General features: G+C 45.1%; 1 protein-coding gene across 1 annotated transcript; it reads right to left on the bottom strand.

Annotated features, from left to right (window-relative positions):
* Positions 1 to 29,730: 29,730 nt before the first annotated feature.
* DNAAF11 (dynein axonemal assembly factor 11) lies at positions 29,731 to 143,191 on the bottom strand. Its single transcript, XM_062189450.1, has 12 exons — positions 143,120 to 143,191; positions 133,855 to 134,022; positions 128,735 to 128,812; positions 102,574 to 102,746; positions 85,073 to 85,296; positions 79,666 to 79,854; positions 77,037 to 77,114; positions 72,880 to 72,945; positions 69,424 to 69,493; positions 67,745 to 67,840; positions 40,013 to 40,098; positions 29,731 to 29,984 (listed from the first exon to the last, which is right to left on the bottom strand). The coding sequence occupies exons 1-12, from the start codon at positions 143,127 to 143,129 to the stop codon at positions 29,807 to 29,809; spliced, it is 1,416 nt and encodes a 471-aa protein (XP_062045434.1). The 5' UTR covers positions 143,130 to 143,191; the 3' UTR covers positions 29,731 to 29,806.
* Positions 143,192 to 144,179: the final 988 nt, after the last annotated feature.

Here is a 144,179-nt window from a genome sequence, read left to right as displayed (position 1 = left end):
TAGGAACTTTCTAGAATACTGCAGAGGCTAACGAATCCCAAACAGAGCAGAGTGGTTTTGGCGGCTGAAGTTTGGGGCTGCTGGTGAGGCTGACTTTGGTGGCACCAGATTCCAAAGGTAAGGTGGGGAGTCACCGACAAGGGACTCCAGAAAAAGGTGTTGGGTCCACGGAAGTCTTTGAGCAATTGCTAACCTGTGCATGCAGCGTGGGGCTGCCCTGAGCCAGCAGCAAATGACTGAGAGCTCTGAGTAAGTGGCAGATTCTGGAGTCAACAGTGCGAGGAACACAGGAGCCCTGCTGGCCGGAGAGACCCTGAGAAACCACGAGATCACTCGTGTGACCTCCCCAGAGCCATGCTGGCACTGGTGTTTCTATTGCGACTAGTTCATGCTGATCTCACAGTTGTGCTCTGGGAATTGGGAGGAAATTAGCCTGCTTCTTCAGCTCACAGGTTTACAATCTGAGGAGATTCGTATTTAAGAACAAGGAGCCTCACTGCACCCAGAACCGGTTGAGATGCCCAGAGCCTGAACTTCAAGCTGAGGCTGTGCTGGAATGGGATCTGGGAGACCTGGGAAGGGGTGGCCATGCTTTGCATGTAAAGGGATAACTCAGGGCTGGGACGCGCACTGCGGGAAAGATGCGCACAGCATTTCTGATCCTCCTCTCATTGAGAGGTTGGATTTGCCAGGGAACTTCAGAAAGTCTGTGGGGAAATGGATTTAAAAGATGTTGATTTTCTTGCAAAAAGCATTTTAATATATGCATAGTTTTCCCTTAGTGCACATTTCCATGACCTTTTTGAACATCCCTGGTGTGCATAGATTTTAAGAAATTTTTTGCTTCCCTGAAACTTAAACTTTCAATTCCATTTCCCACAAGTTTTTTGCAATATCCTTTTACACCCCGGCCCTGACCCCTGAGACCGGCAGCTGTCAGGCAAGCAGGCATATGTGGAAACCATCTCCTGGCTGTCTTGGGAACCTTGGGCTCAGTGACCCCTCCTCTCGTGGCATTTCCCCATCAACCTGTCCCCAGTGCTCCTCTCCTCTCTCCAGAAAGCCAGAGGCAGCCAGCAAGGGTGGTGAGCAACGAGAACACTCGCTGAAGAGCCAGCTTCTCCTCTTTGCTGCCTTACCTCAGTCTATCTGATCCCTTCTCTTGCTTTTTCTTTCCTTTGCTTCTGAGGAGGCGGAAACACACAGCCCCCAGTGTGGAGCTGATGCGTGTGGATGGGATGAGAATGGAGGGACTCGGGACTTCTCTGCACCCTGTCTGCACTCCTGAGCGGGTCCCCTCCTCCTGAGAGGCCCTCTCCCTGCATCTCAAGATGCACCTGCACCCAGTGGAGGGCACCGCTGTGCATGGTGTGGTTATGGGGTGTAGAGATAGTAAGGCTGGAGACAGATCTGCCGGAATGGCTCTTCTTGGAGAACCCATGAAGAAAGGGCAGTTAGCATGGGAGCCCCCATAAGGTCTTCTGTTTTCAGGGCGACCCTTCATTTCAGGGGAAGAAAATGAGACCCATCAGGCCCTAACAGCACCCTTTTATACATAACACTTGTCCTCCAGTCCGCTAGTTACCAGCTGATTTTAAAAATCACTGCACTATAGATCAAGGTACTTCCAAAACACAACGTTGCATCCTGTCTTGTAAGCCTGGCATTTTAACAGAGCCATTTCTTTTTCATGACTTATCAAATTCTTTCTAAAAATAATTTTTGACACCTCTAATTTACGTAACGATGTTTCCATGAGCTGTTAGAAAATTCCAGTATCACACATAGGGCTGTGGCGAGCATCTCTGAACGCAGGGCATTTTCCTGTGATTCTGAAGGTTCCCAAGGTTAGATAGTCAGACTTAGAACATATGTCCTGCTGCTCTCCCCAGGAGAGCTCTGCAACCGAGCAGCTGCAGGGCCTTCCTTGGTGCCAACTGTGCCTCGGTCCTGTGCAGAGATGGTGGCTGTGAACAATTACTACTCCCACACCCTGAGCACCCAGGCCGGGGCTTTATGACAGGCCCAGATGGGAAGGGAATGGATGCCCCTTCGATTATCCAAAGCCAGTGCCCATCCCTAAGACCAGTGCAGTAGCTAATCAGTCAGGGGACATGCAGCAGCCCTAACCAGATACTCTGTCCTTCCTGCAACAAGATGCTGGGGACTCAGCTGTCCTCCAATGCCAGGGCCCTCAGCTGCCTCTCCTGTGGGAGCTTGTGGCTGCTGGGGTGCATCACGGGCTCCTACTTCATCCAGCCCCTTCTGCATGGATGCCCTGCGGGACGTGAACCGCTACCGTTCCAATGGCAAAGCTCTCCTGGGCAGCTACAGGTACTTGTTAGAGGAGGGAGTATCACAAAAGTAACGAACCTCCAAATCTAAGATCTCAGGAACTGCTGCTTGGAGTCATGCAAAGGACACAAGAAGACATTGACCTTGAGTGTTTGGTTCAAGGGTTTCCCGGGTATCTGTGACCCTAGTCCCCATCTAAGCATCTCCTGGCGATTCACCTCTTGCTGGCTCCTCTCCGTGCCTCCGGGGGCCTTTCTGGGGGGTGATCTCAAACTGAAAAGCCATCAGTTGCCTTATTTTTGAGACTTCTGCCCTGAACTTGACTGAGCCAGCCTTTAGTGCCTACCATCTGTTTCCGCCCCTGACGACAAAAATCTTGCCTCATGGACCTTATGGGCTTGGTTCTTAGGTTCTGTAACTGCAGGCTTCATTAGCATAAAAGCTCACTTTAATTCCTTAGTTTCTTCTAACACAGAGGAGGGGCTGGCTGCACCTACCAGACGCAAATCCATGAGGTCATCTGTGCAAAGGCAAGGAGAACAGAGCTTGTGCCGTGGGCACCCGCCCGTCCCTGTTTCTTTGTGTAGCATCCTCAGTGCCACTTCAGATGAAAGGGTTTTTCTCATGGAGTCAGTGGAGCCACAGATTGTACAATGGCCTTTTGTTCTTGAACACCTTCGAGCACAACTGAGTCATTTCCCTTAACCGTATGGTGAGTTTCAGCCTCCGGGTTGCCTACGAGTGCTCCCTCTCTTATTGAACAGGAAATGGAATTTCACCCTCTGCCTCACCCAGGTGGAGTGTGGGTCTTAGAAACCTCTCCGAGCAGGGTCCCTTTGGGGCTCCCAGTTTTGTGGGTAAAGAGATGAGGGAGGCTGGCACCACAGCTCAATAGGCTAATCCTCCGCCTGCGGCGCTGGCACACCGGGTTCTAGTCCCGGTCGGGGCACCGGATTCTGTCCTGGTTGCTCCTCTTCCTGTCCAGCTCTCTGCTGTGGCCCAGGAGTGCAGTGGAGGATGGCCCGAGTGCTTGGGCCCTGCACCCCATGGGAGACCAGGAGAAGCACCTGGCTCCTGGCTTTGGATTGGCGCAGTGCTGACCACAGCGGCCATTGGGGGGTGAACCAACGGAAAAAGGAAGACCTTTCTCTCTGTCTCTCTCTCTCTCTCACTGTCTTACTATGCCTGTCAAAAAAAAAAAAAAAAAGAGAGAGAGAGAGAGAGAGAGAGATGAGAAGAGATGAGGGAGCCTGGTCCTTGTTGGTCCTTGTCTGGGTGCCATGGGGACTGAACTGGAGCCGTTTCAAAGGCGTTTAGAGTCTGATTTTCTTTCTCAGAGACGTAGTGTGTTGTTTAACACCAGAAGACGTGGCTTCTAGTACACGGGCCGCAAACCAGGGTTCTCGGTCGGCTGTGTGTCACCTTTAATATCCAGGTAATAACTCCGGGCACACCCTAAAAGAGGCCCTGTTTCAAAAATAAATCAGCACAGGAGCTCATGTACACAACAGCAAGTAGGACGCAAGCTTGACCTTGGACGGACACCTGTATGTAGGTGGAAAATGACAGTTGGGACCCTTGATTCTGTTGGCTCATTTGCTGTTTTAAAAAATTCAGCCATTACATGTGCAGTGAATAACGGATACTACATAGTCCCTCTGTGTCATCTGCTTCAAAAGAAAAAAAAAATGAAGTATTTGGTTCTCTCATTGAACTATTTATCAAAAGAAAAATCCTAAAACCCAGACAACATCCTTTCCTAAAGCATCACTCGGGTTTATGCCGCAGCCAGCAACGGGCGTGAGAAACCCAGCTGTGATGGAGACCCAGAGGAGAGCGGCAGCGTGGGGGTTTTCCCTCTCCGTGAAGTATGACATCATCTCTCGGTGCCCCTGCCAAGAGCTATTCTCTGCGGGGTGGACTGTGGAGCGTGACTGCGTTTGCAGCCAAGGAAGTGCTGTCTGAAAATGGGATTTTACTTTTTTTTTTTCAAGCGAGTGGGAGGCCAGCTGGCTCCAGATCTGAGCTCAGACAGAGGAAAGTTTGAACCAGGCTATGTTTTATTATTATTTTTTAATGGGATATTCACATAAAGGTTTTCTTTTCACATCGAAAGCTTTCTACAATAGAGCCGGAGTGCATTTCGCACTCTGAGATGGTTTCCAAGCAGGCTTCGGATTCTGACTCGTTATCTGGATGGTCTTGAATGTCCGGTTTAATCAGCAGTTGTGTTTCCTTCACCACGCAGTGAGGTTAATGATACTCACATCCTCAGTGTGGTGAACGGTTAGAAATCCTCTCCTCTGGATTCCACCCTCCTTCTGTCACACAGCACCTCCTCTCGGAGCTCCAATGGATGTGGAAACTGAACACACCCAGGGCCAAAGTCGCTACCTCCCATGCTTCCAGACCCCTGGGAACATGGGTTCACCCTTCCCACTTCTCAACCACTTCGGGGACGCCCTTGACCCTCTCTCTGTCTCTGTCTCTCCCCATAATTCCACCTGCGAATCCTGATGTGTCTGTCCTCAAAATACACCCTGAATCCAGTCTCCTCGCGGCCTCCATCTCCATCCTCACTGCACCCCAGCGTCCTCGCTGGGTTGTCACCACCCCTTCTAAGACCTCCCTGGCTCCTTCCCTTTGCCCCACAGAGTAGCCGGAGGGACCAGGAAAAAGTCCCACCCTGGCCACAGCCCTCAGCACTGCAGTATCCTCCTGCACCTGGGCCATTTGGAAACAAGCAAAGTTCTGATGATCTCTGAGAGGCGCCTTCCAGGCGGGCCCGTTAACGCTCGGCCCAGCTCCGTCACTTGGTTCGCCTCCATCCCTCCAGCCATGCAGCCTCCTTGTCACCCTTCCTTCCAAGGAACTCCACTGATGCCCACCACAGGGCCTTTGCACCAGTTCCTTGATCTGTTTGGCTTCCACTTCTCCAAGAAGTCCATCTGGCACAGACAACTCCCTGACCCCTCTGCATAAAAGCATCTTCTAAGGCAAGAATTTTGCATCGCCATGGTACTTTCCATCCCTCATTCACTAATTTATCTTTACACCATAAGGTTGGCTTGTTTGCTTGTTTTTTTGCTGATTTGTCTCCTGACTTGAAGGTAAACAGAGGTGAAGCAATTTTTTTTTTAATTTTTTTTTTTTTTTGCTTATTGCTATATTCTCAGCCTGGACCAGCACAGGTGCTAGGCCAGTATTTGCTTGATTAAAATAAAAGGCACACAGTAGATGTTCAGTCAATATTAATTATTATTCTTCTCAATTCCACAATATTGGTCAGTTTTGCCTAAGGAAATGTGTCAGGCAAAGGATGTGTTGGGGCCCCTGATGTTCTCTTTTATTGTGAGCTAACTCATCGTTGACGAAAGGGCACATTTTAAACTGTGCTCTTGTACATAACTCTTTACTAAGTGACTCTCCTTGCTTGTTTAACTCCTAGAGCTCATGGCGGAGCCTTCAGCTGATGGCAGCCCTGCAGGCCCTTGCACCAGCTCTGTGTCTCTCCTTTGAGCTCCCAGAAGCCTAAGGGAGGGATGGGCTACTGGGGAGGACAGGTCAAGTGCATCCTGCTCCCGCTTGGCTCCAGAAGTCCAGCTTCTCCCCTGCCGCACAGGCAGAGGCTGGGAGCCTGTATTTCTGTGCTGTGTTGGCCAAGCCCTCCAGCTGTCCCCAGGCAGAGGTGTCCAGGCTCAGCTTTCGATCCTGACTCCTATTCACTGTGTGATCCTGAATCAGTGACTTCACCCCTCTGCCCCACTCAGACCTGTAAAATGGAGACGTTGGCACCTCACGGCCCTGCCCCATGAGTTAGAGAGGAGGGCCCTGTTCACAGCTGGGCTTTGGGAGATCTTTCCATCTCAGGGTGGCCACAGGTTCGTGGGCCACCCCAATGCTGTGTCCATTCGCCATGCTGCCAGGATTCTGAGCGACAGAGCCACGTGCAAAGCTCACCCACCACGTAGGAAAGAGTTGACACCATGTGTCTCTGCAAGCCCTCCATCACCAGAACAGGGCTTCTTGGGGAAAGACTGTGCCCTGAGGCTGCTTGGGATAGGGACTCTGGTCACACCTGCAGGGATGTGCACTGGCCGGCAATGCAGACTGGGGCACAATTCCCCCACCTGGATGCTGGGACCCAAATGACGGGCCTGCTGCATGGCCCCAGTCCCAGGTGGGATGGAGAGTGGATGTCTTCCTTCCAAGGCTCATTCCAGATGTCACTCAGTGGGCTCCCCGCGTGGGAATGAACAGGACCTCACTGCATGGGTTGGGGGAGATAACAGAGGAAAAAGCCACTCTTCTTCATGCTTTGCAGACAGCGTTATCTTGGTCGCTATTTAAATGTGCCTCAGTGAATGGCCTGCTCAGCCTCATTGGACTAACTCCTCAGAGAGTTCAAGAGAGGTAGCACTATTCTGGAAGCTTTATTTTTTTGCCTTTCACATTTAAATCTACTAACCACCATCTAATGGTAGATGTTTGTGTGAGGTAGGGACCCAGATATGCTTGGCAGCATTTGTTGGACCAAAACTAACCATAAGCTTGCTCTGCATTGCTTCCTAGGTCCTGCTTTCGTTATAGAGCAAGTGTCTATACTGGGTGTGCTGTGTCTGGACTCCATCTAGGTCCAGTCCCACACTGCTGTAATTAATAAACACTTTACATATGCTATTCCCATCTATCCTCACAATAACTGAGCAGTAACCTCCACCACCCTCCTCCTCCTCCCCAACATCACCATCATCACCCTCAGTGTCATCACCACTGCTAAGATCATCGTCACTACCATCCTTCTCCTCGTCACTGCCATCGCCATCACAGGCATCGCCATCAAGACCACCAGCATCGCCATCACGACCACCAGCATCACCATCACAACCACCCTGGTCATCACCATCAAGACCACCAGTGTTGCCATCACGACCACCCTGGTCACCACTGCTGCCACCACCATCATCATTATAGGAAAATGATCTGCCATTGCCCTCACCATCACCACAATCATCCTTAAGTTTTATGTATATTTTTATTTAAAAGGCAAAGTGACGCAAGGAGACAGGGTGAGATACAGGAGTCGGGGAAGAGATCTTCCATCCACTGGTTCACTCCCCAAATACCTGCAACAACCAGGGCTAGAGCCATCCGGGTCTCCCACATGGGTGGTGGAACCCAAGTATTTGGGCCATCAACTGCTGCCTCCCAGGCACAATAGCAGGAAGCTGGATGGGAAGTCGAGCTAGAACCCCATCCCAGGCACTCTGATATGGGATGCAGGCATCCCACGCAGTGGCTTAACCTGCTGCACCACAATACCTACTCCCATTATCATTATCTCAACAGTTGACAGTTACCAAGTCCTTACTTTGCCAGCAGCTCTAAGTGTGCTTAAATCTCACAGCAACCCCATGAGATACATATGATGATGAGCATCACTTTACCAGTGAGGGAACTGAGGCACCAAGGGGGTGGGCAGCAGTCCTAAAATTGTACGGCTCGTCCGTGACGGCACAAGTAGCCTGTCTAGATCCGGGAAAGTCCGTGTATGCCAGGGCTTTCTACTTTGCCCTAGCGCCTCCCTCAGCTATAACCTTCCCACAGTTTGTGCCTCATCTTCAGTTCAGAGAATGCTCTCTGCACATCATAATACAGACAGACACTAGCCTGGGAACAACTGGGGTGAGTACATTTCAGCTCAGATGAGAATTGTACCCCATGTAAAAGATTTAAAAACTTGAGGCCGGCCACTTGGGAAATCTCTACGTTTGCAGGAAGCTCACCATCGAGGCAGGGCTAGCCACATTCGGGCTGCTCTAAGTCCTACTTAGAGGACGCTCCACCTGAAGACCTTCTCTTTACCCTGCCCCTCCACCAGCCCCTCTCCTTTCCCCGTGGGGTCCCTGGCAGATTAGATCCAGCACTGCAGGCAGGGGTGGTGTTTCCCCAGGGGCAAGCAGTTGCCCTGAGACCGTCCCATCAGCACACCTCACAGGACAGCTATCCAGGCACTTGGGGATGCAGTGTGTTCTGTTCAAAGAGGTGAGCCAGGGACAGAACAATTCCAACCTGGGACAACAAGCTCTGGAAGCCCCGAGTCCTGGGGTTGGGGGGGGCTGCAGATACAGGGGAGGGTGCAACCAAGGGCAGCAGGGCAAGGAGGTGGCCTTCTCTGACCCCGGGATTCTGCTGATGGCTAACACAGAGCTGCTGCTGTTTCTGCTGAGTGCCCGTTGTTGTGTGAAGTCAGCAGCGGAGGGGGTGCTAACTGCATTCGGGTCACACTTCGGAAGGCAATTTCACGCCCTGCCTAGGTGCTGATGAGGCACTATTAATTTGGGGACACTTTAACACCACTTCACTGTGCCAGCTTAGCAACCTGGCTAATTAATAGAATAAAAATGAGTTAAAGGTTGATTTAAAGAGACACTGCAATGCAAAAAAAAAAAAATGTCACTGTGAATGTTGACGACACAAGGAGGGAGTCTGGGACATGTGCCACCAGAGATGAGGCTATGATCTTGCGGATGCACATGTATGACATTTTGTGTGTGTTTTTATTAAATAGCATGGTGCAGTATCACAGAAGCGTAGAGTAGGGTACATGTGGGTTTGAAATGAGCTGAATGTGAGTTTGAATTTAGACTCTATATTTAGGTAAGCAATGTGAAGAAGCCATCCAACTTCAATGAACTCTACATTTCTTATCTGTAAAACGGGATAGCGTGCCCACCACTGGGAGGTTGCTATGAGGATTGGAGACTGTTGTATATGAAGTGCTTAGCCCTGTGTGGGCCCACTTTATAAATTAAACTGAAGAACTCCCCAGACTACAGAAGCATGCTTGTCATGGATCCCATGAATCAGTAATTCTTCAGTGACACAAATCCCCTCCATTATGTTCCTATACACAGGATTGGCTGAGCTGGAATGCAGGGGACTGCTGGACCTATGTGAAGGGTGGAATCCAGGGTAGGGTCCCCTGGGCCTCCTGTGCCTAGGACCAGCACAGTCGTGCACAGTGGAACTGCTGGGCCTTCAGCTGCCCTTGAAGCAAGTGATGACCTCGTGCCAGCCTCGGCCAATGAGCTCTAAGTGGACAGCTGATGGAAGACTGATGTGTTCTTGCGGTCTGGAATGTTGACAGGAGGCTGGAAGGTGCCCAGGTCATGTTGTAGCCATGAAAATGAAAGGTGCCTGCTAAGGATGATGAGATTAGCCCTGGACTGCCTAACCCTGAACATCTCAGGTCTCTTGTTTGTTAGGCCATTGTCTGTTGAGTTCTCTGTCACTTGTCGTCACATGCATTCCCCATTGGGCTAATTTTAGAAATTTGCGTACAGTAAAAGAAGGCAAGGATTTTTACTAACCTATGGGGCATAGATTAAGAAGAATGGTAAGCCATTCTAGTGAGCGCCGTGGCTCACTAGGCTAATTCTCCGCCTGCGGCGCCGGCACGCCAGATTCTGTCCCGGTTGCCCCTCTTCCAGGCCAGCTCTCTGCTGTGGCCCAGGAGTGCAGGGGAGGATGGCCCAAGTGCTTGGGCCCTGCACCCCATGGGAGACCAGGATAAGCACATGGCTCCTGCCATCGGATCAGCGCGGTGCACCGGTCGCAGTGCGCCAGCTGCGGCGGCCATTGGAGGGTGAACCAACAGCAAAGGAAGACCTTTCTCTCTGTCTCTCTCTCTCTCACTGTCCACTCTGCCTGTCAAAAAAAAAAAAAAAGAGGAATGGTAAGTCACTGGCTGACATGGGACCCCACATGGCAGAGTTGAAAGGCTGAGTGGACAAGAATCCATGACTAAGTACTCTTCTTAGAGAGATAGAGGTAGTAACCATTTTCTTTTTTTAATATTTTATTTATTTGTTTGAGAGGTAGAGCTACAGACAGAGAGAGGGAGAGTCAGAGGGAAAGGTCTTCCATCCAGTAGTTCACTCCCCAAATAGCTACAACAGCTGGAGCTGAGACAATCCAAAGCCAGGAGCCAGGAGCTTCTTCCAGGTCTCCCATGTGGGTACAAGGTCCCAAGCATGTGGGCCATCTTCCACTGCTTTCCCAGGCCATAGCAGAGAGCTGGATCAGAAGTAGAGCAGCCAGGACACAAACTGGTGCCCATATGGGATGCCGGCACAGCAGGTGGAGGCTTAGCCCACTGTGCTACAGCGCCGGCCTGGTAGTAACCATTTTCCAAATCACAGGTGGGTACACAACACATGACAAGGGATCTGACTGGGAAGCAGAATGTTTGAACTTCATGGGACCCTAAGGGGTCAAATCCTGTGGTTTCACTAACACCTGTAGCAGCATAGGAGGAATCAGAGTGAGCCAGAGAACCAGAGACAGTGATTCCATGTGCTCAAGTGAGGTTATCTCAGGACTCAGTTTCCTTCTCTGTGAAATGGGGCCATGAAATCTGCCTCTGCCTGGGTTATGTAAAGTCATCCCCTAGAGCTGAGAAGACTGGGCCTGCCAATCCAGATGTGCTGGCCATGCCCAAGAATAAACCTGAACAAGGAATGACCCTTTGCTGTGACCCTTGTTTTGCCCTCACAACCCTTACATGGAATGGGTATAGTTATGCTTCTTTTATAAATGAAGAAATCCCAGCTCGAAGTTGGCAGCCGGCCTGAGGTCATACTGTGGGACAAGCATAGAAACCTCTCCAATGCCGGTCCAGTTTGGTTCCACACACACTCGGGCTTTCTGCCAGACGTGGTGAAGATCGCTAGTGTTTATTTGGGGACAGGACACTGGTTTTATGTGGGCAGATTGTCTTGCAGAGCAAATTCTCCATTTCCTGGCTCATCTGGGCGCTGAGAGTCACCACAGGTCTAGGTCTTAGCCAAGGAGAAGCAAGGAGAAGTGTGTAGGAACTCCAAGAAGTTTTCTTAAAGATGCTCGTCAACACGTACTTGTTTCCTTTGGCCGGCTGGACCATGGCAGTGATGATCAATGCTATAGCAACCATATGGGCCCTGAGAAGATGTTCAGTAGAGAAGCCATGTACTTGGATGGAGGGGCAGAGTAGAAGGCTGCTCCAAAATTATAACTCCATACAAGCCCTGGATTCCTTAATCTTGCTCAGTGAGGGAGAAGTAGATGTCGTTCTTACTTAATCTACTTGCTTTATTTTCTATTCAAATCCCAAGTAACCTAGAATAAATCCTAACTGATACACAAATATACCTATGGAAGTTGTTGGTTACAAGCTTAGCCTGGAGCAGCGGGCACCACTACTGGATAGCTCTGGCCAAGTCCAAGGAGTAGCTGGAGAATGAGCTTAGGCACAAGTTCTGCCCAAAGGAGCAGGGCTCCATCCGTGGTCTCAAGGCGCTCTTGTCTTTGCTCCTATCTGGATAGGAAAGAGCCCTGGCCTTGGAGTCTAAACGCCACAGCTGGCCAACCTCACATTAGCTGTGTGCCCAGTGCCGGAATCTGATCCTTCCTGAGCCCCGGCTCAGGCAACTGTGAAACACAGTATGATTATTTCTACCTCATTCGTGCTGTTACGAGGAGCAGCCAGATGCTGAGTGTGAGAAGACCCAGTGTAACTGTGCAACCTAACAGTTGCTTGGTCAGTGTTTGCTGATTGCAACATTGCTTAACCCGAATCTGGAGAGAAAACCACACACTCTGACTTTTTGGCTCTCTCTTCTTCTCTTTTCCATTTTGCTGGTAGAGTTCCACCTTGCATCTCAGGGCTTCTAACCTGAATTGATTTCTTGGCCCCATGGTAAAAGCCTAGTGCTTCCTGCAGGTGAAGACCAGAGCTGAGCACCTTAGACTGAGTTTTGACATGTCCTCAGGATGTGAGCAGCAGGGACTGGGCTGGGGCTTGGTGTCCTTGTGAGCCCCCCGTCCGCCATATTGCCCAGTGCTCAGTGATTGTCACTGTCCTCTGACGATTTCAGGAGCTTTGGTTTTCTGTACCCTGATGGGAAGGGATGGCTGGGGGGAGGGCCATTTACATTCTGCCTGATACCTCTCATGGCAATGGAGCCAGACCCTCTTATTGGCATCCACACTTGATGTACAAGTACAAGTAGGCAGGAGGAAAAAGGAAGGGCCCTTGAGGTCAGAGGGATTTGGTTCAATTCCCAGCTCTGTTTTCTCTAAACCTCTTGTGTTTTCATCTGCAACAAGACACAGGAACATGTAGTTATTGAGATGATTAAATGAATGCCAGGTGCTGATGGTGCGGGAACACAGATGCGTGAACCTGACCCCAGGCTGCCTTCAAGTTGCTGTCAGTCTCATCCAGGAGACAGACTTGAAAGAAGCCACGTTGGAAGCCAGAGATCACAGGGGTGTGTATGTGATGGGGATCAGGATGTAAGCTGACATTCAGGAGATGCTCCGAGACTTTAACACACCACACTGCCATCTGCTGTCCAGGTCCCCAGCGCACTGTTCTCTGTGAACTTTTGCTGAAACATAAAAACCGGAGTGTGGAACCTGCAGGCACTGAAACTCGAGTATTAAATCCACCTCTGAGTGGCGGGGGTGCTACCCTACCTTCCAGAGCTGTGGGGAGTGTGGAACTGTGTGTGCTTGTGAGGAGAGCCAAGAGTCAGGGCCAATATGTGATGAGCCCTTTTTTTTCAATTCCATCAACTGATATTTCCTTCATATTCTCTCCAAGCCATGCATTGTGCTGAGCTCCAAAGATACTGAAAAAGGCAAAAATCCAGTCCCCACCCAAGAGATCTTTAATTAAGGATGACCCAGATGAATGGAGCGATGTGTGTACTCTGAGACAATTAGGCTTACCCTGAGAGGCAGTATCTTTTTCAAAGAAAAAATAGGAAAATGCAACTTATGGGTGTCAGTGGCAGTCTGAAAGGCATTGTTTGGTTTCTAGAACCTAAGAAAGTTGAATATAATATAATATGATATAATAATATAATATAATATAATATAATATAATATAATATAATATTTTGTGGGGAGGAAGAGGTAGGGAATTGTCAATGGGGCCGTAGCCAAGAATGCTGGGTGCACACTTGACAAAGCGTCGCACACACACAGCATGGCAGCATGGAAGGGTCCAAACGGGAGGAGAGAAAGGACCCACCAGTAGGCTTGGTCACAGGGAGGTGGCACCAAGGGACGGCAGCTGGCAGGGCACAGAGGATGTGCATTTCCTAGGTCTTAGACCCATCAAGTGTTTCCCTCCCTCCTATCCTGAGTACATGGGTTCAGCAGAATTTGGAAGGAGGACCCAGGAAAGAGAACAGAGAGAAAGACAGAAACAGAGTCCTGGATTCCTACCTGGGCTAAGGCTAAGGCTTTGCTGGACCTCATGTAAGACTGAGACATGGTGAAGGGTGATGGTTTTAAATGCAGGGAGTCAAAATTCAGTGGTGTGAGCACACTGTGATGACCGCACATGTACCCCCAGGATGTTGGGGATGGTTGGGGGTTGTCATTGAAGTCTGAAATCTGCCCTTCAAACACCTTGGGGGTGACCTGACAGGTGGGTTGCACAGCCTAATAATGATGTATTTCCATAGGATACCACTGAGCACTTCTCAATGGGAAATACTTCTCCAGTCCAAGTTGGGAAACTTGTTCTGTAGGACATCAGAGAGTACCCATTGAAGGCCGTGTAGGCTATACAAATGCTATCACATCTATTCAGCTTTGCCGCTGGAACAAGGAAGTAGCCAAAAACCAAACCTAGATGACCATGGCTATTTTCCAATGGAGCTTGTAGCTAGCAAAATTCAGATTACCTACAGCATTCATATGTCAGGAAATATTCTCCCTTTGGTCTTTTTCAACCACTTGATAATGCAAGCCCCATTCTTAGGTCATGGGCTGCCCATTAGCAGGTGGTAGACAGAATTGGGTTATGGCTTGTTGACCCCTGCTCCCATCTTTACAGTGTCCTAAATTATCAGCGTGTCACTAGTGTGGCCTTGCAAGAAGAACATGGCCATAGAACAACAAGAAAAAGTTGAGAAAACAACCTATGAATATAAAATCTCACCTGTATAATACATACATATTAAATTAAATATGTATGTATGATTGGTATGTCATCTTGTGTGCATTCATTGTTGGCATAGTCTTTGCTACTTGGCTCCAAGCACTCTTTTTGAGGAATAGATGATTTACTCAATGTATACTTGGGGCCGATTCTGTGGCACAGCAAGTTAAACTGTTGCCTGAAACACAGGCATCCCATATGGGCTCTGGTTCCCGTCCTGGCTACTCTACTTCTGATCCAGCTCCCTGCCTGGGAAAAGCAGTGAAAGATGACCCAAGTACTTGGGCCCCTGCCCCCCATGTGGGAGACCCAGAAGAAGCCCCTTGGTTCCTGGCTTCAGCCTGGCCCAGTCCTGGCCGTTGTGGCTATTTGGGGAGTGGAAGGCTCAGTGGAAGGCACTCCCTCTCTCTCTCTGTAATGATGCCTTTCAAATAAATAAATAAATGGTTTAAAAGTCGTACAAGTAAAATGGTGATCTAATGGCAGTATGCCTTTCCATTTCAGTAAGCTGACTGACAGGAAAGATTCTGGCAGGTTTCATATCCCTGTGCTGTTGGGATGTTTGCATCTTCCCAGGCGTCCTGAAATTACACAGCTTGCCGGCCTCCCACTGGCCCCATCAATCTCCTGCCTTCAGCAATCATTCCAAGTGTCCTGTGAATCAGGTGCTGTGGGAGGTATTAAGATGGGAACGGCGATGAGCTAACCTCCAGAGGCTGATCCTCACCTCTCGGTGGAGAGCACTGGCCGCCCTGCCTCTCAGCGCTCTCCCATTCCCAGATCGCACGCCCAGGAGGAGCTCTGAGGAACTGGGACGGGTGTTCTCAGAAGTGTTCCCGCTCCCTGCCTGCTAGAAGGTCAAGTCTCCTAGGACAGAGCTTCCTACTGGTCATGTGTGTGAACCAACGACTTCCAATGGCATTTGTTCAGAGGAAGCACTCTTTACTCTTACTGGGAAAAAATGTTGAGTATCCATGGATCTGAACATGTCTCTTTCTAGTTGGGTCACTTACTTCTCAAATTCCCCAAGCCAGCAGGAAAAAAGGAAACCGGTATTGATATTGATATACTGATTCCATTTCCTTTCTCCCTCCACCTGAGGTCTAAGCTTTGCTGCCAAGGTTTCATCAAGTTCTGCAGTTCAACACCCATGCAACCACCTCACCCTCATTAATTCATGCAAAATCGTCCCGGGTTTGCTTTATTGATTTATGTATTTATGGATGTGTGGATGTATGCATTGTCATTATTTTCTCATCCTACTTCCCCATGCCCATTCCACTCCTCCATAGGCATCCAATTTACTCGATTTAGTTTCTGTCCTTCAAACCATCTTTCTTACATTTATTTTAGTACATGTGTCCTTTAAAAACTCGTGTTCCATTGAGCATATAATTTTTCAAACTTCCAAAGATCGTATTATGCTTTAACTTATTTATTTAATTTGAAAGGCAGAGTTACAGAGAGGCAGAGGCAGAGAGAAAGAGAGATAGAGGTCTTCCATCAGCTGGTTCACTTCCCAAATGGTTGCAACGGCCAGAGCTGCGCCAGTCCGAAGCCAGGAGCCAGGAGCTTCTTCCGGGTCTCCCACATGGGTGCAGGGGCCCAAGGACTTGGGCCATCTTTCATTGCTTTCCCAAGACATAGCAGAGAGCTGGATGGGAAGTGGGGCAGCCGGGATTCGAAGCGGCGCCCATATGGGATGCCGGCACTGCAGGCGGTGGCTTTACCCGCTGCACCACAGCGCTGGCCCCTGTGCTTTAACTGTCATGGCTCTTTTGACTTGGCACATCCGGCCACGTGTTTGAATGGACATCTACATTATGACACCTTCATCAGTCCCCCGTACCAGCTGGGAAACCCAGCTCTAGTTCCCTGTGGAACTAGGCGTGAGTTTTGCTGGACTGGTATTGCAGGCATGAGCTGTATGTTTCCTTTGATTGGCTATTGTCCACGGAAGCAAGTTGTTAAGTGATGTGACCTTCACCTAAAGGCACTGAGAGCTAAAAACAGGTTTCAAGAGGACACAGATGCTCCTGGGCCTCTCCGTCTTCCCAGCGCTTGAGAAAAGCAAGTTTTACCATCGCTGTGTTTAATTTGTCTTTTCTGGTTGCTGTCAAGTTTGCCTATTAACCATTTTGATTGTGGCCTCTGTCAATTGCCTAGTCTGCTGTTGTGTTTTACTTTGCTTTCTGACCTGTGTGAGTTTCTTACATAGTTGTGGCACTGCCTCCTTGTGGTTTTAGATATTTGCAAATAAATTTTGATGTAATAGGCCTTTTAGAAAACACACTTGCCCACCCTGGGGCCCCAAATATAGTCATCTATATTTTTCCTACCAGCTTTAAAAGTTGGTCTTTTTTTAAAAAAACTTTTATTTAATAAACATAAATTTTCAAAGTACAGCTTTTGGATTACAGTGGCTCTCCCCCCCCCCCATAACCTCCCTCCCACCTGCAACCCTCCCATCTCCCACTCCCTCTCCCATCCCATTCACATCGAGGTTCATTTTCAATTATCTTTATATACAGAAGATCAATTTAGTATATATTAAGTAAAGATTTCAACAGTTTGCACCCACACAGAACATAAAGTGTAAAGTACTGTTTGAGTACTAGTTACAGCATTAAATCACAATGTACAGCACATTAACGACAGAGATCCTACATGGGGAGTAAGTGCACAGTGACTCCTGTTGTTGACTTAACAAATTTCATATTTATAGCCTTCATGCATTTGGAACTTATTTTCAATTGTGTTGAGGAGTAGGGATTTTTATTTTTCCCCTTCTAATACTATTTACTAAATTATCCATCTTTCACTCCTTTATTAATGATATAACTTCTATCATTGAAGTAGTCTCAAGACTTCAAGACTATATTTTCAGTTTCTGGTCTTTCTTTATTGACTATTTTTGTATTACCTGCCAATATAGCAGTACATTTTTATTGTCTAATATGTGTTTATGGTTATGGACCAAAGGAATGTCCAACACATACTTTGGTTTTTAGTTTAAGATATGCATTTGCCACTGGCTCGGCTCCCAAATTCTGCCATGCTTTTATTAGCAGGAATTGAATTTATCTATTAGTTACTGAAGATTTTACTAAATTTTGATCTTTAATCGTCCCATCCAGGAACAATGGTATGTGCTACCATCTAGTCAGAACTTCTTGGAGGTATCTTAATAGAACCTCAATTTCACTCAATATTTTTGCATTGTATGTTAATCTCTAGGTACCTTATAACTTTTATTTCTAAATGGCAAATTTTCTTAGTAAGTGGCAGCTTGCAGTCTGTTGTGCTCTTAATTCCATATTACTAATGCCCAAGGAAACTTTAAATTGTGCTTGTTGATGGTATAGCTAGGATTCACTGCACTTGTTTGTGCCTACGACTTATCCTTTCCTCTTAGGAAAATTACCACGTCCCCCGCCAGTAAGGATGCACCACCATCTCATATTTCTGTGCTTTCCTTTTCTAAGCATCGGCATCTCCAGTGGCGTGCTGACCAATGGCAGGCCTAGGGGCTGCACTGGAAGAAATAATGTCCTAAACGTTGTGCTTGCTGTAGGTTTTTGGTAGAAAATCTTATCAGAGTAAAGAAGTCCTTCATTTCTGCCTGTTGTTCTGAGTGATTTCTTGTCTCTTTTGAAATCATACTAAATGATAAAACTTGAGCAAGACTTTTGTGACCTACTAAGATGATATTGTAATACTTCTCATTTCCCAATCTTGTGAATTAAATTGATGGATTCTATCATGTTAAACTAGCTCTGCATTCCTGAGAGAAAGCTTACTTGTTCGTGATGTGTGACTTTTGTTTTTATTTTTTCCATCACTTAAAAAATTACCAATCAGTTTGAGAAGCAGAAAGACAGAAGGACAAACAAAGAGAGCTCTCCGCCATCTGCTCGTTCCCCCCACTGCTCAAATGTCTATGTCTCCCATGGGAGTGGCAGGATTGCAGGGAACGCATTAGTAGGAAGCCAGAGTCAAAAGCCTTGGGGCGGCATCAAATCCAACGACCATGACCATGAGATGCAGGCATCTCTACTGGATCTTGACTGCTAGGCTAAATACTCACCCTCAGTGTGTGATTTTTATTACTGTAGCATTGCTGTGGGCTGAAAGCCTTGTGAGGGGAGCCTAATCCCCAGTGCCAAAGTGTTGAGAGGTGGAAACTTTTTTTAGATTTATTTATTCTTTATTTGAAAGTTGCAGTTGCAGGGGCGGGGGGAGCGATGCAGAGAGAGAGGTCTTTCATCCGTTGCTTCACTCCCCCAAAGTGGGCAATGGCCAGGGCTGAGGCCAGGAGTCGGGAGCTTCTGCCATGTCTCCCATGCGGGTGCAGGGGCTCAAGCACTTGGGCCATCTTCCACTGTTTTCTCAGGCCTATAGCATGGAGCTGGATCGAGGTGGAGCAGCCAGGACTTGAACCAGCGTCCATGTGGGATGCCGGTGCCATAGGCAGCAGCTTTACCTGCTGCACCACAACGCCAGCCCTAAGAGGTGGGAACTTGAGGAGGTGATGCAGTAATGAGATCTGCCGTCGAGAATGGATTAACACTATTACCACGAGAATCCGTGGGTTATCAAGGGGGTGGGTTCCTAACAAAGAGTTCTGCACCCCTCTTTCCTGCACGCTCGCCTGTGCTTCTGTTCCCTTGGCTTTCTCCCTTCCACCATGGAACGACGCGACAAGAAGGCCTCACCAGATGGGAACCCTCAGCCCTGCACGCCTCAGCTCCAGAGCTGTGGGAAATCAACCTGCTTCTAACACATCACCCGGTCTCGAGTGTTCTGTTACAGCAGCACCAAGTGCACTAAGGCAGGTACTAAATTAGTTGGTATTATATTTAAGATTTTTATAACTGTGTTCATAAATGAAATAGCTACATATCTTCTTTCTTGAATACCTAATTTGATATTTAAAATAATTCGGAATTTCGCAATAGTGAATAAGAAGCTTTTATTTTCTTTTTTCTTTTCAGGATCACTGTAGATGATAGAGACTACTTAGAATGTGGGAAATTGCACAGAATTCTCATGAAACCTTTAGGGATTCGGGAATTTGGTGATGAGGGAAGAAGATTGCAGGGGGGACTTTTTGTTTAACATTTTAATTATTTATGTATTTATTTTTATTTATTTGAAAGACAGAGAAACAGAGATAGGCAAACAAAGATCTTCCATCTGCTGGTTCATTCTCAAGAGCCCACAACAGCAGGGATTGGCCGGGATGAAGCCAGGAGACTAGAACTCAGTCCAGGTCTCCCTCATGAGTGGCTAGAGCTCAACCACATGAGCCATCACCTGATACATCCCAGGTGCACATTAGCAGGAAGCTGGGATCAGAAGCAGAGCTGGGATTCAAAGCCAGGCTTTCTAATATGGGAGGTGGGCATCCCAAGGGGGCATCTTAACTGTGATGCCAAATGCCTAATATTTTCTTTTTCTAAGATTTGCTTATTTATCTATTTGGAGGGAAGAGTAACAGAGAGGAGGACACAGACAAGAAGAAAGAGAGAGAGAGGGAGAGACACCTTCCATCTGCTGGTTCATTTCCAGGTTTTATTTTCATCCTGGATTCTCTTAATTATCTTCCTATTTCGTCATTGGCTTCATCTCTTGTTCCTTTTGGCCAGTCTTACCAGATTGATTACCCTCGTCTTCTCAAACAAATAGGTCTCTCTATTGTATATGTAGTTATTGTCCTGCCTTATCGTCATACTTCATTTCTCACGTCTATCTCTGGGTATATACTAGTAGTACGCCCATTTTCTAAGTTCTTGAGTTTAATTTTAAGTTTACTTTAGTCTCTGATAATTTTAGTAAATATATTTAAAATGTCAAAAAAAATTGGTGAAGACTGAAATTGGCAAAACTAGATTGCTGGGTAAGCTATCCTGTACACTTCTGTGTTGTCTCCACTCCCCATCATCTATTTTACAACTGTACAAGTGGCAGAATACGATAATAATGCAAATTGTGTTGGCAGGACTGTGTTGGTTGCTGTCCCACAGAGATCCCTCTATCTGTATGTTCATTTCAGTAGTCGTTATTGCTGATCTGCTGGTAATTCTTGAATTCCCCTTCAAACTAATTGTGACATTGTTTTGATTTACTTATTAATGAATTGAAAAGAATATTTAGGATTTATTTATGTTGATAGGAGTTCTCATTTCTTCTCTTTTCAAAAAAAAATCCTTTAACATAAGCTATACACTTTTTTCTAAGCCTTGCCTTAGCTTTAGCTTATGAATTTTGACCTAGGATATTTTCATAATCATTTAAATTCAGTATTTCTTTCTCTTTCTCTTTTTAAGATTTATTTATTTATTTGAAAGTCAGAATTACACAGAGAGAGGAGAGGCAAAGAGAGAGAGAGAGAGAGAGAGAGAGAGAGAGAGAGAGAGAGAGAGAGAGGTTTTCCATCATTGGTTCACTCCCCAGATGGCCACAACGGCCGGCACTGCGCCTGTCCAAAGCCAGGAGCCAGGAGCTTCTTCCGGGTCTCCCACGCAGGTGCAGGGGCCCAAGGACTTGGGCCATCTTCTGCTGCTTTCCCAGGCCATAGCAGAGAGCTGGATGGGAAGAGGGGCAGCTGGGACTAGAACCAGTGCCCATATGGGATGCCTGTGCTTCAGGCCAGGGCTTTAACCCACTGCACCACAGCGCCAGTTCCAGTATTTCTTTCTCTTTCAACCCAAGGATCACTTAGTGGTCTTTTATTTTCCATTAGGAAATGTAGTTTTAACTATCTTTTTCTTATTCCAACTTCATTAGATACTATAAAATTTGCTTCATCTGTATACTTATACCATTTCATTCTACAGAATTTTGAAGTTTATTAGAATAGCATATTGCACTTTAATGGAATACAGAAATAAAAATACTAGGTCATTGGAAAATATGTTACAAAACAAAGCTCAGTGTGCCTGTAGGCTGGGTCTACTTTGATTACATGCTGTGCTGTTGTCCAGATACATCTAGGTTTGAGAAATGGCAGTGGTTGAGGGTGGGGGAAGAGGAAAGGATGGAGGAGTGTGTGGGAGACTCCTAAGACCACATCCAGGTTTGGTAATGAAGCAAAGTCAGCAAAGGGAAAAGGTGCATGGGGCAAAATTCAGAGAAAGCAGAGATGAGCTTCCCAGAATGCCCTCCCAGTAGAAGGATGGTCTGAGACATCCTTCATTCCAGCAGCAATGTGTGACAGGTGTGAAGTGCTGTGTACCGGGCATAGTCTCCAGAGAGATGCAGCGGTCTCAGAGCTCCCATGTTAACTCAGTTCTCCTTCATGAGTCGGTCGGGACAGAATCGGACCTCACAGGTCAGCCCGGCTCAGAGAGCTGCTCGAGAACAGGCTGCATCCTCCTGAGAGAGCAGTGTTCACAGTGCAGCATGGCACCTCCCCCAAGCCCCACCATTAGCAGAACCCTAGGATATTGGCTGAGTCCTAAGGGAGAGAGGGCTGTGCATAGTGTGGCTGCTTAAACAAAACCCCACTCCTCTCTGATTTGAATTCACAGTAAGAGATTGAGCACAGAATATCTCAATGTCTGATGATGTGGTATGGCTCTGTTGATTACCCAAGGATGTGTTCATGTGAACAATCTCTAAACTAAATAAGGCCAGGATCATTCACAGGAAATGAGCCCAAATTTACACAACCAGAAAAAGTACGGCTATCACATGAAAATTCAACCAGGAATTTTGGAAAAGAATGTTCTTGGTGTATGCTGGGCTCCATTTTGTATCTCAGAGTGGAGGACTCCATCCTGCCTCCTGCCTTGTTCTAGAGCTAGAGCTTATGCATCAGGACAAAGCCACCCAAACCTCAGCAAGTCAGCTCATGGGGAAACAAGAGGTTACCTTTCCCCTGTGAGCCTTCCAGGATGGTGTAGGTGGCAACGTTTTGAAGATACAACAGAAGATTTGAACTCAATCATTTCTGTAGAGAGGTCCAATTCTTCCAGGGAAGAGGAACAGCTGGGATCATCTTGGGAAAAATGGTTGATAACACAAGACTTGAGAAGACAGAGCAATGGACGAGAGTGTTGCCAAGTCCTAGGATATCATGCCTCGCCCCTGAAATGACAGCAAAAAGGCTGCTGGATGAGGCTAGGTCTTCGCCAGCTCTGTGCAACAGTGAGTTGGTCACTTGAACTCCTCTGAAAGATTCCCTTGAAACTTCCTGGAGATCCGGCTTTACTCTGAGGACAGGTGGGCACCAGGGCGGGGGATGCTCCGTCATCAACACTGTCACTAGGAACCACTTGCTAGGGGGTGGCTACTGTCTACCCCAGAGGAAGACAGAACAGGAGAGAGAAAAGCTATTGTCAGTTCTGCTCCAATAGCTCCCCGACCCCCACAACATTATATAGGGAAGAACAGTTTAATTCATGTAGAGTCGAGCATTCTCTAAAGCCTTGGGCCCCCAGAGAAGTGCTCTGGAATCCCTTCTGGTAAAGGATGATCTACCATTGTTGGATGGACTGGCTTGGTCAGAGTCCTGGGGTATGGGGCATGGTCCAAGAACGGCCATGGAGCCTAGAGCCTGTCTCCTGAAGGTGCTGTGCAGCCCGGTAGAGGAGCACGGGCACCCTGTGAGATTCCCCAGGAACACCCAGGGATCATGAGCTGCAGTTCCTTCATAATCAGGGAAGGTGGAGCCCAGGGAATGTGAGTCAAGACCAGGCTATGGTTTGCAGGTGGCTTGTCACCCAAGGCTTAATATTTTGGAAGCTTCGTCTTGGAGGAGGCATTGCATATGAGGTAACTGTTTTGTGGACCTCAGAAGGGGTTAATGTTGGTCTCAGGGAGGGAGGTAACTCTAAGAGTGGGTCATTGTAAAGAATGAGCCTGGCCCCTGAGTCCCGCTGGCTTCCTCTCCTGCCTCATAGCTTCTTCCTAGGCGCTCTGGCCATGTGAGGCCATGCTCCACGCCGCCCTCAGTGGGGCCACATCAATGGGGTCCCCCGTTTTTAGACTTTCAGTCTCCAATACTGTGAGCTAAATAAATCTCATTTCTTTCTAAGGTACTCATCCTTGGGTATTTTACAGCAACTGAAAACAGAGTAATACAGACCTTGGCTGTGATCTCAGACAAACTCATCTACTGATGCCTTGGGAAACTTGGATTATGTAGACAGAATGCAAAGCAACGACTAGACAGAAGCAATTAATCAATGAATAGGTAAACACGGTATCACAGTTCTCCAAGAAACAGACAGAGGAACATTAAAAATGTCTATCTTTATCTGCATGACCTAAGGAACATTAAGTGAGATCCAATTCATCATTCTGAGTAACCTTCTAACCTGACTTCAAGGGGCTTTATTTGGCCTTGCATTGATTTGCAAATATTTACATTTATGGAACAACCCTTCCCCCCAACACACACACAGGAAGGAGAAACAGGCAGTGGTGTAGGCTATCAAAACATTCCTAGGGTGAAATTAAATATGGCCTGCATCTTTCATTCACTCTGGAACAGGAAGGAAACCCTATCCTGTCTTCCTTGTGGGCAGGTAATGTCACAATGTCACCCAGGAGAACTGGAACTGCACAGAGGACAGAGTGTTGTGGAGGACTGTGTTTTCCAGGTTTCCGGACAAGTTGTCTTGTCCCTCATGCTCTTCTAGAACCTTTCCCCACCCTCAGCAAGAGGTGGGCACCGTGTCCTCTCCCCCTGGAGCCTGGGCAGACCTTTGAATTGTTTTTGATTGCCAGGGTATGGCAGAGGGAGGTATGTGACTTCCAAGGCTAGCTCATAAAGATGCCACACATCTGTCCACTGTTCTCATCGGATGCTCTCCCTGAACCCAGTGGCCATGCTCTGAGGAGGCCTCAAGTAGCCCTCAAGGTCATGTGCTGGGGTTGGGCCAGCTGAGATCTGGCCAAAAGTCAGCGTCAGCCACCGGAGCATCAGCCCACATGACTCCAGCCTTCCCATTCCCAGTTAGCTCTGGTTTGGGAGCCTTCTAAGCTGAGGCCCCAGACATAAGAGAGAAAGACCGACCCTCCCGCGTTGTGCCCACCAATTTGTCTGACTACAGAAAGCGTGAGGATCCATCCAGTGGTTGGTCTTCCGTCTCTCAGTAGGGGCCGGCTGGTTACACAGCAGCAGGATCTGCAGTGAGACTCTGTCCTCCAGAATAAGCAGCACAGTTCTCCGTGCAGGGGCTGCCGGGGTCACTGTGGTTGGCAATTTATCCGCACATCAACTCCGTGTTCTGGTGCATTCTCCCAGTGCCGCTGAAGCAGGCTCATGGCCCAGCAGACTGGACGTCATTCCTTTCTAAAAGAGGGCATTTGTGTTTAATGACTGCAGCGTTTGATGGCCTTGGAGTGTGCGCCCTGTTGGCTCTGCCCTGCCCTCCCCTGCACCACTCTGTCCCCGGGCCTGGGCAGCCCCACCCTCCTCTTTACCAACCCCGAGGGGAGTGTCCCTGAGTCCTGGGGAGCCAGCGCATCACCCAGCTTAGTTCAGTCTCACCACTGACCAACAGGCCGTGTACACACAGCTGGCTTTCAGGTGTGACAATGACGTCAGTGCAGCGGGTGTAGGGAGAGGGGTGGGAGCTGCAGGGCCAGGTGGGGCTGGGAACAGAGAGCTCAGACTTCTCCCCCAGGCAGCAGTCCCAGGGGGTTTGTAAGGTGGCAGCTGGGGCGGCCCTAGCAGTGAAGGGCAGTTGAGTGCAGACAGTTTGGGGAAGACTAGGGATTTTTTGTCTGAGGCACAGTTGACAGAATGGAGTTGCCAATGGAACACTGCACCCAGGAAGCAGGGATGGCACTTTCTAATCTGGATGATGGGAAGGTTTAGTCCACCAGACAAGACCCAGAAGGGAAGAGGCAGAATAAGGTGACCTGGCTGGAAAAATGAGGACCGGGTCACTGACCTGCACAACGGACCCCATGTGACACACCCAGGGGACCAGCCAGGAGCTTTCAGCACAGACAAAGCCTGGCAGAGACTGTAGAGGCACAGGTGTAGCACTGGAAGCAGAAGCCATGGAATGTATCCAAGGCTCAGGGAGAAATGGTGGGGCTGAAGGGGTAACTCCAAGTATCATGGTGTGATGGTGGGAGGCAGGAAGAGGGCGAGGGGCAGAGGAGTGGGCTCTTGGAAGAGAACCTTCCCTGGCACCTGACCCGGCTCCTTGCACTCAGGATCTGCCCAGTGCAGAGGCCCAGTAGCCGGGCAAGCCAGAGCTGCTCTCTAATTCAAGGGACCTCCAGCTCAGATGAAAGGAGTGATAATGAGGGGGTCCGTGTAATCAGCGTACTGCTAATTTTAGCCCAAGCCTGCTCTGGAGTGGCAGACACATTGGCCTGACATGCGTCACTTGGAGATGGGGTAGCACTTTCCATCCAAACGTGTCAGAAAAGCTGTGACAGCCTGCAAGGGTGACAGACGCACGCTGCACGTGGCGGCCCCAGCTGTCGCGCGGAGGGCAGCCTTCCCGTGCGCGGGGCAGAGGACAATGCTGCTCTGGGCCCTGGAGTCTCCATGACACTCACGTCTCCCTGGTGGGCACCGCTAGGGGTCTCCTCCTAGCATCTGCTGGGGGCTCCACTGCCCAGTTCATTGTGGGAGCTGGGAGTGGAATGCAGAGATGTGAGCAGCTGTGCTGGGGACAGACACAAGGAAGGGCCAGTCCATGCCGCTCAGAACAAGGGTGGGGAAGCAAAGCAGATGGAAAACGCACAGGTGCCCAGCCAGGGAGAGTTTCTTCCTCCTGGGGCCTGGGAGGAAGACTGAACACTCCTCCCGCGCTTGGAGGTGCCCGTGTGAGGCAACCAGAAGCACACAGAGGTGGGGAGTGAGGAGGGTGGTGCATGGGACTCTGGGAAGAGCAGGCAGAGCTCCCGGCTCTGGAATCCGCAGCTGCATCAGGGTCAGCTCCAGGCTGAGGATGTGATCAACCATCCCATCCTCCAGATACGATCAGAGCACAAGGCCCCCCACCCGCCCTGCACCTGCACAGGGATTCCGGCAGATCCAACGGCATCTCCTTGTGTTCATGGGCATGGACAGCTCTGCAGCCACGTGAGTCTTGACCCTTGTGTCCATTCGGTGACGACCCTGGGCCTGTTACGGTGAAATCCCTGGCGGGAAATCTCTGTTGTGCTCGCCCTCCTCAGGCTGCTGAGGTTGGAATCTGATGAGAAGGGGCAGTGATGTCTTTTTCTCTCTTCCCTCGTGGACTTCTCTCCTGATCGCCTGGATCTCTCCTCTGGGTCCAGGTGACCACACCTTCCCTCTATCTATTCAAACCAAGGCTAGAGACTCCTGCAGCTGACTGGTACACAAAAGATAACATAGCTTGGTCAGGCTGCCTGCTCTGCTGGCCCCCCCGGGGGGGGTAGCACTGGCCTTAGGGGCCATCTGTGGCCTCCTTGTGGGTTCTCCTGGTTCTGGCCAGTGCCCAGAGGTCCCTCCTAAGGCCCCAGCAGCCGGCAGTGTACTCACAGCCTAACCACTCCCAGGGCCGCTCATCTCCCCAGGCAGCACAAATGGACAGCAATAAGAATGAAGGTTGGGTCACCACCAGGCCAGGAACTGCTGAGGTGCCCGCTGAGGGAAAGCTAACATGGGATGAGCAGTGGCAGAAGGAAACCATCTCCAACATCTACCACCTACAAGCCTGTGTCCAGCTGCAACACTGGACCAGGGATGGGATTTCCTCCCAGCTTTGATATGAATATCCATGTATGTATGTACACATACCCACATATGAAAATCTCTCTCAATATAAATTCTACTCAAATATTGAAATCCCAGTTTCTTTTTTCCCCTTATAACACAGATATGTTGATAATGGTTAACTATGACTTAGCATTTGATTCACAGAACATCAGAAGAGTGTGGCACCTGTGCAAGAGGAGCAACCATCACCCAGGGATGGAAAAGGTCACCATGGGACCCTGTGCATCCCTTTTGGGCAAGAATAGTGTCTGAGTCAGCTTGAGCTGCCAGAGAAAGCACCATGGACGCCAGAAAGTCACTGTGGGCATCTGCAGGGGACAAGCACAGGTTCAAGGTGCCCGCTGACCAAGGGTGCTGAGGGCTCTCTTTCTGACTTCTGTGTCCTCAGACAGCTGAGACGGAGTTCTCGGGGTGTCTTCCTCCACTACAAGAACACGAATCTCATTCTGTAGGCTCCGCCCACCACAACCTCATTCAAACCTAATTCCCTCCCAAAGACCCCAGCTCCAAATACTATTACTTTGGGAGTTAGGACTTCAAACCATGCATATTTGTCTGTTTACAGTGCAATTGCAAAAGCATAATTTTGCTTTGACTTTATGTGGAAGTTGCCACGTTGGTATTGGCCGAGCTCTGTTGGGATCACGAAATGTCAGCCTAACTAAAATGAGGAATTGTCTCCTCCAGAATCCCCATCCGTGTGTGGTTCCTGGGTAAAAGCGACCGGAAGAGGAGCCCACGTGAGGCTCGGGATATGGAGTTGTTGCAGAAGGCTCTATCGCGGTCATCAGACAGTAAGCAAGATGCAGAGGAAGCTGCAGGCCACAGCCCAACCTTGGTCTCCTCCACTGTGTCCATCGCGCCCTTCCTCCTTCAAGCCTGCTGTCTAAGGCTGGCCTCAAGGCTGCCCACTAGAAGCTGGATCACGGACCCCGAGGGTAGCAGCTAACAAGGAAGCGGCTGTTTCGGCAGAGTGGTTATGTCCACAGGGTTCTCCACGGGCTCCCTGGCCACAGTCCTGCTCCAGCATCTCCACTCTGTGAGCCCGGGGCCGCCCACCAGACCTGTGCTTCCTCCTCCCTGCCCCACCTCTCCCTGCTAGGACTTCACCTCCAGCCGCTCACAACCTGTGTCAAACTGCACTCCCACAGCCGGCTCTCTCCCCTCGTATTTATGGTGGCTCAGTTTTCCTGAATGGTCACGCTTTGATTTTAGCGGAGCCTCCTGTTGGCAGCTTCCCTGAGAAAGAGGGGCCCTGGCTGAGAAGGCATGTCGTCAGCCGGCTCCCTTTGCTCTGTCTCACTCCCCTCACAGCTCCTGCTGTCGTATTTTTCATCCATTTGCCTGCTTTTCTCCCCCACTACTTGTGTTAGTTGTTTTGCGTTGCAACAACAAGATGCCCGAGACAGGTCAGCTTCACAAGCCAAAGAGGTTATATCTAGCTCAGAGTTCCGAGGGTTCGCAGTGCTTACATGGCAGGGAGGGGGCAGGGATCTGGCCTCTGGAGAGTGTCCCTCATGGGATAGCTTCATACAACAAGTGTGCCTGTGGATAGAAAGGATCCCACCTGGAAACAGGGAGCCAATCAGTGACTCAGGTGTGAGGCCCAGGCTTCCATAGCCACTCGCCCTAGAGAGAGCTCACTCCAGGAGACCAGCATGTCCTCCTGAGGGCAGTGTGCCCCACAATCCAGGGCCTCCCTCCAGGCCCCATCTCGTAACAGTTTCCCCCCCACTTCCCACCACTGCCACCCTGGGCACCGGGCTCTGCACACAGGAGCCCCTGGGAGGACACAGAAGAAATCCAGGCCAGCTGAGGGACATGGCAGCTGCTGGCACTCAAAGTGGCCCAGTAAGTATTTGTTGAATGAATATCTGGGGAAGCCCAATTTAAATACTGGTAGATCTCGGTCTGAGTAGCAATAGTTTTTCCTACAGTGTGTGTGCAATGCTGACTTAGCAATATTCTAGGTAAAGGAGAGGTCAAACCATCAACAAGGCAAAGGAGGAATTAGAGGAGGAAGGACCAGAAAAGGGGAAGAAGGTAAAGAAAGAGGGGAAGGGGGCAGGGAATTGAGGGAGCAGGGGAGGAGAGGAGAGGGAACAGCTGACACTGTACTGGGTGTGTTCTACACCCATGTGGACACAGACCTAGGGGTCAGGTATTATTCCCCGATCATAGACGAAGCGCTGATGTCCCAGAGAATTCAAGGACTTGAGAAAGGTCTTTGCAAAGTGACTGAGCGGGACTCCAAACTCAAGGTGTCTAATTTCAAAACTCATATTCTCTCCCTTATACCATGCGACCAGAGAAAGCAGATGTGGCATGGGAAGACACATTGAACTGCTATTTGATACCATATTTAATCATTCTACTTATATCTGGAATGATAGTATTAACTTCTGAACTTGACCAACTTACTGAAGTACCACTTTAATAATTAATCCTTTAACCTATGACTTAACCTATTGCACAAGCATGCAGTTCTGTGATTTATAACCAACATTTACATTATAATCCTATGGTATTACTATAATCTATTTATATTATAATCCTATGATTCTATCAAACATTGTCACAAACCAACCTTTTCTTATAGACAAATGATGAGCTAAGGCATGTTTAAAGTATACATTTTAATTGCAAACATCTTTAGGAATATCACCATATGACATGGGGAACACTGGAGTAGTAATAATGATAATAATGACAAGTAATTTTGTGTTTACCCTGTAAGTGTTGTGCATATACCATGCGCCAAGCAAGACTGGACCTGCAGGGTCCCTGCTCATATTTCAAATCAATGGAGGCACTTCAGGGTTATCTTCAAAGCCTGGGTCTTCCTCGCTGGGCATAATTTTGGGTTCAGATTTCAGTCTTCTGGGTGCGTGTCTTTTCTCTTGAACTATGGTGGTCACGTCGGGGAAGGAATGCTTACTGGGATCTACTTCTAGTTTCTCAACATTCTTGCTCCTGCAACAACAAAAGAGGCCAAGGACACTGAGATCACACAATCTAAACTTCAGTTTCGAATAGATTCAGCTCCGTCATTCATTTCTTCAGAAAACACTGGTGAGCATCATCTTCACAGCTTAGGGACACATAGGAGACAGTTCCCGGCTTCCAGTGGTCCAGAGCCTTGTAGAGACAAGATTCTGACCCATGAAGATACAGCGCTAGAAAGTGCTCCAGGGCTGTGCTACTGCACGAGCAGCCGAAGAGAGGTCACCAGGGAGACTGCTTACTTAGAATTTGTTTTGATGATAGAGGTGAGTCAGCAGGCAAATCCACACAGCCATTATTAACAAGAGCCTCACTACACAGGCCTCACTCTGGACTGCAGCTAATCAGGCTTCCGGACCCTGCTGCTTTGGACAATGCAACCTGCTGTGGGGCACTGAGACTACAAGTTCAAGTGCAAAGCAAAGGTCAGCCTCCAATTACTGCCACCCTCCCCCCCCTGCCTTCCAACCAAGGACTGCTTCTATTGCCTGCACCCAGTTCTCTCAGCACAAATGAAACAGAACAGGAAGAACCCCCATCAGCCAATGACCTCCAATGTCATGGTCATACAGAAAACTCGATGACACAGGTCCACAGTCTGAACCCAGCAGCCCCAAACTGAAGTCCTCAGACTAAACCCATCCAGACCTTCTGCTCAGAGGGGAAAAGTTCTGTTTTCTTTGGAAAACGTGAACTCTCTGTTGCCTTTGCAACCCCCTCTCATTTCTGTAATCTGCGCATCCCTGGGGGTATTTTTCATTCCTCCTAGTAGTGTCACATGGACCTGCTGAAGCAAAGTGCGAGGTCTACAAAGAGTATGAAGTGGCATAGCTTGAAGGCCCAGACTGCACCTTGATAAACCGTGCTCACTGCCCAAGGAAGGAGCCATCAGAATGGATGTGTGCATCGCATGAAGTGGAGGAAAGGGGTTGTGAAGGTCCCTGATGCTCTCCTAAGGGAGAGGGCTGTGTGGAGCAGGCCGGCGTGCATGGCTCTGGACGGGACTGGTGCAAGGTTAGGCTTTCCGGAATCAACAGGAAACTCGCCCCCGGTAAAAGAGGGGCTTACGGTGGCTGGCACCGGGCAACAGCAACACGGCTACACTTGCCTTCAGGGAAGGTGGACAGTTGGTTGTGACGGCTGATATGTGCTGGGCAGAGGGTGCCCACCAGTCCCGTCAAGAACCCCGAGCACAGAGTCCCTAATGACCTCCTCGGTGGAGTATTTCACCCTCATGGGAGGAGTCAAGGTGACTCCACGGGGAGTGGCCCCTTCGAAGCTTGCTCCTGGCTTTCTCTGGACTGTCCCCTAGCTGCTTTTGCTCATGTCCTTTGGCTGTAAGAAATCTGAGACATGAGGAGTGCCATGTGCTGGGTCTAATAAGCGACTGACCCTGGAGGCGTCCTGGGGACTGCTGACACATGGCCCTGTGCTCAGCGCTGGCATCATCGAATTCTCAGATAACCTCAGTGTCGCCTCCTTCTGAGCTGGGTGGAGGCAGGGAGGGGCGGTCAGCCAAGGTCCCACAGGAAAATGGGCAGGGCTGGGAGCTGAATGTAGGGCTATGGCATTGAGTCTATACTTACAGCAAAGTCAGGCACCACACACAGCACAAGAGTGGGTCCTGTCCTGCTGGCATTTGGCGTAGGCTATACCCATCATGAACGTCCTCCAAGTCAGTCGGCACTCGCTCTGAAGCCCGCTGTGTCCAAGCCGGGCCCTCTTGCCTCGCACTCACTTCCTGGTGGGGAAGGAGCAAAGCTGACGACTTGAAGTCATGAGGCAGTAGAGCATCAGTCTAGCATGCAGGACCCGGCTCCTACCCATCCCGCTGTCGGCTGTCCGGCAAGTTAACCGCTCGGTGCCTCCCAGGCATCACCTTTATAACTGGGCTGCTGACATTGAACGTGGGTCCATTCATGTAAAGGCAAAGAGCAGTGTGCTCAGTGAGAGTTCAGTGCCACATAGGAAAGAGGAGTGTGAATGGGCACAGAGCAGTGCGAGGGAGCCCACTGGGTACTCAGCCCAGTGCTGTCCAGTTCGTGCCTCTTAGGTGCCCAGGGCCGTGATCGGTGCTGGGGACCTGCAGGGACAGGGCCTGCACCCAGCATCGAAAGAGGAGGGCACACGCTCGGTTATCGGTGTCTCAGTGGCTCAGCCAGCGGGACAAAGCCAGCATGTTGCAGCCAGAGGTGGAAGTCATGTCTGGATGATGGGACTGTCACACAAAGGGGACTGGAGGGAGGGAAGGAGAGGGTTTTGCTGGGTTTTGAGTGGGGAAGAACCTGCCAGAGATAACAGGGACGAAAGGTAAGAAAACGCCTGTGCTGCTCAGAGAATGAGGTTCCCCAAGGCAGGAATGGTGAGTGGGTGCACACCCCTGGGGCTTTGGAAGGAAGGTCGGCTGACGCACTGAGGAGGCCACCTGGGTACGGTCTTCAGGTGCCGTGGCAAGGACCGAAGCTGGGCACGGAGCACCTCACCCACCGTGTTTTTGTTTTCACTTCGGAAATACATGTGCTTATTTTTAGGACAGTTACAGCCAGTTTTGTTTTGTTTTAAAGCAAGGGAATGATATTAACAACCTATTAATTATATTCAGTGTCATGGAAGTGTAATTAGGAAATAGGGCTCCTGACACACACTGTTCCCTGGGAGTGACCTGCTGTTCCAAGCACTAAGTTTTCTTCACAGTCATTTCCTGTTGCCCTTACTGGCTGCTCCCAATTCCTCAGCACCGCCCCCCCCCCCCCCCCCGGGTGCTTGTTTAGGACCTACTGTGTGCCCAGGGTTGTAGGTCCTGGACACTGCACATTGAAAGACCCCTTGTCCTTGATGGACGCCCACTGGATGTCCCTGGGTGCTGCTACTGCGCCTGGCCGAAGCTCCTACCATCATCCTAGGGGTGGCTTCTAAAGAAGCCCTAGGACTTTGGGGCCCAGGGCGACACTTGGACCACATGGCCCCAGCTGTTTGGATGAATTACTACACCTGCTGCGGCACCAGCCACCTCACCGTGTGGGATGGCACTACTGGACGCTCACACCCTCCGCGAGCGCCACCACACTCACCACCCCACCCCCACCCCCACCCCCACCCCATTCCTCCTCCCTAGGCTTGTGTGGGGGAGTGCAGGGCCGGGTTTTCAAACCTTCTTTGTTGCGTGGGAAAGAGCGCCTGGAACCCAGTGGGAAGCAGAACCTTCTCAGCCCATGGGGAGCCCCTCCGGGTCAGGACACGCCCTCCCCACCCCCGCATCCACCAGCCTGACTGCTGACAGCTGAAGTCTGTCTTGTAACTGTAGGAGCTACAGCTTCGGGGTGCTGGCACGAGCCATGCACTGCCCCAGCAGCTGACTTGAGGGGCGGGCTCCAGCACCCAGGAATGAGTCATGCAGGCCTAACACACCCCCACCCCCACCACGGTAGTCCCATCCCCCATCGGTGCTCTTTGGGGGCTTCTCATGGCAGGGACCCTACTGCCTCTGCACAGGCGTCCTCTTGCTGGTGGAAGGAATGACTACGACTTAGTGACCCCAAACAATGCATACTTAGGAAGGGCCTGCAAAAAGGTGTTTATTTTAGTACCCCAAACAATTAAAATTCAGGGGCGGTTTTTTTCATAGTATGCATTTGCTATGAACCCGGTTCTGTAGGTCCAAGTCCCACGTGGGTGTTGCTAAGGCAAGGTGTGGCCAAGCCGCTTCCCCTCTGCACACTCGGGGCAGTCAGTTTCCTTGCCTTTCTCCAGCTGCTAGAAGCCGTGCAAACTCCTTGGCTCACAGCCGCTTCCGTCCCGGGAGCCAGCAGTGCCCGGCTGGGTCTTCCCCATGCTGCTCGCCGACTCGGACCTTCCTGCCTCCTTCTCTCACTGACAAGCCACTCTCAAAAGGTTCCAAAAGCGTTTCGTGCCCACGCCATTTTCCCGTGACGTTTCTGCAGTCTGCTCAGACGAGGCCCTTGTGAGTACGCTGGCTCAACCTGCGGATTCCAGGACGCTCTCCCTTTCGCAAAACAGTGGATTCTACCCGTGGTCTTAGCCCTCCCTTGCCACGTAAGGTAAGGTGCTCGTACCAGGGGGCCACTGCTCTGCCTGCCACGCCTTCCTTCCCACTGGCTGCCTGAAGCCTCGCTGCCATCAGGATGCTGACGCAAAGGCCGAAAGAAAGACACAGACGCCCCCTGGGGCCCTTGACTGTGGAGCCACCTAGGAAGCCACCTACTCCCAGACTAGTTGTTGGCTGGGGTACATCAGCACCCCAATTTTGCTTCACTCTCTCTTAGGGATTCACCACTGCTTGCTCAGTAATCTGACACAAGGGTGCCTGATGTCACCCACATTTAGAAGCACAGAGAAGAGAATGCCAGGATCTGCTTGGGTGCCAGGAATTCCACAACCTAAACGAATCCTGACAGAGCTTAAAGACGAGCTCGGCCCGTCGCGACCACGGTTCCATAATTACAGGTATCACCGGCCACAGCTGCACAGGTACTAAGACGGATAGCAATGGCCACGGACGTGGACAATGCACTTTCTAGTTTGGGCAATGTTTTTGAAAACAGGAAGTTAGAGTTTCCAAGGACACGCATTGCAGCCGTTATTAAATAAAGTTCTACTTTTAATTATTCTGCTCTTATTTAAAAAGGCTGCGATATCTGGTTCTCCATGAAGTGGATATCTAAATCCATCTATTATAATTAGGTTGTCCTTGGCTTTGAGGAAAAACAGCCTATCTCACTTCCAGGCACGTCTCTCGGGCCATTACTTCTGTGTCTTGATAATAAACAATGAACATATTCGGGACACAGTCGAGAGCAATGGACTAATTTGCAATGGAGGACTTTCATTACTCAGGAATCCCAGGGGCAATAAACAGAGAGCCACTAAGCCCGGGCCACTGGGGCTCGCGGTAATCCCCACAACCAAGAGAACGGGCGGTTCTGCCTGCCTGCCTGAGGCCCGAAGGCTGGTGCCCGCCCCTGGTCTGGCCACCACCACACTGCCAGAGCTGACCCCCTGGACTCTGCTGACACTAGCTGGAGGCAAAGGAACAGATCATCACCGTGGAAGAAAGGGGGACCACGGGGAGAAGGAGAAGAGAAATGTCTAAGCCACTATGTGTAAAACACGGCAAAGATGGACTCCTTCTATTAAATAGCATATAAGACACAATGCCCCCAACTCCAGCAATATGGTAGGCTAGCATATTTGGACCAGATTCCCCACTTAACACTGGAAGGTTCTTGAGACTATGAAAATCTGACAACCCATAGAGAACAAGGTCAGAACTGAGTGACAGTTACCTGTGCCCTGAGGGCATCCGCTGACTTGAAGCAGTGCTTTGGTCTTGCTGACCTTACGGAATCTGAGGACAGAGGTCAGAGCCCTGAGCATGCTCGGCGGGTGGTCTAATAGGACGCCCTGTGCACAGTACAGGTACAGTATCAAAGGGCTTCTCCTTGGCCGGCGCCGCGGCTCACTAGGCTAATCCTCCACCTTGCGGCACCGGCATACCGGGTTCTAGTCCCGGTCAGGGCACCGGATTCTGTCCTGGTTGCTCCTCTTCCAGGCCAGCTCTCTGCTGTGGCCAGGGAGTGCAGTGGAGGATGGCCCAGGTCCTTGGGCCCTGTACCCGCATGGGAGACCAGGAGAAGCACCTGGCTCCTGCCATCGGATCAGCGCGGTGCGCCGGCCGCAGCGCGCCTACCGCGGCAGCCATTGGAGGGTGAACCAACGGCAAGGGAAGACCTTTCTCTCTGTCTCTCTCTCACTGTCCACTCTGCCTGTCAAAAAATAAAAAAAAATTAAAAAAAGAAAAAATATTTTTAAAAAAAAGGGCTTCTCCTGCAGCAAGAGTGGGGAGGGGACCGTGGCACAGCGGGGTCAGCCGCCACCTGGGACACTCACATCCCCTACCGGCAGAGCACCTGCTGCAAGTGCTGGCTACCTCAAGCTTCCCATGCAGCTTCCTGCTTATGCACCTGCGAGACAATGGATGGTGGCCTGGGTGCTTGGGTTCCTGCTGCCTATGTGGGAGAGCCAGATGGAGTTCCTAGGTCCTGGCTTTGGTCTGGCCCAGCCTGGCTGTTGCAGGCTTTTGGTGAATGAATCATCAGATGGGAGATCTGTGTGTGTGTGTGTGTGTGTTTGTATGTGAGACCTGTACCCTTCTGCCTTTCAAATATATATATACATGCATACATACAAACATGCATACATACATTCAGAGGGGACTCAGTGAATCCCCTCTGCTCATCTCATGGAAAGCTGCCTTGCTAGGGTGGAGGAGGTCTGTGCTGCTACCACAAGCTGCCAGGTTTACAGCACCTGGGGGTTACAGACGCTTGATTTTGAATTTAGATGGAAATACTGTCAAACTGGCAGAGTTAGGGGTCTTCTATGCAGCACACGCTGATGCTTCGTGGCCCGTGGGAACCCCCAAACTGTTTTCTAAGGCAGTGGAGCATGAGGCAGGTTCACTGTGTCCTGTCTCCCTGCAAGGTTACCAACTTGCGAGTCCAGAGACAGAACACACACACACTGCAAGTTACATGAGGTGGCTTTCTTACTCCAGGTAAGCATCGAGGGAGCACAGAAGTCTGGCATTCCCCGGGAGCCGGTCCTTGAAGGCTCAGGAAAGCTGCCCAGAGTGGACGCAGTCTTGTCTGTGTCCGTCCCAGCTGCACGGCATCTGAGGGGCTCCAGGATGCAGCCCTGAGGTGCTGGGGTGTCTGGGCCAAAGCACTGTGAAGGACATCTGTTTGGGGGCAGGGTGGTGGGGGCAGTAGGTGGGTGCAGGGAGGCTGAAACGGAGGCCTGGCTGTCCCAGCCAGCTCTCTCTTATCTCAGCATGCTGTATTCCCAACACATTCCAGAGTTACTGCAAGCGAGAAAGAGCAGGGAGAACCAGGGCAGGAGGAGGCCCCTGGAGAACTGGCCTGCATAGAGCAGCTCTCATGACAATCAGAAGCAACAAGAACAGATAATGGTAACACAAAAATTCCAGACATTGCAATATGAAAGCATGAATTCTAAACCTCGTTTACTAAGTCTAAATGTTTCAGACAATAGTAAAATAATGGAAGGTTTTCCTCTGCAACTGGCAATAAGACAGACACCTGCCACCACTCCTAGATTAACTGTACTTTGGAGCCTTCCCCTATGCAGTAAGGCATGAAAAGTAAAAGCGATATGGATTGAGAAGAAAGAAGCTATCATTTTTGGGCAGATATACAGACAACTTTACTAAAAGAACCCACAGGTCAATCAGTAAAACAACAGGGCAGATTAACAAGCCTACTGAGCACGAAATCCAACCTGAAAGTGAGGGACATAGTGACAGTGACTGCAAAACACTGTGATGACACCAAATGCTACGGAATTGTGTACTTTCACATGGTTGCAATGGTTAACTTGATGTTATGTGCACGTGTCACATCAAAAAGAACCATGTTAAAATATATTTATGATAGCATCAAATATGTCAAACCTGTAAAAGTTAATGAACACAATTATGGAAAAATTATAAAATTTTACAGACATAGCAAATAAGTCTGAGAAAATACAGATGCTGATACTATAGTTTTTCTCCCTCTAAATTGATCTATACACCCAATATCATTCCAATAAAATCCCAATATGTGTGTGTGTAAAACTTGATAAGCTGATTCCAAAATGTTCATGGAAGTACAAAGGGCCAAGAACACTCAACTCGCTCTTCAAGAAGGGTAAGGCCGGATGAGTTTCTCACCAGACTTCCTATAAAGCAATGAGAATAAGGAAGTGGAGCACTACAGGGTCCAGAAACAGACACGTACGCATCTGGATACTTGGCCCATGGCAGAGATGGCTTTGGTGATAAGTGCAGAAAAGACCGGTTTTTGAGTAAGAGAGATTGGCACAGCAGGGTGTCCACATTGGAAAAGAATAAGTAGTCACACCTCACACCAGCATCAATGTATGATGGATTAGGCCTCAAAATGTGAAAGGCAAAAACCGTAAGGGACTACTTCTAAGATCTCAGGGTAGGAAAGTTTCTAGAACAAGACATTAGCCATCAAAATGAGGTTTAATAATTTTGGTTATTTTAAAGTTCTCCTGTCCATCGAAGGACTCCACAAAGAAAATAAGAAGGCGTGCCCAAAGCTGTATGGATTCTGACGCCACTGCTTCCCAGCGTGGTGGTCTTGGCCAATTCAGCTTCTCTGGACCTCAGAAATAGCAGTTCTACTGCGTGGTATTGAGGACAACAGATGGATTGTGCAGAGCGTCAGGTGGCAAAGTCAATGTCCAACAAACGCCTGCAGTTGTGAGTAAAGTTGCACACCCACCGTTTGCATCACAGTATCACAGGGCCACCAGAGTGGGTCCTCCAGCCCCAAGGACCAGAGCTCCACCCACTTTCTCCTCCTCCTCCCTGTCCCCACTCACTGCATCTCCACAGCCTGAGAAAGGGTGGAGGGAACTACTGTATCTCCTCCAACCTGCTGCTCTGCCTGCCCTCGGTCACCAGGTGCATCCTCAGTGGGCACACTCGGTGGGTGAGGTGCCCAGCCAGTGGCTGAGACACTGCACAGTGACTAGCGAGCAGCACAAACAGCCTTCCCACGGACACTGTCTCCGTGGCTGTGCAGGGACCATTTCTCAGTTATCAAGATGAGAAAGAAAGGCTTTGAGAAGTGCTGCTGGGAAGAATTGGGCGAAGATGCCTCGAATCCTCAAGTGTAATCACAGTAATGATAGTTTTCCTGGGGTCTGAGAACCAGCTCCAAACTGTTTGCAATGATTTGCCTTCGCAGCCCGCGATGCCTCACAAATTAGATTCAGAGTCGTTACATGTGTTGATGCTGCTGGGGGTTAATTACGACCGTGAATATTCATAATAGTCGCAATACCCTCGAATCTCCTATCTGCAATGGCAATCACTGAGCTGGGAAATCTGAGTGGGTTTCCAAGGTTAAAAACAGTAACCCACTTTCGAGTTGAATTTCCATTCCATACCTGTTGTTCAAAAACAAATCTCATGTTTAAAAATCTCTACAAAATTTCAACAGTTGTCTCTTGACTATACAAATGCCGGACTGCTTTATTATAGAGACACAAATATAGGTCTGGTTCAGGTATTTTTATGTGGCTAATTCTAGCATATACATTTGTAGCACGAAGATAGTTTGCCTTCGTTCAAAATAGAACTTGCCATCTGTAAATGCTGAGAGGTAGAGGACAGCGGAAAGAACTGGGAGCTCACTCTAGAGAACTGAGGACTAGGGCTTTGTGCAAAACACTTTTCAGGGACATCACTGGGAGACAGGTGTTGTTTGGAGGGTCTCAGGAGGCAGGGCCAAGTCTTCACTCAGGAATCAGAGAGGCTTTCTAACACCGGGGAATACAGAGAGTGGGCTGAACATGCCTTGGAGAGCGGGAGGGTCCTGTTGGGACAGGAATCTAAACAAAAGCCAGGAGATGACTGTGGCCAGGAGACTGATAGGAGGACACGTGGTGAGGGTCCCTGGGCCCTCGTAGCATAGCGCTGGGCTGAGGAACCCAGGAAGCGACAGGAGGATCACAGTAGGGAGGCAGTGAGAGCAACGGTCCCCACACCTCAGGACACCACATTGCTCTCTCCCTCAGTTTCCCCATGTGTAAAGCGCGGGCCACAGTTGGGAGGATGAAATGTGCTCGGGTGGGTAAGGAACGCAGACGTGCCTGCCAACAGAGCAAGTGCTTGGCAAACGCCAGCGCTCACTGGTGTCTGATCAGTCTGATTATTATCATCCCAGGAAGCTGGGACCTGGCTGCGCACAGATTTGTTTTTGAGGCATCGGGAGACTTACAAAGCAAACGTCAGGTTCTGGTTACAAACAGAGACAGTCACGAGATGAATCATCTTTAAACTTCAAACAACTGTGTCATTCTGGAAGCAGCACGCTAACAAACGACAACAAAGAGAGCGATACCACAAAGCTGTCAGCCTGGGGAGGGGCGGGGGGGAGGGGTACCTCCGGTTTGTTTGCTCCCTGCTGCTGTCCGAGGTAGTTCTCGCAGCCCTGGATGTCGGTCGACCGCCTGTGAAAACTTCTTCTACCTGTAATAGAAACACAGCGCATTCTAAGTGGCGCACTACTCCTTTCTTTAAGCCCCTCCGTGTGGCACAGGAAGGCTTTTGTCACAGATGTGTGTGTTGACGGCAGTCTTGCAAAGCCATGGGCTACCCTGTGATTGCTGAAGGCCTGGAAGGGGGATACGGTGAACGAGTTGACTCAGCGCATATTATGGGAGAGCCAAAAAAAACATGCCAGGCATCTTTCTGGGCTGCTGGGGATCCAGCCAAGATTGAGGTGCTGCCTCTGGGGCACACCCAGTGAGGCGCTGCTGCAGTGAGAAGCTCTCCTGGTTGGGAGTTCAAATCCCCATTCTCTCCCCCAGCCCCAGTTTCTTTGTAAAAGCGAGGGAACCAGTTTATGATCTCAAAGGTGCCTGCTTGGTCTGAAACGTCTTGTGATGCTACTGTTTTCAAAGTAGATAAGCTCAGGGGGAAGCACGTTAGGGCTCAGTAACACCGATCCGGTTCTACAAACACACTGCAGAGATCTCTCAGACCCTGCACCCAGGCAAGAAGCCTGGAAGACAGCAGAGTGCAGGAGGGAGGAGAACCTGCAACAGCTTACAGACCCCAACTGTGTGCTACAGCACATGTCTTCAGCGTTAGGGATTTCGTGTATTTTATTTTATTTTATTTTATTTTTTTGACAGGCAGAGTGGACAGTGAGAGAGAGAGAGAGAGAAAGGTCTTCCCTTGCCGTTGGTTCACCCTCCAATGGCCGCCGCGGCTGGCGCACTGTGTCCAGCGCACTGCGCTGATCCGATGGCAGGAGCCAGGTTCTCCTCCTGGTCTCCCATGGGGTGCAGGGCCCAAGCACTTGGGCCATCCTCCACTGCACTCCCTGGCCACAGCAGAGAGCTGGCCTGGAAGAGGGGCAACCAGGACAGAATCCGGTGCCCCGACCGGGACTAGAACCTGGTGTGCCGGTGCCGCAAGGCGGAGGATTAGCCTATTGAGCCGCAGCACCGGCCAAGATTTCGTGTGTTTTACTTAGTGCCCCACTGCCTCACACTCCTACCTGATAAGCATTCTCAGAGGCCTACAAGAGAAACCGTCACACTCTCCCCTCTTGGTGCCTGGGCCTATGGCCCAAGCCAGGAGTTTCTGCCCTTTCTTTGCAAGGTAGAGCATGACAAGGATTGGATTGGGCGTCCATTTCTCTCTCCACCCTCAACTGGTCCTTCTGTTTGGCGAGGGAATGACTTATTCACTGGTCACGTCTCCCTGGGGAGCACGGTCACTGCTCCAAGAGGTAAGGGACTTCTGCTCCTTCTCTGTCCTGCCCGAGGTTTGGTGAGCTGCATGGTTCTGGTGCAGGTCCACGCCACTAGCAGGAAAAAGCTGAGCTGAAGCCTGGACTTTGAGGGTCCGTGGCCAACCACCCAGCTGCCATCTGCACGCTCAGGCAAGCACACTGGACTCAACACTCCACATTTGGGAAGGGAGTTGGGAACCCTGCTTTAGTCCCAACCCTAAGCCGTATTCTCACATCCAAGTTTTACGAGATCTTTCAATTGGGACACTGGGCACTGAATCGAATGAGTTCATGGGGTAATTTGTTTCCCACTGGACTGGGGATTCTTGGTTGTAGGCTCCCCAAAGGCCCCAGCTCCTTATTTACCATGGGTGTCCTTCCACAAATGGATAAGGAATGAGCAAACAAAGGACTGAATCCTAACTGGAGGTGCTGTGGTGTCAAACTCAGGAGGTGTGGGCTCTGAGCATACGTACCCCTAGACAGCAGTCCTTCTACTATTGGGAGGTGGTGCCGGGGCCAGGGTTCTGTTTGCAGTGCAGCTGTACAACTTACTTCCATGTTTTCCAAAAGTGCAAATGTATATGTCTAAGTTTGGAAGGTCTATGTGCCATGCAGGAAGAAAGATCTACACAGGCACCACCTTTTCTGTATGGGCATGGAACACCAGACTGGGTGAAAAGAAGACATAATACACAATAATAAGTACTGCAGCTGGTTCGCATGGTGGCCAAACTTTTGCTGAATCTCCCAAGAAAAACACAATGAATGCTATAAAGACATGAAATTTCAAGGCTGAAAGTTTGTTCAGAAACATTTTCAAAGAGGCATAAGTTTGCATGACAAAAGCCAGAAGAATGCTATGGAAGAACCAGCAACTAAAGTCACCAGAGCGGAGCTGACTGAATAATGAAGGAAGGTGACTCCTGGAGAGGTTTACCTAACAGAACATGCTTTATCATCAAACATAGCTTGTTCGTGAGTAGACAAATTATAACATGTTTCATTTGCTGTGTTTTAGAATATAGGGAATATCATTATTTTATGGCTTTCCCTTTTTTTCTCTTCTGGCCAGTGATGTTATAGGTTCGGGTATTAATGTGGCAAGGTATGAATGTCTAAACTACTTTTAATGTCAAACTACTGGTTTGCTTCCTTTCCTTTAACTGAGCTACTAGGAAAAATGGAAAAACTCAATTAAAATTCAATTAAATATGAGTTTATTTTGGTACAAATCTTTTTGGAGTCCATGGCACAATTTTTCCATGATATGCATTTTCCACGTATTCTAAAAAATTATTTTCACCCCCAATTTTTTGTACCAAAAAACTCATACTGCAAGTTCCATTTTCTGTGAACTTTTTGAAGTTTGTCATACAACTATTTCGTGTTGTGACCCACCCTTAAGGAAATGGAAACCCTTTTTAACAGCAATGGATTCCAGTTACAATTTACTACACCATATTAATGCCAACTGTAAGTGAAAAGAAAAACAAATCTGAGGAGAGACTACAAAGAAGTTCCCCTGGGTGTGGGGCGAGGAGTGAGGAGATGGCGGGTGTTGGGGCCAAGAGAATGGGCCCCTCCTAACAGAGTCTCAGGAAGGCAGCAAGACCTCCAAGTCAGGTGGCTCAAACTAAATGTGGAATATTGTGGCCCCACAGAATTCTCTGTAATTCTACTCATTCAGTGATTTCCAAATATTCCCACATTTCTGATGGCAAGGTCTTGTGCTATCCAACATAACAGCACCAGCCACATGTGACCACTCATGTTTGGGATGTGGTAGGTGCAGCTGAGAAATTTGAATTTTATTGAATCTCGGCTCATTTAGTTGTTATTCACCTAGCGGAGGGATAGGAACCCGACTGGAGCCAGCCCCGCCCCAGGTGTGGTGGTCTTATGATGAGTTTCCTGGGCTGTTTTCCACGCAGGAAGGATACTGGCCATGCCAGTCACCCCTAACTCAGCTGCGATCTTAGACCACAGGGCTTTTTCAACTCTGAAGCTCTCTGCTCGCTCCTTCCTTGACATTCCTGGTACATGGCGCTCTCAGGTGAGTGTCAGCGTGAGAGCGCAGGAGCCAACAATCCCGTCTCTGATCTGTGTGAGGCCTGAAGGATGCCCTCCCTAGCTCCATTCAGGTAACTCTTAAGGCTCCCATCAGCCACAGAGCTGCAATGGAGCTGGCTGAGGCTGAGGCCCTTGCTCACCTGCCTCCCAGCTTCCCTTGTTTTCCCCACGCCTGGCACACAGCTAGCTCCCTTCCCAGGTGCTGATCCCTAGGGCACTCCTTAATAAATATTTTGCATGCTCATCCCATCTGAAAAATATTCTTCCTGGGGCACAGTAGCACCTTAGCAACTTTTAAAATTTTTTGGTATTTTAATTACTTTAAATGAGGTCAATGGTAGTTAAAATTCATTAAGGTATCAGCTTTGTAAAAAAAAAAAAAGTTCTTGAAACTGATGTACAAGTTTTGTATTGCCTCACACTGTAAACGTACTAACAAGAACTGGGGCATGTGCATAATGAGTCTTAAAACACCCTGCTTCAACACTGTTATTTGTCATGTAACAAGCCCAGATAAGGATTCTCTGTGTTGATGGAAATGCAAATAGCGTCACAAATTTGGAATTTTCTTCACAGGGAATTTTCTGTGTACCAGCATCTAAATGTGTTTCTTATTTTTAAAAGGTATTTTCAATTCACTCAGTTGCAAAAATGCTTTTAAGTTTAAAAGTTAAAGAGAATCAGAGAATCAGCAGTAAGAAAAACATTAACACCGACATACATATTAGCACTGAAAATCCATCTGAACACCACATTCCAATTAACAGCAGGTGAGATTCTCTGGCTAAAATCTACGGTGCCCACGGAGAGGACAGCTTTGGGTTTCCCACTGCGCCTGCAGTCCAGGGCTGCTCCTTCTCTTGGGAAGTGATGTTCATTAACAGCAAACATAGTCTTATTTATTTGTGCTAAGTGAGTTTAGGGATGACGAATGGAGACACTGTAAAGGCCAAAATATGTTTAATAAATTAGATAATGTGAGACGAATGGTTTCCTGAATCCACAGAGAGAAATGTAATCAACTACTTGGAAATTCAATTGTGGGATGGGCATACAGGTACAAATTAACATTTTAATGATGCTACATTATTTTAACTGTCAAAGGGTCCTATAAGTTGGGAGTGAACATGGAGTTAGTGACAGGGCTCACTCTTCTACAGAACAGATGAATTTGCAGGCTTTGCCTATATAGCCGCCTAGACTAGATCTCACTGCTGTCTAATGGAGAACCCTGCACGGAGACCATTTACAGTTACTTGACAAGATGTATGAGGCTGCCTTACAAATACGACAGCTACTCATGCTAAGAAACGTAGGCTTTGTGAGCTGGGTAAATGCACCGTAGACAGATGTGAGGAGATACTTAGCTCTCAATCCTCATTCTTTAGCTTGAACCACAGCAACTGTCACAATTTCACTGCTTTGGACCCATAAAACAGTGATTTCACACGGTTCAATTTAATATTTATGTGAATGTAAGTAACGATTGAGCAGTCACTTCATTTCAAATGAGTATTTGCTACTTGTAAATTCAAAGAGTGAACAAAGAAAGTGAAATATAATCAGAGACTACTTGTCAGGAAAGAAAATGTGAAATATTCAACATTTTAACATTTTTCTGTGAATTTAGTCTGGCTTCTTAAATAACGGTATGAAAATTACAGCACACTTCTCTCTCTCTTGGATTTCACTTTCTCTCACAGTTTCAATTATTACCTCCACTAAATCTGTTCAAAGAAAGGCCTGGTGACCATTATAGCCAATGCAGGAATAGGGGTAAATATGGAATGGCAGATTCCTTGTCCCGCATCATCTCATGAGGAAGAGACAAACAATGAAAATGCATTGAGGAAAGTGTGACTGGCAAATGTCATCAATGGACTTCCATGGAAGCCCAGTGGAGGGAGACATAGGGGTTGGGTGAGGAGTGGGGATCAAAGGCAGTTTACTGGAGGATGAAAGGACAGATATCGATTTTTTTGTTTTCTGTTTTGTTTTGTTTTTCCCCAAGGAAACCTTTTATTTAAGGAACACAAGCTTAATGCATTTCTTAAGTACAACTTTAGGAATATAGTGATTCTTCCCATCATACCCAGCCTCCTTCCCACACTCCAACCCCTCCTCCTCCTCGCTCTCCCATTCCCAGTTCCATTCTCCACTAAGATCCATTTTCAATTAACTTTATACACAGAATACCAACTTTATACTAAGTAAAGAGTTCAACAATTTGCACACACGCACACACAAAAACTGTTCCTCAACAGCTGAGACAAGGGCTGTTCAAAGTCATCACATCTCGAAGTTAATTTCACTTTTTTTTTTTTTGAGAAACTTAATTAACTTTAAAGAAGCACCCAAGAATGATACATCTTTTGCAAGCAATTAGGCATAACTACAACTTATGAGACCTAAACCTCCATTTAATACATTAAAAGAAAATAAGTCCTTGAAAACAAGTATTATCATTGGGGCTGGTGCTGTGGTGCAGCAGGTTAATACCCTAGCCTGAAGTGCCGGCATCCAATATGGGTGCCAGTTCTAGTCCCAGCTGCTCCTCTTCTGATCCAGGTCTCTGCTATGGCCTGGAAAAGCAGTAAGAAGATTGTCCAAGTCCTTGGGCCCCTGTACCCGCATGGAAGACCCAGAAGAAGCTCCTAGCTCCTGGATTCGGATCAGCACAGCTCCGGCCATTGCAGCCAGTTGGGGAGTGAACCATCAGATGGAAGACCTCTCTCTCCCTCTCTCTCCCTCTCTCTCTTTCTCTCTCTCTCTCTCTGCCTCTTCTCTCTCTGTACAACTCTTTCAAATAAAAAATAAATAAATCTTAAAAAAACAAGTATTATCATTAATTAAGGAAACACCTAAGAAAACAAGCAATGGAGTTGGACACTTAGGCATACTAAAACTTACTAGACATCAGATATACTTGATATACTAAAACTAAATAAATCTTTGAGAACAAGTTTTACTCTTCACTCTCACAATACAACTCTTTGAGGACAGAGGTCCTGCATGGGGAGTTAGTGCACAGTGACTCCTGTTGTGAATTTAACAATTAACAGTCTTATGTATGATGTCAGTGATCACCCAAGGCTCTTGACATGAGCTGCCTATGCTGTGGAAGCCTTTTGAGTCCACAAACTCTATCAGAATTTAGACAAGGCCATACGCAAAATGGAACTTCTCTCCTCCCTTCAGAGAAAAGTACATTCATCTTTGATGACCACGTCTTTCCACTGGGGTCTCACCCACAGAGGTCCTTCATGTAGGACATTTTTTGCCACGGTGTCTTGGCTTTCCATGCTTGAAACACTCTCATGGGCTTTTCAGCCAGACCAGAATGCCTTAAGGGCTGATTCTGAGGTCAGAGTGCTACTTAAAACAATTGTCATTCTATGAGTCTGCTCTATGGACTGCTTCCCATGTTAGAGCATTCACTCCTTTTTAATTCTATTTATTATTACTTAATCCTACCCATATGATCACTTTAAAACTTAAAATGTGATTTTTACCACCCAGCTTAAGAAGATTTTGGGTTCCATGGCAAATTTTTAAACTGTATTCTTAGAAGTAAGTCTGTAGGAATGTATGCAGAACTATTCAGCTTTACAGTTACAAACTTCATAAACTTCACAAATACAACTTTAGTATCATGGTGATCCTCCTCCCTTTCTTATTCATACTCTTATTTTTCACTAAGATCCATTTTTCAATTAACTTTATACACATATGATTAACTTTATGTTAAGTAAAGAGTTCAACAAATAGTATGAAAAAAAGTGTTCCTCAGTCAAGACAAGGGCTGTTCAAAGTTATTGCTTCTCAAAGTGTTAATTTCACTTTTACATATTGCCTTTTAGGTGTTCTATTAGTTATCACAGGTCAGGGGGAACATATGGTATTTGTTCCTTTGGGACTGGCTTATTTCACTAAGTATTATGTTTCCCAGATTAATGCATTTTTTTTACAAATGACCAGATTTCATTTTTTTTACCACTGTGTAGTATTCCATGGTATATATCCCATAATTTTTTTATCCAGTCTCCAGTTGATGGGCATTTGGGTTGATTCCATGTCTTCGCTCTTTGGGGCTGGCATTGTGGCATGATGGGTAAAACTGCCATCTACTAAGCTAGCATCCCTTATGGGCTTCAAGTCCTGGCTGCTCTACTTCAAATCAGCTACCTACTAATGGCATAGGAATGGCAGTGGAGAATGGCCCAAGTAGTATGGAGACTGGAAGAAACTCCTGGCTCCTGGCTTCAGGCTGGCCCAGCCCTGGCCATTGCAGCCACCTGGGGAATGAACCAATGGATGGAAGATACCTTTCTCTCTGTCTTTCCCTTTCTTCTGTAAGTCTACTTTCACATAAATAAATAATTAAATAAATAGATAAATCTTTTAAAAAAAGAAAGAAAACAGTAGGAGACGGGTGCCTGGCCTAGTGGTTAAGATACCACTTGGAATGCGGACATCCCACGTCAGAGTGCCTGGCTCTGAGCTCCAGCTCTGCTCCTTATTTCTGCTTCTTGCTGTTTTGCACCCTGGGAGGCAGCAGGTGATGGCGCAAGTCATTTGGTTCCCACTCAATCGCTTGGGAGACCCAGACTGCACTCTCAGCTCTTGGGTTTGACCTGACCCAGACTTTTGCCTGCTGTGTGCTTTTGGGGAGGAACAAATGAATAGGAAACTTCTGTCTGTCTGCATCTTGGTCTCTCAAATAACAATTAAATAAATAAGTTACTGTAGGAATTTCCCCGAAGACAGAGGTCACGTTGGGGATGAGGAAAAGTCTAGGGAGAACAAAAGGTATGAAGAAAGAAAGGAAATTAAATGAGCACTTATACTAGCACAGAATATTAGGCAGACAGCAGCTGGAGCTAAGGCAGAAGTGGGGAAAGGTCCAGTCTTGGGGAGTTTAGCTTAAGGTCCTTAGATTTTTCATAAGAGACAATGGGGCTATTGGCATTGCTTTTAACCCTTGGTGATATAGTTACTCAGCTCAGCTCAAAAGTGCTATTCCAAGCATACACTCTTAGCTTCCTTAGACAACGTGCATGATATTAATTAAAATCCTAAATTCAATATACTGATAGTTTTTGGAAGAAGTGTTTCTTTCTTCACTAGATAAAAATACATTTTTCTTTCTGTTTAGACAATTATAGTCAACATTCTGTACCCCACCCAATCCCATTCTGAAAATACTCATACAATCCTGTTGGTAAATGGTCTAAATATGCATAATAGCCATCAAGCTGATCTAAGCTAATCAAGCTGATTCTAAGAACACGTTGAAACTGTCAGTTAGGCTGTTCTTGGGCTTTCGTTTGTCTGCAGACTACACATATATGTATACAACAGCTTGATGACTGTTTCACACGAGCTAGGTGTTGGCCTCTGCACTCGAAATCAGTTGGCCCTATGTATCCTCTTGAAGGAGGTAAATTTTAAACCACCTAATGGAGAGAAACTCAATAACCCATATATTGGGAAACAATAATATTAAAATGTTTGTTCTCTCCATGATGACCTTTAAATTCAACATAATCCTAGCTGTCATCCCAACAAGATTTGTGTATGGAAACCAATAAGTTGATTCTTAAAGTTGTATGAACATACAAAGAATATCTACAATGAGCATGTAAAAACGATGGAGGAATTACAACCTTCAAGCTATATTATAAAGCTATTATAACCCAACAACAGAGTGTGTGGTATTGGCATAAGGACAAACAGATCAATGGAACAAAACAAAATCTAAAATAGACTCATACTTATAAAGCCACTGCATTTTGACAAAGGTGTCAAAGTAGTTCAGTGGGGAAAGTAGAATCCTTTGGTGCTCCAACCACCTATTCAACTGGAAAACAATGAATGTTAAAAACTTCTTCACACCACACGTAAAAATCAATTTGAGGGGTGCATATGTGGTGTAGCTGTTGCTTCTTGCTATGCTCTCATCCCATATCAGAATGCCTGGTTTTGAATCCTGGCAAATCCACTTTGGTTTCAGCTTCCTGCTTTAATGAGCACCTTCCTGCCAATGCAGATGATGACTCAAGAACTTGGGTCCCTGCCACCAACGCACAAGACCTAGATTGAATCCCAAGCTCCTGGCTTTGGCTTGGCCCAGCCCCGGCTGTTGTAGGCATTTAGGAGTGAACCAACAAGGGTCTATGCTGTAGCATAGTGGGTAAAGCTACCACCTGCTGTGACAGCTTCCCACATGGGTGCTGGTTCAAGTCCCAGATGCTCCACTTCTGATCCAGCTCTCTGTTTTGGCCTGGGAAAGCAGTAGAAGATGGCCCAAGTCCATCCAGGAGACCTGGAAGTACATAGTTTATATATTTATAGTTGATATTTTAATTCCAGATTTCATTATTTCTTTTTTTTAAGATTTATTTATTTATTTGAAAGTCAGAATTACACAGAGAGAGGAGAGGCAGAGAGAGAAAGAGAGAGAGAGAGAGAGGTCTTCCATCCAATGGTTCACTCCCCAATTGGCCACAGCTGTGCTGATCCGAAGCCAGGAGCTAGGAGCTTCTTCCGGTCTTCCACGCAGGTGGAAGGGCCCAAGCATTCAGGCCATCCTCCACTGCTTTCCCAGGCCATAGCAGAGAGCTGGATCGGAAGTGGAGAAGCCAGGACTTGAACCGGTGCCCATACAGGATGCCAGTGCTTCAGGCCAGGATGCTAACTCACTGCACCATAGCGCTGGCCCCGATTTCATTATTTCTTAACTGTGTTCTGATTAACTTTCCTAAAACAAACATGTAACCCACGGAGCCTATTAAAAACTGAAAGTTGAGAGACCCCCATATATGGATTGCAGCTGATAATTAAAAATGATATTTTATGAAGGAAAAATAATATACTTTAATAATCTTACTAGAGACAGTCTCAATGGGAAACACCCTCCACTGATAAGAATAAGTTCATGCTTTTTCTTGCTTATCATTCATTCATTCATTCATTCAACAAACATCTACAGTTCATCCATGATGGGCCAGGCCATTTTCTAGGTCATAGCAATTCAGTAATGAACAAAAATACTTGCCCTCTTGAAGTTAAGTTCTAGTGTGCATGTGTGTATGTGTGTGTCTATGTGTCAGTGTGTGTAGGTGTGGTTGGGGGTGTAGACAGCAAATACATGAATGTCTTACACACGGACACACAGACACGCACACACACACGGCATTTTCATGCTATGAAGAAGGATGAGACCGCAAAGAGGCCCTGGTGGGCTGGAAGGTGGAGGTTGCATATTAATTAGGGTATCAGGGAACACCCTAATTAAGCAAGTGAGATTTGAGGACAGACCTAACAGAGCTAGAACAAGCCATTCAGGGAGCTGGGGTGGGGGGATTTTTTTTAGAATTAGCAGCAAGTGCAAAGGTACCAAGGGGTAAGTCTGGCCTGCACAGTAGCAGCAAGGGAGACAGGAAGGCCACAGGGAGACTTCAAGGGACAGGATGACAAGCTGGTGGAGATGCCTGTGAGAGGCCTTGGACATGCTGGGGGAAATGCTGGTTTTTGTCCTGGGTGCTGTGGGAAGCCGTCAGTGATCCCCAGGCAGAGTAGGATGCAGACACGGTGTACTTGGGTCTCAAGCCCCCTAGGCTGCAGCACGGGGACCCACCACAGCAGGCTGGAGCACAAGCGGGGAGACTCACAGGGCCGCTGTCACCCAGTGACACAGGAAGATCCAACGCCACGGAGGAGTGGGAGTGTTGATGAGAAGGGGATCTCGGGCAGAGAGGAAGAGGTCGAGGCTAGAATCAGAGGAACAGATGAGCAAGCGGGGGAGGCACAGAGACTGTCAGCACAACATGGAGAAGCTTGGGGCCCTTTGCGGGAGGGAGGGGGAGAGGAGGAGGACGCGGGCAGCAGGGGAGGAGCAGACGCAACACGGCATCTGTGTTGAGCTCATCCACTGAGTGCAAGCTCAAAGCCAGGGCTCCACACATTTCTCCAATGCCACTCCTTGTTGCCCTGGCAACTGGGCCCCAGGAACTGGACCAAGGGCGAGAAAAACCACATGCAAATGAAGTAAATAATAAACAAAGCCGGAGCCTGGACTGCCCCATCAACACCGCCATGGGAAAAGATACGAGAGTACTGGAGAAGGTTTTACGCTGAGGTAAAGCCCCCCGGCCACTCTGCAGGGTGAGGCCCAGTGACCTGTGGCTTCTGCTGCTGATGGAGGTGGTGTTCACCTTAGATCTTGCACGAGCAGACAAATATCCAGTCGGACTTTTCCGTGCTACTCTAGCCTCCGGCTTAGGAGGAAACCCCAGGAATCAGGGCTCTGGAATTGCCAAAAAGCAAGGCTGCTGGTGCCCCATGTCAGGGTCCAGGTAGACGGGGATACTGGCCTGGGTCCGAGCCTCCAAGGGAGTATGCAGAGATAGCAGACAGGGGACAAATATTCGAGTAATCACTGCTGGCAACAGCAGCTCTCAGTAACCTAGAACGGTGTCTGGTCCCAGCTTTTCCTACTCATTTGCCAGCAGATGGAAGAATGTCCTGCCTTCCACCCTGACTGGCGGCCAATAGGCAAAGGGGAGACAGCCCACTTTAGATGTGAGACCTTTGAAGTTCTGCAGAAACTATGAATCTGAGACACACAAGAACAGTGTTTGCATTCCCAGTCAGTCTAGGGTACTGCTTTACCGGCAGAGAGCCAGTCTGGGCTCTCACCTCTTTGATCTCCTTACACAAGCCCTATACAGGGTCAAAGGGGTAAAGAAGGGAATTAAGTTGAAGATGCACCTGCTGGATCTCACTCAGGATCTGGCCGTTCCCTGGAGCCCACAGGACCCTGCCATTACTGTGTGCCTCTCCTGCCCTGCCTGCAGCCAGGGAGCCCTCTCTCTTCATCCCTGGGAGCCTCGGCTGGCAGTGCAGGGCCTGGGAGCTCCCAGTGCCTTCCTTTCTCGGATCAGGGCTGGCCGTCCAGGAGGTCCTGACTGGATCTCACAAACCTGCTGCGCAGCTGGGGCCTGGCCTTCATCTGGCATCTCTGACATTTTCATTCTTTGTATGCATATGATTTATTCATTAATTTGAAAGACAGAGAGATAGAGTGAAAGTAAGAGAGAGGTCTCACATCTGCTGGTTCACTCCCCAAATGCCCACAGCAGCCAGGACTAGGCCAGGCTGAAGCCTGGTGTCAGGAACAGCATCCGAGTTTCCCACGTGGGTGGCAGAGATGCAATTACTTGGGCCATTATCTGCACATGAGCAGGAAGCTGGATTGGAAACAGAGGAGCTAGGACTTGAACCAGCACTCTGACCCGCGATGTGGACATCCCAAACAGTGCCTTAACCCACGGTACCACAGTGCCCACCTGCGATATTTTTCTGACAAGCATTTACTTATTTGAAAGCAGTAAATATCTTTTTTTTTTTTTTTTTGACAGGCAGAGTGGACAGTGAGAGAGAGAGAGACAGAGAGAAAGGTCTTCCTTTTGCCGTTGGTTCACCCTCCAATGGCCGCCGCGGCTGGCGCACTGCGGCTGGCGCATCGCGCTGATCCAAAGCCAGGAGCCAGGTGCTTCTCCTGGTCTCCCATGCGGGTGCAGGACCCAAGGACTTGGGCCATCCTCCACTGCACTCCCGGGCCATAGCAGAGAGCTGGCCTGGAAGAGGGGCAACCGGGACAGAATCCGGTGCCCCGACCGGGACTAGAACCCCGTGTGCCAGCGCCGCAAGGTGGAGGATTAGCCTAGTGAGCCGCGGTGCTGGCCAGTAAATATCCTTTTAAAAGTGACATTTGTTAATTTGACTTTGAGGACACCCAGAAAAAAAGACAGCCCGGCTGGTCTGAAGAGAAGCCAGGCAAGGTACAGAGAGGGGGGCCGTGGTTTTGAAAAGAGATCTCTCTACAGCATTGAAGAAAGCAACTTCCTGCACATACTGGGTTTCCTTGCCCCTGTTTTGATAACGTAGCCAGGTAACTGTGCAGGTATATTCCAGTTATTCTGGCAGGAGGAATCACAAAAGAAAGGACAAATTTCATTATACCCAGTTTTGATGCAGAACAAGTTTATAAATGAGAAAAATTCTGATTAATCAATTAATTTAAATTATATTTAAGCTGCAGAGAGAAAGAGACGGAGAGAGAGAGAGATGTAGAAAGGCATCGTCCATCCACAGGTTTACTCCCCAGATGCCCATAACAGCCTGGGCTGGACTTGGCTAAAGCCAGGAGCCAGGAACTAAATCCAGGTTCCCCACACAGGTGGTGAAGCCCCAAGCACTTGAGTCATCAACTGCTGTCTCCCAGGCTGCACATAATCAGGAATCTGGATTGCAAGCCACGTAGCTGGGACTCAAACCAGGCACTCCAGTATGAGACACAGACATCCCACACAGCTGCTTAACTTCTACACCAAATGCTCACCTCAGGAGGAGACAGCGATCCCACAGCAACCTGGCCATGGATGAAACTTCGAGGCGTCATTTACGCTTGTTTAGATACAGGCCTTACAGGTTAAGTCTTTAATTTCTACTTCTGCAAAATGAGGACAATGATTACACCTGTCCTATAGAATGCTCACAGTATTCAACGTGGAGTGTGGGGCTCCTGGTAGATGTTCAACAAATATTAGCTACGGTGTCAGTTTTATTAGTAACTGGCATGAGGACAAGCAGGAGAGACTATGTGGCCTGTAGGATACCCCATCTATTTGAGGTTTCTGACAGAAGAACCCTGTGACGCTCAAATTTAGTGCTCTTTAAAACAGAATATTATCCACTTATTAATATGTGCTCATGGGAAAGTGAGACAGGCAGTCTTCAAACAGTTTATGAAAATATTGTGGAAAAAACTATATATGGACTTCAAAGAGAATATGCACCAACCTTAATCTACATTTCAACTTCACTTCGACACAAACATTTATAAATACCCTCATATAACTTCAGTAAACCCTGATTCCTTCATTGAAAAATAAACAAATATCCACAGGTCAGGGGGGTACTGTGGGGAATGAGTTGTGCAAAACATATAGGACAGGATAGAAAAAAGTGTTTGCTAAATAGAAGGAGTTGTGGATTTACCATAACTCTGAACAGGTGCCCAAATCCTTCAGAGCAGGTGCAAGGCTATTTTATTTTCCTACTTCTCAAAAGCACAGCACAGTGTCTCACAGGCAGATGGTGTATAACACATTTTTAGTTTGTGCAGTGGATCTATATACGCAAATTCTAAGTATAAGCCCTCTAGTTAGCTATTACCTCTTTCAATATTATCTCTGCCCCATTCTCCCTTTCTGCACCATATGGGACTAACTAAATTGAACATATATTAGGGCTTTCTTATCATATTCTACATTTTTAAGTATCTTTGTTAAAATCTTATCTCTTTGTGATTCATTCTGGACACTATTTTCCTTATCTATTTTCCAGTTTTCTAGGGCTCTCTTGAGCTGTGTCTAATAAATTCACTCATTAAATTTTAAAACTAGTCTATCATATTTCAGTTCTAGAATTATTTTATGGAGTCCTTCTCAAATACACTCTATAATTTGCAGAGTTTCTGGTTCCTTATAAAACATTTCAAGCTTCAATTTGCACCCTTACATAATTAGCATCAGTGTACACAGCAGACATTGTCAATGTCCAGGCCAAAACTTTTGACTTTTCCATGTGCCCTAGCACCTCCATGTCTGTGGCTGGAGCCTCTTCCTTGGGACAGTGGAGGACTAATGCTTGGTCAGAAATGCTGCGGAGTTTACACCACCACTACCACCCATAACAGGGAACAGCTTTCAGGAACTGCTATACAAATACCACAGTTCATTGCTCCTTAGATAGAGTTATCCTGAGCTATGTGTTTTGCATCATCTCCGAGTTTCCTCCCTGGGGTAGCTGGCTAAACAGAGCACTCTGTACTGGCTGCCTTCCCTTCCCTCCATTCTGACCGGCATCCCCTATTTCTCAAATTCACTAATGCACTGAAATCCCCAATGTAAGGTTCTGCTTCTGAAAAATCCAATTTTAAAAGTATTTAAGAATTTGTCTACAATAACGGTGAGACTCTTAAAGTTACCTTTAAGGAAGAAGAGCAGCAACCCGGCATAGCCAGATTCCAAAATGCTGACTGGGTTTCTACTGGAGCCCACTCAAAGCACCAGGTGTATCTAATTTATCCTTGTGTACTAGACATTTATTTGGAATAAGTAAATCAGTAAGTTCCTTGACTTAGCATGCATGAACCCATTGTACGTTGAATAAACAGTAAGTGAAAAAATGCAGTTACCACATACAACTGGACAAACAGTGCAGCAACACAGTGCGCTATGGAGGAGCTAGTGTTGCTCCTCACCAATGTGGCTGACCAGGAACCGGGCCCCATTGCTGCTGCCCAGCCTAACTCTAGGAGCGCTGGATCATGTAGCACTAGCATGGGGAAAAGACACAAACCCATGTATGCTTTCTACTGGATGCATATTGCTTTCATGAGTGGAGTGTGTGTGTGTGTGTGTGCAAAGTTTGAGACTATGGATGATGTTAACGTCTTATAGGAATGATTTTCATTGGGGTTTGTGAGACATGTATGTGTAGGTAGTACTCATCTTAGACTACTTCTCCTCAAGTTCAAGACCCAGTGTGGGGCCGTTTAGACAACGTGAAGACAGGCTGTGAGATGTTCCGAGGAATGACTGACTTCTTACGCACCACGCTCCTAGGTTACAAGCTGCTGTCAGAGGCACATCTCAGAGAGGCAGGGGTTCACTACAGTCCTGGCAGGCTCTGGACTTTGACTCTTTCCCTGGCTTCCCTATGTGGTCACTAAAAGCATGGTTTAGCCTAGCCTTTCAGCCGTTCCTTCTATGCTAGTAGACAGTACACGTTCACTATCTTTTTTTTTTTTTATTTTTTTTATTTTTGACAGGCAGAGTGGACAGTGAGAGAGAGAGAGAGACAGAGAGAAAGGTCTTCCTTTGCCGTTGGTTCACCCTCTAATGGCCGCCGCGGTAGCGCGCTGCGGCTGGCGCACCGCGCTGTTCCGATGGCAGGAGCCAGGTGCTTATCCTGGTCTCCCATGGGGTGCAGAGCCCAAACACTTGGGCCATCCTCCACTGCACTCCCTGGCCACAGCAGAGAGCTGGCCTGGAAGAGGGGCAACCGGGACAGAATCGGTGCCCCGACCGGGACTAGAACCCGGTCTTACTCGGTGTTGACACCAAGGTGTGCTTAGGATGTGTAGTTAAAGGGCAGGCATGTGTTGCAGTGGTTGAGATGCTATTTGCGATGGCCATCCCCCAGAACTGGAGTGGCAGGGCTGAAGTCCTGGCTCTGCTTCCAATTCCAACTCTCTGCTAACGCAGACTCTGGGAGGCATCGGGTGTTGCCTCAAGTACTTGGGTCCTTACTGCCCACATGACAGGCCCAGACTGAGTTCTGAGCTCCCAACTTTGACCTGGCTCAGCCCTGGCTGTTATGGGCATTTGGGTAGAGAACCGGTGGATAGTGGATCTCTTTGTCTGTTTCTTTGCCTTTCAAACAAATTTAAAAAATAGTTTTAAAATAAAATTAAATATATAGTCCATCATCCAAAGTTCTCTTCAGTGTGGTTACTGCTTCTTATTAATTAGTTGGCAATTGGCAGATAATGGAGTTCTAGAGATGATATTTAAAGTCACAAGAGTAAATGAGCTTATGAATGGATTGAGTATAAATAGGAGAAGGAGTCTCAGGAGTGATGATCACAGCCAATGTTCATAGGCCTGGATATGAGAAAAAACTAGCAAAGAAATGGCCAATAAGGGATGTCCAGCAACAGGAGCACCAAGCGACACAGGAGGGAACCCAGAGAAGCAACGTGAACAAGGATTTTAAAATGGAAGGACTCATTGTTGATGTAAAAATTGTTGATGTAAAAATCTGGGAGGCCGAATGGGAGGGGGGTGCGGGATGACCACTGGATTTGGGATTGTGGAGAGCACGAGAGACCTCAGAAAGAGATGTCTCAACGGCAGGAAGTTGGGCAAGAGATAATGCCTAACCACAGTTGCTGTGGCAGATTATAAGAAAAGAACAGGTCAAATAAGCCAGACCCAGCTGTTTTCTCTTCACTTGTGGTTTCTAATACAGAGACAGATTATAAAAACTCTGTGGATGTCATATCCTTTGGTGTATAGTTATTAACATCACTTCAGCGAATCCTACCATGTAGAAGACAATATATTCTTTCCCACGTTACAAAAAAGAAAGAAAGAAAGAAATGCTGCTAAGGAGGGAGGGTAAGTGAGTACCCTTGGGGATACTAGGAATGTCTTCCTCTGAATTTGCGTATTAGTTATGAGTGTGCTCAGAGCACCAAAACTCTCGCTTATCTATACACTTACGTGCATTTTTGGTATACCAACTGATTTCAGTAAAATGTTAATAAAAGAGCAGAAACAGCAGATATAGAGGTCTGCTTTACGAGTTTTGTAATAAAGCAACCAGGGCAATAAATAGAAGGGGGTATTTTAATTTTGTTATGTTTCCTTTCTAAACATTTTATTAAAATACGGTGTACACATATCAATAAATGCTCTTAGGTATACAGGTCAATGAGTTTTTTGTTTGTTTGTTTGTTTTTGTTTTTGTTTTTTTGTCATCTGGTCACTCTCATAATCAACGCCTAAATTGAGAACAAAGCATTCCTAGGGCCCAAGAGTTCTCACTGTTCTGGGAGATGTTTTAGCCTATTTTTTTTTTTTTTATTTTTGACAGGCAGAGTGGACAGTGAGAGAGAGAGACAGAGAGAAAGGTCTTCCTTTTGCCGTTGGTTCACCCTCCAATGGCCGCTGCGGCCGGCGCACCGCGCTGATCCGATGGCAGGAGCCAGGTGCTTCTCCTGGTCTCCCATACAGGTGCAGGGCCCAAGCACTTGCATCCTCCACTGCACTCCCTGGCCACAGCAGAGAGCTGGCCTGGAAGAGGGGCAACTGGGACAGAATCCGGTGCCCCGACCAGGACTAGAACGCGGTGTGCTGGTGCCTCAAGGCGGAGGATTAGCCTATTGAGCCGCAGCGCTGGCCATTTTTAGCCTATTTTCTAATGTACGATCCAGAGAAGTAAAATTAGATAAGGCAGCACAGAGACAAGGGAACTGCCAAATGAGAAAACGTGATCTGTCCAAGGCAAGTGGGAACAAGATCCAATAACACATATTTGGAGGGTTCAGATGGACTGTGGGCAGTCAATTCATAGAATTAGATGGAAGGAGGGTTTCGCAAGGGACCATACATGCAGGTAGATTGGTAGATAAAATGGTTGAAGTATATTGCAATTAGCTTTCTTTTCAGATTTATTTATTTGTTAGAAAGGCAGAGTTAGTCAGAGAGAGGGAAACACAGAGAGAGACAGAGACAGAGAGAGAATCGTCCATCCACTAGCTCACTCCCCAAATGGCCACAACAGCCAGGGATGGCCAGGCCAAAGCCAGGAGCCAGGAGCTTCTTCGGGGTCTCCCATGAGGGTGCAGGGGTCCAAGCATTTGGGCCATCTTTCACTGCTTTCCCAGGTGCATTAGCAGAGAGCTGAATCAGAAGTGGAGCAGCCAGGACTCAAACTGGTACCTATATGGGATGTTGGCACTTTAGGCAGTAGCTTAACCCACTGAGCCACAGCGCCGGCCTCTTAAGTTACCTTTTGACACTTCCATTTTTTTCAGTGTTGGCAGTTTTAGGAATGAACTGAGAATAAAAAATAAAAGTGAAAAAATATGAATGGAACAGGGATGCCTAGAAAGATGACCAGACAGTTTGGTGGACCCACTTGACAACTAAAGAATAAAAGTGAGTTTACGGTGGGTCTATCACAAGTCCACTTGAGTGGAGGGAAAGCATTATGAAACGTGGATCTGACCAGTAAGGAAAAGGGAGTCTGACATTGTGTCTTCAGAGTTGTGGTCTGTTTGACCTTAATATGTGACCTTCACCTCCTGTGCTCAGTAGAGCAGAGTCAACCAAGATGTTCACTAAATGAAGAGGTCAATATACTTGCTGTTCAGTACAGATGGCAACTTCCTTCGTCTCAGTTAATTACTCTGAAAGAAGCCCCGAAGGAAATCGCAAAACATATTCTTGGAGTGCTCCTGCAACTTGTCAGTGAGAGTCTAGATGGGAGTTTAACGTAATGACTTGACTCAAGCGAATAAGGCTCCCAGCGAATGCAACCTTTCAGTGAAATCTTGTTAAGCTGGACTGTGTGAGCTCATATGCCAAATACTCCCAGGATGCTGCTCATCAGATTGTTTATGTACATATGATCTGTCTGACTGCAAATATTAAAAAAGACTCAACAGTAGCATAAATGCTTGGAAAATGTGATGGAGAATTACCTCACTCAAAATGGAACTAAAGCCATACCTATGGTATTTATAAACTTTAGAAATTGTATAGTAACTTTAGCAAGAAAACTATTCCCACCACCCCCCAATATTCTGAGGGCATAAAATAATAGTAATAATGGAGAAACACCCTACTGATTATTTAGTCTTGATAATGTAGATATATCAGTCAATTCATTCCTATTACAATGCATAAGTCCAATGCAATTTCAAGAATTATAAAACAATACTAAGAGCCACTGCTACTATTTAACAATGTCAATTCCTAGTGATGAATAATAGTGATTAAGAGCAAACATTAACACAGTATGCATTTCATCCCAAGTGCTGTTCTAGGGCTCTCCTTACATTCATGTACAGTATCCTCAAGACAACCTTTATTATCATTATTATACAATTTTGGGATGAGGGATTGGAGGCACAGAGAGGTCAGTAAGTTGCTAGGGTCACACAGCTGCTGAGGAAAAACCTCAGGACTCGGTCAGGTTGGCTGGTTCCAGAGCCCACTGCTCCTAAATACCCATCAGTGAAAATCCCAATGGCCCTCTGAGGAGGATCTGATGCACTGACCTTCAAATCATCTCAGAATGCTCTCATTGGAAAAGTAACCAGGCAGTGGTTGAGAGGGAGGGGAGTAGGGGAGATTCATATTCCAAACATCGAAATGGATTTTAAAATGCATTTAATGTATTTACTCACTCAGCAGAAAATTATTGAGCAGCTACTCTGCCAGGCTCTGTTCTGGCTTCTAGTGACACAGCAGTGACGAGGACACACAAACCCCCATCTCAGATGAAGCTTGACTTCTTACCTTGGAGAAGAGACCAAGAGATACATAATAAAGCACGCAGGCTCTCAGGTGCTGATAGGTTCGGTGGATATGTCCGGTGGAGGGATACAGAATGCTGGGAGGGGAGGGGACTCTCCCTTAAGTGTGGGGTCAGGAAAGGCCTCATTCACAAAAAGGGACTCGGGCGGAAACCTGGGAGCGGTGAGAGCGGATGACAGCACCTGGAGGGAGAGCACGGCAGCAGAGGGAGCGGCAAGTGCAAAGGCCCTGGAACAGTAAGAGGCTTCCATGCATGTGGATCCGCAAGGAAGCCACAGGTGGGCAGCACGGCGAGAACAGAAAGTGGGAAAAGATGCTGATGGCAGATAAGGGCTGGTGGGCTTGGTTGTCAGGGCACTTTGCCTCTAACTCTGACGAAATGGGAAAAGTAACTGCCTTGATTTACATATATCAAACAACCACTCTGACTGCTGTGTTGAAAACAGAGTTACTGTTCTCCAAAGCAGTGTGAGTGTGAGTTACAACGGTGGCTGATGATACCGTTGCTTTGTGTGCCTTGACCGAATACGTCTAATGTGATAAAAGGCCACAGACGCTGCAGAGTGAGATTCTTTTCATATCAGCCCCGAAAGCTAGGACCGGTTATCAAAAAGGTGCCAGAATCCAGGAAGAAATGCCACTAGCTAGTGGAAAGATTGAGACAAACCCCACACAACACAGCATCCTTATTACCAGTCCTCTATCTCCCGGGAAGGCGATCCTCCATTGCCTGGGACTGCCTGTGTGGGAAAGCCAGGTCCGTCACTGAATTTCCCAAAATAAACATGGTATAATCATCGAAGGCATGGGCACAACCAAAGGTCAGCTCTCTGCAGTGCTCTTCACAAACACCGTCACATAGAGGGAACTACTAGACACCCAGTCTAATACCCTTTCAACTTGGAATATCTGAGTATTATAAACCACGAAGGACCATCTTAGCTATTTCTGGAAGAGCTAAGTTTCACTCATGTTGGTGACACTGTTCTATAAATGAATTGAAGTTGAACCCAAGTGTCTCCTTGGTTCTCTTATTTTAGGTGGAGTCAAATGGTTTTGCTGGCTATTTTTACTGCTTTGAGTCAGAGTTTTCCAGCATTTGAAGCCTAACTATACTATTTTCTTTTGAAGCATTTGTATATTTAAGGTCCATAGCATGACGCTATGGAAGATATTTGGATGAGTTAACATATCTATTGTTCCACCTAATTGGTCACTTCTTGTTTCTGTGGCAAGAGCAGTTCAAGTCTGTTCATGGAGCACGAATCCCCAGTACAGTGGAATTTTATCGCATACAGTCCTTAGTGTGTACAGCAGGTCGTGAGACTTGGTCATCCTATGCATCTGCTACTTTGCATCCTCTGACCTGCAGCCCCAGCTGACATACAGCGCCATCCTCTGACCTCCATTTTCTCTCCAGCCCACCCATCCCTTGTTCCTGATCACTAGTGTTCTGTTTTCTCTCTGTGTGCATTTGAACTTTTATAATATTTTCCTTAGCATAATGTCCTGCAGGCCCATTCTTATTATAGCAAATGGCAAGATCTCTTTCTTTTCAGAGCTGAGTAATATTCCATTGTCTATACTCATATACGCACCACTCTTTCTTTATCAGCTCAGCTGTCAGTGAACACTAGGGTGACTCTCACAACCCGCTTCCAGATCCCTCAGTGGTTATAATGCAGGCCAGAGTCACACAGTTCCACAGTGAATTAAGAAGTCTGGGCTTCCAGAACAGCACAGTGAACTAAACTGCCATACTTCAACTGGTTCAATCAACAGGAACTGTGAGGGTGTTAATTTTCAGTAATATACATTTTAACAGTAAATCTCAATAGTTTTGTTTTTGAATTTTTGACTAATTTTAAGGAAGAGCTTGAGAGTCCGGGCAAATAACTACTGATAAATGAAAAACAACTGATGTTGGGCAAGAAATTATTCTGCAAAGCCTGCTTTTGCTAACAAAATACATTTCTTTTAAGAGAAATGATGCTAGAATATGCCTTTAGCATAACACATACATTAAGGTAACATTAATAGGGTTGTGTGGCTGGCGCTGTGGCTCACTAGGCTCCGCCTGAGGCGCCAGTACCCTGGGTTCTAGTTCCAGTTGGGGCACCAGATTCTGTCCCGATTGCTCCTCTTCCAGTCCAGCTCTCTGCTGTGGGTCAGAAAGGCAGTGGAGGATGGCCCAACTGCTTGGGCCCTGCACCCCATGGGAGACCAGGAGGAAGCACCTGGCTCCTGGCTTCAGATCAGCACAGTGCGCCGGCGTAGTGGTCATTTGGGGGGTGAACCAATGGAAAGGAAGACCTTTCTCTCTGTCTCTCTCTCTCACTGTCTAACTCTGTCAAAACAAACAAACAAACAAAAAACCGTTAATAGGGTTGTCTAAACTCTTAGAAAATAAGAGTGTATTTCAAAAGGTTTGTGGAAAATAGAACTGAAAGATCAGTTTGCTGGGGTGCAGTTCTTAAATGCACAGTTTTTTTTTTCATGACACACACTTTCCATGAGCTCTCTGACAGCCCTGCATTTTCAAAGTTTTGCACCTGAATGAGCTCATCTTTCAGCTCCGTTTCCCATGAACTTTTGTACAGAACTCAAAAGAAAAATGCTTACTCAGGTTATGCTGAGGAAGTATTAGAACCATCCCTAGTCCCTCAATATGCAGTATCTTATCTTTAACCTTGTACTTCTAAAATGCTTTTTCCTTAATAAGTCATTTACAAGTTTTTATGTGTCTTTACATGAAACGTGAAAAATGCAGACACAGAAAAACAAAAGGGTGAAATGGAAACAGGATGCTGTATTTGTTTAAAAGTGTCGTGAGTGGTGACAACAGGGGTTTCTCAGCTAGTGCCTGGCACCCTACTAGAGTATAGCAATCATGTCTTGATTTCTCTCTAAGAAATAGCAGAGTTCCCTTTTACTCTCTGGCTTTTCAAAAACAAACAAAAAAGCTGGTGATCACAGTATCATACAAAAAGTCTGTTTCCAAGTCCTGGTGTAATTAAGTTACTTCTTAGAGTTCCCTATGGGATATTCTAGTTAATTTGGAGCATTCTGTTAATTTGTTGTAGTCACCAAATATAATGCAATTCTTACAGTTAATGTTTGTTATTTCATTACTTGATAACAAATTGTATTTGCTCTCTTATTGCCCCAGAATAAAAGTATACAATTGATTACTTATAATCAATCTGTTGGAAAATTGGCTACAGGAAAACAATTACTAAGTCGTTATAGAAACCGCACTGGTTAATGTACTTTATATCCTTTGTACCAAGCACTCCTTCCATTTTGCTTTTCTTCCTCACCAGCAGAGCCCCACTATGACTGGTTTATCTACTCTTCCCCTGTGAAGGCAGAGCAACCTGGGCAAGACTGACCTTACCCCCAGGCTCATGGGAAATAGAAACCAATCACCATCCCCTTGGCCAAAGATTGGTTCAATTGTTCAGGAGTAAGCTAGTCAAGCCTGGATGGACTCTTCGGCTAGACTGTTCTAATCAATCCAGAGGAACTCTTACCCTCCCTCCTCTCCTTCTCTGTTTCACTTTTTGGTCTCATGCAAGGCAAGAACAAAAAAGCACGCTGCCTGGCACTCCTCTCATGGACGGAAGCCAGTCTGAGGACAAAAGTGACATGTAAGACAGACCCTGAGCCTACCTGCCTGGCTTCCCCTACCTTCTGTTCTTGTTACAAGGTGTGAAATGCTCACGGTTACAGCCACATGTATTTGGAGTTTTTGCAGCTTAAACTGGAAACATCCCCAGCTAAACTATCCCATCGTGGGGAACCAGATACTCCAGCACATGCAACACTTCCAGGCTTTAGAAGCCATAGACACTAATTTTAACTCACCAAGGAGATGTGATCCATATTTTCACCTTCATTTTTTCCTCTCTACATTCAATGAATCTCCAATTCTATTTCTTTAGTGTTTTTCAACTATATCATCTCTGTTGTCAACTATATCATCTCACTTGATTCTTCAACCACCTCCAAACACTGGTCTATTTCTCTGTTCCCATTCAGAGAAGAAATTCTCAGAACAAGTTGTCTGAATGCTTGTTTCCTCCTCAAATAACTAATTTTTTCTCATCCACCCTTTCTGACAGTTTCCAATGTCACTGCCTCCCTAAGATAGCTTTCATCCAGACCACTGATGGCCTCTGCTTTGTTAAGTCCAATGATCATGTGTGTCCTCATCATACCTGACCTCTTCCTTTCTTCTTGAAACCCTTCCCTGATACCACACGCTTCTGCTTCTGGTTTCCCCCTTAACTCATTGGCTGTTCATGTGTAGTTTCCTGACTGGACTCTTCTGCTCAACCACAAAGTGATGGAACGCTCACTGCTCCAACCTGGGCCCTCGTCTCTTTTCCATCCAAACTCCTATGTCTGTAACCATCATGTGTATGCTTATCGTTTCTACTTTCATGGTGCTGGCTCATTCTCTCCTCCAAGCTCAAGGCTTTTATATGCAAATGCATGCCTGAGATGTCAACTAGATGGCTCAGAACATCTATAATTCAAAATGGTCAAATGAAACCATAATTTGCTTCCCCTAATCTGCTCCTCCTAAAGTCTTTCCCCTTTCGGAAAATGACACCAGCATCACACTATTCGTTAAAGACAAATATTAGGAAGCATCTTTGATTTACTTCACAATCGATATCTTGCTGGTACCAGCATCATAATGCATCCTCAATTCAATTACCTTTTACTGCCTTCCCCGCCCTGTCCGTGGTCTCCCCGCTGGATGACCTCATGCAACCTTTTCACTAATTTCCCCTCAGCTCTTCTTTCCACCAGTTGATTCAGAGTCCATGGAGAAGGTAGAGTAACATTTTAAAAACATAAATCAGGTCATTTTAATCCCTGCTTTTTTTTTTTGACAGGTAGAGTGGACAGTGAGAGAGAGAGACAAGAGAGAAAGGTCTTCCTTTTCCATTGGTTCACCCCCCACAATGGCCGCTGCTGCCGGCGCACCACGCTGATCTGAAGCCAGGAGCCAGGTGCTTCTCCTGGTGCTTCTCCCATGCGGGTGCAGGGCCCAAGGACCTGGGCCATCCTCCACTGCACTCCCGGGCCACAGCAGAGAGCTGGACTGGAAGAGGAGCAACCGGGACAGGATCTGGCGCCCCAACCAGGACTAGAACCCGGTGTGCCAGCACCACAGGTGGAGGATTAGCCTGTTGAGCTGTGGCGCCGGCCAATCCCTGCTTAAAACTCACCAATGACTTCCCAATACTCGTGGAATAATAATAATATTCCTTGCTGTGGCCCAAAAGACTGTACAAGGCTGATTCGGCCTGCGTTTCCGCCGTGTTCTTCTCTCCTCACGCATCACATTCCTGATAGCCTGGCTGTGTTCACTGTAGTGCTCTGGGAGCAGTGGCCGCATTCCCACCACCAGCCCCTTGCACACAGCATGCTCCTTCTGTACGCACCTCACCTTCATACGTCTGCAGCTGCACATCAGCCAGGTCTCAGCTGAAATGTCATCTTTTCACAGGACTGTTTCCTGATCCCTCAATGTCCCCCCACTCCTCGTACACACAGCCTTATTTTCAGCCTAGTGCTCATCTCTACCTGAAACAGATTTGTCTGTTTAATTGTACATGGTCTGTCTTCCCTTCTCTGAAGGGAAAACAGAGACCTTGGTTCATTCAGCACCTGGAAGAGTATAAAGCTTCAATAGTCACTCAATAAATACAAAATAATGAGGGGCAGGCATTGTGGTGCCACAGGTTAAGCTGCTGCTTGGGACACCCACGGCCCATATCAGAGTGCCTGGGATCCCCCTTCAGATACAGCTTCCTATTAATGCAACTGGTAGGTGGCAGATGATGGTTCAAGAACCTCTGTCCCTGCCAATCTTGTGGAAGAACTAGATGGCTGTTATAGGCATTTGTGGAGTAGACCAGCAGATGGAAGATTTTTCTATTTCTCTCTCTCTCTCTCTCTCTCCTTCTCTCCCTCTCTCCCATTCTGCTTTTAAAATAAATAAAAACAAAATATAAACTTCATATTTAAAAAATACAATTATAGTTCATACCTGTATCATTTTCCCCCTTGATTTATCCAGTAGTAGCCTCTCCCATTCTCCCAGCACATCCCCAATATCAACTGCATCAAGTGATGTTTGTCCGAGATCCTCCATGAATTTTCTCCTCTATACCCTCTAGCTTTCTCCACTTTCTCACATTTGTCACATACCACAGCCACACAGAACCATTTCCATTCACAGACCGTGCCTCACACCCGTGGCCTCCTTACCATATGATCTTCTTCTTCTCCATGTGTCAAACCTCACTCACCCTTCAAAATCATGTTCTCACATTTCCTCCTCATGAAGCTAGGCGTCAGGAACTCTACTATTTCTAGTAATGATGCCATGATTGTTTTTCTTAGACTATGGAAAATCACTTGTTTACATTCTTGTCTCCCTTCCTAGACTGGTACCCATGTAGGCAGTCAACGAATGCTTGCCGAATTGAACAGAATCAAATCTGCCCTGTGCCATATCAAAAATACACATTTACTGCCCCTAATAAGAAGAGGAAAAAAGAATTTCAGTTAAAATAACATCTGGCCCATATCATGAAAATAATACTAGCAAAATTCAATGTGTGCTAACCATGCTATGAATTTTACATGCCTTCTCTCTCTTAAAAGTGGTATTGGGAAACAGAGCCCCAGAAAGTACTAGTTTGGAAGTCCAACGCCATCTTTCCAGAGAGCTTGGGCTTGCTTCATCTCCTCTTGAAGTTATTAGCAAGGAAAGTGCCAATCACCACATAAAGGATGTTGTTCAGTGGCACCTGCCTCACTTGCAAGAACCACACGATTCATCCATCCAGCTGCCGTCCAGACTCTGGCCTGCAGAGACAAGAGCTGCTAGGGAAGCAATGGAAGAACGAGCCCTCGCAAGCCTGAACTGCAGCCAGTCTCAGTTCTTTTCTCCTCCCAGCTCTCTGTTCTCCTACCTCAGCTGCTGTGAGGAGATTTTCTGGTCCTCTCAACCAACAGATTCAATCAGAAGTCATCATTAGCCCTAACTGGTCAATTTCCTCCAGGAACGGACGAATACCGAGGTGACACTGCCTACCTTGGGCATGCAGACCACCAGGTGCCCGGTGGTCTGGGATCTCTTGGCAGAGCTGCTGTCAGGTCTGACTTCTGCAGGAAGGACAAGCTGAAATGGCTAAAAATAAGCAGGCAGTATCAGAAGAGTGGGGACACGTCAAAGAGCGGATTACTGCAAAAGATGGTCTCATTACCAATTCAAGCTCAGTATTCAATTAAGACATGCACTTAGACTTATTAGTAAAAAAACTGCATGTGAGCCCTGCCTGATATGCATGAACTATTTTACCTATGTTAATGAATAATCTAAAAAACGGTCATTAATCACAAATAGCAGATCACTCGTGGGACTGTTTATGGCTTCTTATCATAAAACATCAACAAATTTCCATTTTTAAGGCTTAATGTTCATTCATATAAATGCTCAGAATCAGAAAAACATATTGTTTCAAAAACTGTAAAATTATATTTGCTATGAATGAAACACTGATAGAATAGGTATGCAATTTAATCTCATACATAAGCTGTTACACATATAAAGGTGCTTCAAAAAGCTGACGGCAATGGAATTAAAAAGATATGGTTATCTTGGTGCAAAAAAATTTGAAATTTGTGCACACAAGGGGTCTTCAAAGAGCTCATGGGCTTGTACATTATGAAAAATATGGATTTCAGGGCCAGTGCTGTGGCATAGCGGGTAAAGCCACCACTGCAGTGCTGGCATCCCATATGGGTGCCAGTTCAAGTTCCAGCTAGTCCACTTCCTATCCAACTCTGCCTGGGAAAGCAGTAGAAGATGGCCCAAGTCCTTGGGCCCCTGCACCCTCAGGGGAGACCCAGAAGAAGCTCCTGGCTCCTAGCTTCTGATTGGCACAGCTCTGGCCATTGCAGCCATCTGAGGAGTGAACTAGTGCTGGAAGACCTCTCTTTCTCTCTCTCTCTTTCCCTCTCTCTCTCTCTCTCTACCTCTCTGTAACTCTGTAACACTGTCTTTCAAATAGATAAATAAACCTTAAAAAAAGAAAAATATGATTTCAAAACTTTTTGCATCCAAAGAAGCATCTTTTAATTCCATTTTTTTTCCTGCAAACTTTTTGAAGTACCCTTGTGTGATCACTGTGCTATCAGCTTGGTAGAATGGTGCAGTACAATAAACACAGGCTCCGCCTGCAGCACCGACACCCTGGGTTCTAGTCCCGGTTGGGGTGCCGGATTCTGTCCTGGTTGCTCCTCTTCCAGTCCAGCTCTCTGCTGTGGCCCGGGAAGGCAGTGGAGGATGGCCCAAGTGCTTGGGCCCTGCACCCACATGGGAGACCAGGAGGAGGCACCTGGCTCCTGGCTTCAGATCGGCACAGCGCGCCTGCCATAGCGGCCATTTGGGGGGGTGAACCAACAGAAATGGAAGACCTTTCTCTCTGTCCATCTCTCTCTCTCTCTCTGTCTAACTCTGCCTGTCAAAAATAATAAAAAAATAAAATAAACAAACACAGGATTACAAACAAACTCCCTGTCTCAAGCTACACAAGGCCAGCAGCCATTTCTATTTTACACCATTCCCATGGTCTAAAATCAAGTGCTTAAAACAGCATTCAGATCAGGTTTCTTCTCTTTCTCTATTGGAATCACATTTAAAAATTAGGGCAACACAGCTCAGTTCAAATCTTAGCTTTGGAAACTGATAGTTGACGGGGTCAGACGTACCTTCCCTTTGACCATCACTCGCACATAAGTTGGCTGCACATCAACGTCAATTAATGAGGTATCCATGTATCTTTAAAATGAAACATATTAAATCCTGTAATCTTCAAAGCCATTTATTTTAAACAAGTGCAAACACAAATTCACACTTACAGGAACATTTTAAACACAGCTTAATTTTTCCATGCTAAACAGGTCTTAAAAACCTCGTCTTAAATTAATCCCCAGACTAAAGGAAATTCAACACATCAGCAACTTCAGTTTCAGACCCGCAAGTACACTTGGCATTGATTGCCCCAAACCAAAAATATCTGAGGTCTGAAGCACCAGAGGTTTCCAAAAAATAGCTTGCTATGTTTTTTCATGAGTATTTTATTTTAAGCCCCTAGAAGTCGAATAGCCAGGAATGCTGAATCCAGCACACTTGGGGCCTGAGACCACAGCTCCTGCTTCCTGGGAGGCTGTTCTGCAGCTGCCCAGATAGCATCTCTCCTGGAAAAGGAGCCTGCCTCTCCCTTCCGAGCAAAGCCTGCTGACCAAGCAAAGCCTTCCATGGACGCCTGTGCCCCCACGATCAAGTGACAGCTTTTGTCCTTGACGTGTGAGCAAATGGAAGATGTAGGCTCCCCAGCACTCACTAAAAAATGAATAAATATATACATATAAATATACATGATCAGGTTGAGTCAAACGGTTACAGAATACTGAGTGCGCTCATTGGGAAATGCAGTGATGAGTCACTACTTGCAAACACGAGGGCAGGGAAGCTAACACACTGGCTGCAGGCGCAGGCTCCGGAGCTGCACACACTTGTGAGGAGCTGAGTCCACCCCTTCTCGCTCTAACACCCTGCCCTGCATGCCTCAACTTCCTAAACCTTTGCTTTCTCATCTGTAAAATGGGAATACTGGTAGTGCCTGCTTCGTGAGATTGCTATGGAGGACAGTTCATAGTACATGATGATACAGTGTTAATAAACTATTATGTTATTTCATGAAGTGTATATAACAGTGAAAGTAGAGATACCACTTCCCACAACTTCACATGTAACATCTACCTGGCTATCTGCTCTTCACCAGACTTCAGCCCCTAACACACTCATCTGTGCCGACCTGGCAAGCCCTTCCTCGGCCGGACGGCGTTTCCTGCCAGCTCTTTGTTGAACAAGCTCCTTCTCATCCTTCGAGTTGCTCAGATCGCCGACTTGCCCTGAACCTCGCCCCACTGCACACTGCACACCATTCTTCTCCATCCTGCACACTGCCTGTTTCCTCTACAGCTCCCTTTTCCAGTGGAATTAGTCATTAAGATGCCTGCCTAATGTCTGCCTCCAACAGCTGTCGCTGGGACAACGCTGCAGGAGAGCAGAGACTGAACTGAGAATACCCCAGCGATCGTCTCCCCATGCCTGGCACAGGATAGGCATCCTGTAGGCACCCGTTGGATAAAGCCGGGAAGTATGCATGAACTAATGAGCTTAATCTTCATGTATACTCCTGGGTGCAAATACAGTCAACAAGGAATTTCAGTGCAGTTCACTGAGGCAGAATCGTGGCAATGGAAGGGTTTTATGACAGAGTCGGGGGAAACATAACCACCACTAACGTTCACATGCACGGGATGAGCAAAGTTTCCATTTGAGGAAACAGGCAATGGAGCTAAAAGAGAAAGGATTGCACATTCATTGAACTCCGGAAATAAGGCCTGGAAATGGAAAGGACTTAAAAAGATGGAACAGTGGGTGTTTAATTGAAAAGCAACAGAAATAGCCTACTGGGGAGCTTCAGGGACAGAAGACATCAGGTCGGCTGGAGAAGAGCTACAGATTGTTTGAAGGAAGGTGATCAGGCAAGCAGACAGGCAGAGAGCTGCCGTGAGGCACAGGAGAGACAGCTCACTGGGGAGCAGGGACCAGGCTAAGAACTAGACTCCCCAGAGCCAAAACCGGGCAGCGAATGGCTAAGAACTACGTGGTATATCCATACTACGGAATAAGGTTCAGCCACGGAAAGGAATTCCTACATGTGACAGAACGAGGGAGGAGTTTTACGGACACGCTAAGGGAGAGAAGCTAGACAGAAGGGCAGCGGATACTTACAGGTACTATCCGGAATAGGCAAACAGGTACAGACGCACGGCAGGTTAGGCTAGCCTGCCTCAGGGAGGGAGAAACAAGCAGCGATAATGGGGATACAACACTGTGCATTTATTAAACACCACTGGGTTACACACCACAAAATGGTTGAAAGGGTGCGTTTTAAAGTTACGTGTTATTTTATTACAATTCAGAGAGCAAATGTGGATGAAGGCCTGGGGGCTTATCCCCTGGCTTCTCCATTTCCTGTTTGCTCTGACGAGAGGTACCCTGTGAATGCACTCCCTGGTGGGTAAACCCAGGATGACAATCCTGCCTACTTCCCTGCATTACTGAGCAATGAACTAGAGAATGTAAAATCCAGGACCAGAGAGAGGTCTTTATTATAACTCAGGCATACCAGAGCCCGCTGACTCCATTCATCAACATTCATCCATTCAATCATTCATGCCTGGAATCACTGGGTTCCTAACAGGTGCCAGGCACTGTTTCAGGTCCTAGAGACACAGGGAGGGAAGAACACACTAAGTAAAGCTCATGCCTGGACCATTCATGTTAAGAGCAATCAACGAAGGCTTTGCTGGCAGGCATGCTGTGGTGTTAGGCTCCACAGCAGGACACAGAGGCTTCCCTGAGAGAGGCTGAGGGCCACGAGGAGTGCATCCATGAGGATACGGAGGGCCACAGCGACACAGGCAGAGAGGGCAGCACGCGTGAGAGGACCCTGGGATTGGCAGCTGGAGGTCAGGACAGGGAGCCAGGAATGAGGCAGAGTGAGCTGAGTGGCTTCCAGTGACTTCCCAAGGAAGGGGAGAAGGTGACACAGGCTGGGGGTGGGAGTGCCGACGCTGCAGAGAGGAGGGTGGGGCGGGAGGGGCCAGCTTTACTGTGATGTGGTGCTGAGGGGTGAGCACCTGCCCCTGGCATGGAGTTGGGGGAGACAGGAGTCATGTTCTAGGAGGGAGGCAGGGGAAGCAAGGGGCTGCTGGAGGCGCCCCGGCTGACTACCAGAGCTCGCTGTGTTATCAAAGCCTTCTGGAAGATACTATGAGGAAAATCAAAGTGACGCGTCAGGAAGACGAGCAGAGGGGGTTCCAGCAGCGTCAGCATCAGAAAATGGAAAGCCCTGAGGATTACTTAAACAGCCTTAGAAATTCCAGAGTCCACAGCCGTGGGATTGTGGGCTTCTTCCCTTCATCCTGATGCGTTGACAATTAAAAATCCTCTGTCTTAAAATTAGCCTTCCTCTAACTCGTGTCAAATCAAGCCCCCCTTCAAAAGGTTCCAGAACTTGGAAGATGGCTGCTGAGGATGAAAACGGCCAGATATGTAAGTTAAGTAAATGCATAATAAAAAGTCTTTACCTATAGACAGCGAGGTCCAGGATGATCAGGTGATGGTTTTCGTCATCTTTCAAAGAGAAATCAAGTCTAAGAGTGATACATTGGGGGAGGGGGGAGACAGTATCTTTAGAATACTGTATAGGTTACCCAGTCACAGAACCCAAAGTTAATTTGAAAATAATCATATAATCATCTTCAATGACAAGCTTATTTCGGTAGTTAGATAATAAAATGCCTATGTTAGTTTTAAGATTTGAACAACCACCTGCTCTTTATCAGTGAATTATTTATGTTTACATTGTTTAAACATAAGACTCTGAAGATACAGAGAACTGACTTTGGTGCGGAGGTAGAGACATCTGGTGGCTAAAGCTTTCTGCTCCACTTTGCCAGGAGCAAACTCAAACACTGTCATCGTTTATGGAGAGCTAAGTGCTGCATTTGCTTGCTCTTTTCCATACTTTCACACTGCTTACGTTGTAAGGAGTTCTGTCTTCCTTTTTTCCTTGTTGTCTTCCTTTTCTTTTCTTGGTGGACCTTTCTAGTGTGCTGGATGGAAAGGCTGAGCCATGCCAAGGATCTACTATGTATTTACAAGTGAACAGAGGTTCAGAGAGGTTGGCAATGCTGTGCGAAAGAACCTATAAGCCTGGACGAGTGGATTTTAAAGCTCACCCTGAAGCTGGGTCCTAGGTATAATTTCCATACTGTCAACATACTATTCAGAATTACTTGGTCAATTTTGACTATGGCATGCATGATGTTATTCAATTACATGTGTGTGTGTGTGTCCCAACAATATTAAACAACACGAGCTAACTTATTTGGAAAACGCAGAGTTGGCTACAGAGCTGGTGGTCAGCGGTAGGTCCTATCGCAGCACACACTCTCCCACCGCTCCCAACAACCCAGTCATGAGGGCCACCTTCAGCGTCTCCAATGGCCCAAGCCTTCTTTCCTCCATCTCAGAGCCTTGTCGGGCCTTCTTCTTTGCCTGTTCTCCAATTCCCCAGCCAGACAACTTGAACTCTCCCTGCATGTATCCCATGGAAGGAAATTTTGAGAGGCTTCAGAGAAAGTGAGTCATTCCCCAGCCCCTGCTCCTCCTGGTTTTAACTAGGCATGTGGCCATGGAGCATAAAATAAAGTATCTCCCAGGCTCCCTTGCACCTAGGTGAAGTTGTGCGATTTAGTTCTATGAGGGAAATTCTCTTATGGCAGGATCCAGAAATTGTGCTTAAGAGAGAGTGGTTGTCCTTTCCTCCTTTCTTCTTGATGCAGTTGAGAACAACAGGTTGCAGGAGGCCAACACAGGAACCATGCAGACCACTTAACAAGCTGCTGCCCTTGTCAGGCAACAGCTGGTGTTGGCTTGTACCAAAAGTGGTGGTGACGGAGCTGATGGGAAGCAGCTGGATTCTGGTAATTCTGAATGAGGAGCTCATTGGGTTGACTGATGAAATGAGAGAATAAAGGATAAAAAGAAAGGTTCTGGTCTTCACTACCAGGAAAATGCTTGCCCCTGAGATGGAGAACATTCCGGTGAGGAGTTGTCATGGGGATGGCGGCCAGGAGTCCTGTTTTAGGCCTGGGCTTGTGTTAATTGTTTCATATCAGCACCGTGATATTAAACAGCTAGCTGAGTGGCCAAGTGCAGGATAACTATGGAAGCCAAGCCCTCGAGAGGAAGAGGGTCTGGGGACAGGGAGCAGCAGAGACAGACCTCCGACAGGACGTTCACCCAAGGTAGCAGCACAGGAGGGGGTATGTGGACTGCTCCAGTTAGCAAGGAAGAGGGTACTTCTGGCTGCTTCTGGTTTTTTTTTTTTTTTTTTTCAAATAAGAGAAAAGGTGGAGACTACAGAAGTGTAAGATTGTGCTTGCAGCAAGGAGAGAAGGAAGGGTGTGAGAGCAGCAGAGTACACTGCCCAAGAGAACACCAGGAGTTTGCTCGAGTCCACTCGGGACCTGAAGGTGCAAGTTCACGGATGACCAGCGAGCAGAGGCAAAGGCTTCCTCCAGCCACACAGGAAGGCAAGCTCAGGAGCCAGCGATGTGCTAGATGTAAACAGGGTTGGGGTGTCACGAGGTGAAGATGAGGGAAGGAGGGAAGGAAAAGAGAGTTCTAGATGTTTGCCAAGGACTGACTTCTGTGGGGAAGTGGGAAAGCAAAGCAGGTGCGAGGAGCTGGGAACATGAGGGTTGGGGATGGGAAGCAAAACAGCAGAGTGAACTGATGGTCTCAGTGAAGGCACACGACTGCTGCAGTGTGGGGAGCTCCACAGGACACAGGGACACAGGACAAAGTGCTCGGTGAGACACTTGAGATGAAGATTCTGGGAGTGGCAGATACTGATGGTGGCCAGACTGGGAATGCAAATGCAATCACGTAGCTGAGCTGAGATAGAGAAAATGATGGTCAAGAAACTGGGAGACCAGGACTTTCAGTGGATGGTGTATGTTGGTGATGAAGTCAGAAGACCGAGCATGGCAGAGAGGTGGCGAGAAAGACACTGACGTTGGGGCTAAGACCTTCAGTGAACTGAGAGGGCAGAGGGTTGAGGGTTAAGTAGAGAAGGCAGTAAGGAGATCGGGGTGGGAGGACATCCAGATGACCTGTGTTTCAGCAGAGCTGGAAATTTAAGGGGTAGAGGAGAAAGATGGCCTGAAAGTAGCTCTCCTCATGGTCTACGCATGGTGAGCAGCAGTAGCAGTGGAATCCTCAGCTCCAGATAACGAAAGAAGACAAAGGGTGTTGAGAGAAAAGGCTGAGGTTTCAGGTTTGGTTGACAAAGCATAAGCTCCAGGGGCACGGTGGCAGGGGTAGGGGATCAGGGAGAGGACAGAGAGTGAGTTGGATTCAAGTCATATGGGAATGAGACTCTGAAGGAGGATAATGACCAGGGAGGGGAAGTTAGAGAGCCCAAGGCATTGTGGGACTAGGTGGGCATGGGGGAGGGGTGGACAATGAGATTGCCATGGACTCTCCCTAAGTGAACTGGCTCTAGGGGAAGGTAGGTAAGATGGTCAGTGTCTAGGGGAAGGTAGGTAAGATGGTCAGTGTCTAGGGGAAGGTAGGTAAGATGGTCAGTGTGGTAGTCTTACCAGGGACACTTGCAGGGTCTCCCTTGAGAGCCATCATAGGCTGAAGAGAGATGATTTCACCACTGCATTTTTAAGCTCCACCAGAGTAGAAACCTATCCTATTCAGTGCTGTATCCCCACTGCTTCACCTATGTCTTACGCTGCCTTCCTGTCTGCAGTTTAAAGGTTTGTGGAGGAGTTGGAGATTGTCTGCCTACTGGATGAAGAGTGTGTGTAGGGGAGAGGGGAGATTATAAACCTGATCATGGAAATCACTAACACACCACCTGTTAGCTATATGACCATGGACAAGTCACTTCACCTCTCCCAGGCTCAAGTTTGGGGCTTGGCAAAAAAAAAAACAAAAATATATTGCCTACTGCCTGTGACTGCTGAGAAGACAAGTGATACCTGGGAAAGACTTGAGACAGTGACTGTCATGGTAATGGGTTAGCAAATACAAAAATAAACTAAATAGGTTTTGAGTCATAAAATGAAGTCAAGACAGCCCATAGTCTTTTCGGTCTGTATCATGGCTACAAAAGACCTTTTTGGCATGCTTCCTAGTTTTAATTTTTCAGACAGACAGGGTAGATCAGGTATTATTAGATTTGAGAATTTCCAGTTTGAATACTTTTCCTCTCATTAACTTTACTCTTGTGTTTATATCAGCTTCTTCCCCAGGTCTCAAATGCTTTGTAGATGTGTCCCAGAGTATAACATAGGTGTGCAGGAGATGTATCAGAATTCTCAGCCAACTTCTTCATGGAAGAGTTTGAAAGATTTATACATGTAACACTAACACAGTGGCAATTTTTAGGCATAAATTTGTATATGGTCCAACGCTCTGCGGGATGCACAGGGAACTAAGATTTCCATATGCCTAAACTGTCCTCTGGATGTCAGTGAGATTATATACGTGAAAAGATGATAGATGCTTTGCTTTTCAATATGCACAAATGACATTATTTAGACCCAGCAAACTTGCTGAAAGTGGTCAGGCATAATCTTTGCAGAGTAGACCCATTTTCTGAAATCATTATAAAGCCCACTACCACCAAGGCTGCTTCCAGGTCTCCACCTGGCCTACGTACTTTGGCTCATTTACGTTCAAGGCCTTCCCATCTTCAGTGATCAGAGTCCTGGGTGGCTTCACGGTCTTCTTTTTTTCACTAAAAATCGGGGGTGGGTGGGAACCAGGGGCAATGGTGCAGGGTGTGGCAGGAAAGACAAAGGGGAGAAAAGATAAAATCAGTTTAAGAAAAATTAGGCAGACATATGTAAATATATCCACAATTCACTGTTATGAAACTCATTCCTTTAGTCCTGTGCTTGAAACTCAAAGTCAAGCCAGTTTTTTTTTAAAAATATGGTTGTATCTATGTCTGCAAAGTAAAAATGTGACCAAGACAATTTGCCAGATAATTTAAATGGGGGAGGAAAACTCCTTTTCATGAAATATCCATGAATATTTAAATGAATCTATTTTATGCATGATTTACCCAGATAACTGTCAATTCTCCATTTGTGTGTAGAGCTTCTGCTTTAGTTAAAATTACAATTTTTTAAAATAGAAGTGGAATCTATTCTACAGAAATAAAAATTCTGGTTCATAAGGATCTATATAAAAGGCAACTTCTCACAGCATTCTCTGTCGTGGCAAAATCCTGGAACTACTGGGAGTGTCCATTGGATCAACTGTGGTACATTCATGCTGTGAAATACTTTGCAGCTATTAAAAACGTGTTTTCTCTTTACCTATTGATTAGTTGATGATGTATTTAGCGAGAAGAATGTATGAAATATAAGCTCTTGTTTTAAATAAAAGACTCCAGGCCCTGTGTTTGCTGGGATGATTTATGACCGCAGAGTGGAGGAAGATGTGGTGGGATCCACATGAGCCTGTTGACTCTCATCACACTGAGGGCAGGATAGGATGTAAAGAAAGGGAGCCAGGAGGAAAAGCCTCCAGGAAGCCAGTGAAATGCAAGTGTGGTGTGTAAGTTCCATTTAAAACGTTACTGAAAATACATGCAACTTAAATAGCCCTATGTAGACAAGAACTAGAAGACCAGATGGACAAGTGTATTTAGATTGTGGAACTGCAGGCAATCCTTTGCTTTGGATTTCTCTCATTCTTGTAATGTAGATTTTGTGTCAGTTAACCTTATGTTTTAAAAGAAGCACTCACATTTGCTCTGCACCTTGAACTGGGCCCCAAGACCCAATTAAGTTAATATTTTGATGACCCAGGACTATTAAGGGGCATCCAGAAGTACCTGGTTTCACTCAACTTTCAATGCAGACAAGGACAATGTATGATGACAGACTTGCTCTTGTCATTGCTTTCTTCCAGTTAATGTAAATAATTATACAATCAAAAAGCCAAATACCTCAGAAACCCACTGGATCAGGCAGACGATAGCACACTGAACAGTGTAATTTACACCTATGTCCAACTCAACCTTATTTTTTTTTTTAGGTGTCAGAGAGAAAACATATTTCTCCTTATTTCACGCTCAATACAATATAAAATACTCATACACACATATACATACACAAATATATGTGTGTATATGTAAGGATGGATATGCTAATATATGTTAAAAATATAGTATATCGCCTGTGGATGTGGGATTTCTGTTTCAAAGTGCACTTGAGTCTGCAAAGCACTACATCTCTTGGCTCATCTGCTTTTCTTAACAATACAGCTGGGTAGGTAAGGCAGGCATGACGATCCCTGCTAAACAGATGAGGAGGAGTCAGGTGCTTGCCAACATCAGACAGTAAATGACAGTCAAGACACAAATGCGCACTTTCTGATGTTAGTAAAGTGCTCTTGGCAAAGCACTGAGTGGCCCTCAGCTTACAGATCGCCTTATTTTACAAACACATCTTTCAGATAACACTTGGTTCTCCATTGTTTCACCTCCCTGTCGTGCTAGAGAATGTGGAAAATTGTAGGAAAGCAGCAGAGATTCTTATTAGTCTTTCTCCTCTTTTGGTTTCTGGCTTTTAGTTGATAATCATAGAGAGAGAGACTGTGTTTCCTCCATGTCACTGCCAGCAGACTGCCGCATTTTGGAGTTAATTGATTATATTATCAAACTCATGAATTACAAGGGTTCCATAAGTGATATACCCCAGACTTAAGCACCAACATGCAATAGAATGGCATAGACTCTATCTTTGAAAAAAGCTACTCTGAAAATAACTTAAGCTTCTAGCTTTGAAGAAATCATCAAATTATATCAAAATAGTTGAAAAACGAAAGTATATTGTTAAATTTCCAACAGAGTTGGAACAAAATGCCTAATGAAACTGACTTCTAATTCTTAATTTTGCAAATTAATAGAAAAGACTTAAAGGAGCTCATTCAACCCAAAAGTGACTTTGTCTTTGTTCCATGATAACTACTATTTCTAACCTAGGTCATACTATCACTAGATATATTTGCAGTGGTTAAAAAGCTAAAGACATACAAACAAACAAAACCCTACCTAAAATGTCACATTTTATGATGGCCTAAAGAAGGAACCTTGATATTAATTAATGCTAGTCAATACACTTCAACAAAAAGTTCTACTTATGGAAAAGCAAAAACCATGTGATAGCTAACAAAAGTTTAATGTAGATAACAGATAAAATAATGTGCAATCATGAAAATATGGTCCATTACAGTCTTACCTCACCCTCCCTGATTGACAGGAAAAGATGGAATACCTTAATTTTTCTCGGTCTTTCCGTTGTTTCTCCACATGTCTAAGAGTTTCCAATCTAGACTCAGGAGTAAACAAACAGGGTTTATTCCAGAATTCCAGATCATCTTCATCATCATGTAGTTTCTTTTTGTTATGCTCCTCTTCTTGTGTCTCTGGTGTTTGGAAGTGGTCTTTGTTCTCTAAAGATGATCTAGGAAAAGAGACACAGAGCATGGATGACCAATAATAACTCTATGAGTTTCATCCCTAATTCTTCCCCTGAAAAATATCCCTTTGTTTATGTCATCTTTCACTTTAAAATAAAAAAGTCTCTGAGAAAAAAAAACAACAACAACACACAAAGTCTATGTGAGTCAAGATGGAGAAAAGTATGGCCACAAGTCTAGGGAGGCACCTTGTCCTCTGTCATCAGGGAGGTTTGCAGGCCTGGCGGGGTGGGGGGTGGGGTTTATAAAAAGCATAGTTCCTTCACTAAATCTGCGGCAAGGCCTAGGAATTTGCACTTTACAATATTTTGTGGGAGGTTCTATTGATCAGACAACAAGGAGACCACCAGGCCTTACCAATCATTGCACCTCCAACCTTGGGCCTGGTAATTCCACCTTCCACTCTGCTCCCAGGGCTTGCTCCACCAGACAAATCTGATCATACTGTTCCCAAGGTTCTTTAATGATTCTCCACCTCTGAAAGTCTCTTGTGGGACACACAAGGCCTCCCATAATGGCCTCCACCTACTTTAGTTTTCACGGATAATTTCTGATTATGCAGTTTATGATGATTATCTATTCTTTCTCTTATTCCTATTTTGTGAACTATGAGGAAATTAAAGATATCTTTATGTGCCATCAAATGGGTATTATGTGAGATATCCAAGATTTGCTTGATAGGGACTAGAAGTATTTATTATAAATCTTCTGAGTGCCAGGTCCCAAACAACCCTGGTCAAGATATACCACAACACTACTATCAAGAGATTTTAATCTAATGGAGAGAAAATGACACCATTCAAACAATAAATATTGAATATAACCTATCTCCCCTTAGAATATACATTCTATTAGAAAATGACAGGGCAGTGCTGTGGCATAGTAGGTAAAGCCGCTGCCTGCAGTGCTGGCATCCCACATGGGTGCCGGTTTGAGACTCGGCTGCTCCACTTCCAATCCAGCTCTCTACTATGGCCTGGGAAGGCAGCAGAAGATGGTCCAAGTGCTTGGGCCACTGCACTCATATGGGAGACCTGGGGAAGCTCCTGGCTCCTGGCTTCAGATTGGCACAGCTCTGGGTGTCACGGCCATCTGGGGTAATGAACCAGCAGATGAAAGACCTCTCTCTCTCTCTCTCTCTTTCTCATCTCTCTCTCTCTCTTTTTACCTCTCCTCTCTGTAAATCTGCCTTTCAAATAAATAAACCTCTTTAAAAAAAAAAAAGAAAATGACAGTGAATGAAAAAAACTACAGTAAGCCTTTTAGTACCAAGCATAGCAAATAGTAATTACTCAGTAAACATTAGATTTTGCTTTTACTCAAAAGCAGTGACACACAAGTCTTATTTAGTTGATCTTCCAGTAAGATATTTTCTGAGGGGATGGGACAAAGACACTAGAACATGAAGTTTAAATACTACATACAAAGCATAGAGCAAAATTCTGCTTAGATTCTTTACACATTATAAAATGCAGCTAGATATTTTAATAAACAAAACAATGCAAATTACTGAAAATAAATGCTTTGTCATAAAGCTACAGTTCTTTATGGTAGTGAAAACCCATAGAGAGGATGTATATGTTCTTACATATTCTAGCTAATTGACACTGAAATAATTGGTTCCATGCTCATTTAAGTAACTTTTTGTTACTTAATTTAAGTGACTATTTGGTTCACTTTTACCTTTTGCAATCTAATAATGATGATTAAAAAAAAGAACAAAAATACTTAAGAAAAACTGATAGAAATATCAGCTAAATAACATAAGTCTTCGAAGGAAAAATGTGTATAAATTTAGGTAGCTGACTGGTGAAACAGACTGAGTTCATTAGGGTATGAACAAAAAATTTCTCTCAAATCACTTCCTTTAAACCTGTTCTCTTGGAACTGTCTTCCTACACGTGAGCAGATCCAGCAGACCTATAGTCACTTTCAAGAACAGTCTCATCTCAGCTGACACTCATCTTCAGGTATGAAAACGCTGATGATTTAAATAAAGCTTCAACATTGTATCCAAACTCAGCCATTCCCTTCTCTCCTGACCCCTGTCCCTCCTAGTCCAGTTCAAGACTGGGCCACACAGGGGAAAGGGACCTCATCTACTCCTACCCTCATTGCTCATCTACCCCTCGCCCCTGTGTCCTGTGTCTCGTAGATCTCCTTGGATTCCTTCTGATTTCAGAATTCTGGGCCTGGGAGGACGGAAGGGGAGAAAGAGGTGAACATCTCTTATGTGACCACTGCTGTTATTGCCGCCTTCCCTGAAGCCAATGCCCAGACACCGACTTCCTCTGCTTGTGAACCTTGGTTGTTTGTGGAGATACTACATAGGAACCCTCCAAGTACACAGCTGCTCAGAAGGGTTGTCAACATCCTGGTTGTTCATTTTGTGACAACCCCTTAGATTCTGCCATTGACAATCTGCCCTACAACCCCTTATTGCTGCCACACTCTCTTTGGCTGCATCCCTTCAAGACAGCTCAAGCCCAGCTCCATCTACATCTGTACTTGGCCTCAAGATACCCGCAAATGCTTGCGATGTGAAACACTTGTAGTGTACGCTGTTTCCATGAATACACTCTTTCTTGATCCTTTTGCTCTAAGCTGCTCCCAACCACTTCCCATCTCTCCAATTCTCCAGGCTGGAAGCAGGCTGTCTAGTCCAGAGATGAGAGGCTCAGCTGCCCATGTGCAATCTCCAAAGCTCTGTCATGTTTCTCCTGCAGCGCTGGGAGGCAATAGCTCCCTAATCCTCCCCACCGAGTCAAAGACTCACTATTTCAAAGAGTACCTCCCAGAATGTCTAGGTTTCTGTCCTTATAGGCTAGATTGGTTAGAGTGGAGATGGCTGCAGGACCAGCCGTATGGTGGGGGAAGCAAGTAGGCACCCAGAGGAAACCCAACTCTAAGCTTCTAGTAAAATATAAGAAACAGATTATTTTAAACTTTTGTAACTTTCTATGAATCAAGAATAGCAAATGATCTCCAATACAGCTTTTGTGATAATTATAGCCCTGTTGCAACAAATAGGAAAAGCACAATAAGAAAAGGATATTATAGCATAAACTAATTTATGAACATAAGTTGAAATGTTATAAACAAAATTATTCACAAAATAAATGCAACAAGGCATCAACAAATACATCATGAGCAAAGTGATTCTATTCTGGAAATTCAAGGGTGGTTTAATATTAGAAATTCAAATGATATGATTCTACATATTAAGTCATGACTATCTCAATAGAGCCAGGGAAAGCATTTAATGAATATCTTTTTTTTTTTTTTTGGACAGGCAGAGTTGGACAGTGAGAGAGAGAGACAGAGAAAAAGGTCTTCCTTCTGTTGGTTCACCCCCTAAATGGCCACTACGGCCAGTGCGCTGTGTCGATCCAAAGCCAGGAGCCAGGTGCTTCCTCCTGGTCTCCCATGTGGGTCCAGGGCCCAAACACTTGGGCCATGCTCTACTGCCTTCCTGGGCCACAGCAGAGAGCTGAACTGGAAGAGGAGCAACCAGGACAGAATCCGGCACCCCAACCGGGACTAGAACCTGGTGTGCCAGAGCCGCAGGCGGAAGATTAGCCTAGTGAGCCACGGCGCTGGCCTCATTTAATAAATATCTAATATAAAGGTGCGTCAACTGAGAATAGAAGGAAACTTACTTAACATTACCAAAACCCATGGCAAACATTATACTTAATGTTGAGGAATTAGGGTCATTGTTCTGAAAGTCAGGCCCATGGTACAGATGCCCACTCTTACTGCTGCCGTTCTTCCCCTATATTGGAGGTTTTGTAGGCACCACAAAGAAAATAAAGAGGATTGGAAGATTTTAAAGTTGCAGTTTACAAATAATATATAGAATATTGCAATTTTTTTCAAAAAGTCAGTACAATTGCTTAATACAACAGCAGTACACAGAAATCATGTGTCTCTTAAGAAGCAATTTTATGTCTGTTTCTCATATTCTTGAAGGTGTTAGGAATACATCTAATACAAGATGGTACAAGGGATTTATAGGGAAAATTACAAACTTGGTTGAAGGACTCAGAAGAAAAATAAAATAAACACAGAAAGGGCTATTCCCAAGTCCAGCAAGGAGAGTCACTGTCAGGAAGATGTCAACTTTCCCCCAGACAAGTTCAACCAAATTCCACTGGGGACTTTCAGCGAGTTCCATTAGCACACTCAACAATTCTGAGGTGGACATTTAGCCTAGTGGTTAAAACACGGGTGTGCCCTATTGAAGTACCAGGGTTCAATACCCAGCTCTGGCTCTTCACTCCACCTTTCTGCTAGTGCAAAGTCTAGGAGGCAGGTGATGGCTCAAGGAGTTCCTGCCACACACTTGGGGAAAACCAGATTGGGTTTCTGGCTCCTGGCTTTGGCCCTGGCCCATCTCCAGCTGTCACAGGCATGTAGGGAGTAACCAAGATGGACACTGTCTCTCCATATATCTGTCTCTCCCTCTGACTCTCTCTGGCTCTCTGCCTCTCAAATAGATAGAAAAAAGTTCAAAAAATTTAAATATTCAAAGCAAACATACAATCATTATTTATTAAAATTAGGTGGTAGAACTACAGCTGCATATTTTAACATTTACGTGTACCTGAAATAGTGTATGATTATTATTTTTTTTTAATTTTATGAGATTCTGTGATCTACGTATTTAAAGCTGTCACAGCATGGAATCAAATCAGTTGACTAGTTGCAATTCTCTTAAAGGAGCACTGAAAATTCAGATTTGTAAAAAAAAAGGAGGGGTTAGTAATCATTAAAAACTTACTCATTATCTAACTCACAAAACAGAATGCTTTCATGATGTAATTAGAATTACCCAATTTATAATCCTGTGATCTGTATGTAGCTTTTCTAAAATATTCCCACTTTATAAATCAAAATACACCTCTTTAATTCATCTTTCCTGTGCATCTTTGATAGAGATTTTTCTGAGGATAATTTTAGATGCAATTTAAGAGTTGCTGGTATGGAGAGGCACTGTTTTCTAAGGGAAGAAAATTTCACAGTATTATCGCAAACAATACGATGCTTCTACCCTACCTGCCCTCCCAATTCACATCATATCTTATTCTTCAAATCAATCTTCTGGAAAATAAGTGACACCCTGAAGACCTCAGGAAGGGAACTTAGTTTGCTGTTTTTCCCAGGAGTTAACTGGAACGTCAGCACTAACGGGTTACATACAGTGGGGTACTGATGTCGGTGCACCATTGTCCATCAAAGCCTGGAGCACTTCTCTTGTCTACACTTCCATGCTCCTCTTGAAGTTTCTTCTGAGCCTCTTCTCTCTCTTTGGCTCGTTTGAGGCAGTAAGCTTTTTCTTGTTCTCTGATTTGTTGTTCAGTTACTGGGTAGTTCTGCAATGCCTGAATCCTTTCTGAACGTTCTATTTCTTTACCATCCAGCCACTTGAATGAAAAGCAAAAAAATCATAGTACAGTTACTCACATGTAGCAGTGTGTATCAGCTCCAATTTATTTTTGTTGCAGTATTTAGAATTTAGAAACAATAATACAACAATATTAGTGATTTATAATTAAACCAAAGTAATTAATAGGAAATATCAGAAACATTGATTTAAATTGATATTTATTTCAATCAACAGTTTATAAAATGCCTTTACTGGTAATAATAATAATAAGTAGGCTTTGTGTAAAAGCCAATAATTATAGACAAACTTTCAAAGTACCTTGTATTACTTTTTTTTTTTTAAGATTTATTTGTTTATTTGAAAGAGCTACACAGAGAGAGAAGGAGAGGCAGAGAGAGAGGTCTTCCATCCGCTGGTTACTCCCCAGTTGTCTGCAACTGCCAGAACTGCACCCAAAGCCAGGAGCCAGGAGCTTCCTCCAGGTCTCCCACATGGGTGCAGGGGCCCAAAGACTTGGGCCATCTTCTACTGCTTTCCCAGGCCACAGCAGAGGGCTGATCAGAAGTGGAGCAGCCCTGGCTCAACCGGCGCCCATATGGGATGCCGGCACTGCAGGTGGCGGCTTTACCCACTATGCCACAGCACTGGCCCCACTTGTATTACTTTTATAAATGTTCCCTCTACCAAGAATTTCAATGCTGAAGTCAAAGCATGGTTCCAAAGTGTGACAATAACACTTCCCAAATGCTCTCTATAAAAAGGGCAGAAAGTTGACCTGCACCCTTTCCTTGGCCCTGTCCCGTGGTGCTAGGAAACCAGGCACTCAGAGCCCACCAGACGACTACTGCATCCCAAGCATGCTCATCATCCCATCAAAGCTGTCAATTTAAGATACCTACTGGCTGGCACCGTGGCTCAACAGGCTAATCCTCCACCTTGAGGCGCCGGCACACTGGGTCCTAGTCCCGGTCGGGGCTCCAGATTCTGTCCTGGTTGCCCCTCTTCCAGGCCAGCTCTCTGCTGTGGCCAGGGAGTGCAGTGGAGGATGGCCCAAGTGCTTGGGCCCTGCACCCCATGGGAGACCAGGAGAAGCACCTGGCTCCTGCCTTCGGATCAGCGCGGTGCACCGGCCACGACAGCCATTGGACGGTGAACCAATGGCAAAGGAAGACCTTTCTCTCTGTCTCTCTCTCTCACTGTCCACTCCTGGAAGAGGGGCAACCAGGACAGAATCCAGCACCCTGAACGGGACTAGAATCCGATGTGCCGGTGCGGCAGGTGGAGGATTAGCCTATTGAGCCACAGCACCAGCCATGTCCACATTTTTACCTCCATGGATGTAACCTTACATGGCAAGAAGGATTTTGCAGCTGTGATTTAAGTTAAGGGTCTGGGATGAACAGAGAAGATGGTCCTTACATAGCTCACCAGTAAAAGAGGCAGAAGTGGCAGGGTAAGGATAGGGAAGAGATGTAAAGATGCTACACTGCTGGCTTTGAAGATGAGGAAGAGACCACTAGCCCAGAAATGCAGGAACCTTCTAGAAGCTGAACAAAGAGAGGAAAAGGATTTCTCCCAGAGTTTCCAGAAGGAATAGACCCACTAACACCTGGACTTCAGCCCAATGAAGCCATTTCAGACTTCTGACCTCTACAACTACAAGACAGTAAATATGTATTGCTTTAAGATACAAGTTTGTGTTAATTTGTTACAACAGCAAAAAGCAAAGGCTAAAATAAAAGTAAAAACACATATACAATTTAGTAAAATTATATTTTAAAAACTATCAGGAGAAGACTCGGAAAAATGGTGGATTAGGGAGCAGCATGCTTCACAGGGCTAGGAAGAAACAGTGCAGAGAATAGCGTAGCAGGTACATGCTCAGAAGTGGAGAAAAAACCACCCAGGAAGCCCCGCAGTAGGAGGGGATACAGCTTGAATGTGCATGGTGAGTGCTAACACAAACCCTGAAAACCTGAGAACTTGAGTCACGGACAGTCAGAACCGAAGCTCTGTTGAGATGGGGGAAGTCGGTCTGCACCAATCTTTGGGAGTATTGAACCAGAGAGCAAGGCGTGGGTCTGGACTGGAGCCTGGGGAGCTGGTGGTTGCTGGTGGTTGCCTGTGGTCCTAGTGGAAGTGGAGAGGGGCAGTTGATTCAAACCAATATCTCCAAAACAGAATGCACGAGCTGGCTGAGAGAGGGTGGGCGCCATTTTAAAACAGGACTACGACTAGGGAAGCCTGTAGCTCACTGAGTCAGGACACTTGAATGCAGCACTGGCAGCAAAGGCCGGCAGGCATTAAGCCAGTGGCTCTAGTGTGCGGGTGTGATCTAGGGCAACGAAGGGTAGGAATGGTCCATGGCCCCCACTGCCTCAGAGCTCGGCGGGAAGGTGGCTGGGCACCTACGAGAGGAGCTCCCACACCAACAGCACCCTCTGATCTAGGTGTCTCTGGGAGCCTTATGTGCTGAGACCTTGAGGCCTCTGTGGCTACATGAAAAGGCATAGGGCTTATCTGGGATTGGAGCTACCACACCCAACTTGGGTGTTACCCTAGAAACTCACCCCAACCTAGAGCATTGACCAGAGCCCCCTGGACACACCCTCTACACACCTCCTGGTAGTCTCTGAAAGGGCAGACATTGCATGAAGCCAAAGAAGCATAACCCCAAAGATAAAAACCAACAGAAGAAAAAAAAAATCAACTCCACAAATGCCAAAACATACGAGCCAAAATTCAAGAAAGAATAAGGAAGTAGCCATGACCCCCACAGAGGAACACAACATTGCAATATTAGAATGTGAAGAGGAAGAGACCGAAGAAATGCCGGAAGTGGAATTTAGAAAAAATCATAGGGTTACTCAAAAAAAATCAGAAGCAAATTCATGAACTAAAGAAAACCATACATGATATGAATGAAAATTTTTCCCAGGAAATTGAGACTATAAAGAGAAATCAAAATGGAATTTTAGAGATGAAGAATTCAATGAGGCAAATAAAAAAATGTGGTGGAAAGTCTTAACAGCAGACTTGATGAGGTAGAAGGAAGAATATCTGAAGTAGAAGACAAATCTATGGAAAGCTTAGAGTCAAACAAAAAACAACAACAACAACAACAAAAAAAACAAGAAAATACAAAACTTAAAAACAGTGTTGCAGGGGCCAGTGCTGTGGCACAATAAATTAATCCTCCATCTGCAGCACCAGCATCCCATATAAGCGCTAGTTCTAGTCCCAGCTGCTCCTCTTCTAATATAGCTCTCTGTTATGGCCTGGAAAGCAATGGAAGATGGCACAAGTGCTTGGATCCCTGCACCTGCATGGGAGACCTGCAAGAAGCTCCTGGCTCTTGGTTTTCAATGGGTCCAGCTCTGGCAATTGCAGCCAATTGGGGAGTAAACCAGTGGATGGAAGACTTTTCCCTCTGTCTCTAAGTCTACCTCTCAAATAAATCAATAAAATCTTTAAAAAAAAAAGTGTTGAAGATCTATGGGATAATATCAAACAACCCAACATACAGATCTTAGGAGTTCCTGAAGAAGTAGAAGGAGCAAAGGGAATAGAAAGCCTATTTAGTGAAATAATTACAGAAAACTTCCCTAATTTGGAGAAAGAAATGGATGTTCAAGTAGAAGAAGCACACAGGACTCCTAACAGACATGATCAGAAAAGATCTCAACATGACATATCATAGTCAAACTTTCCATAGTAAAACATAAAGAAAAGATTCTAAAAGGAGCACAAGAGAAATACCAGATTACTTTCAGAGAGGCTCCAATTAGACTCACAACTGACTCCTCATCAGAATCCCTATAGGCTAGAAGGGAATGGTGAGATATAGTCCAAGTCTTAAAAGAAAAAAACTGTCAACCCAGAATACTTCACCTCACAAAGCTTGCATTTATGAGGGAAGGTGAAATAAGACCTTCCATAAGAAACATAAATTGAAAGAATTTGTTGACACTCATCCAGCCTTACAGAAGATGCTGAAGAATGTGCTACACACAGAAACATGGTCATCACTGTGAAAGAATGAGAAGGCAGAAGAGCCACTAGTGAAAATGCAAAAGAAATCCTAAGTAAACAATAGGAATATTTATGGAAAAATGGCAGGGCCACGTCAGTACTTATCAACAGTCACCTTGATATAAATGACCTCAGTTCTCCAGTTAAAAGACACAGACTGGCTGAATGGATTGAAAACAACATCCATCTATTTGCTGCTTACAAAAAACACATCTCACCAACAAAGATACACACAGACTGAAAGTGAAAGGATGGAAAAAGATATCCCATGCTAACAGAAACCAAAAAAGAGCTGGTGTTGCCATCCTAATATTACAAAAAAAAATAGACTTCAATATAACAACTGTTAAAAGAGTTGAAGAAGGGCACTATTTAAAGAGGAAGGGATCAATCCAACAGGAAGATGTGACTATAATAAACATATATGCACCCAATTACAGGGCACCTGTGTACTTAAAAATGTTAATAGACCAAAAGGGAGACATAGACTCCAATACTATGGTAATGGGGATTTCACTGCTCCACTTTCAGCAATGGACAGATCACCCAGACAGAAAATCAGCAAGGAAACAACAGAGTTAATTGACACTATAAACCAAATGGACCTAACAGATATCTATGGAACCTTTTACCCCACAGAGGCAGAATACACATTCCTTTCATCAGTGTATAGAACATTCTCTAGGACAGTCCATATGCTAGGCCACAAAGCGAGTCTCAGGAAATTCAAAAACATTGAAATCATTCCATGCATCTTCTCAGACCACAATGCAATAAAGCTTGAAATCAACAACTTAAGAATCTCTAGAACATACGTAAACACGGGGAGACTAAAAAACATGCTCCTGAATGAACAGTAAGTCACTGAAGAAATTAAAAGAGAAATAAAAAAACTTCTGGAAACAAATGAATATGACAATACATCATATCAAAATCTATGGGATATAGCAGAAACAGTTTTAAGAGGGAAGTTCATATCAATTAGAGTACCAAAGGTACCAAATAAATGAGCTATCAGTGCATCTCAAGGACCTAGAATATCAACAACAAACCAAATCCAAAACTAGTAGGAGGAAAGAAATAATTAAAATTAGAGAAGAAATAAACAAAATTAAAATATAAAAAATCAGTGAAATGAAAAGCTGATTTTTTGAAAAACAAACAAATTGATACATCATTGGTGCAAATAACAAAATAAAAGAAGGAAAAGACCCAAATCAAAAAAACCAGAGATGAAAAAGGAAATATAACAACAGACAGCACAGAAATAAAAAGAATCATCAGCAATTATTATAAAGAGCTGTATACTGGGCCGGCGCCGTAGCTCACTAGGCTAATCCTCCGCCTTGCAGCGCTGGCACACCAGGTTCTAGTCCCGGTCGGGGCACTGATCCTGTCCCGGTTGCCCCTCTTCCAGGCCAGCTCTCTGCTGTGGCCAGGGAGTGCAGTGGAGGATGGCCCAAGTCCTTGGGCCCTGCACCCCATGGGAGACCAGGAGAAGCACCTGGCTCCTGCCATCGGATCAGCGCGGTGTGTCGGCCGCAGTGCGCCTACCGCGGCGGCCATTGGAGGGTAAACCAACGGCAAAAGGAAGACCTTTCTCTCTGTCTCTCTCTCATTGTCCACTCTGTCTGAAAAAAAAAAAAAAAAAACCAAAGAGCTCTATACCAATAAAATGGGAAACCTAGAAGAAATGGATAGATTCCTAGAAAGATGTGATCTACCAAAATTAAGTCATAAAGATATAGAAAACTTGAACAGACCAATAACCAAGACAAAGATCGAATCAGTAATAAAGATTCTAACAACAAAGAAAAGCTGAGGATCATACAGCTTCATTGCTGAATTCTACCACACATTTAAAGAAGAACTAATTCCAATTCTTCTCAAGCTATTCAAAATAATTGAAAAGGAGGGAATCCTCCCACACTCCATCTACGAAGCCTGCATCACCTTAATACCTAGACCTGGAAAAGATGCAACAGAGAAACAGAACTATAAACCAAAATCCCTGGTGAATGTAGATACAAAAATCCTCAACAAAATATTAGCTAATAAAATCCAACAACACATCAGAAAGATCATCTACCCTGACAAAATGGGATTTATTCTCTGAATGCAGGGATGGTTCAACATTTGTAAATCAATCAATGTGATACACCACAGTAACAAACTGAAGAACAAAAACCATATAATTTTCTCAGTAGATGCAGAGAAAGCATTTGATAAAATACAACATCATTTCATGATGAAAACCAAAAGGAAAATGGGTATAGAGGGAACATTCCTCAACACAATCAAGGCAACTTATGACAAACCCATGACAAGCATCCTATTGAACACAGAAAAGCTGGAAGCATTCCCCCTAAGATCTGGAACCAGACAAGGATGCTCATTCTCACCACTGCTATTTAATATAGTCCTGGAAGTTTTAGCTAGAGTCATTAGGCAAGAAATAGAAATAAAAAGGATACAAATTAGAAAAGAGGAACTCAAACTATCCTTATTTGCAGATGACATGATCCAATATATGGGAGATTCAAAAAACTCCACTGAGAGACTATTGGAACTCATAAATGAGTTTGGTAAAGTGCCTGGATATAAAACCAACACAGAAAAATCAATAGCTTTTGTATACACCATGGCTGAGAATGAACTTGTAAGATCAGTACCATTCACAATAGCTCCAAAAAGAATCAAATACCTTGGAATAAATTTAACCAAGGGTGTCAAAGATCTCTATGATGAATATTACAAAACACTAAAGAAAGAAATAGAAGACAACATTAAAAATAGAAAAAAGTCCATGTTCATGGATTTGAAGAATCAGCATCATCAAAATGTCCATAGTACTGAAAGCAATTTAGAGATTCAATGTGATCCCAATCAAAACACCAATGACATTCTTCACAGATCTAGAAAAACAATGCTGAAATTCATATGGAAACACAAGAGACCCCAAATAGCTAAAGCAATCTTATGCAAAAAAAAAAAAAATCAAAGCTGGGGGCATCATGATACCTGATTTCAAGACATACTACAGGGCAGTTACAATCAAAACAGCATGGTACTGGCACAAAAACAGACTTACAAGGAGCGGCAAGATGGCGGAATAGTCAGGGAGCACATTGATAGTTCAGCAAGACACACAGGTTAATAAAAGTGGAGATACTGCAGGGTCAAGGAAGAGTAGGGGATGAAACAGCAGAGGAAACTCTTTCGGAACTAGTGATTCACAGTGGACCTGCGTGGAGAGCGTGGGAGCCCAAGTTCGGGACACCAGCGGCAGACTCAACACACCAGCGCTGGAACGCGAGGTGAGCCGAACCTCAATAGCCCGAGACACCAGTGGGCAAGCGGAAAGAGGAGGCTAGAGGGAACGAGGCTTGAAACTCCGTGGGGAAAAATTCACCAGGCTAACTAGAAGAGAGAGAGGAAAAAAATAAAAAAAGTGACTGATACGGACACGAGTTTCTCTCTCTCCGCTCACCCCTCAAAGGCGAGCAAGACAAAGTGCAGGCGCCATTTTGGACATACGTCATAAGCAGGGCGATCTCAGGTCTGCACTGGCCCTGAGCCTAGCAGAAAAACCTGACTCTGGGGGGAGGGGTGAAATAACAGGAGATCAGGATCTAACTTGGCAATCCAGTGGGAGACTGCAGGAGAATTGGAGCCCACACTGAGGGCAGCAGAGATTCCCTGTGTGGTCCTTGGGAAAGAGCTTCCGATCTCTGGCTCCTGTGGGTATATCATTTGCCTGCTAACTACCTCCAATTACGTTCAGCTGTGCGGAATTACTTCCCTTTTGAATCAAAAAAAAAAAAAAAGAGAGAGAGAGATTTACCATGCCTAACCTGGGCTTGTCATCTTTCACACACCCTCAACCCTGAGGAACCAAACCCAGCTCTCAGTCCACACTTATCTCAAGCCTCCAAGGCTCCACTGAAAGCAGACAGTCCACTTAATCTAGAGCCATAGTGTAACAAGAAAAAACACCACCGTGAAGAAACCAAATATCTCCAACATGCCATACAACAAACGCAAAAACCGAGGTAACAAGAACAAGGAAGACACTATGACGCCCCCAAATGAAAAAGACACCCCAATTCAAGATTATGAAGATGATGAGATAGAAGAAATGCAAGAAGTGGATCTCAAAAAATTGATAAGAACATTAAGAAGTTCTCAAAAACAAATTCTTGAACTACAGAAATCCTTAATGGACAAGATAGAAAATCTCTCTCGTGAAAATGAAATATTAAGGAGGAATCAAAATGAAATGAAACAACTAGTAGAACATGAAACTATGATAGTGACAAAAAACCACAATGAAATGAAGAACTCAATAGATCAAATGATAAACACATTAGAGCCTTAAAAACAGAATGGGTGAAGCAGAAGAGAGAATATCAGACTTAGAAGACAGAGAACAGGAAAGGAAACAGGCAAACCAAAGAAAAGAAGAAGAAATTAGAAATCTAAAAAATATTGTCGGGAATCTACAGGATACTATTAAAAAACCCAACATTCAGGTTCTAGGAGTTCCTGAAGGCATGGAGAGGAAGAAAGGATTAGAAGGCATTTTCAGTGAGATACTAGCAGAAAATTTCCCAGGTTTGGAGAAGGACAGAGGCATCTTAGTACAGGAAGCTTACAGAACCCCTAATAAACATGACCAAAAGAGATCCTCACCACGACACATTGTAATCAAACTCACCACAGTGAAACATAAAGAAAAGATTCTAAAAGGTGCAAGAGAGAAACGTCAGATTACTCTCAGAGGATCTCCAATTAGACTCACAGCAGACTTCTCATCAGAAACCCTACAAGCTAGAAGGGAATGGCGAGATATAGCCCAGGTACTAAGAGAGAAAAACTGCCAGCCCAGAATATTATATCCAGCAAAGCTCTCATTTGTGAATGAAGGTGAAATTAAGACTTTTCATAGCAAACAGAAACTGAAAGAATTTGTCGCCACTCATCCTGCCCTGCAAAAGATGCTTAAAGATGTGTTACACACAGAAACACAGAAACATGGTCACCAATATGAAAGAAGGTAAAGGAAGGAAACCTCACAGCAAAAGATCACAGGAAGCTCAATTTCTCTTTGACATAGAATTAAACTCTGATGCTCTGTTAAAGCAATAGGTTAAAGTAATCTAAAAACAAAAAGCAATTCAAATCAATTGGCAATCTACAAAAAGAGTTAAAGATTTTAAAAGCTATTATTAAAATTGCTATATTGGTCTATTATGCTATGTTATATTGTGTACACATTGTATGTCCACATAGGAAATTTTATTAAGAGTTTTATTTTAAATGGCTTATAGATAAGATTGTCCATAAATTTAAGCTGCTAAAATCAATCAAAGATACATTTTAATTTGTGTGACCTGAATCTGTGTATCATGTTTTAAACTTGTTGGTAGAAAGAAACTAAAAACATTTTATATGGTTGTGCTTAAGTTTACTGGTTAAACAAACTACACCATGTTAGATATTTAAGAGGTGTTTTCGAATACATGATTCTTAAAATTTATAGAAGACATTGGACCTTCTGGTAAATGTTTTTTTAAGTTGTTATCTAATGGTTGAAACGGTTTGCTAAGTATTCATGTAATATTGCTATTGTCAGCAAGCGATCTAGGACTTGCTCCCTCATTTCTCTATTCTAAGCCCAACTTGTTCTTTCATTTCTCTATTCTCTTCAAGATAGGAAACTAATTCTATTATGAAAGAATCTGTAGGACGCACAATTTAATCTTTAGACCTTATAAAAGAGATGGCTAACATTTTTCTGTAATAGCATAGCCAAAATAAGAACTTAAATAATAATCTCATAGCTAGATTCACTTCGCCATCAGCGAAGTATACAGTAAGTAGAAAAAACCTCCCTTTCAGACCAAAGGGAAAGAAAGTTTTTAAGTGAGAATATAATTTTCCTCATGGGCATTGTCTACCTTAGAAAAACTACTACAGAACATGCCTGTGACTATAGACTTGTAGTTCAGGCCACCGAAGATTAGAGATGGGACATGGGCACTCCCTTGACTTGCATCCTCTGGTCTGCTTTAACACAAACCAGGAGGAAAAGAAAGCTGGGAATCAGAAGCAATGGGTGGCAGGCCTATTAATGGCTGATCTGTACAGTGATCTGCCCTCAAGGAGACCCAACAGGCCAGTCTACTGCAGTGGCTTTCAATGTGGTAAGCCTGGGCTTCAGCAGAAGTCAGCTTGTGAAGAGCCCTGGCAGCTCTGCCAAGAGTTGGATCACTGGAAATGGACCTGCCCTGGAGTCGAAGGATGCCCAGGTCAGAGCCACAGATCTTATTGGCTCTAAGCTGAAAAGCCCTTCACTCAGCCCAACTTCCAAAGTGACCACTGCAGCTGAGGGGATGGTCAACTAGGGTCAGCAACATTGCAGGCAGAACTGTAAATTTCTTGTTAGAGATGCCCCCTGCCTTGACCTGGCCAGCTCTCCTCCCAGGCCAGCCAAGTAATGAAAGTCAACAGAGTGCCTTCCCCTAGGAGGTTCACACCTCCCTTAGGATATACCCCATGTGAAGAGATAGATAGGTCTGGGCCTCTTAACTTACAAGGCCTAAAGCCCACCAGATTATTATCAAGCCCCTTCTATCAGGTTCTATTTGCCTCTCAATCAGAAAAATTACTTGTAGCTTAGACAGCACCTTTCTTAGCTCCTCTAATAATGACTCTGTCCTTTGTTCTAGGCCCTGTCTAGTGCTATTGGGCCTCATTCCTTTGTAATCATAACCTCTACTCTACCACCAATGGCTCTACTCCCAACCTGTGTGTACTGATGGTCCTCTTCCCCACTTAATGCTGTATAATTGTTCAGACCTGGTTAATGCCACTCTTAGGATCATTGGTTGCTATCCTCACTCTGTCTTTTATGACCTTGTCTAAATATGATCAGAGTCGGCAAACTTGGAAGGCTTCCATAGCCTTGGCAACTCATGACGACAGCCTAGGGTGGTTACTGGCACCATAAACTAGAGTGTCAATTTGTTGGGTCAACAACAGGAGCCACTGTGCACTTGTTCCTCATGTGGGATCTCTGTCCTTAATGTGCTGTACATTGTGATTTAATGCTATAACTAGTACTCAAACAGTATGTTTCACTTTGTGTTTCTATGTGGGTGCAAACTGTTGAAATCTTTATACTAAATTGATCTTCTGTATATAAAGAGAATTGAAAATGAATCTTGATGTGAATGGAAGGGGAGAGGGAGCGGGAGAGGGGAGGGTTGTGGGTGGGAGGGAAGTTATGGGAGGGGGAAGCCATTGTAATCCATAAGCTGTACACTGGAAATTTACATTCATTAAATAAAAGTTAAACAAACAAACAAAAAAAAACAGACTTACAGACCAACAGAACAGAATAGAAGCACAAGAAATCAATCCATGCATCTACAGCCACCTTATATATTATAAAGGGGCTAAAATCAATCCATGGAGCAGAGACAATCTCTTCAACAAAAGGCGCTGGGAAAACTGCATCTCCACATGCAGAAGTATGAAATTAGAACCTTACCTTACACCCTGCACAAAAACCCACTCAAAATGGATTAAAGACCTAAATCTATGACCCAATACCTTCGAATTATTAGAGAGCATGGGGGAAACCCTACAAGATATGAGCTTAGACGAAGACTTCTTGGAAAATACCCCAGAAACACAGGCAATCAGAACCAAAATTGACAAATGGGATTACATCAAGCTCAGAAGATTCTGCACTGCAAAAGAAACACTTAGCAAAGGGAAGAGGCTACTGATAGAATGGGAGAAAGTATTCACAAACTGCGAAACCAATAAAGGGTTAACATCCAGAATATATAAAGAGCTCAAGAAATTCAACAACAACAAAACAAACAATCCAGTAAAGAAATAGGCAAAAGAGTTAAACAGGCATTTCTCAAAAGAGAAATTCAAATGGCCAACAAACATTTGCAAAAATTCTCAGGTTCACTAGCCATCAGGGAAATGCAAATCAAAGCCACAGCGAGGTTCCACCTCACTCCAGAAAGAATGGCTCCCATACAGAAATCAACAAACAACAAATGCTGGTGAGGATGTGGGGGGAAAAGGTATCCTTATCCTCTGTTGGTAGGGATGTAAACTGGCCTAACCACTGTGAAAGACAGTATGGAGATTCCTCAGAAACCTGAATATAGTCCTACCATATGATACAGCCATTCAACTCCTAGGAATTTACCCAAACCAAAAGAGATTAGTACATGAAAGAGATATCTGTAACCCCATGTTCATTGCAGCACAATTCACAATAGCTAAGATATGGAATCAAGCCAGATGTTCATCAACTAGTGACTGGATAGAGAAATTATGATATATACACACTATGGAGTACTACTCAGCTGTAAAAAAAAAAAAAAGAAAAAAGAAATCATGTCATTTGCAACAAGATGGTCACAACTGGAAACCATTTACTTAATGAATCAGCTAGTCTCAAAAAGACAAATATATGTTTTCCCGATCTGATGCAACTAATAGAATACCTGAAATCTGAAATGTAATGTATTCGGGGGAATTAGTCATTTGGAGAATGGATGATTGTTTATAGCCCTGTTTCTTCCATTGAGGAACAACCATTTGTTTAGTTTTGTTTTATTTTGTTTTGTTTTCTATCTCTTCATACAATTAGCAGAATTCCTCTACTTAAAGTGGGGCTAACTATAAGATCACTAAGTAAACTGATAACAGATCATCACAAAAATTAAGAATGGCAATCAAAAAGAGAGGGCAGGAAGGGTTGGAAACTGGGTGGGAGGGAGGGGAAGCCCCACTTTGTTCCTACACCTGTATATAAGAAATATATGAGGGGATGGCGCTGTGGTGCAGTGGGTTAAAGCCCTGGCCTGGGGTGCTGGCATACCATGTGGGTGCCAGTTTGAGACCCGGCTGCTCCACTTCCAATCCAGCTCTCTGCTATGGCTTGGGAAAGCAGTAGAAGATGGCCCAAGTCCTTGGGCCCCTGCACTCATGTGGGAGACCCAAAAGAGTCTCCTGGCTCCTTGCTTTGGATCTGCATAGCTCCAGCTGTTGTAGCCTTCTGGGGAGTGAATCAGCAGATGGATGACTTCTCTCTCTGTCTCTGCCTCCCTCTGTAACTCTGTCTTTCAAATAATTCTTATTTAGAAAAAGAAATATATGAAAATTGTATAACAAATAAAAAAATACAAAAGAAATCTATTGAGATTAAATTATGAATTAAAATTATAATGTGAAGAGTTGGAAAACATACTAAGATGTTTTGGTTACAAGAACTCCTATCACTGCTATAGATGGCTACATATTTGGTTCTGAGTTTCAAAGAAAAATAGAAAAATAATATCAGTTATACTATGTTCTTTGTGTTTAATGGAAGAATATGCTAGTTTCTGACTTTCCTCTAATATTTGTCTCTCAGACAAATTTCTAAAGTATAATTGTATAATGGCAATCTTCAGATACACCACACATTGTTTCTGTAGATATAAGTCCCAATAGGCTTCATTATTTCCAGTGAAAGATGAAGTCACAATGATAAAATCTAATGCAATAAAACGTACTTGTTAAGGTGATAAATAATTGTAGTCCACATACTTAAATCAACTTAGGTTAAGCTAGGGTCAGGTTGGAAAATTCTTAATCAATAAAATTTACTCATTATATCAGAGCAGGCATTTAGCCCATTGGTTAAAATGCTTGCATTACACACCAGAATGTGTGGGTTTAATTCTCCGTTCTGGTTCCTGTCTCCAGGTTCCCATCAGTGCAGGCCCTGGGAGCTAGCAGTGATGACTCAAGAAGTTGGTTTTCTGACACCCTCATGTCCCCTGCTCCAGGCTCCGGACCTGGCCCAGCTATTACAGGCATTTGGGTAAACCAGCAGAGGGGAGCTTGGTTTCTCCTCCGTCTCCCTCTTCCTCTCCTTCTCCCTCTTTTCCCTCTCTCCTCCCCTCTCAAATAAATAAATTTGTTTGTGTTTCCTGGTTTTTGTTATTTCACTTCTATTTTTCCCATTATGAAAATGCTTTCTTTTTTGTCTTCTTTTAAAATGTAAGTTATACAAGTTTCATATATTTCATATATACAGATTTAGGGACAAAGTGGGGTTTCCCCTCCCTCCTATCCACATTCCAACCCTCCCTCTCCTCAGAATCTCATTCTTAATTTTTACAGTGATCTATCATCAGTTATCGTTGAATGGAAGAGAGACAGATATAGTCAGGCAGAGATCTCCCACCCATTAGCTCATTCCCCAAATTCCTAAGCAGTCAAGGCTAGGCTGGTCCAAAGTCAGGAGCCAGGAACTCTATCTGGTCTCCCATGTGAGTGGTAGAAAACCAATTACTTGAACCATCACTTGCTGCTGTCCAGGGTGTACATTATTAATAAATTTCCATTACAAGTAAATATATACACATTTTTGAGAAACTATTATTAACATACATATATTAGCATAAGTATATATTATTATAGTAATTTGCACAATTCTGGCTAAATATAATTTCTTTCACCTGGGATTTTTATGAACACTGGAAAGCAAAGTGATATTCTGTCACCTGTGACTGGAATGCACTGGTTAATTAATTAGTTTATTTAGTTAATACTCCACCTTTACATTGTTTAAGTGAATATTAATTTAGTTAGGCACGCTGTGCTTAAAAGACTGTGAAAATGAAGCCTCTGTCATCTTACAGACAGAAGGCAAAAGACCCCACGTTGAGGACTGATGACACATTTCAGACCATGTCCCAGCATCTATTCTAGAGATCTCAATTTATTTGATGGCTTCTGTTAGGTGGTCTTTGAAATTGGTCCAAGTTTCTTTTAAGCCAAAATCACATCTGCGTTTAATGGGCCTAAAGAACAGAAAGAAGATTTTAAGTTGAGCATTTTTCGTAGTTCTTGATCTTTCTTCACTCAGGATTCTTGCCACCCAGGGGCAGAGTGTCCACACTTATTGATAGTAATTGTGTCTGGGCTGCAGCGAAGAGGAGCAAGAGACGCTAAGATTTACTGAAGGCCTCGCAGGACTCCTTTAAAGGAAGAATTATTATCCAATTATAAATGAGTCAAATCAGACATTCAGTTCATAGGGAGTGGAAACATGAGTTAAACCCTGGTCTGTCTGCTAGCAAATCTTATTTCCCACTCTGCTATAGTGCTTACGTCCCACCTGGAGTGCGGCTCAGTCCACGTGACAGACTGAAATAAAACTACAAGTTAGCGTGGGCTGAGTTGAGTCCCCCCCACAAAATAGGTCTGTTGAATCCCTCACTCCCAGTACTTCAAAATGCTATCCTACTGGGAAATAGGGTCATCGTAGAAGTAATTCATTACAACATCATCATACTGGGGTAGGGTAGAGCCCCAAGTGACCAGCATGCACAGGAGAACACCGTGTGAAGATGAAGGCAGAGATCAGGGTGGAGCATTAGCAAGGCTCAAGATGGCCAAGACTGGCAGCAACCTACCAGGAGCTGGCAGAGAGGCACAGGACAAGGGTCTCCCTCACAGCCCCAGAAGGAACCAACACAGAATCAGAAGGAACTTCACCCCAAGCACCTGGCTTCTAGACCCATGAGATCATGAATTTCTGTTTTGTAAGCCACCCTGCCTGTGGTACTTTGTTACAAAGCCCTAGGAAAATACCACATCTGTTAAACAGTTCCCTTCAACCGTATCACAAGCTTTCAGTGAAATGGCAGCTAGGATTCTAAAGTTCGTCAACCTATTTTTTTAAGTACTAGTGAACACATTTATGAACATTATTTTTTCAAAAAGAGGCTGTTGTTGTCAATGATATCAGCTGATTTGGTCTTTCAGGAAGACCTGACCCAGAACTTGCGCAATTGCCCAAAAGGAAGCAGTGACTATAAACACAGTATGAGTGGTGGAGTTTTTGGTGTCAGACATGAGTGGGTTCAAATCCCACCGGTGCTACTTGCCAGGTGTGTCATCTTAAACAAGGAGTGTCCATCCTCTGAGCCTTGGCTCCCTCAATTCTGAATGCTCCGAACTGTCTCCATGCACAGGTCCGGCTAGATCGGAGAAGCTGTACAGAAAGCACCCGGCACAACACCCGGCCCCCGTTTCTAGCACCTGAGTGAACACTGCAGCACTGACCACACAGCCTCACGCCCCTAGCCCTTCCGTGAAAACAGCTCCTCACATTCCACCATAGGATCCATTTCTGTGATGCTCTAGTTATTATCAGCTCATTTCCTAGGAAGTCATTGTACAAGAGTGATCAGCCAGCACAGCATTTGAAATAACTTCCCATTTATTCCAGACTCGGTTACCTGCATCCCTCATTCTCTTAATCTAAGACAGTTTGAATTATAAGAAATGTGTTCCATTAAATCCAGCAGCCAGCCATCTCTCAACTACAGAGAACACAGGAGGCTGAGGAACAAGTGTACTCTGAGAACTGAGAAAGAGCCTTTACAAAGCTAACGCATACCTGCATTCCTTGTGCGGAAGCATGAGCACACATGGGGCTGGGAATTATATGCAAATTAGCAATGCTGTTTACAACATAATATTTGAAAAACACTCAGATGCATGATTTCTCCAGAAATCACATTTTGCCCTATGTTTTAAAATCCTAAGATTTGGGATATTTGCTGTAAGAGATGAACATAAGTGATGTTTCTCCAGTGTGGTCCCTGGACCCACAGCATGGAAACTGCCTGAAGAGTTCATTAGAAATGAAGATTTCAGGCTTCTTGTCAGATCTGAGCAAACTCCGGGGTTACACAGCAATCTGTGTTTTTAAAAGCCCTCCAAGTATTCTGATACACTGAAATCTGAGGCCCACTGTCCCAGGGTTGAGAAGGGGTGAAGATACAAAGATGACTGTAAAAGCACCACAGATTAAGACTACAGACAAAGGAGCTGTAGCTACCATGAAAACCCTGCGTGTCTGGTTAGCTTCAACTCGTGATGAACTGTTATTAGCAATGATGGATGCTCTTCCTAACAATGGGGTGAGCTCCCCAAGAAATAGTTCAATTAAGTTCCACGTGTTTTGGGTGATAAAGGAGAAAAGTGTTCAATTTATTCTACAAGGATTTATTAAAGCTATTAAAATAATGTTAAAGGTTTAGCAAGTCACGGAATTAGTTTGGATTCTCTGCTGTATTCCACCCTCTGAAGCAACGCGTTCCCTGACGACACTGCAAGTCAAGCACGAATGACTGTGCTTGTTCACTTTCATTTTCCCGTGCTTCTGGTATCATTAAAACAAGCACACCTTTAACTGGTGCAGAGTCGCCACCACAAACTCCCGGTAGCCGTCGAAGTAAGCGCATGGGTTCCCCATGAGAAAGAGCTCCTGCAGGTGGATGTTGTGTTTCAGGGTTTTAATGCTGCTCAGCTCACCAATGAAATTCATGGTCAAGTCCAGTTTTGTTAGCACTTCACATCCTGTTGAGAAGAATACAAATAAAACCAGAGTTTTTTTAAAAAAAGGAAAAAGCACAGGGGTAAGACAATGCGCGTGACAGCACATAACGGAAGTTTAACAATGATAATATTTTACATCTGCTAATTAATTGCATTGCTTACCAATTAGTGGTTTGCAGAAATGTCAACTCAAAGACTTAGGCTTGCCTCATGTTTAAGTTTTCATCTCTCCTTCCCCTCAAGGCCTTAAAAGCAGATTTACAGCAAATCAGTCCTCTGATCTCTGATTCAGGGACCACTTCCCCTGCTCGGATGCACAAGGCCAAGGCTGGTTAATGTTTGGATCTGGTCACTTTCTGGCATGAAGAAAGCCAGGCAGAAGCTGCTACTAGTGTCGGTATGATGTTAGAACAAAATTTCTACAAGACAGGCTATCTGGAATCTGTCCTGAGTGTTTTCCCAGGTAATAGAAATATATGTCACCATGGAGGGTGATGGTGGGAAGCTTCCCCAAATGGAAGGTATGTCATAAAATCAATGTTTTCAAAGTCACCTAAGAAAGTCAGGTTGGCTCTGAGACCACCAGTACCTGAACTGAGGTTATTAACACAGGAGAAGAGAAGGAGGCACAGATGCTTATAAGAATAATAAAACAGGGTAAGTCACTGAAGCAGACATTTACAGTAAATCTGATCCATCCATCTTCATTAGAGACAGCCAGACACTACAGAGATAATGAATCAAATTCACACTTGAATTTGCATTAACTCCCCTCATTCACATTCTATGGGAACTTGGTAGTTAGGAGTCTAGACTTTGAAATTAGGCCAGCATGAATTCAAGGCCTCCCTCTACGTCATTCATGCTAACACAACCTTGGGTAAGTTACAATCATCAGCTTCCTCTCCAGCAGAACTCTCCTGATATCAGTAATAGCATTGGCAGGAGTCGTTGAGAAAACAGAAACTGATGCATGCACGGTGCTCAGCATAGTGCCTGCCACCTAGAGTGTGCCAGGAAGCTTCAGCTGTGATTAGAACGGTCCAATAAGCACTCTCTTGATTATCATAAGGCTTCTAGGAAAATGTGTCCATCAGGAAAGAGGGAATTTTAGCTGTCCCAGGAGCAGAGATTTTGCAGTTTCTCACTGTGAACTAAGGAAGGGTTGACCTGGTTTATACACAGTCTTTTTGGGTTTGCTTCAGTATAAGGTTATCTCTCTCTGACTTATTTGATTTTTTTTTTTTTTGGACAGGCAGAGTTAGACAGTGAGAGAGAGAGAGAGACAGAGAGAAAGGTCTTCCTTTGCCATTGGTTCACCCCCCAAATGGCTGCTACAGACGGTGCGCCGATCCGAAGCCAGGAGCCAGGTGCTTCTCCTGGTCTCCCATGCGGGTGCAGGGCCCAAGCACTTGGGCCATCCTCCACTGTACTCCCAGGCCACAGCAGAGAGCTGGACTGGAAGAGGAGCAACCGGGATAGAATCCGGCACCCAAAGTGGGACTAGAACCCGGGGGTACCAGTGCCACTGGTGGAGGATTAGCCTAGTGAGCCATGCACCGGCCCTCTCTCTGACTGACTTATGCTGGTGGAATTGACATGGCAGATTTCTCAGCCATCTCCAGCTGACAATCTACTTCTACTTTGTTCTACATTTGTGTCTTCAAGCTTTGACATACCCCGCCCTTCCATCATGCTTCCAGATTATATACTGCCATTTTGTGGTTGTATAACTTAAAGTAAGCTCTGGTTCCTCATACCTTATATTAACATATCAGTGTGAACTGTATTATTATTTGGGTCACAGTTCTCTAACTGTTTCACCTTTGCTATGGCTTTTCTCACTTCTGAAGGCTATGTGATGGAACCAGCCTCTTTAAAGAGAGTGTTCTCTCCATCTTAGCCTCTCCTGATTCTGCACCTGACGCCACCTTGTCCAGAATTCCATGCTCTGCTTTCCTCTCATCCAGTCATGTCCCACGCCAGTCTCTTCAAATAATTTAACTCTGCCTTAGTGTATATCCTCAATCTATATCCATCCACCCATCCACGAATTACTGAGGGCCTTCTATGTATAAGTTGCTGAACCAGGTCTTTAGGATAGTTATTCTGAAAAATTCACAGCATCCAACGTAGGCTTTTCAAAAGCTGGGAAAGGAGAAAAAGACAGGCGTTATAGGAAAAGAAAATGAGATGTGCAAAGGTATCAAGAAGTGAAGCAGAAATGAGAAAAGGTCAGTCTCCAGGGGACACTATTAGCCATCTATTCCATACACAATGATTCTTCTTTCCCAATCCCCATTGCTGATCAATTGATCAACCTATTGTTCCTGGCTTCCAGTCCCAACGTTCTACAAGATTTGTTCCTCTCAACATGGCCATGGCATTTATATTGGTGAATCCAGTAGACCTTCAATCCATTACACTGTCAGATCAATCTGCTGCATATGACATGATTGACGATTGATTCTCTGTTAAAACTATCAACTGTCTTGGTAACAGTGGTACTGCTTAAGGGAGATCCAAGACAGCAGAATAGGGAGGGAGCTTACTGCTCTAGTCTAAGGGAAGATAGTTTTTAAAAAGGAGAAAGTCTCAGGGAAGAGTTAGGAGAGGAAACTCCATGCAAATTAAAGGGACACTGTGGACCAACATGGAGGGTATAGGTACACATAACTCAGGACCCCAGCAGCCAGGAGCCTCAGCACCAGATGTTCAGGGGTGATATCAGACTGCAGCAGCCCATGCCACTGGTGATAAAGCTGCAGGAAGAGCCTGGCACAAGTCCAGCTTGAAGCCCTGTGGAGGACAGTGTACCTGCCAAACCAGAAGAGAAAAAAAGGGGGGAGGCACATTTCTCTCTCCCAGACCACCTTGCACCCATGTCCTGTAAAGCTGAGAGAAGGCAGACAACATTTTGGTCATATGTAACAGCTGCAACAGCTCGTGTCCACACACCCAGGGGCGCCTGAGTCCTGCTGGGAGAATTGACAGGTGGCAGGGTGCAAATGATGGTAGGAGGCTAGTGTACTGGGACTGTGAAAACACTGTGGTTGTGTGGGAGGGTGCAGGGTGGGGCTGGGTCTTTGGGCAATTACTCTGAGTGGCTCCACACGTTTGGGGCTCCCTGATTCCCTGGTGAGGGTCATTGCTGCAGGATCTAGGCTTACACAGAGGACTGCAGATACTGTGTGGTCTTGTGGCAGCACAGGTGAACACTGTACTCAATGGGGCTAACACCCAGGCACTGGTCTCCTTTGAGGAGGGAAGGTGAGCATGAGACTATGCCAACAGATCAGAACAAACCTCCTCTTTGATAAAAGAAAGAAAGAAAGAAAGAAAGAGAGAGGGGGGGGGAGGGAGGGAGGGAGGGAGGGAGGGAGGGAGAGAGAAAGGAAGGAAGGAAGAGAGAGAGAGAGAGAAAGGAAGGAAGGAAGGAAGAGAAAGAAAGAAAGAAAGAAAGGAAGGAAGGAAGGAAGGAAGGAAGGAAGGAAGAAAGAAAGAAAGAAAGAAAGAAAGAAAGAAAGAAAGAAAGAAAGAAAGAAAGGCGATTTACCATGCCCAACCTGGGGGTCACTTGAATACCTTGAGAAGAATTAGGAATTCTATCTTCTTTAAATGTCTGCTAGAATTCAGCAGTAAAGGTATCTGGTCCTGGGCTTTTCTTTGTTGTTAGGGTTTTCATGAATGATTCAATATTTGGCTTGCTTATAGGTCTGTATAAGTTTTCTATATCTTCATGACTTAATTTTGGTAGATTGTATCTTTCTAGGATTCTATCCATTTCTAATAGACTTCCCAACTTGTTGGCATACAGCTCTTTGTAGTAATTTCTGATTCTTTTTATTTCTGTGGTGTCTATTGTTATATTTCCTTTTTTGTCTCTAATTTTATTGATTTATGTCTTCTCCTTCCTTCTTTTTTTGGTTATTTGGGCCGATGATGTGTCAATTTTGTTTATTTTTTGGATAATCCCCTCACCCTGGAGCACTGAACAGAGTTCACTGGCCACACCTACCACATACCTCTGGGTATTCACTGAAAAAGCAGACATTCCACCAAGCCACAGAGGCATAATCCAAAGATAAAAGCCATCACAGGGAAAATAAAACAAAACAAATCAGAAAATAAACCAACTATCTCCACAAGTGTCGAATAATAAACGTAGAATTCAAGAAAACAAGAGTAATGAAGGCCGGTGCTGTGGCTCAATAGGCTAATCCTCCGCCTGTGGCACCTGCACCCTGGGTTCTAGTCCCGGTCCGGATGCCAGATTCTGTCCCGGTTGCTCCTCTTCCAGTCCAGCTCTCTGCTGTGGCCCAGGAGTGCAGTGGAGGATGGCCCAAGTCCTTGGGCCCTGCACCTGCATGGGAGACCAAGAGAAGCACCTGGCTCCTGGCTTCAGATCGGCGCGGTGCACCAGCCGCAGTGGCCATTGGGGGGTGAACCAACGGAAAAAGGAAGACCTTTCTCTCTGTCTCTGTTTCTCTCTCTCACTGTCCACTCTGTCAAAAAAAAAAAAAAAGGAAGAAAGAAAGAAAAGAAAACAAGAGTAATGAAGACAACATTATGTCCCCAAAAGAACGTAATGCTTCAATACTAGAATATGAAGTTGAAGACATTGAAGAAATGCCAGAAATGGAATTCAAACAACTGACTGTAGGATTGCTTAGAAATAATCATAAGCAAATCCATGAACTAATGAAATCCATACCATGACATGAAAAAAAATTTATCCCATTCATGAAACTGAGATCTTAAAGAGAAATCAAAAAGAAATCTTGGAAATGAAGAATTCAATACAATAAATAGAAAATGCAGTGGAAAGCCTTAACAACAGACCCAGTGAATCAGAACAAAGAATATCCAAGTTAGAAGACAAATCTCTGGAAATCTTACAGTCAGAAGAAGAAGATGAGGAAGAGGAAGGGGAAGGAGGAAGAGGAGGAGGAGGAAGGGGAGAAGGATAAGAAATTAGAAAAACTAAAAAACACTGTTGAAGAGCTATAGGACTATAGGATACTATCAAATGACCCAACACACTGGTCTTAAGAGTACCTGAAGGTGTGGAAAGAGAGAATGGATCAGAAGGCCTTTTTAGTGAAATAATAACAGAAAATGTCCCTAATTTGGATAAAGAAATGGATATCCCAGTACAGGAAGCACATAGAACTCCTAACAGACATGACCAGAAAAGACCTTCACCACGACACACTGTAATCAAACTCTCCACAGTAAAACATAAGAAGAGATTCTAAAATGTGCACGAGAAAAAAGCCAGATTATATTCAGAGGATCTCTAATTACTCACAGCAGAGTCTCATAAGAAACCCCACAGGCTAGGAGAGGATGGTGAGACATATTCCAACTCTTAAGAGAAAAACCTGTCAACCCAGAATACTATACCCTGCAAAGCTCTCATTTATGAATGAAGGTGAAATAAAGACCTTCTATAACAAACAGAAATTGAAAGAATCTGTCTCTACCGTCCTTACCAAAGATGCTTAAGGATGTGCTACATTCGAAAACACAGAAACCTGGTCGTCACTATGAAAGAGGGTGAATGCAGAAAATCACCCAGTAAAAGTACAAAAAAAATCCAAAGTAAACATAGGAATGTTTATGGAATAATAGCAGGGCCAACTCATCACTTATCAATAGTCACCTTGAATGTAAAGAGCATCAGTTCTACAGTTAAAAGCTACAGACCGGTTGAAAGGATTCTTTTTTTTAAGGATTTATTTATTTATTTGGAAGTCAGAGTTACACACAGAGAGAAGGAGACACACACACACACACACGGGGTGGGGGGTGGTGGTCTTCCATCCGCTGGTTCACTGCAACAGCCAGAGCTGTGCCAATCCAAAAGCAGAAGCCAGAGCTTCTCTGGGTCTCCCACATGGGTGCAGGGGCCCAAGGACTTGGGCAACCCTCCATTGCTTTCCCAGGCCATAGCAGAGAGCTGGATTGGAAGTGGAGCAATCGAACTCGAACCAGCACCCATATGGGATACTGCACTGCAGGTGGCAGCTTTACCTGCTATGCCACAGTGCTGGCCCTGGTTGAATGGATTCAAAAACAAAACCCATCTACTTGCTGCCTACAATAAACACATCTCACCAACAAAGATGCATGCAGACTGAAAGTGAAAGTATGGAAAAAGAATTCTATGCTAACAGAAACCAAAAAAGAGCTGGTATAGCCACCCTAATATCAGACAAAATAGACTTTAACAGAAAAACTGTTTAAAAAAAAGACAAAGAAGGGCATTATAGAATGATTAGGATTAATTCAACAGGAAAATCTGACAATTAGACATATATATGCACCTAATTATAGAGAACCTGACTATTTAAAAGCAATGTTAAAAGATGTAAAGGGAGACATAGACTCAAATACAATAGTAATGGGAGATTTCAATATCCCACTTTCAACAAAGGACAGATCAATCAGAAAGATAATCAACAAGGAATCAAAGTTAATCAACACTATAGAGCAAATGGACATAACAAATATTGATAAAACCTTTCCCCCTACAGTTGCACAATATACATTCTTTTCATAAATACATGGAACTTTCTCTAGGATTGATCACATGCTAGGCCATAAAACAAGTCTCAGCTAATTCAAAAAAATCAAAATCATACCATGCATCTTCTTGAACCACAATGGAATGAAGCTGGAAATCAACAACACAGGAATTTCTAGAACATACGCAAACACATGGAGACTGAACAACATGTTCCTGAATGAACAGTGGGTCATTGAAGAAATCAAAAGAGAAATCAAAAAACTTCTGGAAACAAATGAAGATGACAATACAACATATCAAATCCCATGGGATACAGCAAAAGTAGTGTAAAGAGAAAACTTTATAGCAATTGAGGCATACATCAAGAAATTGGAAAGGCACCAAATAAATGAGCTATCAGTGCATCTTAAAGATCTAGAAAAACAATAGCAAACCAAACCCAAAACTTGTAGGAGAAAGTAAATAATTAAAATTAGGGAAGAAATCAACAAAGTAGAAACAAAAAAATACAAAAGCTCTACAAAAAGAGATGGTGTTTTGAAAAAATAAACAACATTCACACATCATTGGCCCAAAAACCAAAAAGAAATCAAATAAATCAAAGGGATTCAAAGTGGTAAAGATGAAGTCAAACTATACCTATTTGCAGATAATATGATTCTACTTATAGGGGACCCAAAAGACTCCACTAAGAAATTACTGGAACTCATAGAAGAGTTTGGTAAAGTATCAGGATATAAAATCAACACACAAGAAACAACAGCCTTTGTATACAAAGACAATGGCCTGGCTGAGCAAAAACTTCTAATATCAATCCCATTCACAACAGCTACAAAAAAAAAAATCGAATACCTTGGAATAAATTTAACCACAGATGTCAAAGGTCTCTATCGCAAGAATTGAAAAACATTAAAGAAATAAATAGAAAAAGACACAAAAAATAGAAAATATTTCCATGTTCATGGATTGGAAGAATCAATATCATCAAAATGTCCATTCTTCCAAAAGAAATTTACAGATTCAGTGCAATACCAACCAAAATACCAAAGACATTCTTCTCAGATCTAGAAAAAATGCTGAAATTCATTTGGAAACCCAGGAGACTTTGAATAGCTAAAGCAATCTTATACAACAAAAACAAAGCTGGAGGCATCACAATAACAAATTTCAAGATATATTAAAAGGCAATTATAATCAAAACAGCCTGGTACTATTACAAAAACAGATGGATACAACAACCGAACAGAATAAAAATGCCAGAAATCAATCCAACCGTCTATAACTTATATTTGACCAAGGAGCTAAAACCATTCCCTGGAGCAAGGACAGTCTCTTCAACAAATGGTGCTGGGAAAACTGGATTTCCATATGCAGAAATATGAAGCAGGACCCCAACCTTAGACCTTGCACAAAAACCCATTCAAAATGGATTAAAGACCTAAATTTACAACATGATACCATCAAATTAGTAAAGAGCATTGGGGAAACCGCGCAAGACATTGTCACAGGCAAAGAGTTCCTGCAAAAGACCCTAAAGTCCCAATCAAAGACAAAATCAACAAATGGGATTACATCAAATTGAGAAGCTTCTGTACTGCAAAAGAAACAGGAGAATGAAGACACAACTGACAGACTGGGAGAAATTATTTACAAACCATGCAACTGATAAAGGATTAATAACCAGAATATATAAAGAGATCAAGAAACTCCACAACAGCAAAACAAACAACCCAGTTAAGAAATGGGCAAAGGATTTAAACACGTACTTTTCACAAGAGGAAATCCAAATAGCCAATAAACATATGAAAAACTGCTCAGGTCACTAGCTATCAGAGAAATACAAAACAAAACCACAATGAGGTTTCACCTCGCCCCAGTAAGAATGGCTTTCATACAGAAATCAACAAACAACAAATGCTGGCAAGGATCTGAAGAAAAAGTTACCCTAATCCACCACTGGTGGGAATGCAAACTGGTAAAACTACTATGAAAGACAGTTTGGAGATACCTCAGAAATCTGAATATAGCCCTACCATATGACCCAGCCATCCCACTCCTGGGAATTTACCTGAGGTAACTGAAAAGAGCTATCTGCACCTCCATGTTTATTGTAGCTCAATTCATAATAGCTAAGAAATGGAATCAACTTGTCTGTCAACTGAAGACTGGATAAAGAAACTATGGGATATATACTCGATGGAATACTACACAGCAGTAAAAAAATGAAATCCAGTCATTTGCTACAAAATGGATGAATCTGGAAAACATCATTCTTAGTGAAATAAGCCAGTCCCAAAGAAACAAACACCATGTTTTCCTTGATCTGTAACAACTAACTGAGCACCTAAAAGGAAACCTGTAGAAGTGAAATTGACACTATGAGAAGCAATGACTTGAACAGCCCTTGTCTTGACTGTTGAGGAGCAGTTTGTTATTTTATTATTTTTATTTTTTTCTACCTAATACCATTGGTTGAACTCTTTACTTAACATACAATTAGTCATAGGTATATAAATTCAATTGAAAATAGATCCCAGAAATAAATAAGAGTGGGAATAAGAGAGGGAGGAGCTGTACAGTTATGCACACATTCCCAGGACTTAGCCCTAAGTGTAAAGCTAATATCTTGCCATGGGACTCCAAATCCCATTAAGCTGGGCGGTAATAATGCCATCAAACATGTTAAAGTGATCATATAGATAGGATTAAGAGTTAAAGGGGGCCGGCGCCAGGGCTCACTAGGCTAATCCTCCACCTTGCGGCACCGGCACACTGGGTTCTAGTCCCGGTCGGGGCACCGATCTTGTCCCAGTTGCCCTTCTTCCAGGCCAGCTCTCTGCTGTGGCCAGGGAGTGCAGTAGAGGATGGCCCAAGTGCTTGGGCCCTGCACCCCATGGGAGACCAGGAGAAGCACCTGGCTCCTGCCATCGGATCAGCGCGGTGCGCCGGCCGCAGCGCGCCTACCGCGGCGGCCATTGGAGGGTGAACCAACGGCAAAAGGAAGACCTTTCTCTCTGTCTCTCTCTCACTGTCCACTCTTCCTGTCAAAAAAAAAAAAAGAGTTAAAGGGATCACATAAATGAAACCAAGTGTCTGGTAATAACACTAGATAGAATTTAAATAGGAGAGAATGTTCCAACAGGGGAAGCAGTCTACACAGTAGACTGCTAGAAAGTCAAAAGCCCTAAACAGCACTCTGACCTCAGAATCATCCCTTATGGCACTCTGGACTGGCTGATAAGACAATGAGAGCATTTAAGGCATGAAGGCCAAGACACAGTGGCAAAAAAAGAGTCCTACATGAAGGATCTCTGTGAGTGAGACTCCAATGGAAAGAAGGGGCCATTAAAGAAGGATGTACTTTCTTTGAAGGGAGGAGAAAACTTCCACTTTGCTTATGGCCCTGTCTAAATACTGACAGAGTCTGTGGACTAAATGCCTCCACAGCTTTGGCAGCTCATGGCCAGAGCCTCGGGAGATCGCTAACATCATAAATAAGGGTGTTAATTGTTAACAACAAAAGTCACTGTGCACTTGCTCCCCATGTAGGATCTCTGTCCTTAATGAATTGTACTATGAGCATTAATTGCAAAACTTGTTCTCAAACAGTACTTTATACTTTGTGTGTGGAGGGGGGCGCAAATTGTTGAAATCTTTACTTAGTACAGAGTTGGTATTCTGTATATAAAGTTAATTTAAAATGAATCTTAATGAAGAATGGGATGGGATAAGGAGTAGGCAGTGGGATGGGAGTGGCAGTGGGAGGGCATATGCGGGGAAGGACAAGTATATTCCTAAAGTTATACCTATGAATTTTGCATTCATTAAATAAAAGCTTAAGGACCCGGTGCCGTGGCTCACATGACTAATCCTCCGCCTGTGGCGTCAGCATCCCATATGGGCACCAGTTCTAGTCCCAGTTGCTCCTCTTCCTTTTCAGCTCTCTGCTGTGGCCTGGAAAGGCAGTGGAGGATGGCCCAAATCCTTGGGCCCTGCACCCGCATGGGAGACCAAGAAGAAGCACCTGGCTCCTGGCTTCAGATCGATGCAGTGCTGGCCATAGCAGCCATTTGGGGAGTGAACCAACAGAAGGAAGACCTTTCTCTCTGTCTCTCTCTCTCACTGTCTGTAACTCTACCTAATTAAAATAAATAAATAAATAAAAGCTTTAAAAAAAGACTATGTATTAGTAGTCTACCCTCTGGAATCCTCAACAGAGAAAAGAATATATTAGCTGTTATTGAACTATTTTTTTCCATCATCCAGGAAGAAAAAGAAAAAAAGTCAAAGAAATGTATGTTTAAATCATACTAATATTTATTCAAATAGGTGGACTGAGTGTGTATATGCATCTTCCTCTATGATTTTAAACCCTTAAAATTAAACAAAAATTACATATTTGCAGGTAGATAAGATACACCCTCCCTCACTACACTTCCCCCAACAAGCACATCCTTAAAGGATCCTGCACTCAATCCACCATATTACAGCAGAAGGCACAGCACTGAAGGAAAGACCCAGTCCAGATAGAAAGCTGAGGGTGGACTGTGAGCTTCAGGCTACAAAGCTCAGAAAGACAATAGTGACCATGCTTCCCTCTAGTGGTAGATGAACAAAACATTGCAAAAGCAGTTACTTCCTTACTGAAAATAACAAACCCTAGGCAACACAACTGAGAGGGAAGGTCTTATTATCTCTCTGATGCTTTAGACTGAAATGTCACTACCACAGAACATGGATATATTTTGCAATTTAATTTGTTGACAAGAGAACACAGTAATAGGGCTGTAGAGTGTTAGCTGGGAGAGAGCAATACTCCATTTCTAATGCAGAAAAATGACAAGAATGGAAAGAATCTTCTAGACTCCAGCATGGAGGCTGGGCTTCAGGGCTTTGATATGTTAATTTTCTAGGGCTGGGAGATGAAAATGAAAAATGTATGATGCATATTTATGTCTTGCTGATAGATGAATATAAACTTGATAGTCATCAAAATACTCATTTCTGCACAAATGGGCTGAAATCCACCATGACCCAAGCAAAGTCCTCGTAATTTTAGCTGTTGGCAGACTGGGAGTAGGGTGGGCACAGAAGCTTGCCTGCCTGTGCTCCCTGGCCCCGTTCCCCAGAGTAAAGCCTATCATTGGCATGCTCCTCCCACTCACGGAGCACACAGCAGCCCTGCCAGGCATGGGAGAGGCTGGATGGGAAAACCAAACCTCCCAACTGCAGAACAAGCCCATACCAGCCACTAATACACCCAATTCTTTGCGAATGCACTCAGGCACTAAGTTTTGCCAGAAATTTAGAGAAAAGATAACACATAATAGAAGGCTTTGATGTAAAACAGGAAACCTCAGATGAAGTGAGCTTATTCAGGGAACTGAGGAACTGGAAACAAAAAGTTCAAATAATTATCTCCCAAGAGATTTTAGAAGATATCTCAGACACTAAGAAATAGCACAGAAGGCATCAATCAGAGGACAGGAGTGAGTTCTGAAGAATGAAAATGATGGCCACAATAAAGAGCTCATTGTAAATGAACTGAATTACAGAATGACAAGAGAGGATCATAATAATTATTTTGAAAATTTAAATCTGGTGAAATATATCAGACTGTAATATCAATAGGCAAAGGAGCTTAAATAAGGAATATAGGTAGATTGGATTAAGATGGCAGAGCAGGGAGGGAGCTTACTGCTCTATTCTAGGAGAGGATAGTTTCAAAAAAGTGGAAAGAGTGTAGCCTCAGGGAAGAGTTAGGGAGAAAACAACAGAAGAAACTCCACCCAAAACAGAAGGACACAGTGGACTTTCTTGGAGTGTGTGGGTGCCCACAACTCAGGACCCCAGCAGCTGAAAGCCTCTGTACCAGCATTGGAGAGTGCGGTGAGGCCAGACTGCAGCAGCCCACGCCATTTGCAAAAAAGCTGCAGGAGGTGCCTATAGTGAATCTGGCTTAGAGCCCCGTGGGGGATAGTGTACCTGCCAAACTAAAGGACAGAAACAAAGGGGGTATGTTTCTCTCTCCCAATCACTCTGCTATGGCATCCTGTAACAAGCTGACTGAGTGCAGGCGCCATTTTGGACATAATTAACGGCTGCACCAGCTGGTGTCTGCACCCAGCAACCAGCCAGGCAGAGACGCCTGAGTCTGGAGAGGAAAACAGACCGGGGGCTGGGGGCTCCTGTCTGTGGGAGGCTTGAGTGCTGGGACTTTGAAAACACTGAGGCCACGTGGGAGGACCCAGGGCGTGACTGGCACATGGGGCAGTCACTGTGAGAGGCTCCATGTGCTCATGCCTCCCTGGTTACCTGGTGAGGGACATTCCTGGGAATCTGAGCTTACACTGAGTACTGCACAGATCCTTTGTGTGGTCCTTATTGCACAGTGGATGAATAATATACCCACTGGGGCTACACGAGGCACTGATCTCCTTTGAGGAGAGGAGCTCAGTTGGGTCTATGCCAACAGACAAGAACAAACCTCCATTCTGATTTTTAAAAAAAGGAAATTTACCATGGCAAACTTGAGTGTGTCACCTCAGACATGCCCTTCCCCCAGGAGAACTGAACAAAGCTCCCTGGCCACACACACCACACACTTCTAGGTATTCACTGGAAGGAGATACTCCACTAACCTACATAGTACATATATAAGGCATAGTACAAATATAAAAGCTGCCACAGGAAAAAAAGAACATATCCACAACAAAGAGTATATCCACAAATGCCAAATCACAAGTGCACCAGTTCAAGAAACAAGAACAAGGAACACAACATGATACCCTCAAAAAAACAAACACTTCAATACTAGATTGTGAAGATGATGAGACTGAAGAAATACCAGAAATGGAATTCAAAATATTGATCATAGGATTACTTAGAAGTAATCAGAAGCAAATGCATGAACTAATGAAATCCATAAATAACACGAAGGAAAATTTCTTCCATGAAATTGAGATCTTTAGGAGAAATCAAAATGAAAACTTGGAAATGAAGAATTCAATAGAACAAAAAAAAAATACAGTGGAAAGCTTTAACAACAGAATCAGAGAAGCAGAACAAGGAATATCCAAGTTAGAAGACAAAGCACAGGAAATTTTACAGTCAGACCAAACACAAGATGAAGAAATTAGGAAAATAAAAAACATTGTTAGTAATTTACATGACACTATCAAATGACCCAACATATGGGTTCTAGGAGTTCCTGAAGGCATGAAAAGAGAGAAAGGATTCTTCTAATACTTTTTAGTGAAATAATAGCAGAAAATTTCCCCAATTTGGAGAAAGAAAGGGCCATCCAAGTATAGGAAGTACGTAGAACTCCTAATAGACATAACCAGAAAAGATCTTCACCATGATGCATTGTGATTAACCTCACCACAGTAAAACATAAAGATAAGAATCTAATGTGCATGAGAGAAATGCCAGATTACTTTCAGAGTATCTCCAATTGGAATCACAGCAGACTTCTCATCAGAAACCCTACAGGCTAGGAGAGAATGGCTAGATATAGTCCAAGTCTTAAGAGAAAAAAAAAAAAAAAACAGTCAACCCAGAATACTCTACCCTGCAAAGTTCTCATTTATGAATGAAGGTGAAATAAAGACCTTCCATAACAAACAGAAATTGAAAGAATTTGTCACCACCCATCCAGCCTTGCAAAAGAGGCAGCTGACAGAATGGGAGAAATTATTTGCAAGCTATGAAACTGATAAAGGATTAATAACCAGACTCTATAAAGAGATCAAGGAACTCCACAACAACAAAACAAACAATCCAATAAAAAATGGGCAAAAGACTTAAACAGGCATTTTGCAAAAGAGGAAATCCAAATGGCCAACAGACACATGAAAAAATGTTGAAGATCATTAGCCATCAGGAAAATGCAAATCAAAACCACAATGAGGTTTCACCTCCCTCCAGTAGAATGGCTTTCATATAAAAATCAACAAACAACAGATGCTCGTGAGATGTTGGGGAAAAGGTACCCTAATCCACTATTGGTGGGAATGTAAACTGGTAAAACGACTATGGAAGAAAGTATGGAGATACCTCAGAAATCTATTCAGATAGACCGATCTACCATATGACCCAGACAACCAAGTCCTGGGAATTTACCCAAGGGAATTGAAATCAGCAAATAAAAGTGTTATCTGCACCCCCATGTTGATTGCAGCTCAATTCACAATAGCTAAAACATGGAATCAACTTAATTGTCTGTCAACTGAAAACTGAATAAAGAAACTATAGGATATGTATACTATTGAATACTGTACAGCAGTAAAAATAATGAAATCTGGTCATTTGCAACAAAATGGATGAATCTGGAAAACATCATACTTAATGAAATAAGCCATCCCAAAGGGACAAATACCATATGTTCTCCCTGATCTAAAATAGCTAATGGAACACCTAAAAGAAAATCTGTAGAAGTGAAATTGACACTTTGAGAAGCAATGACCTGAATAGCCCTTAACTCAACTGTCCAGGAACATCTTTTTTTTTCCCTCTTCTTCATACTATTTACTGAACTCTTTACTTAACATAGAGTGAATCATATGTGTATAGAGTCAATTGAAATTTATCTCAGTAAAAAAATAACAGTGGGAATAAGAGAAGGAGGAGGAATTTTGTAACTTTAAAGCTGTATAGTTCTGCATACATTCCTACAGACTTATTTCTAAGGGTACAGTTTAAAAACTTGGTATGGGACCCCAAATCCCATTAAGCTGGGTGGTAAAAATGCTATCTTAAATGTTAAAGTGATCATATTAAGTGTTAAAGTGATCATATAGATAAGATTAAGTGTTAAAGGGATCATATAAATAAGTTCAAGTGTCTGGCAATAATAATAGATAGAATTAAAAGGAGAAAATATTCCAACATGGGAAGCAGTCCACACAGCAGAATAATAAAATGACAATTGCTTTAAATAGCACTCTGACCTCAGGCATTCTGGTCTGGCTGAAAAGCCCATGAAAGCATTTCAGGCCTGGAAAGCCAAGATACTGTGGCACAAAATGTTCTACATGAAGGATCTCTGTGAGTGAGACCCCAGTGAAAAGAAATGGTCATCAAAGAAGGAGGTACTTTTCTCTGGAGGCGAGAACTTCCATTTTGCCATGGCCTTATCTAAATACTAACAAGACTGTGGATTTAAAAGGCTTCCATAGCTTTGGCAGTTCATGTCAAGAGCCTTGAGTGATCACTGATGTCATACATAAGAGTGTTAATTGCTAAATTAACAACAGGAGTCACTGTGCATTTACTTTTCATGGAGGACCTCTGTCCTTAATGAGTTGTATTATCAAAATTAGCTCTAAAACTTGTTCTCAAATAGTTTGTGTGTGTGTTTATGTGCAAGTTGTTGAAATCTCTACTTAGTATAGAGTTGGTCTTCTGTGTATAAAGTTAATTGAAAATGAATCTTAACGGAGAATGGGACTGGGAATGGGAGAGGGAGGAGGAGGAGAGGTGGGAGTAGGAAAGGGAGGGTATTGTGGGAAGAATCACTATATTCCTAAAGTTGAAATTTGTACTCCTTAAATAAAAGTTTTCTTTGGGAAAGAAAAAAAATAAAGAAAAACAGAATACAGTTTAAAAAGTACAAAACATCAATTAGAATTCAGTTAAAACAATCTATAGGGGAGATCAAAGAAAACTAAATGAGGAAGTTATTGGAATAGATAGATAGATTGAAAGAAGGGAGGAAAGAGGGAAGGGAAGGAATGAAAGGAGAAAGGACAGAAGTGTGGGAAAGAAAAATTGACAATCAAGATATCTATATCTAGGAAAATTATTCTTGAAAACTTAAAAGAGGAACTAAGACATTTCTAGGTAAACAACAATTGAAAACATGTCACTAGCATATGTACCTACAAGAAATATTAAAGGGCATCCTTCCGACTGAAATGAAAGATGCTGGATAGGGGCTGGTGCTGTGGTGTAGTGGGTAAAGCCGCTGCCTGCAGTGCTGGCATCCCATATGGGCACCGATTCGAGTCTCGGCTGATCCACTTCTGATCAAGCTCTTTGCTATGGCCTGGGAAAGCAGTGGAAGATGGCCCAAGTCCTTGGGCCCCTGTACCCATGAGGGAGACCTGGAAGAAGCTCCTGGTTCCTGGCTTCAGATCAGCACAGCTCCAGCTGTTGTGGCCATCTGGGGAATGAACCATCAGATGGAAGATCGATCTCTCTCTCTCTCTCCCCCTGCCTCTCCTTCTCTCTCTGTGTAACTCTGACTTTCAAATAAATAAATAATTTGTAAAAAAAAAAAAAAGACACTGGAGAGTAACTCAAATTTCTATGAAAAAATAAAAACCAACAGCAAAGCTAATATAAATGCAACAGAAATATATTTTTGTTTGTACCTAGTTTTTCTGCTAACTTATTTAAATGATGACTTCAGGAAGAAATAATTATAAATCTATGTTGATGGGCACATAATGTATAAATACACAATTTGTGAAAATAAGAGTATAAGTGGGAAAAGAGAACAAAACAATATAGGGGCAAAGTTTTACATATTACTGAGATAAAATTTGAATTAATTTGAACTAATTTTTATAAGTTAACTTGTTGATTGTAATTTCCATGGCAACCTTTTAAAAAATAACAATATTATATACTGACAGAAATAAAAGGTATTAAAGTGCTACAAAAGAAAATGCCATACAAAAATAAAAATTGTACTACAGAAACACAGAAACAAAATTTATGGGCAAAAATAGCAGACATAATTTCTGCTTTGTCACTCATCATATTAAATGTAAATGTAATAAACACTCCAATTAAAAATCAGAGAATGACCAGATAGACAAAAAAATAAAAACATGACTCATCTATATGTTGCTCAAAAGGGACATAATTTTGATTCGAAGACACAAATAGAAAGTCAAAGAATGGAAAAAGCTTCACTATGCAAATAGTAAGTAACAACAACATAAAGGGCTGGTGTGGCTATTCTAGTATCAGACAAAATATACTTTACTAAAGATAACAAAGGATGTTTTGTAATGATAAGAGGATCAGTTCATCAAGCAGTTAAAACAATTTTAAAAGATAAATATCTAATAGCAGAGTCCTCAAACACAGCAGCAAAGGGAGAATTGGATAATACAACATCAATAGAGATTTCAATAACCTGTTCTCAATAATAGACAGAACAACTAGGCAGAACATCAGCAAGGAAACAGAAGAGGAGAAGACTAAAATAAATCTATATTTAATAGACAACTTTAAAGCATTCTACCCAAGAATAGGAGAAAACACATTCTTCTCAATTGCACATGGAACACCCTCTACAACAGACCAAATATTAGGCCATAAAGAAAGTCTCAATAAACTTGCCATCACAGAAAGAATGATCTGTAAACCCAAAGGAATGAAACTGGAAATCAGTGAGAAAAAAACGTTTAATTCACAAATATGTGGAAATTAAACAACACTCCCATGTAAGAAATGGACCAAAGATGAAATCACAAGATAAATCAGAAAATTCTTTGAGACAAATTAAGTCAAAATACAACATTCCAAGTCTTAATAGATGCAAGGAAAGTAGTATTCATAGGCAGTTCATACTTGTGCATATCTACACACACACACACACACACACAAAACAGAAAGAAATATCTCAAATAAGTAACCCAGCTTTTTACATTATGGTAAAAAACAGAGCAAACAAACAAAGCAAAGAGAAAGATATAATAAAAACTAGAATAGAAAAAAAAAACAAAATGAAAACTTGGTTCTTTGAAATGATCAGCAAAATTAGCAAACTTAGATACATTCACCAAGACAAGACTCAAATTTACTAAACAGGAATGAAAGAGAAGACATCACTAATTTATTTTACTGTGTTATAAATTTTTTAAATTGTATATAAGAAATACAAACTTCATGCATTTCATATATACAAATTTGGGAACATGGTGATTCTTCCCATCTTACCTCTCTCCTGCCCATATTCCCACCCATCTTCCTCCTTTCTCTCCCATTCCCATTCTTATTTTTCACAAAGATCTATTTTCAATTAACTTTATACTCACAAGATTAGCCCTACACTAAATAGAGAATTCAACAAATATTATGAAGAAAAAAGTATAACAAACCAACAAAAACATTGTTCCTCAACAGGCAAAGACAAGGGCTGTTCAAAAATATCACATCATAAAGTATCAGTTTCACTCCTATAGATTATCTTTTAGGTACTCTATTAGTTTCCACAGATCAGAGAGAATATATGGTACTTGTCTTTTTGGAACTGGTTTATTTCACTAAGTATAATGGTTTCCAGTTGCATCCATTTTGTTGCAAATAACAGGGTTTCATTTTTTTTTACCACTGTGTAGTATTGCATTGTGTATATATATCATAATTTCTTTATCCAGTCTTCATTTGATGGACATCTGGGGTGATTCCATATCCTAACTATTGTAAATTGAGCTGTAATCAACATGGGAGTACAGATAACTCTTTCATATGCTGATTTTATTTCCTTTGAGTAAATTCCCAGGAGTAGGATGGCTGGGTCATACAGTAGGTCTGCATTCAGCTTTCTAAGGTATATCCATATTGTATACCACAGTGGGTGCGCCAGTTTACATTCTCACCAATAGTGGATTTAGAGTACCCTTTTCCCCACATCCTCACCAGCATTTGTGGTTTGTTGATTTCTGTATGAGAGCCATTATTTAAAAAAAAAGAATTATTTATTTATTTGAAAGGCAGAGTTACAGAGTAGCAGAGGCAGAAGCAGAGAGAGATCTTCCATCTGCTGGTAAACTCACCAAATGGCCACAATGGCTGGAGCTAGGCCAATTCAAAGCCGGGAGCCAGGAGCTTCTTCTGGGTTTCTCAAGCAGGTACAGCACTTGTGCTGTACTCCACTGCTTTCCTAGGCCATAGCAGAGAGCTGGATCAGAAGTGGAGCAGCCAGGACTTGCAATGGCTCCCATACGGGATTCTGGCACTGTAGGCAGTGGCTTTACTTGCTATACCACAGTGCAAAAGTGGGGTGTTAATGTCCCCATTACTATTGTATTGGAGTCTATGTCTCCCTTTAGATGTATTAACATTTCTTTTAAATAGCCAGGTGCCCTGTAATAGGGTATGTATACATTTATTACAGTCACATCTTCCTGGTGAATTCATCCCTGAATCACTGCACAGTCCCTTCTCTGTCTCTTTTAAAACAGTTTTTGTGTTAAAGTCTATTTTGTCTGTTATTAGGATAGCTACACCTGCCCTTTTTTGCTTTCTGTTAGCATGGACTACCTTTTTCTATCCTTTCACTTTCAGTCCACATGTATCTTTTTAGTGAGATATGTATTTTGTGAGTAGCAAATTGATAGGTCTTGTTTTTTAATCCATTTGGCCAGTCTGTATCTTTTAACTGAAGAGTTGAGGTCCTTTATGTCTAGGATGACTATTTATAAGTAACAACTTGGCCCTGCCATTTTTCCATAAATATTCCTATTGTTTACTTTGGTTTTCTTTGGTACTTTTACTGGGGGATTTTCTGTCTTCACAGTATGTCATAATGGTGACTATCTTTTTGTATTTCTGTGTGTAGCACAACCTTAAGCATCTTTCATAAGGCTGGACAAGTGGTGACAAATTCTTTCAATTTCTGTTTGCTATGGAAGCTCTTCATTTCATCCTCATTCATAAATGAGAGCTCTGGTAGGGTACAGTATTCTGGGTTGACAATTTTTTTTTCTCTTAATACTAGGACTATGTTTCATAATTCTCTCCTAGCCTGCAGGGTCTCTGATGAGAAGTCAGCTGTGAGTCCAACTGGAGATCCTCTGTAAGTAATCTGGCATTTCTCTCATGTGATACTATGGAAAGTTTGACTACAATGTGCCATGGTGAAGATCTTTTCTGGTCATGTCTGTTAGTTATATGTGCTTCCTGTACTAGGATGTCCCTTTCTTTCTCCAAATTAGGGTAGGTTTATATAAATATATCACTAAAAAGGCCTTCCAGTATATTCTCTCTTTCCACGCCTTTAAGAACTCCTAAAACCATGTGTTGTCTTTTGATAGTATCCCATAGATCTCCAACACTGTTTTAAGTTTTCTAATTTTCTAATTTCTTTTTTTTTGGTCTGACTGAATAATTTCCAGAAATTTGTCTTCTAGCTCAGATATATTTTCTTCTTCCACACCAAGTCTTTTATTAAGGCTTTCCACCACATTTTTATTTGACATATTGAATTTTTCATTTCTAATATTTCATTTTCTTTTCTCTTTAAAATCTCAATTTCATGGGAAAATTTTTCATATCATGGGTGGTTTTATTTAGCCTGTGGATTTGCTTCTGGTTGGTTTGAGTAAACATATGATTAATTTTTTGAATTCCATTTCTGGCATTTCCTCAATCTCTTCATGTTCACATTCTGATATTGAAATGTGTTCCTTTGAGGGTGGTCATGGCATCTTCCTTATTCTTGTTTCTTGAATTTCTGCATTTATTTTTAGACATTTGTGGAGTTAATTGTGTTTTTTTCCTCTAATGGCTTTTATCTTTGAGCTACGCCTCTGTGGTTTAGCAGAGTATCTGCACCTTCAGTGAGTACCAAGAGGTGCCCAAGTTGGGCCTGGTAGCTGTCCTCTGATTAACAGAAGGGAGGGGAATGGTCACCTCTGCTGGTGTGATCACCCCCTCACCTCCTCCAAGCTGAGCAATAACCAGGTGTTAACCCCCAGCATGTTCAATACTCATCTGCACAACTGTATGAACTGCACAAATGATCTGTGCAGTTCTAACTGTGAGCAGGGCTCCCACTGCAATGAGCTGCTCTAGACAACCAAGGTGCTTCAAGAGTGTGCACCCAGTGACTTCCCAGAAACCCAGCTACACCCTGCCCCTCTCACACAGTCACAGTGTTTTCACAATCTCAATGCCCAAGTTTCCCATGGTCAAGGAGTACAAGAGGACCCACTCCACCCTGCAAGACTGTCCCACCCAGAGAGACTGAGGGATTCCCAGAGCTGCTGCCCATATGTGTTCTGCCCTAGTGGATCAAGCCTGATCCAAAGTCAGTGGGGAATGTGAGTCTTTCCCTCTTGTAAAATCCCTGGACACAGGCATGCACAATACCCCCTGGCCACAGCCCCATTTGTTTCACAATTGTGCTGGGTGCATGCAAGAGTCCCCATCCCCACAGGTAGCACTTCCTTCCATTGGGATGGCTCCCCCTCCCCACCTTTTGCCACGTAGCTGCAGCTGACAAGGTGGAGAGCATCCCCACCAATTGCACTCAAACTGCCTTGGTTGCCTCTGCCATCTGTGTGGAGACTATTCCCGCTAGTTGCTGGGTGCACACATGAGAGATGGAGCAGCTGCTACCTGCTTATGTCCTAAAATAGTGCCAGCCCACCCAGAGCTGGCCGCAGGTCACTGGGTGGGTGTGTGGGAGGGAGGGGGTAGGGGTGTGAGACAGGGAGAAACAGACACGCCACTTTTTTTTCCCTCTGGGTGAGGGTTCTGGGTCCCATCAGGGTTCTGGGCTGAACTCAAAGACAAGATAGTCCACTAGACTCTCCCTCCAGCTGTATCAACAGTGGGGCCAGCCCTTGCAGTCTGACCTCATGGTGCTTTTTCTGGATCCAAGCAGCTGAGCCCTTTGTTGTTTGTGCTCATTGCTGCACATCTGCACCTTCTACAGAGGTCAGGGCCATGTCCCCTGATTTTGCAGGACCTCCCACTCAGTTTCCTGCAGCTGTACCCTGAGAGTGCACTTTCTCTGCTTTTTTCCTACTAATTTAGCCCAGCCTAGATCAGACCACCCAGTGCTACTCTACCATCTTGGAAAAAAAAAAAAAGAGCCATCACTACTGACAGTACAAAAATGAGAAGGAATGACTTGAATAGCCCTAGTCTTGACTGTCAGGAACAGTTTTTTTTTTTCTCTTCTTTTCTTCCTACTATTTGTTGAAGTCTTTATTTAACATAGAGTTAATCATAAGTATATAAAGTCAAAAAACTTTTCCATAAAGAAAAGTCCAGGACCAAATGGTTTCATGATGCATTCAATCAAGTGTTTATGGAAGAATTCACTCCAATCTCCCAAAAATTCTCAAAAAAAATAGAAACACTCTTAGTTCATTCCAAGAATGATTGTGGTTCAAAATATACCATAAAACAAGTCAAAAGGAAAACCCACAAAATGGAAGACTATACTTGCAAACCATATAATTAGGATTTATTATCTAGAGTATATAAAGAACTCTTACTACTCAACATAAAAAAGCAAAAAGAAACTAACCTAATTTTAAAATGGGCCCAAGTTTTGAATAAACATATTTCTACAGGAAAGGTATACCTAAAAAGCACACAAAAAATTCAACATTTTAGTCATTAAGTAAATGCAAATCATGACCACAATGAGATACCACTTCACATCCTTTGGGATGACTACAATAAAAACAAATAAACAGAAAATAACAAGAATTGGCAAGGTGTGGAGAAGTTAGAGCCCTTATAAATTGCTGGTGTGATGCAAAAGAAGTGCAAGTACTTTGGAAAACAGGTTTAGCAAACTTGCTTGTTTGTTTTTGATATCTTTTCAAGAAGTTAAACGTAGAGTTATCATATGACCTAGCAATTCCATTCTTTTTTTTAAACTTTTATTTAGTAAATATAAATTTCCAAAGTACAGTTTATGGATTACAATGGCTTCCCCCCCCATAACTTCCCTCCCACCCGCACCCCTCCATCTCCTGCTCCCTCTCCCCTTCCATTCATATCAAGATTCATTTTCAATTATCTTTATATACAGAAGATCAATTTAGTATATATTAAGTAAAGATTTCATCAGTTTGCACCCACACAGAACATAAAGTGTAAAATACTGTTCCAGTACTAGTTATAGTATTAATTCACATTGGACAACACATTAAGGACCGATCCCACATGAGGAGTAAGTACACAGTGACTCCTGTTGTTGACTTAACAATTTGACACTCTTGTTTAAGGCGTCAGTAATCTCCCTAGGCTCTAGTCACGAGTTTCCAAGGCTATGGAAGTCTTTTGAGTTCGCCGATTCTATCTTATTTAGACAAGGTCATAGTCAAAGTGGAATATTCTTAAGTATGAATATATTCCAAATTAACTGAAGATGTATGTCCACATGAATTTTCATAGCCATCTTATACTTAATAGCCAAAAAAAATGGAAGCAATTGAAATGTCCATCAACTAATGAAAGGGTAAGCAAAATGTGGCGTATGCATACAATGGAATATGGTTTAGCCATATAAAGAAATACTGATACATGATACAATGTGAAGGAACCTAAGTCAGAAAAGACCACATATATTATGTGATTCCAATATCTAATAAATGTTCAAAATGAAAAATGCTGTGGAGACAGAAAACAGATTCAAGATTGCTAGGGCAAAGAGCAATGGAACTGAATGTTACTAGATATAGTGAATGTTACCAGATATGGGGAACTAAAAATATCTGAATTGGATAGTGATGATGGATGATGTACAACCTGTGAATATACTAAAAATCAATATACTCTGTGGGGAAATTAGTTACATGATAGTGCCCAAAGGAAGTAAGGTGGGCGGAATCCAAAGTTGTTTACCACTAAAACTAATTGGCTGTGCAACATCAGGGGAGGTAACAAAACTAGTAACAAGTGTATAGACATATGGCTAGTCCTATAGAAATCCCCCTGTAAAATGACCGTTTAAGTGATTGGTTGGTCCTTAGCCCTGCCCCAATGACTCTGCAGTTTTGTGCTTTAAAAGGTTCTGTTATGCACGAAGTAAGTCCTTGCTAGACTTGGCTCCCCGCTGCGTCTGATTGTCTCCGGGATCAGGAGGCTGGGGAACGGGCGAGCGGCGCACTTACCTTTCCTCAGACCCAGTCCATCCTGTATGGGTGGACTAAGACCCAGCAATACTCTATTTTTAAATAGTGAACTTTAGTTTGTGAATCATATTCCAATTTTAAAAACTAAATATTGCAAATATTTTAATTAAGAGACTTTTTAAAAAGAAAAAAGTATTTTGATTCTTTTTACATGAAATATTTGAGATGGATTAGAGAGATTAATATAAAAATAAAATCATTAAAACTAAAACTTAATAAGAATATATTGACTTTAGAAACCACATTAAAAAAGATTGATAACTGGGTATATTAAAATGTAAGACTTCTGGCCAGCGCCATGGCTCAACAGGCTAATCCTCTGCCTTGCTGCGCTGGCACACCGGGTTCTAGTCCCAGTCGGGGCACCGGATTCTGTCCCGGTTGCCCCTCTTCCAGGCCAGCTCTCTGCTATGGCCCAGGAGTGCAGTGGAGGTTGGCCCACGTCCTTGGGCCCTGCACCCCATGGGAGACCAGGAGAAGCACCTGGCTCCTGGCTTCAGATCAGCGCGGTGCGCTGGCCGCCGCACACCGGCCACGGCGGCCATTGGAGGGTAAACCAACGGCAAAGGAAGACCTTTCTCTGTCTCTCAGTCTCTTACTATCCACTCTGCCTGTCAAAAAAAAAAAAAAGTAAGACTTCTGCATGGTTCCAGTATCACAACTGAAATAAAATGAAAGCAGTAGATCAAGAGAAAATATTTCTAACATATAAGACAAAGAATTAATATTTGGAATTTATAAGCACATTAAAAATAAAGACAAATCAATAAAAGGTGGCTAAGAGCTATGAAATATCTTCAAATTCACATAAGAAAAAATTTAAGTATTCATGTCACATCTGAAAGTTTATATGGAAGCTCAATAACAAGAGATCTGTATATTAAAATAATCATTAGATAACAATGTCTTCCTATATTAAAAATATATTTCAAAGTATTTGTGATATTGTATAGCAATGAGTATTCACATGGACTAGTGCAAGTATAAACTGATACAATCTTTTTGGTGAAGGATTTGGCAGTACATTTCAAAACATGCAGTTTTAAAAACAGGAATTCTACTTCTAATTAAAAACCCTGCAAAAAAAAAAACTGCACATGTACACAAAGTGAAATGTGAAATATGCTTACACAACCATGCTTATTATAGCAAAATGCTAGAATCCACCCAAATGTTCCTCTGCAGACAAATGCTAGATAAATCACTCTGCAATGGTTTTGTTACACAGCACCCCGCCCCCTTTCCTGAATATCAAAAAGAGCAAGGTGATTTCAGGGAAGAAATTAACTTACCAAACAATATTATAGTGTAATTCCATCTACAGAAAGCAAAATAAAACCAAACCACCTCCTGTACATCTAGGTGTTAACCCTGGCCAGTTCTGGGAAAGGAACTAGGTCAAGAGGGGAAGACTGGACTTTCATTTGTAAATTTATTGTCTTAATTTTTATAAGGATTAGTAAATTTAAGGTTTATGTAAAATACTAATTTTAAAGTGTGCATCTTGTTTATGAAGTGCTACTTAAATCTAATTTTAAATTTCAATTTTCATTCATAACAAGAGAAAATAAAATTCTTACCTTCCAAATTTTCTATTTTTTCAATATTGTTTAAAGCCAAATTCAAATATTCAAGTTTCTTGAGCTTGCTAACATTTTCTGAAATATACAAATAATGTAATTAATTCACCTTCAAGATAAAATAAATTTCCACCTCATCCATAGTGGAAATGATAAGAAAATTTAAGGGGTGTTATTCTGGTTATCAAAACCCTGTTGCACCTGTACGTCAGACACTGCCATTGCCTATGCAACATCCAATTCCTCCTTTGTCCTTCAGATGGAATCCAGGTTTGACCATGGTCTTTATCCATCCCCAATCCAACGGCTTAGGCTTAACCAAGCTTGGCCAGTGCATAGCAATTCAGTATCTCTTGCTGGTGACAGCTCACACATATGGTCCAGGACAAGGTATGCACACCAAGTACTCTCAGTCAGCTAAAAGAGCAAGCTCTATATTCAATGCTTGGGAATTTCCTTTTTCCTACTGGATGTTAATAAGAAAGGAATTACTCTCCCTCCAGGTACTCACACCAATCACAAGGGAACTAGCTGTAGGACAAAGCCCACATTACGCCTGGTAGAGTCATAGAGAGAAGGAATCAACCAAACCTGGCATATGCCCAACTTCCACTCTTACAGATGGGTAAGACGATAGAATTCCTCCCTATTAAGCCACATGAAGTTGAGTTTCTTTTACTTGAAACTGAAGCCAACCCAATATAGGATTATTAGTTTTAATAAACATGAAATCCCACACAGGCAAAACATTGAGTATGAACAAATCAAGGCATCATTTTAGAACAGCTAATAACATGTAACCAACATGGCTGATAGCTAACTATATGTCCCAGAGCATTTTGAACATTTTGCATATATTATCTTAGTTAATCTGTATAATAACCCCATAGGGGTAAGTTGTGTTTGTTTTACAAATGAGAACGCCAAGGTACAGGGAGCGAATCCATTTGCCCAAGGTTGAGTTATACAGCCAGGAAATTTGACTCCACACCTGGATGCTCAATCATTACGTGTCGTAACAGTTCTTAGCAGAAAACTCTGCTAAGGAGTGTGCATTTGAAGTAGCCTCACTTAAGCAATGGCTCCCCTGCCATTTCTCAGTTATTATAATGAAGAGCAGACACCAAGATCACCACCATTTTGACCACGAATCGTCCACGTGAAATTTACGAAGCATCATATGCTTACATATTGACCTGAGAACAGTAGCTTTCCTCTCTGAGTGCCAGTTTATTCACTCTTTAAAATAAGAAGTTTAAAATAAAGTACAAGTGTCTCATGGCAATTACCCTAAGCATCACGAATGTTTACAAGAGGCTCTCTGGCAACATCATAACAGTTAGAAAATTTGGAGGTTTCTGTGTGCCAGGAATTATGATAGCCAGGGATGTCTTGTTTGCATCCTGAAGAAAAACACTTAAGATTACCACTGTTAATACTGCAGCCCACAATAGAATACCTGTTCAAAATAGCATTCCCCTACCCTCTCATTGTTATGCATATCAGGACTTCAGAACGTTCATGGAAAAATGCTTATTATGAAAAAACTATTCCGGGGGCTGACGCTGTAGCGCAGTGGATTAACACCCTGGCCTGAAGCACTGGCATCCCATGTGGGCGCTGGTTCTAGTCCCGGCTGCTCCTCTTCTGATCCAGCTCTCTGCTATGGCGTGGGAAAGCAGTGGAAGATGGCCCAAGTCCTTGGGCCACTGCACCTCATGGGAGACCAAGAAGAAGCCCCTAGCTCCTGGCTTCAGATCGGCACAGCTCCAGCCATTGCAGCCAACTGGGGAGTGAACCATCAGATGGAAGAACTCTCTCTCTCTCTCTCTTATTGATTTATTTATTTATTTGGAATCCAGAATCAGAGAGAGAGAGATCTTGCATCTGTTGGTTCACTCCCCAAATGGCCTCAATGGCCAGGACTGTGCAGGCTGAAGCCAGGAGCCTGGAGCTTCTTTTGGGTCTCTACATGGCTGCAGGGGCCCAGCACTTGGGTCGTCCTCCACTGCTTTCCCAGGCACATTAGCCGGGAGCTGGACTGGAAGTGAAGCAGCCGAGTCTCAAAACAGTGCCCTTATGGGATGCAGGAATTGCGTGCAGTGGCTTTACCCACTATGCCACAATGCTGGCCCCTCCCACAAACCTTTTAGCATATCCTTGTACAGCCCTCCAAACGCTAGAAGAGACATCTGAGGGGAAAAGGTTAAGCTTTATTCAGGAAGGACTTCCTAAATCAACTCCTCGAGAACAGCCAGAAAGGAGAGGTGTTTGGCCTCGAGGTTAAGACCCTCGTGTCCCATATCAGAGTGCTGGCTCCAGTCCTGGCCCGGGCTCCTGACTCCAGCTTCCTGCTAGAGGTAGGCTCTGAGAGGCAGCGGGGACAGCTCAAGTAATTGGGTTCCTGCCACTCCAGTGGGAGACCTGGATTGCATCTCTGGTTCTCAGCCTTAGCCTAAGCCCAGCGTCGCTCAGCCACTGAGAGCAGGTGGGGGGTGCGTCACTGCACGAGAGCTGAATCTCTGTCTCTGTGCCTGACTCCATGTCTGTCTGTCTGCCTGACACACGAGGGAATAAACAGATAAATAAATACAACAGGGACCAAGTTACTCAGAGGAAGAAAGCATGACGCTCTCTAAGTGCAAAGGTATAGACCCCGCCCCTGGAAGCAAGAAGGGGGTCTCAGAGTTTTGCCCAAATCGCCCCGGAAGCAGTTCCCACCAACTGCCACAAGCAGAAGCCCCAACTCGTGGTGGCCCAAGTGCCGCCTCAGGTGCCAGACGCTCTGTGGCCCTCAACTTCACCCAGGCACGAGGCCCACTGGGAAGCTGCTGACTGTGGATTACTGGAGGCCGCCCCCACAGGTTCTGCACCTTCCCCGGGGACCCCAGATGGTCCTCGGCTCCCACTTGGATCAACACGAGGCGGTGCCTTCCTCCGCAGCCCATCTGGATCCGCCAGTGAGGAACAGAGCTTTAGGGAAGGCGATTGCTTTGCAGACTTCGGCTTCGGTGGCGTAGGGGGTAGGGTGGGGGGTAAGTCTGAATCCCAAAGGGGTAGTCTTACTTGCTTGCTGAATAAGTGCGCAAGCGCCTAGGGGTGGAGCAGCACTGAAAGATCCCTTTATTAGGATCTGAAAGCGTGCTTAATTTAAGTATACTTTGGAAGCAAAAATTTAAGCTTTCTCACAGCTCTGAAAAGGACTGAAATACTACGTTCCTAATTAGTAATTGTGATGGACCCAGCTGTGGAGATTAAAATTTCCAGAACTCTTTTAGATCTTACAATTAGGAATGCTCTTTAATGCCCCCCGCATCAAAGCTGGTGGCTTTCTGTAACAGCCCTTTAACTGAACGATGGGCCAGAGATCCCGGCTTCTGGTTAAGTAAAAGAGGCTGACGATAATTATCAGAAGAAGTACACGGAGTGTTTTAGTAAGTCTGCAAAACATGATGTGAACCTACGCGTTGTACAGTCCGAGAGCCGACATGCAATTCCTCCCCAAAGCAGAGGCAGGTCCAGCACCAGTGTTGCTCAGTATCGCAGCATGGACATCTGAGCTGCAGAGGTGTTGCTGGTGGGGGTTGAGCGGTGCATCATAGGATGGTTAACACTCTCCCTGGCTTCCACTGACTCCGGGCCAGGAGCACCCACACACACATTTGTAGCAAGCATAAATGTCTCCAGACATTGCTCAATGCACCCATCTGAGAGCCACTGCACATCACCATAGAAAGTTCACCGCCGCCTTCAAAGCAGACCTCTGGGCTCCGATGCCTAAGCACACAGGGGTTGGCACTCCCTCTACCTCGTCAGCCCTGACCCATCCCTTCCTCTCCAAGTCCATTCGCCTCTCCCTCTGCCCCTGCCTTCATGTGAGGGCCTGGGGCGCCCTGGGGTAAATAACCCTGATGGTGGCAGCAGCAGCTGCACCACCACCTTCCTCTAATAAGCACTGGTTTCATGGTGAGCGGAATGCTAAGCACCTCGTTTCAGGTTGCCCAGATACCAATTCCGCATGCTGAGCATCAATTCGTCCTATTTTACAGATGGACCGACTAAGACTAGACTCACATTAACTGATTTGTCTAATTCTACTCGGCTTATAAACGGCAAAGGCAGGGTTCAAAGCCAAGTCTACCTGATGCCAGAGCCTTGGCCTGCTCTTATTACTGAACTACACTGCTGCTTTTCTGAGTACTGGGGAAGCTCCTGTTTCTACAGGGCAGGGCCTCCATTAGAGTGAGGCCACAGCTCTCGACCCTTGAATTCACTCTTAGTGGGGTGGGGGGGAGACACAGGGAGTGGGAGAAGGATCGACTTATTTTTGATGGATAAATTGGGAGAAGAAATCCCATCCTCTTTCCTGGCTTCTGGGATCCTCCTGATGGCAGAGAAGACAGAGTGTAAACCTCTCCTCCCATAAAGCAAGGACCTACCCGGGTAGAGGAAACTTGGGGTTCAGGGTAGAGGAAACTTGGGGTTCAGTGCTGCAAGTGACTGGACGGATAGGTTGACCCTGGAGACAGTATCAGCAAGCCCGCCTGGCTGCAGCTCTAAGCCGCATTCTTCAAACAGCCGCACCAGCTATAACGCTGGTATTCGGACCTTTACCCACCTGACTCCTGTATTTGCCTCTCATGCTAAACTGGAACCCCCTCAAAACCCAAAGCCTTATGCATATACAGTCACAAGAAACAGGGCAGAACTGGCTGCCAGTGTGTGGTAACCTGACAAAGCCTTGTTCAATTCTCACATAATCCATTCAGCTTTGCCAAGTGACAAATGCCTGACTTATATCCTCTTCTCTTTCCAATTTTGAAAACAAAACAAAACAAAAAAAAGTGTTTCACGTCTTTTTAGGTGATCAAGTCAAGTAGCATGTGCCCTGCCTTTAACTTCTCTCCCAACTCCTTGCTGGAGATGCTTCTGGCCAGTGAGAGTCACAGTACCTGGACACGGTCAGGGAGATACTGTATTTGCCAACTACCGAGAGTTGGGCAAGGCTGTTGACCCAGTAATTCTTTTCCAGTTATGGCCTTCCTCTGAAAACACTGCATTTTCCTAAGTCTTCCATTCAAAATGCTAAAGAAACAGGAGAACAGAGTGATGAAACTTACCAATTTTCCCAATCAGATTATTCTGAAGATAAAGAATTTTTAGATCCCGGCACCATTTGTCAATATGTTCTAGTCTTTCTATTTCTTGCTGATGCAAGGAGAGTTCCTCCAGGGAAAAAATCACACAGTCATTGTGTTCAGCATTCCGTCTAATGAGGTCTTCTGTGACTGAAAGAAAATTTGTCACATATTACATTTCTGCCCCCATCGTTCATCGCTGGGTTATTACTTTATTAATGCATTGAGTTTTCTTTGAAGTAAAATGTCAATTCTCCAGGCCAGAGCACTTTTTAATAAGAAAGAGATCAGCAAAGTCTTCTGGGAGATTTTGTGACATCATGTGGATGAGAGGGGAGAAAGAGATGGTAATATCTTAGGTCTTATTTGTTGTTGTATGTGCAGAGTCTACACACACTTTGCTGTACGGATGGAGATAGAGTTGGCAGTCAATGACAGTCAATGGCTATATGAAAGGTCACATGCAGTGGTGCCGTGTCCAACCGGAGAGGATTCAACAACAGAGAGAGAGCAACTTACTCCCAAGAGCTACAGTTGGGCTAGCAGAGGGCAGAAATATGAAAATACCCCCCATCATTCAGTAAAGAAAGGTCATTCATTCATTTGACCAATGTGTACTAATTTAACTGGTGACTCTTTACAGGTCTCGCACTGCAATCTTTTAAAGCAGCCACCATTTGTTCTGTTTCCAGGAAGAATGAAAAAGCCGCTCACAGGAGGGTAGATGGAAGCCCCACCCCTCTAACAAGCGTCTGGGCTGCCCAGACTCAGGTGGTTATGACTGTGTGGCAACAATGGCACAGCCTGGAGACAACATCATGGCCCACAGTTGGAGCCATACACAAAACCATAAATAGTTTGTATATGATGCACTGAAATCAAAGAGGTAATGACAATGGAAAAATCCTGCCTTTCCCACTCCTACTAAAATATGTTAATGTAGCTGAACCATCACATTTTAGGCAGAATGTGGAAAAACTGCATATCCACCCCAGGAGATAATATTTATTTATTGTCACTTACAAGGGGCTAAGCACTATTCCAAATGTTTTGCATGTAAGAATGTATGAATGCACAGTGTCACTACTGACATTTTCTAGAGGAGGAAATAAAGCCCAGAAAGTATCTCAATGGTTTTCTACAGTCTTGGTGGAAAGTGCTAGAGCCAGGTTTTCTTTTCTTTTCTTTCTTCTTTTTTTTTTTTTTTTTTTTTTTGACAGGCAGAGTGGACAGTGAGAGAGAGAGAGACAGAGAGAAAGGTCTTCCTTTTGCCGTTGGTTCACCCTCCAATGGCTGCTGCAGCTGGCACACTGCATCCAAAGCCAGGAGCCAGGTGCTTCTCCTGGTCTCCCATGCGGGTGCAGGGCCCAAGCACTTGGGCCATCCTCCACTGCACTCCTGGGCCACAGCAGAGAGCTGGCCTGGAAGAGGGGCAACCGGGACAGAATCCGGCGCCCCGACTGGGACTAAAACCCGGTGTGCCGGCACTGCAGGCGGAGAATTAGCCTATTGAGCCGCAGCGCTGGCCGCCAGGTTTTAAATTCACTGTCCAGCCCCAGGCTATGTGCTTCTAACCACTATGCTACGCTGCCTTAAACACAAGCAATAAGAGCCTCCTGAGGTTTCTCAGGTTTCCTGAGTGTGCAGACCCCTCCAGGCAAAGACAAAGTTCTTCATCACACCTTTTGACTGTTCTGCCTCTGAGCCAAACCCACGAAAAGGGAACGCGTCACTTTGGAAAATGTAAAAACATGTAAGAACTTGACCATGTGCATACAGTAAGCCAAACAATCTCCTACTTCTTATGGGAGGAGAAAGGGTTGCTTGCAATGATAGTTCTTTGGAAGAAAGACAAGGAAAACATAGAGATGAAACTATTTGTGGCGGACGCCCCTGTTTTGGTTCAACTGACAGGCAGAGATGGCTGAAAACCTGGTACTGGGAACGGGCAGGCCACGGTGGAAGGAAGCTCAAAGGACAACCTCACATGCCCTGGCTTGCTAAGGTCCCTCCTGCCAGCTCTGTTCCTCCCTGGAATGCCACTACCATTTTGTAAGCCAGCTTAAATAGACTGCTCTAGCCAACCAAAACAAAAAAATCCTCCCTAGAAACCAAACCGGTAAGAAAGAGAAGGGCATGAAAACTAATAATGAATAAGCAGGTACCACCAACGTGAGGATATAGCAAAGCCGCTGGGTACAGAATGTACCTGTTACGTGTATCTGTCATTTACCTCTGCGCATTGTATTACCAAGGATACAACGTGGGTTAAGAGGCTGAGACAGCAGAACCACCATTATTTGAGCTAACTTAGTGAAATCCGAGGATTATTTGCTACTACTGATAAGACCTTCAGTGACTAATGGGGTAGCTGTGATTTGAACTACACAAGCCTATGGGGCAGGGTTTGCTGGAGCCCTTACTGCCATGAGACCTGGAGTCCATGGGGCTGCACATCCATAGCTCACGCCCTCCCCTCTGGACCATGCTCCAAGAAGGGAACAAGATGTTCTGCCCAAGAGGCCCCAAGGCTGTTCCTATGCCCTACACCAGCTTCTTCTCCAAGTTCATTCTGAAAGACAGAAATCCCATCCCATATGCATCCCCACTTCCAGGAGTGTCTCAGGAGCGGATTTTTCTAGGGGTTGTGTGGGCTGGAGAATCCACCCTCATACATGAACAAGAAGGGTGAGGATAGAGTCAAGGGTGGGAAGAGAAGGGAAGACAGGCCAGGAGACCACCTTTCCTCAAGCTACCACGCCCTGGCACAGAACTCCAAGCAGTCTGGGAAAGTTGCATTACATTTGCCATCTGGGTTTCAGGAAGGCATGCTTGCCAAGGGAATAAGACACATTTTATCTAGTCACTCGATTTGCAACTTGATCCATACGCCTTTACTTACACTCTTGCCCCAGATCCCAGTGGAAGATTTAATTTAATATAACCTAACTGGAACCCCACAGGGGCTATCTATGATTACTGAAGTATGTTCTGGGAACTCTTTCTTTCTTTTAAAGATGTATTTATTTATTTGAAAGTCAGAGTTAGGGGGAGGGGAAGAAAGGGCGGTCTTGCATTCCACTGGTTCACTTCCCAGAAAGCTGCAATGGTCAGGGCTGGCCAAGCTGAAGTCAGGAGCCAGGAGCTTTACCCACGTCTCCCACATGAGTGGCAGGGGCACAAGCACTTGGGAGATCTTCCATTGCTTTTCCCAGGCCACCAGCAGGGAGCTGGATCAGAAGTGGAGAGGCTGGAACAGGAACCGGTGCTCCTATAGAATGCTAGTATCACAGGCAGCAGCTTTTTTTTTTTTTTTTTTTTTTTTTTGGACAGGCAGAGTGGACAGTGAGAGAGAGAGACAGAGAAGAAAGGTCTTCCTTTACCGTTGGTTTACCCTCCAATGGCAGCTGCAGCTGGCACGCTGCGGCCGGCGCACCGCGCTGATCCAAAGCCAGGAGCCAGGTGCTTATCCTGTTCTCCCATGCGGGTGCAGGGCCCAAGGACTTGGGCCATCCTCCACTGCACTGCTGGGCCATAGCAGAGAGCTGGACAGGAAGAGGAGCAACTGGGACAGAATCCGGCGCCCTGACCGGGACTAGAACCCGGGGTGCCGGCGCCGCAGGTGGAGGATTAGTCTATTGAGCCATGGCGCCGGCCAGGCAGCAGCTTTACCTTGCTACTCCACAATGCCAGACCCTGTTCTGGCGAGTTCTGAGAGCATCTTAAACATCAGCTGGTCTCTGGTCTCATCTGTGCAGCCCATATGGGGCTTCTGGGCTCCTGGGTAGGGAGGCATTCAACTTCTCCAGTTCTGTAGTTTTAAAGGCCTTTCCAGTCTTCCCTGATGACTGACAGGGTTGGCAAAGCTCCTACTGATACCAAATACACTTCCTGTAGCCTCTTGCTACACCTCTCAAAATTTCAGAAACTATTCATCATGTGTCTAAAATTGATCATTTTCAAGCAATTACCAAATCCTCCCCTTCAAAAGCATATAGATATTAGGAAGGGATTATACTGATCCGTATCTCCTAACCCTGCGAATTAAAATGATAAAAGTCAACACCAGGTATTAAGAGTAGGAGGTGAGGGAACCCCCTAGCATGAATAACTAATTTACACACATGCATGCACACACACACACGCGAAAGGAGGGGCGCAACAGTGGCGCTGTCCCAACAGCAGTAGCTATACACTATGATGGACGAGAAGAAAATGCAGCCACCAGGGAAGGCAGGACCGTGAAGGTCTGGAATTTCTCAGTGGCCCTTTTCTGAACTCTTCTAGAAGAAGCACACTGCTGTGTGGCCCGTCGCTTTACAGCGCTCGGGAAACTGATACCACATGGCTTCATCTGCAATGGCAAGCATCAGAGGAAAGACCAGAGTCCCCAAGAAAACTGCGTAAAAATATCCACATGGTGCACAGAGATTATAGTGTTTCATGCTTTTAGATGGAAAGGCCCTTTGCAACTTTATATGGTAACTTGGGCCAACCCCCCTTTAACTTCATGAAGGGATACTCCCTTTCAGAAACTCCTGCTTCACATGATACAGCACTGTGCTTACTAAGCTCATTCTAGGGACTTAAAAATGGTTTGGGGACAGCTATTGTGGCATTAACTCTAGGTCACTGCGTGGAGAGCTGCCTGGGACCAAGTCCCACCGCTGCTTCCACTCCAGGTTCCTGCTATGGGCACCCTGGGAGGCAGCAAATTACGGCTCAATTCCTGAGGTCACTGCCACCCAAGCAGGGGACCAGGAAGGAGTCTCTGGCTCCTGGCTTTCACCTGGCCAAGCCCCCAGCCTTTGTGGGCATTTAGGAAACGAATCAGGGGATGAAAGATTCTCCCTTTCTCCCTCCCTCCCTCCCTTCCTCCTTCCTTCCCTCCCTCTCTCCCTTCTTTCCTCCCTCCTATCTTCCTCTCCGCCTTTCAAATATACATAAATAATAAATAAATCTGTGAAAAACATTTTAAAAACACTTCCAAAACAGATATGTCATTTCCAGACTATGTCAACAGAGGTGGTATTGCAACACCTAATCTAGTCTGGTGTAGATTTAGAACACACCCTGGCTCTTATGAAACATATCGCTTACGTTTCCTTATTTTAGAAAAGTTCAAATAGTTTTAGAAAAGTTCAAATAGTGACATGCAAGACTCTGATGGAGTGTAAGAAGCGGCTCTGAAACACGCAGCCGAGGAATCTAAAGGTTTAACTCGGATCAGCCAGCCAAGGTCTCTTCTCAATCCCTTGCAAAGTTTGGGTTCTCAGTAAAATGACTTTGCAAGGAGGTGGCAGGAAGGGCAGAGGAGAGGTTTCTGGGAACATGGAGGTTGCCCTTTGCTTTTGCCAAGCTTTTCAGTATATTTAGCAAAGTCCCAGAACTCCCAGAGCCAACAATTTAGTGTATGTTCCTCCATGCCCTCTCTTTCTCACTGGATTGGACTAAAATCAGCCAACATGTGTTTATAGCAGCTTTGGGGGAATTTTCAAATATTGCAAGACCTAGCAAATGCAGATAGAAAACAGAGATTGAATAGAAAGGAAGGAATTAGAAACAGAGGAAGGCTACCTCTTATAGCATCTATACTTTTTCCTTCTATCATTTTCAATGCACGATGTTTAAAAATTGGATTGCACATTTACCCTGACTTTTCCCATGGACCCAGGTCATCTGAACATTCATCAGGAGCCATACTGTGCCCTACTCCGTTGATACCTTTCAGGGGTGTGGACATAGAGCGCACCATTCCAAAGTACAAGGTTACAGGGGGCGAAGACAGAAGCACACAGAAAGTTAACGAGTGCGAAGAAGGGAGTGATCAGTGCTGCTGAGAGAGAAGAGGCCAGGAGCGGCTTCACCAAGAGAAGCCTGGGCTGCATGCTGACGGGAGATCGGGCGGAAAGGCCTCCCAGGCTATCATGGACGACACGCACCGCTCTGGTCCCCCTCTGATTCGCAAGGATTAATTCCTCTGGCTGGGCGAGACAGCCCTCGGAAGCCCACCTCCGTCAGGGGTCCCTGCAGCCGAACAGACACCTCAGCCAAGGTCATGCCCCTTCCCAAGACAGCCCAAAGCCATGATGTGGGGCTGCAAAGGCCTCGTCCTTCACCCCAACCTGGGCAAGTCAGAAGGTCCATGCATGGCTAGAGCTCCTGGGGGTGGTTAGCTGAGGCCTCCTGAAACTCATCGCAGCCCAACTGCCCCCTCTGTCCATTCTTGCTTTCCTCCCTACCCTTCCCGAGAACTCGCCCCTCGTAAACCTCCAGCCCATCAGTCTGCACCTGCTGCTCTGCTTCCTGGCAGCGTTGGTAGTTAATGGGGCCCAGGAAAGCAGACGCTGGCCAGGAGAGAGTTCCGCTGCTGAAGTGACAGCGTGGACGCCATTACTGGCCACAGGCAGGACACCGGGTCTGGCCCGAGGCAGTGGTGCAGCTGTTAAGGCTCAGGGGTGTAGAACGGAGAGGGGACACCAATACAGGGGAATGGTTTTTGGGAGTGTCGAATCTCAGGCATTAGAGAAACTGTGAGGCAGCCTGTTACTGAAAGAACACGTGCACCGGGCAGCTAAGCGCTAACGGCAGAGGTTTTAACGGTTTGGTAAGAGCTGAGTGTGAAGATCCCGACCACCACCTTGGTAGCATTTTGTGAAGCCAGAGGGCAGAAACTGGCTGAGGACTGGGACCAGGGCTTACCCAGAAGAGTAGCAGCGACTTCCACCTCTGGGCATGATGGAGTTACGGGACAGCAACTACCAAACACCCCAAAATAACCAAAAATCTGAAATACATCTGAGTAAAGATTAAAAAAATACACTGGACACCAGAAAATCAAAAGGGAAGTTAACATATTTTAACAAAATGAAAACAAAATCAACATCATATCAAAGTTTGTGAGATGTACCTAAACCTTCCTAGAGGGAAATCTACAGCACTGAAAGGCTGCAGGAAAAAAAAAAAAAAAAAAAGATAAACATCGGCTTCCATGCTAAGAAATTAGCAAAAGAGCAAACTACACCTAAAATAAAAGAGATTATAACAGAAATAAATGAAATGGAAAGCAGAAAAACAACAGAGAAAAATAAATAAGAATTTAAAAGCTCATTTAAAAAAATACAAATTGGTAAACTTCTAGTGAGACTTCATTTAAAAAAGAGAGAGAGGACACAAATTGTGGATTTTAGGATTCAGAAGCCAGCGCCACAGCTCACTTGGCTAATCCTCCACCTGCAGCACCAGCACTCCGGGTTCTAGTCCCGGTTGGGGCGCCAGTTCTGTCTCAGTTGCTCCTCTTCCAGTCCAGCTCTCTGCTATGGCCCGGGAAGGCAGTGGAGGATGGCCCAAGTGCTTGGGCCCCTGCACCCACATGGAAGACCAGGAGGAAGCACCTGGCTCCTGGCTTCGGATTGGCGCAGTGCCGGCCGTAGCGGCCATTTAGGGGGTGAACCAACGGAAAAGGAAAACCTTTCTCTCTGTCTCTCTCTAACTCTGCCTGTGGGGGAAAAAAAAAAGGATTCAGAGAGGTGACATCATCTCCATTCTGCAGGCACTAGAATAAGGGAATACATAATATAAATGGCCTTGTGCCATCAAATTCAAGAACTCAGAGCAAAGGGGTAAATCCCTTGTATGATGAAACCAAAGCTCACCCAAGAAACCATAGACTGAACGGCCCTCTATCTACCAAAGTAACTGACTGTGTGGTTGAAAACCTTTCCACCCAGAAGACCATGGCACAGATGTTTCTGCTGATGAAGTCTGCCAAGCGCTTAAGGAAAAAAAAAAAAAAAAAAAAAAAACAAAAACAGGACTTTGTGTTTCCAAAGTCTTCTAGAAAATTGAAGAGTTGTTAGCAAGGGGCAGGAAGCCGTGCAGGGACAGCCCAGGGAGAGACACACAGGCACAGCTTCCAGGCACCAAAGCCCCCAGATGCGCCCACTTGGCCTCAGTCTGCCACGCTGAGGGTACCTGTGCGGGTTCAGTCCCAAGGGGACCCAATCTCCGGGCCTGTTTCCGTCACCTAGATGTGGACGATCGGGATTCCTGCTGCTGGCAACCTTTGCAGAGAACAGAGGTCAAGCACCGATCCAGTCCTCACCGCAGTGCACGCTGCTACCTGCCCACTGACTTGAACTCCGAAATAGCCCAGTCATGCCGGCCGACTGGTTCCCCTCTGTGGTCCACCACTGCTCTTCCGACGAATTTCTCAATTCTTAGTGGGATCTGCACGACCTGTGGATCTGATCCCCACCCGCCTCTCTCCAGCCTTCCTTCTCTCTGCCCCCCGTACCTTCTTTCCTCCCCTCACCCCAACTATACCACGAGTCACTGCGGCCAGCCCCAGGGGCCCTGTTCTTGGGCCTCTCTGGGCAGTCCCAGGCCTCCAGGTCCCCTGCCTCGGAGAAGCCGCCAGCTGCCCTCGGTAGCTGTGTGTCCAGGGCACAGGCAGCCCCCAGAAGCATTGCACCTGTGTTTGCCTCTCAACCAACAGGAGCGAAGCCCACCTCTGGCTTGCTGGGCGCTGCATCCCTCAGGGCCGCCTTGCAAGTCTGGTAAGTCAGGGATGTGACAGAGCCATTGGGCAAAGGATAACCCGCACAGACCATAATACGTGGTCCCTGCACGGAAGGGAAGGTAGGCCCAGGGAACTGGGGCGGCATCAGTGAGGGGCTAGCGATGGGGTTTGCGTTTTACACGCACTCCCTCCACCACAGGCTGTGAGGCCGTGCCAGAAGCCCCATCAGCTACCACTGTCTCTTGATGAGAAGTATATGCATGTGTTAAGTGGGATTAACTTTTACAATGGTAACTGATACATGGAACCGTCCAAGACTGCCGTTAGGGGAGATACGACCTGCTGTCCGCATCAGAACTGATAACCCCCAAACCACTGAGGTTCTGGGTGCATTTCTCAACAGACCCGTCTACACCGCGTGCCCCAACGGGTGAAGCCACTGCTACAACCGCCTTCCTGCGTGTCTGACGGCGGCGGCTCCGGCCGGGGACAAGCCCGGGGTCACACGCAGCCCCGGACAGCACCTGCCGCCCCCACTTCCTCCCAGCCCAAGGCCGTCCGCCCCCGCCACTCTGACAGGCCGGGCTACAGGACCCGCGGGCCGAGGTCTGCGGAGCGCGAAGCCCCACGCAGGGCCGGGGTCCTGGGCGCTGGGGTCCGGGGCTGCCGGCCGACGCCCGCGACGGGGACGACCGAGGGCGGAAGGTGAGAGGGGCGCCTGCTTACTCCAGCCCATGGCGCCTCTCGGGTTCGCCGGTCGGGGAAGCCGGACCCGGAGCCGGAGGAGGACTCCCTTCGGGCTTCGCAGCGCGCCTCAGAGCGTCTCCCGGGGACTGTAGTGGCCATGGCAACGGGACTCTACGGCGGCCGCGCAGGGCCATGCGGCGCCGCGTTTCCCGCCCTCGGCAGGAAGGCCGCCGCGGGGGCAGAGCGGTGGCTCTGCACCGTGCCTCCTCCTCCGGAAACCCAGGACCGGAATGGAACAAAGCCTCAGAGCGGTCTTCTGTCCGGACGGCACGCCGTTCAGCCCACCCGGGGCAGTCTCTGTAACTCCGGGTAGCGCTGGCCAAGCCAGGCCTGGGTCAGGCCCGCAGGGTGCTTTGCAGCGGTAGGGGCCGGTGAGAGGCGCTGCAGCCACCCCACGTGGTCTCCCTGGAAGCACTAGGAGATAGCGGGAGTGGACCACGGGCACTCTTTATAAACAGGCCCGCTATAAAGTGAGTTGTCATTGTCGGGTTTCGTTTCTTTGAAGTCACGGCCCAACACCAGCTTCCTGTCTACAGAGTTCCCCCAAAATAAATAAAACACAAACCCACCCGTGAGCCCCTCCATCCATGCCCCTGCTCATCACTCTGAGCTGGGAGGGGAAAGAACCTCCCACAGCCCCACCAATCCCCCCCACCCCACGCAATTGCAAAAGGGTCCCCCGCGCCTCAGCGCAGCTCCAGAGAAGGCAGCGACAGCAGCAAGGGCTTCTTGCTCAAGTGTTCGTTCGCCTCTCCGGTTGTCTTGCAGTGTTATTATTACAAAAGCAGTGATTGAGCGCTACCCTGTTTGCAAAAAAAAGAAAAAACCACAGGGTTGGGGCTGCAATAGGTAACACGTAAAATCTTCGTGCTGCAATCCTAGCAGGCAGTATGGAGTGCACGTGCAGGTGATAATCACGCTCTACAAGAAGATTCATTGAGCAATGCTGAATGTGGAGAAATGTGTTATTTCAGTGCTTCCTGCCGTTAAGCATTTATTGTCAGCTACCATAATGGCCAGGTGGAGGCGAGGACATGAA

Source organism: Lepus europaeus, chromosome 4 (assembly GCF_033115175.1).
Source record: "Lepus europaeus isolate LE1 chromosome 4, mLepTim1.pri, whole genome shotgun sequence".
NCBI classification, from domain to species: domain Eukaryota; kingdom Metazoa; phylum Chordata; class Mammalia; order Lagomorpha; family Leporidae; genus Lepus; species Lepus europaeus.
The sequence above is the reverse complement of the archived record's forward strand: the minus strand, read 5'-3'. Positions and strand labels throughout refer to the sequence as shown.

Coding starts and splice junctions, on each gene's coding strand:
- DNAAF11 (XM_062189450.1), bottom strand. Junction 69,494..72,879: donor CTGGACCTCGCTGTCTATAG/GTAAAGACTTTT, acceptor TTCATTTTAAAG/ATACATGGATACCTCATTAA. Junction 40,099..67,744: donor TGGTGGTCTGCATGCCCAAG/GTAGGCAGTGTC, acceptor TTTCTATTACAG/GTAGAAGAAGTTTTCACAGG.